The sequence below is a fragment of the Triticum urartu genome, chromosome 4A (assembly GCF_056163025.1).
Source record: "Triticum urartu cultivar PI428250 chromosome 4A, HENAU_Tu73, whole genome shotgun sequence".
Classification (NCBI taxonomy): Eukaryota; Viridiplantae; Streptophyta; class Magnoliopsida; order Poales; family Poaceae; genus Triticum; species Triticum urartu.
Genome location: NC_141876.1, coordinates 618,234,014 through 618,378,192, shown reverse-complemented (window position 1 = coordinate 618,378,192; position 144,179 = coordinate 618,234,014). Strand labels below are relative to the sequence as shown.

Genomic DNA, 144,179 nt, shown 5'->3' with positions numbered 1-144,179 from the left:
TAACCACCTGGAGTTTTAGCTATGTCGACTGCAGGGATAATTAAAGTCTCCGCTGCGTGCCCCGTCTTCGATGGAACTGAATATCCCTACTGGAAGAATAAGATGTGCATGCATTTTGAAGCCATTGATGTCGACCTATGGTATGTCGTCAAGAACGGCATTCCCAAGGCTGGAGAAGGTGTCACTGCTGCTGATGTCAAGAAGTTCGTTCAACTGGACTCTACTGCCAAGAATATCATCTGTGGTCATCTGACCAAAGGACAGTATGGCCGCGTGAGTGCTTTGGAAACATCTAAGCTAGTCTGGGACTGGCTCTCCAAGGTCAACGAAGGCGTCTCAACCCAGAGAGATCAGAGAATCAGTGTCCTTCGCAACCTCTTCAACCGCTTCAAGAGAAATGATAATGAGAATGTCCAGCTCACGTTTGATCAACTCACTGACATCACAAATGAGCTTCAAGCCCTCGACGCTACTGAGATCACCAAGCATGAAGTCGTCGAGACACTCCTGAGATCACTTGATAGTTCGTTTGACACCCTAGCCCTGATGATTCAAGAACGTCCTGATTTCAACACACTCGATCCGTCCGACATACTTGAGAGGCTCAACACACACGAGTTTCAGCATTCTGAGAAAAGAGACATCTACGGTCCCAACTATGGGCGAACTCATGCCTTGAAGGCAAAAACTGTCTCCTCATCTAAAGAAGAATCTGACAGCAGTTCTGATGATCCTGAAGACATTGGAAAGGAGCTTGCTATGCTTGTGAAGAAGTTCCAAAAATTCACGAAGAAGAAAGGCTTCAGAAAGTCTTCACGATCAAGCTCAAGGAATGATGAAGCTTCTGCTCATGACTACAAGAAGAGAACATGTCACAAGTGCAAGAAACCTGGCCACTACATCTCTGAGTGTCCACAGTGGGACAATGAGAGCAAGAAGAAGAAGAAGAGCAAGGAGTATGACTCTGACGACAAGAAGAAGAAGAAATACTCAAAGTCTTCTTCCAAGTCTTCCTCAAAGTCTTCATCACACAAGAAGAGCTCATCTGGCAAGGCACGTGCGTTTGTTGGCAAGGAAATGGATTCTGAGGAGGAGTCCGCTTCTGAGGAGGCGGAGGTGGAGTCTGAGGAGGAGTCCGATTCTGGCGTTGCGAGTCTGGCTACAGCATACGTTGCCAAGTCCATCTTCAACACTGAAGACAATGACTTCATCACCGACACCGATGCAAATGACAAGGACTACTCCGCTCCTTCCTACTGCTTCATGGCACGCGGTGCCAAGGTAAACACACACACTACTCACTATCAAACATCTAGTGACGATGACTCTGATTGTGGTTCCAAACCCAGCTACAAAACACTTGCTAAAATTGCAACTGAACAACAGAAAGCTATGGAACACATTCAAAATCCGTTAGACAAAAGCGATGATCTGTTAGACGCTGAAATGACTCGATCTCAGTTCTTAATTGAAGACATAAAAAATCTTCATGTTAAGTATGAGGAACTTGAAAGTCGTCATGAAACGCTCTCAACAACTCATGAAAGGCTTTCCTATGATTATCTTCAAAGGAAGTAAGATCTTGAGAAATTGAGAGCGGCTTATGAAGATCTTCAAAAGGAAAACGAGTCACTTCGCGCCGAACAGATCAGTTCAGCTCAGGAAGGATTTGAACCACCATGTCTTAAATGCATTGAGCGTGATAACGCTACTTCTGTTGCTTAATGTTCTACTGCTGCTACTATTGCAATATCTTCAACTGTTGATGTGGTAACTAACCCCTCTACTGAGGATACCACTGCTATTGCTGATGAGAATGCTAGGTTGAAGACACTGCTTGAAACAGGGATGTACAAAAGTCTCAAAGGGCATCAGACACTATGTGATGTCCTCAAAAGGCAGATCCTGAACCGAAACCCTAGGAAAGAGGGTGTTGGGTTTGAAAGGAAAATGAATGCTGATGGATCTTACTGGAAACCTGAGCAGTACCCCAAAACTACATGGGTTGCTGCAAAGGAACCTTCAGCGGATCCATCCACCCTATCTGGCTTCACTTGTGCTAATCCCATTGTTATTGATGAATCCTTTGATGCAAACTATAAACTGTTTAAGAATCAGAATGGTGAAGTGTTTGCCAGGTATATTGGTACTAACTGCAGGAATGGGCCGCCTATGAAGAAGATCTGGGTGCCGAAAAGGTGTTTGGAAAATCTTCATGTGAATGTCATCATGGCACCACAGGTGAAGAAGATAAACCCCAGACCACAGGCTTCATACGGTCCAAAGGCTTCATACAGATAGAGGACTCACCTGATTCGCACTAACGCAAATGTTTTGCAGGGAAACCATACTCAGGCCTGTGAATATGAGCGCGTTTCATCAAACCGCCATGTTCATAAGACCAAGAACTATTCTGCTTATTCTTATGAGTACTATTGTCCACCTGCAAGACTTTTTGCTAGGGCTCCAAAGCCAAAGTTCTCAGATGCTGCACTTAGACTCATTGCTTCAAAGCCACCCTTGAAGATGTGGGTGGCTAAGAAAGCTTAACTCTCTTTTGCAGGGAAAGGCCTCTAGCCGAAAACCAAAATCATCTGACGCTATTGCTGGGGACCTTAAACATCTTGTAGGGCGCAAGATCAAATGCCCAAATGGTCTTATTATGTACTTTGTTCCTGAGTCGCTTGCTACTTGCCCTATCGGTCCTAATCTAGATCTAAGCTTTCATAATCCACTAGCTCGTCAAATGTTTTTGCTTCACAATTCTCTTCGTGAAGCCTATCCCCCTAACTGCACTGTAGGGTACGACACCAGCTGCATCAGAATGGATTATTGATAGTGGGTGTACCAATCACATGACTGGCAAGCGAAGCCTTCTCATGGACTCAACCTCACGTCCATCTGACAAAACTCACATCACATTTGCTGACACTGGTAAAATCAAGGTATTAGGTCTAGGTAGAGTTGCAATCTCAAAGGATCAACACATGGATAAAGTAATGCTTGTTGAATCCCTTGGTTTCAACTTAATGTCTGTCTCAATGCTTTGCGATTTAAACATGATTGTGATATTTGGAAAATATCGTTGCCTTGTTCTAATGGAATCCGACAAGTCTCTAGTGTTTGAAGGGTATCGGAAAGATGATTTGTACGTGGTAGATTTCTCAGCAGGACCACAACTTGCCGTATGTCTTCTAGCAAAAGCTTCTGAATGCTGGCTCTGGCATCGGAGGCTAGGGCATGCTGGCATGAGGAACCTCCACACCCTTGCAAGGAAGAAGCATGTCATAGGCATCGAGGGCGTCAAGTTCAAGAAGGATCACTTATGTGGTGCCTGTGAAGCAGGAAAGATGACGACGGCCAAGCATCCCCCGAAGACAATCATGACAACGACTCAACCCTTCAAACTGCTCCACATGGATCTTTTCGGTCCCACTCATTACTCAACTCTTACTACTACTTCTTGTCTCTATGGCTTTGTCATTGTTGATGATTATTCAAGATATACTTGGGTGCATATAATCCTCTACAAGACTGAAGTGCAGGATGTCTTCAGACGCTTCGCCAATCGAGCAATGAACAACTATGGCGTCAAGATAAAGCACATCAGAAGTGACAATGGCACTGAATTCAAGAACACTGGCCTGGATACATATCTTGATACTTTGGGCATCACACATGAATTCTCAGCTCCGTACACGCCATAGTAAAATGGCGTCGTCGAACGCAAGAACAGAACACTTATTGAGATGGCTCGAACGATGCTTGATGAATACAAGACTCCAAGAAAATTCCGGCCTGAAGCCATTGATACTGCCTGCCATATCATCAACCGTGTTTATCTTCACAAGCTTCTGAACAAGACATCCTATGAGCTCCTTACTGGCAAGAAGTCAAATGTCAGTTACTTTAGAGTATTTGGCGCCAGGTGCTGGATCAAGGATCCACATCACACTTCAAAATTTGTACCGAAAGCACATGAGGGTTTTATGCTTGGATATGGAAAGGATTCGCACTCCTATAGAGTCTTCAACCTTTTTCACTATAAAGTGGTTGAAACAGTGGATGTGCGGTTTGATGAGACGAACGGCTCACAAAGAGAGCACCTGCCAAATGTGCTAGATGAAGTTCCATCCAGTGAATCAATCAAACTTATGGGAACTGGAGAAATCATACCGTCTGAAGCTCAGCCTGAAGAGGAACTTATCATCTCCGCACCTGATCAACCTGAAGACAATGCTCAGCCTGAAGACATCCCTCTAACGATGACAATGATCAGCAAGAGAAAAATCTTCGTCCTGTACATCCTCGTGTTGCAAATGAAGTACAGATTGAGAGAATAATTGATAGCATCAATGCACCAGGTCCACTCACTCGTTCAAGGGCAACACAGCTAGCAAATTTCTGTGGGCACTTCACATTCGTCTCAATATCTGAACCCAAGAAAGTTGAAGAAGCCTTCATGGAAACTGAATGGATTCAAGCTATGCAAGAAGAGCTTCAACAGTTTGAGCTGAATAATGTATGGGAACTGGTTAAGCGTCCTGATCCTCGCAAGCACAATATAATAGGCACCAAATGGATATATCGCAACAAGCAAGATGAGCATGGTCAAGTTGTCAGAAACAAAGCTCGTCTCGTTGCTCAAGGATACACTCAAGTTGAAGAGATTGACTTCGATGAAACATTTGCTCCTGTGGCTAGACTTGAAGCCATACGCATACTGCTGGCCTATGCAAATCATCATAACATTCTTTTGTATCAAATGGATGTGAAGAGCGCTTTTCTCAATGGCAAGATTGAAGAAGTGTTTGTTGCACAACCGCCTGGCTTTGAAGATCCAAAACATCTTGACATGGTGTACAAGCTCAACAAGGCACTGTATGGCCTCAAACAAGCCCCTCGGGCTTGGTATGACACACTCAAAGACTTCCTGAAGAGCAAAGGCTTCAAATCTGGTTCCCTCGACCCCACTCTCTTCACGAAGACATATGATGGTGAACTGTTTGTGTGCCAAATATATGTGGATGACATTATCTTCGGTTGCACCAATCAGAAATACAGTGAAGAGTTTGGATATATGATGCAAGAGCAATATCAGATGTCCATGATGGGTGAGCTGAAGTTCTTCCTTAGTCTTCAAATACGTCAGCAACGCAATGACATCTTTATATCTCAAGAGAAGTACCTCAAAGATTGCCTGAATTAATTTGGTATGCAAGACTACAAAGGCTTCACGACGCCAATGCCAGCCAAATATCATCTGGGTCCCGACGACAATGGTAAAGAGTTCGATCAAAAGGTATATCGCTCCATGATTGGTTCTTTACTTTATCTATGTGCATCTAGGCCAGATATTATGCTCAGTGTTTGCATGTGTGCTCGATTCCAAGCGGCACCAAAGGAATCGCATCACTTAGCTGTGAAGCGAATTCTTCGATATTTGGCTTACACCCCAACACTAGGATTATGGTATCCAAAGGGCTCAGAGTTTGATCTGGTTGGATTCTCGGATGCTGATTATGCTGGTGACAAGGTGGATCGCAAGTCTACATCAGGCACATGTCATTTTCTGGGACGATCACTTTTATGTTGGTCTTCAAAGAAGCAGAACTATGTATCTCTCTCCACTGCTAAATCTGAATACATTGCTGCTGGATCTTGCTGCGGTCAACTTCTGTGGATGAAGCAAACACTCAAAGACTATGGCATTCATCTGAAGCAAGTGCCACTCTACTACGACAACGAAAGCGCCATCAAGATTTCCAACAACCCAGTTCAGCACTCGAAGACAAAGCACATTGAAATTCGTCATCACTTTCTCAGAGATCATGTTGTGAAGGAAGATATTGATATCATACACGTCAACACTGAAGAGCAATTGGCAGATATCTTCACCAAGCCCTTGGATGAGAAGAGATTTTGCAAGTTACGGTGTGAGCTAAATATCTTGGAATCCTCAAATGTCCTGTGATCAGGCACACATCCTAACACTTATGCATATTGCTGACTTAGATGTGCAACACACGAAGTAAAGTATATCTTCAATCAATGAAGACATACATTCTAAGTGTGAATACATTAATGTGGAATTTGACTTCGGAGCGCCACGATAATTGTGCGCCGTGTCTGGGTCTAATACTTCCTATACGGTGGGTAACGCCACCACCAAATTCTTCTATTTGAAGTGTTTCACCCATGCGTTACATTTGCTATGTCTTCACATTTTGTTTGTCTTCATTCTCAACTTGTCTTCATGATTATCTTCACTATGTTGGTTGGATTGTCTTTCTCTCTCTCTCTCTCACACACACACACACATATATATCTTGTTGAATCTTTTGAACTAAGTGAATGTGATCGGACCCTAACCTCTCTATGATTTCTATCTCAAACTCTATCTCTCCAAATGATATGCATTCTCTTGAAACTGTCGAATGTCTTCTCTGCGTCCTTGTCAGCAGAAGATACAGAGACAAACATTAAGTCCGCTTTCAATGCTAATTCCTTCACCTGAAACCCGGAGAAGTGGGAACGACCACCCGACAATCCAGGCGTGCGTGGGAACATGGAACAACCTCCGATATGTTGCATGATGGCCACGTGTCCTTCATATGTGAATCGCCAGGGGCACCTGTGTAATAACACTATGCTGTCCCTGTCCCTATAAATACACGCCTCACCACAGTCATTATCCTTTCTTCCACTCTCGCACAAACCCTAGCGCCACCGCTAGCCCTTGACGACACCGGCGACGAAGCTCTTAGCTGCCGCGACCTCTCCGACGCCGTCTTCACGCCGGCCGCGGACATCGTCTTCTTCGCCGTCGCCGTAAGTGTCCTCCGTCGCCAAGTTAGGGCACGGACGATCGAACTGCTCGGCCTCCTCTTCCACTCCGTCTAGTAGTTCTTCGTGTGGTAAATAAAACTTCCTTTTTACGGCCCCTTTGATCCTATAGATTCATCACTTTCTACCACAAGCAGTTTCTGTTCACACAAGTTGGATCTATTTTATACTGCATCTCATAATATGCCTAGTATGTTCACTTATGCTTCACAAAGTAGTTAGATTCCTCACTTGTACTTATTCGTGGATCCGTACAAATCTGGAACCAACTCTCTATCTATGAGTGAATGTCTTCGCACTATGAGGTCAATGTCCTCTAAACTGATTTATCTTCAAAATCTTCTGAGAATGCATATGACCTCTTCCCTTTCCCTCGCACCTTAATGCTGTCACAGGTACATGTCCGTGGGAGAATCCCTTGGTTCTCATAGTCTGCATTCATTTGCAGAATTCTTACAGCATCATATAAATTCTCCCAAAGCCAGTTCCTGTTTGTTCAGCAAGCGAAAGCCTTTGAAGCCTTTGAACATGTTGAAGCCATTCAGTTTGAAGTTCATGGCTGCAGAGAAATCAGTAAGGAAGGGTGGCAGACCGCGTCGTGGGGGAACGTCAAGAGATTTGCCTGATGACCTCTCAGAGCTTTACAAGACAGATCCTGAAGAGGATTACAATCAGCGCAAGACCCGAATCCAATGGATTCGAAGATATTGGGCAGAACAATGGTTCAAGTACCGGTTTGTGACCCAGGAATATGCTGAGAAAAATGCCATCAAGCGACCATGGGGAGACATCCTATACAGAAATCTTCAACCCAGGTCCAGGGATGAAGCCATTGAACAAGGCTTCTATCCCTGCATGGTCCGTGGACCACAGCCTGCGGATGCACACCCATCGTCATTGCTATGGTGTCGTGACGACAATCTGTTCAAACGCAACTTCCAGTTTGCCAAGAATTCGTCTAAGCAAAACAAGAAGTCACTGGGACTAGACTTCAACCTTGGTCCTTCTGCTCCCCGTGCCGATGGCACCCGCGAAGCTGAACCCAATCTTGTTGGGCCCTTCTACAACCTGGAAGGTCTCATCACTCATATCATGGTTCAAGGGACAGCCGTGGATGAGCCTGCAGATGACGCTGAATCTGATGAAGCGCCTGCACCGCCGAAGCCAAAGAAACTACAGAAGCCTAAAGCTTCAAAGCCTGCCTCAGCACGAAAAATCTCACGGGCGAAGCCACTGGCTACTGCACCTCCTGAAGACAGTGTGCAGTCTGAAGATTTGTCACGCATCTCCAAGCCCTCGAGAGTAAAGATGCCTTTGCAACACACCAGCCAAGAACTGACTGCTGCTGCTATTCTGCGCAACGACGCCATTGATCTGTCTAGCGATGAAGATCTTGCAGATGACGCTCTTGAGCTACTGATCAAGAGAAAAGAAGAAGCAGAAATCTTCAATGATTTGCCTCTCTTTGACGTGGCAATTATCCACAACTTCATTGATGAGTGGTTTGAAACCCCCAATCTCAGCTTTGAGGATCTGCAACTTCCAATTGGCCTCAGCGTCGCCTTCTCTGGCGCCATTGCTTCAGAGCTAGCTCTAGCTCAGCGCATCGTTGAACTGAAGCAAAAGATCGACTTTGAGAAAGCTCAGTTCAAGAAGCACATGGCCAAGCTCAGCGTGCAAGAGGTCAAAAACTTCAAGATCATGCTGCACGAGCTCAAAGAAGCCTTTCTCAAGAAGTGTAAAGAAGCTCAAGGTTCTTGTGAGCGCATGAAGAGCCTGGCTGACAAGTGTGTGCAAGCCTACAATGAGGCTGAGAAGCGCAAGGCTCTTGGTCGTCCTGGCATCGACCCAAGAATGGCTACAAAGAAGAAGAAGCCCTTAACTGATCAATCTGCACCTTCAAGGCAGGAAGAACCTCGCATAGTCTTCCCAGCCAGCATGACTGGCTCGAAGCCAAAGGTCAGGTCAACCGCTTCAGAACTGAAGAAGACGAGGAATGTTGAGGCTGAAGCGGGAAAGAGGAAACATCCTGAAGTCTCTGATGCTACTCCCTCCAAGAAGAAGCGCAAGACCAAGAAGGATCGGGCTGCTCCCACAGAGCCCTTAGTTGTTGAACCTATCTCAATGGTTCACCCTGCATCTGAACATCAAGAGCGCCAACTGATTGTCCATGAGCCTGCTTCCACAGAGGCTCATGAAGCTGAAGACACTCCAGCAGTTGATCCCACCGCTGTTGAAGACATTGGTCACCATGACAATGTTGAAGATGATGTAGTTCTTCCTCAGATCGAGCACCAACTGGTATCATCGCCTGTGCTTACGCACATCGAACTCATTAGCATTGGTCGTCCTCTGACGCCAATTGCTCAGGATGCATCATGGGCTGATCACCCACAACAACAAGACACCCCGAGTACTCCCCAACAACAAGTCACACCACCCCGGCAAGAAGAAGAAGATGACTTTGAGGCCCAGCCAACTCCATCTCCAAAGGCGTCGCCAGCGTTACGCAGGCTTCGCAAAGGACCAAGGTCTCAAGTCCCTCTTTCGAGCGTTCCAGAAGGAGAAGTGCCCCACCAATCTGTTGCACGTCAAGTGTTTCCAGATGCCACTCCTACTGTGAATGTCTCCGAGTCTGAGGCTAAAGCTGCTGAAGACATTCCGACTGCATTAGCCGACGACACACAAGAAGAAGAACGTGTCCCTACTCCCCCATTACTGAAGAAGCTGTTCTCGAGGAGAACGTGTCTGTGCCCGACCCTCCAGCTCATCAAGTGGAGGTTGAGAATCTTGAGGCTGCCACCCCCAACACAAATGAAGCCAATGACGTAGTCATGGCTGAGGCAAATGTGGAGCCTGCACCAACCAATGTGCCAGAAGTCAATGAAGCCAATGATGCAGCTGCTCCTGAAGCCTCTGTTGTGCAGCCTAACGCCTCTGTTGCCACTGCTTCTGTTCCTACACCTACTGCTGGTCCTCAGTTTGACTATCACGTTGAGCACAGGCCTTAGGTACAGAAGCCAATGCCAAGGTTGCCCAGGTTTCCAGGTCCTTCATCAGCACCCGGATCCTTTAATGTCAACGGCTTCAAAGCAGACAACACCTTCTTCAATAGCACCAAGAACCCCTACTCCAGGGAAAGAATATCTTCTGATCGGTTCTGGAGCTATCCACAGCGAAGTTATTACTCATGCATTCCGTACAATCAAGATCGCATTTTCCCTCATATGCGTCTTGACACCGAATGTTGGGGAACGTTGCAGAAAACAAAAATTTTCCTACGGTTTCACCAAGATCCATCTGTGAGTTCATCTAGCAACGAGTGATCGGATTGCATCTACATACCTTTGTAGATCGCGAGCGGAAGCGTTCAAGAGAACGGGGATGAGGGAGTCGTACTCGACGTGATCCAAATCACCGGAGATCCTAGCGCCGAACGGACGGCACCTCCACGTTCAACACACGTACGGTCAGCGTGACGTCTCCTCCTTCTTGATCCAGCAAGCGGGGAAGGAGAGGTTGATGAAGATCCAGCAGCACGACGGCGTGGTGGTGGATGCAGGAGTCACCGCAGCAGGGCTTCGCCGTTCTACTGCAAGAGGGAGAGGTGTAGCAGGGGAGAGGGAGGCGCCAAGAGTCAAGGGTGCGGCTGCCCCTCCCTCCCCCCCTTTATATAGGCTCCCCAAGGGGGGGCGCCGGCCCTAGGAGATGGGATCTCCTAGGGGGGCGGTGACCAAGGGTGGAGTGGCCCCCAAGGCAAGTGGGGCGCCCCCCACCCCACCCTAGGGTTTCCAACCCTAGGCGCAGGGGGTGGGCCAAGGGGGGCACACCAGCCCACTATGGGCTGGTTCCCCTCCCCACTTCAGCCCATGGGGCCCTCCGGGATGGGTGGCCCCACCCGGTGGACCCCCGGGACCCATCCGGTGGTCCCAGTACAATACCGGTGACCCCCGAAACTCTCCCGATGGCCAAAACTGCACTTCCTATATATAATTCTTCACCTCCGGACCATTCCGGAACTCCTCGTGACGTCCGGGATCTCATCCGGGACTCTGAACAACTTTCGGGTTACTGCATATTCATATCTCTACAACCCTAGCGTCACCGAACCTTAAATGTGTAGACCCTACGGGTTCGGGAGACATGTAGACATGACCGAGATGGATCTCCGGTCAATAACCAACAGCGGGATCTAGATAACCATGTTGGCTCCCACATGCTCCTCGATGACCTCATCGGATGAACCACGATGTCGAGGATTCAAGCAACCCCGTATACAATTCCCTTTGTCAATCGGTACGTTACTTGCCCGAGATTCGATCGTCGGTATCCCAATACCTCGTTCAATCTCGTTACCGGCAAGTCACTTTACTCGTACCATAATGCATGATCACGTGACCAAACACTTGGTCACTTTGAGCTCATTATGATGATGCATTACCGAGTGGGCCCAGAGATACCTCTCCGTCATACGGAGTGACAAATCCCAGTCTCGATTCGTGCCAACCCAACAGACACTTTTGGAGATACCTGTAATGTACCTTTATAGTCACCCAGTTACGTTGTGACATTTTGCACACCCAAAGCACTCCTACGGTATCCGGGAGTTACACGATCTCATGGTCTAAGGAAAAGATACTTGACATTGGAAAAACTCTAGCAAACGAACTATACGATCTTGTGCTATGTTTAGGATTGGGTCTTGTCCATCACATCATTCTCCTAATGATGTGATCTCGTTATCAATGACATCCAATGTCCATAGTCAGGAAACCATGACTATCTGTTGATCAACAAGCTAGTCAACTAGAGGCTTACTAGGGACATATTGGTGTCTATGAATTCACACATGTATTACGATTTCCGGATAACACAATTATAGCATGAATAAAAGACAATTATCATGAACAAAGAAATATAATAATAATGCTTTTATTATTGCCTCTAGGGCATATTTCCAACAGTCTCCCACTTGCACTAGAGTCAATAATCTAGTTACATTGTGATGAATCGAACACCCATGGAATTCTGGTGTTGATCATGTTTTGTTCTAGGGAGAGGTTTAGTCAACGGATCTGCTACATTCAGGTCCGTATGTACTTTAAAAATATCTATGTCTCCATCTTGAACATTTTCACGAATGGAGTTGAAGCGACGCTTGATGTGCCTGGTCTTCTTGTGAAACCTGGGCTCCTTGGCAAGTGCAATAGCTCCAGTGTTGTCACAGAAGAGTTTGATCGGCCCCGACGCATTGGGTATGACTCCTAGGTCGGTGATGAACTCCTTCACCCAAATTGCTTCATGTGCTGCCTCCGAGGCTACCATGTACTCCGCTTCACATGTAGATCCCGCCACGACGCTCTGCTTGCAACTGCACCAGCTTACTGCCCCACCATTCAAAATATACACGTATCCGGTTTGTGACTTAGAGTCATCCAGATCTGTGTCAAAGCTAGCGTCGACGTAACCCTTTACGACGAGCTCTTTGTCACCTCCATAAATGAGAAACATGTCCTTAGTCATTTTCAGGTACTTCAGGATATTCTTGACCGCTGTCCAGTGTTCCTTGCCGGGATTACTTTGGTACCTTCCTACCAAACTTACGGCAAGGTTTACATCAGGTCCGGTACACAGCATGGCATACATAATAGACCCTATGGCTGAGGCATAGGGGATGACACTCATCTCTTCTATATCTTCTGCCGTGGTCGGACATTGAGCTGAGCTCAATTTCACACCTTGCAACACAGGCAAGAACCCCTTCTTAGACTGATCCATATTGAACTTCTTCAATATCTTATCAAGGTATGTGCTTTGTGAAAGACCTATGAGGCATCTTGATCTATCTCTATAGATCTTGATGCCTAATATATAAGCAGATTCTCCAAGGTCCTTCATTGAAAAACTCTTATTCAAGTAGGCCTTAATGCTGTCCAAGAGTTCTATATCATTTCCCATCAAAAGTATGTCATCTACATATAATATGAGAAATGCTACAGAGCTCCCACTCACTTTCTTGTAAACGCAGGCTTCTCCATAAGTCTGCGTAAACCCAAACGCTTTGATCATCTCATCAAAGCGAATGTTCCAACTCCGAGATGCTTGCACCAGCCCATAAATCGAGCGTTGGAGCTTGCACACCTTGTCAGCATTCTTAGGATCGACAAAACCTTCCGGCTGCATCATATACAATTCTTCCTTAAGGAAACCATTAAGGAATGCCGTTTTGACGTCCATTTGCCATATCTCATAATCATAGAATGCGGGAATTGCTAACATGATTCGGACGGACTTCAGCTTCACTACGGGTGAGAAAGTCTCATCGTAGTCAACCCCTTGAACTTGTCGATAACCCTTAGCGACAAGCCTAGCTTTATAGATGGTCACATTACCATCCGCGTCTGTCTTCTTCTTAAAGATCCATTTATTTTCTATGGCTTGCCGATCATCGGGCAAGTCAGTCAAAGTCCATACTTCGTTTTCATACATGGATCCTATCTCGGATTTCATGGCTTCCAGCCATTTGTCAGAATCCGGGCCCGCCATTGCTTCTTCATAGTTCGAAGGTTCACTGTTGTCTAACAACATGATTTCCAAGACAGGGTTGCCATACCACTCTGGTGCGGAACGTGTCCTTGTGGACCTATGAAGTTCAGTAGCAACTTGATCTGAAGTTTCATGATCATCATCATTAACTTCCTCTCTAGTCGGTGCAGGCACCTCAGGAATATTTTCTTGAGTTGCACCATTTTCCGGTTCAAGAGGTAATACTTCATCAAGTTCTACTTTCCTCCCACTTACTTCTTTTGAGAGAAACTCTTTCTCTAGAAAGGATCCATTCGTGGCAACAAAGATCTTGCCTTCAGATCTGAGGTAGAAGGTATACCCAATAGTTTCTTTTGGGTATCCTATGAAGACGCATTTTTCCGACTTGGGTTCGAGCTTTTCAGGTTGAAGTTTCTTGACATAAGCATCGCATCCCCAAACTTTTAGAAACAACAGCTTAGGTTTCTTCCCAAACCATAATTCATACGGTGTCGTCTCAACGGATTTCGACGGAGCCCTATTTAAAGTGAATGCGGCAGTCTCTAAAGCATAGCCCCAAAATGATAGCGGTAAATCGGTAAGAGACATCACAGATCGCACCATATCTAATAGAGTGCGATTACGACGTTTGGACACACCATTACGCTGAGGTGTTCCAGGCGGCGTGAGTTGTGAAACTATTCCACATTTTCTTAAGTGTGTGCCAAATTCGTGACTCAAGTATTCTCCCCCACCATCTGATCGCAAGAACTTGATTTTCCTGTCACGTTGATTCTCAACCTCACTCTGAAATTCTTTGAACCTTTCAAAGGTCTCAGACTTGTGTTTCATTAAATAGACATACCCATATCTACTCAAGTCATCAGTGAGGGTGAGAACATAACGATAGCCACCACGAGCTTCAACACTCATTGGACCGCACACATCAGTATGTATGCTTTCCAATAAGTTGGTTGCTCGCTCCATTGTTCCTGAGAATGGAGTCTTGGTCATTTTACCCATGAGGCATGGTTCGCACGTGTCAAATGATTCGTAATCAAGAGACTCTAAAAGTCCATCTGCATGGAGCTTCTTCGTGCGTTTGACACCAATGTGACCAAGGCGGCAGTGCCACAAGTATGTCGGACTATCATTATCAACTTTACATCTTTTGGTATTCACACTATGAATATGTGTAGCATTACGCTCGAGATTCATTAAGAATAAACCATTCACCATTGGAGCATGACCATAAAACATATCTCTCATATAAATAGAACAACCATTATTCTCGGATTTAAATGAGTAGCCATCTCAAATTAAACGAGATCCAGATACAATGTTCATGCTCAAAGCTAACACTAAATAACAATTATTGAGGTTTAAAACTAATCCCATGGGTAAATGTAGAGGTAGCGTGCCGACGGCGATCACATCGACCTTGGAACCATTCCCGACGCGCATCGTCACCTCGTCCTTCGCCAGTCTCCACTTATTCCGCAGCTCCTGCTTTGAGTTACAAATGTGAGCAACTGCACCGGTATCAAATACCCAAGAGCTACTACGAGTACTGGTAAGGTACACATCAATTACATGTATATCACATATACCTTTCGTGATGCCGGTCTTCTTGTCCGCTAAGTATTTGGGGCAGTTCCGCTTCCAGTGTCCACTCCCCTTGCAATAAAAACACTCAGTCTCGGGCTTGGGTCCATTCTTTGGCTTCTTCCCGGCAGCTTGCTTACCGGGCGCGGCAACTCCCTTGCCGTCCTTCTTGAAGTTCTTCTTACCCTTGCCTTTCTTGAACTTAGTGGTTTTATTCACCATCAACACTTGATGTTCCTTTTTGACTTCTACCTCTGCTGATTTCAGCATAGCAAATACTTCAGGAATGGTCTTTTCCATCCCCTGCATATTGAAGTTCATCATAAAGCTCTTGTAGCTCGGTGGAAGCGACTGAAGGATTTTGTCAATGACCGCGTCATCCGGGAGATTAACTCCCAGCTGAGTCAAGCGGTTATGTAACCCAGACATAGTGAGTATAAGCTCACTGACAGAACTGTTTTCCTCCATCTTACAACTGAAGAACTTGTCGGAGAGTTCATATCTCTCGACCCGGGCATGAGCTTGAAAAACCATTTTCAGCTCTTCGAACATCTCATATGCTCCGTGTCTCTCAAAACGCTTTTGGATCCCCGGTTCTAAGCTGTAAAGCATGCCGCACTGAACGAGGGAGTAATCATCGGAACGTGTCTGCCAAGCGTTCATAATGTCTTGTTCTGCAGGGAGAACAGGTGCTTCACCTAGCGGTGCTTGTAGGACATAATCTTTCTTGGCAGCTATGAGGATGATCCTCAGGTTCCGGACCCAGTCCGTATAGTTGCTGCCATCGTCTTTCAGCTTGGTTTTCTCTAGGAACGCGTTGAAGTTGAGGACAACGTTGGCCATTTGATCTTCAAGACATGTTGTAAAGGTTTTAGACTAAGTTCATGATAATTAAGTTCATTTAATCAAATTATTCCATGAACTCCCACTCAGATAGACATCCCTCCAGTCATCTAAGTATAACATGATCCGAGTTAACTAGGCCGTGTTTGATCATCACGTGAGACGGACTAGTCAACGTCGGTGAACATCTTCATGTTGATCGTATCATCTATACGACTCATGCTCGACCTTTCGGTCTTCTGTGTTCTGAGGCCATGTCTGTACATGCTAGGCTCGTCAAATCAACCTAAGTGTTTGCATGTGTAAATCTGTCTTACACCCGTTGTATGTGAACTTTGGAATCTATCACACCCGATCATCACGTGGTGCTTCGAAACAACGAACTGTCGCAACGGTGCACAGTTAGGGGGAACACTTTCTTGAAATTATTATGAGGGATCATCTTATTTACTACCGTCATTCTAAGTAAACAAGATGTAAAACATGATAAACATCACATGCAATCAAATAATAATAGTGACATGATATGGCCAATATCACATAGCTCCTTTGATCTCCATCTTGGGGCTCCATGATCATCTTGTCACCGGCATGACACCATGATCTCCATCATCATGATCTCCATCATTGTGTCTCCATGAAGTTGCTCGCCAACTATTACTTCTACTACAATGGCTAACACGTTTAGCAATAAAGTAAAGTAATTTACATGGCGTTTCTCAATGACACGCAGGTCATACAAAAAATAAAGACAACTCCTATGGCTCCTGCCGGTTGTCATACTCATCGACATGCAAGTCGTGATTCCTATTAAAAGAACATGATCTCATACATCACATATATATCATTCATCATTCATCACAACTTTGGCCATATCACATCACAGAACACTTGCTGCAAAAACAAGTTAGACGTCCTCTAATTGTTGTTGCAAGTTTTACGTGGCTGCAATAGGGTTCTAGCAAGAACGTTTTCTTACCTACGTGAAAGCCACAACGTGATTTGTCAACTTCTATTTACCCTTCATAAGGACCCTTTTCATCGAATCCGCTCCAACTAAAGTGGGAGAGACAGACACCCGCCAGCCACCTTATGCAACTAGTGCATGTTAGTCGGTGGAACCGGTCTCACGTAAGCGTACGTGTAAGGTTGGTCCGGGCCGCTTCATCCCACAATACCGCTGAAGCAAAATAAGACTAGTAGCGGCAAGAAAGTTGACAACATCTACGCCTACAAAAAATTGTGTTCTACTCGTGCAAAGAGAACTACGCATAGACCTAGCTCATGATGCCACTGTTGGGGAACGTTGCAGAAAACAAAAATTTTCGTACGGTTTCACCAAGATCCATCTATGAGTTCATCTAGCAACGAGTGATCGGATTGCATCTACATACCTTTGTAGATCGCGAGCGGAAGCGTTCAAGAGAACGGGGATGAGGGAGTCGTACTCGACGTGATCCAAATCACCGGAGATCCTAGCGCCGAACGGACGGCACCTCCGCGTTCAACACACGTATGGTCAGCGTGACGTCTCCTCCTTCTTGATCCAGCAAGCGGGGAAGGAGAGGTTGATGAAGATCCAGCAGCACGACGACGTGGTGGTGGGTGCAGGAGTCACCGCAGCAGGGCTTCGCCGTTCTACTGCAAGAGGGAGAGGTGTAGCAGGGGAGAGGGAGGCGCCAAGAGTCAAGAGTGCGGCTGCCCCTCCCTCCCCCCCTTTATATAGGCTCCCCAAGGGGGGGGCGCCGTCCCTAGGAGATGGGATCTCCTAGGGGGGGGGGGGCGGCCAAGGGTGGAGTGGCCCCCAAGGCAAGTGGGGCGCCCCCCACCCTAGGGTTTCCAACCCTAGGCGCAGGGGGTGGGCCAAGGGGGGCGCACCAGCCCACTATGGGATGGTTCCCCTCCCCACTTCAGCCCATGGGGCCCTCCGTGATGGGTGGCCCCACCCGGTGGACCCCCGGGACCCATCCGGTGGTCCCGGTACAATACCGGTGACCCCCGAAACTCTCCCGATGGCCGAAACTGCACTTCCTATATATAATTCTTCACCTCCGGACCATTCCGGAACTCCTCGTGACGTCCGAGATCTCATCCGGGACTCCGAACAACTTTCGGGTTACTGCATATTCATATCTCTACAACCCTAGCGTCACCGAACCTTAAGTGTGTAGACCCTACGGGTTCGGGAGACATGTAGACATGACCGAGATGGCTCTCCGGTCAATAACCAACAGCGGGATCTGGATACCCATGTTGGCTCCCACATGCTCCTCGATGATCTCATCGGATGAACCACGATGTCGAGGATTCAAGCAACCCCGTATACAATTCCCTTTGTCAATCGGTACGTTACTTGCCCGAGATTCGATCGTCGGTATCCCAATACCTCGTTCAATCTCGTTACCAGCAAGTCACTTTACTCGTACCGTAATGCATGATCACGTGACCAGACACTTGGTCACTTTGAGCTCATTATGATGATGCATTACCGAGCGGGCCCAGAGATACCTCTCCGTCATACGGAGTGACAAATCCCAGTCTCGATTCGTGCCAACCCAACAGACACTTTCGGAGATACCAGTAATGTACCTTTATATTCACCCAGTTACATTGTGACGTTTGGCACACCCAAAGCACTCCTACGGTATCCGGGAGTTACACGATCTCATGGTCTAAGGAAAAGAAACTTGACATTGGAAAAACTCTAGCAAACGAACTATACGATCTTGTGCTATGTTTAGGATTGGGTCTTGTCCATCACATCATTCTCCTAATGATGTGATCTCGTTATCAATGACATCCAATGTCCATAGTCAGGAAACCATGACTATCTGTTGATCGACGAGCTAGTCAACTAGAGGCTTACTAGGGACATGTTGGTGTCTATGAATTCACACATGTATTACGATTTCCGGATAACACAATTATAGCATGAATAAAAGACAATTATCATGAATAAGGAAATATAATAATAATGCTTTTATTATTGCCTCTAGGGCATATTTCCAACACCGAAGCCATAACTGGTCTGCCTTGCTTGGAAGAAGCTCTGGTTTGCTTCAAAGAGTCTGGATTGTTGCCGTTCGTCATCGACAAAGAGCACTGGAACGAAGAATTGCTGCTCCAATTCTATGCCACTCTTCACATTCGTGGCTACAACAGAGATCCGAAGACTTGGATCCTTGAGTGGATGACCGGCAATGTTCATCACGAAGCCAAAGCCTTTGACATCATTGAGCTCATTGGTCTGCCCACTCCTGGAGATCTTTATGAACCTGGTTGTCAGCTTCACAGTGCAGCTATGGAGAGTATCTTTCAGAAGCCTGAACCAAACATGAGTCAGATGCTTAGCATGATGAAGCTTTTGCCTCCAGATGCTGCATATCCTAAGGAGTTCTTTGTTGAAGACTTTGAGTATCTGCCACACACTATCTATCACATTATAAGGCAAACTCTCTGGCCCATCAAAGGACATTCTCCACATGCAAAGCTAGAAGGTGCAATGAAGACTTTGGTCTTTTATATTCTTCACGGCAAATGCTTCAATGCACAAGACTTCTTCATCCGCCAACTTGCTGCATCAGGATCTGATCTTTTTGGCTTGAAGTTTTACGCTCCATGGATAATGCGGCTGATCAAACTACACTCAGCTGTTTCATATCAGCCCTCTGCTCGCAATCATCGGATCTTTCTGCCTGACATTGATATGTCCGTTGAATCCATATATCCAGAGCCTGCCAAGGAGCCTCTTAGTCTTCAGAATGCTGAGCATCAAAGCTTCTCTCAAAACATTGAAGGAGTTGAAGCAGTCACTCATGTTTATCCTCTGGCTGGTACTACACGTGCACCTCATCGTGCCCTCACTGAAGCCACTGAAAGCACCATTGCCCAACAGCCCAGGAAGCGATCTCGTGTTCTCAATGACCGAGAGCTTCTGGTTGCCCTTCATCAGAAATAGGATATGCATCATGACTGGCTGAAGCGCCAAATGCAAAGCCTCTTGGTGGACGTAAACAAGATTCACAATCTTGCCACCAAGAATTCCTTTGTTGCCCATGAAACCTGTCGGCATACATGGAAAGGACTGACGCTTATGTGCTTTGAGGATGATCTTCAAGAGGATGGCTTCTCTGAACGCTTCAAGTTTGACTCCACACCTCCAAGAAGGCCTGTGCTGCGACAAACTCCGTCTCTTAAAGACTCTGAGTTCTCTTCCTCCACGGCAACTGTGAATGCCAGAGTGATCGATGATGAAGATGATGCTACTTCACCGCCCCTACTTCTGCACGCATCGACACTGCCCTGAGTTCGTCTGCACCGCCTAACAACACCGACGACCCTGCTGCTTCACCTACTCCTCATGGGAACGAGTAGATGCTCTATGTCTTCAAACCTTTTTGGTCCTTACTGACAAAAGGGGGAGAAGCATATGAGTTTGATAGTCTTCAAGCGGGTCCATATGGGTGGTTGCTTTATATTTTGCCTAGTGTTTACAACTCTCGTTTTGATACATTTGGTTCTTTGAGTTGTAACACTTAAACTCGATGGTCGTCTTCTACTTATTTGCTATTCTGTGATGCGATGATAAATTCCGCATGTGCGACGATAAATTCCGCACTTAGATCATTTTGCAGACGTCCATCTTTCATTATGCATGTCATTATCTTCACATACTTTTCATGCATGATGAATTGTCATCATAAGTTGAAGAGGATCTCCACAAGTACAACCTGCCATGTGCATTTGCATTCCAAAAGCAAATTACTTATATGCACATCTTCAGGGGGAGCCCTTACAACTTATGAAGACAATCCCCTATCCTTTACATTTTCACATATTATATTCCCCGTTGAAAACTTCAACTAGTTTGTCATCAATCACCAAAAAGGGGGAGATTGTAAGTGCATCTAGTGTCACCCCTAGTTGGTTTTGGAGTATTGACGACAAACCTAGTTGAGGGACTAATGTGTTTGTGAGAATTGTAGGATAACACAGGTAGAAGTCCCTCATTGATTCGGTTTTCATACCAGAGATGACCCCTAAAAATGTATGAAGACATTGAAGTCAAAAGTGGTATGTGAAGACATTCACATTGAAGACTATGACAAGAGAAGACATCGCGTCAAGACTATGGAGCGCGAAGACTTAGTAGTTTCGTCATTCTGTGTTTTTCTTTGTTGAGTCATAGGAACCACCGTACTATTAAGTGGGGTCCAAGAGAACCAGTCAGAATGACTGAAGTGATGCTTAACCAAAATCCTATGTCTTCGAGTGACGACTATGAGAGCAAATCTTGTCCAGAGTTGGATAAGTCAGCCTTGCTTGTAGCCCAAGTAAAGTTGCCGTGTGTGTTTGAAATCTGACCGTTGGAACACGTGTCAGTTCATTAGTGAACCAGGGTCATTTTGGACAAATCAGGTCGGGTTGCCCAGTGGCTATAAATAGCCCACCCCTACAACCATAAACGGTTGACTGCTCAGAGTTAGAGTACGGCTTTTGTCGTTTGAGAGCAACCCACCTCGAAGCCTTTGAGAGAGAATTCCTTGCGAGGATAAAGCCCTAACCACCCAGAGCCAAAGAGTGTTAGGCATCACTTAAGTCTTCCTGTCTGTGTGATCTGAAGACTTATTACACTTGAGGACTGTGAATCCTCCAGCCGGTTAGGTGTCACATTCTGAGCATCCAAGAGTCATTGTGGATCGCCGGTGAACGAAGTCTGTGAAGGTTTGGAAGTCTACCTTGAAGACTTACCAGAGTGATTGGGCGAGGTCTGTGTGACCTTAGCTCAAGGGGAATACGGTGAGGACTGGGTGTCCTGAGCTGCGTGTTCAGGACTGGGTGTCCGGGACTGTGTGTCCTCAGGTTTAAATACCTAGCCGCCCTAACCAGACATACAACTGTCACAGCAGTTGGAACTGGTCCAACAAATCATTGTCTTCAACAAGTCACTGGTTTCATCCTTCCCTTCCCTTTACTTACTGTTGGTCCTTGTGAAGTCATTGTATGATTGCATTATATTTTGTCTTCACTGAGTGACTGCTTGTTCTGATTGGCTTCACAATATCTTCCTACCTGATCCTTACTGCCTAGCTGCTATTAGTCATTGTGCTTTCACTTCATTGAATACTTGACTATGGTTTGCCTAGTGTAGTCTACCTTCCGCTGCATGGAAATAGGTTTATTTCTATCGTTTGTCTTTGAAACTTCCATGTTTTGAAGACTTTCATAAAAATCACCTATTCACCCCCCCCTCTAGTCGATCACTAGCACTTTCATGAAGTGTTACGACTTGAAGATGGTCAAGCATTCTTCTTCGCCCCCCACTGGCCGGCGCCGGCGAGCCATGGACCATGGTAACAAGCAGAGTGGGGCGTCTTATTCGAATATTTAATCAAAATACTAATCCAAATCCTAAGGTTGTGTCAAGTAACTCATGAATAGTTGCCTGGACAAGCTTTCACCACAAACCTTTAAATTCTGATTTTTAATAAATAATGATAATGATATATTTTATCACTATGCAACTAAAATCAATTGACTGAATCCCCGTAAAAAATGGAGACAACAAATAAGGTTGCAATTTTGAGCAACTTCACTTCAGAACACTTTGGTGTCATAAGACAAACAAAGCAAATGTATGAGACCGAAAGCCAACACATGCAACATAGTGCAATCAAAAGAACTTGATTTGGCACACACTATGGCCCTGTTTGTTTGAGCTTCAGGAATCAAAAGAACGCATGCAACATAGTGCAATCAAAAGCCGACACATGCAACATAGCGAGGTGAGGCGGCTCCAGATCGGGAAAGAACGGGGCCCGAGGAGGCAGAGCTCGAGCTCGATCTCGAGCTCGCGCGCTCCTGGAGATGAACTGGGGGTGCAGGGGGTTGATTTGGAGCTGCAGGGGGTGAGTGGTGAGGAGAGGAGGGTTCGGGGAGGCCTTATATAGGCGGGCGACGGTCCACCATGGACCAGTGCGCCGGCGAGGTCGTTGCCGTCCCTACGGGACACGGGGGCTCGCAGCTAGGTGTCGGGGGTGCTCGTGGGGTTGGTCTAGGGCGAGGGGACTGAAGAGAGAGAGCAGGGGGGAGGGCAGAGGCGCCGCGCGTGTGAGGCCGCTCACTAGAGCTCTCGGGTGGTCGGTGCGCGTGCGAGCAGGGGCAGGAGAGAGAGAGGAAGGAGGGGGCTGACCAGCTGCCGTGCCTTGGACGCCGAGGCGCATCGTCGGGCGTGCTGAGGAGGCCCGAGGTGGCCGAAAGTGGTTTGCAGGGGGTGGCTATAGTGCCTGGCCGCACTGTAGTGCGCTCTGGATCATGCAAATGGCATGCCATGGCATTTTATATGCCTTGTGGGCACGACCACTGATGTCTGGCTGCCCTAGGGGGCAGTAAAGAGGAGGGTAGTGGCATTGGGTGCCCTGGAGAGCCAGTAGGAGAGGAGTGGGGTTGAGAGAGAGAGGGAAATGGGCTGTCCAGAGAGAGAAAGTGGGGTTTTACCCCTCCAATAATTGATCTATGGATTTTACATTGTTACTGGAGGTGCAAGGGGACTAGGAGGGGTTGTGGTAAAACTTTGAGCCCATGGAGATTAGTGGAAGAGGTCAAAGTAGTTGTTTTGGTAAAGTGGCAGAAGGTGTTTGTTGTTGGTTTGGGCAGGTAAATGAACTCCATTTGGCATAAGAACCCACAGGGTGAAATGGAACATATAATTAGGGCCTTCCACCAATTTTGAGCTCATTTGGGAAAAGTTGCCAATGCAACTTTTGTAAACCCTAGAAATTAGCAGAAATGAACTTGTGTAGATCTAGTTGAGCAAATCACTTCCCCTTGATGCACCACTTGGTTTAGTGGCCTCATTTGGTCATGTGAACATGCTGACAAAAGTTGGGGTCAAGGAGAGAAGGTTGGTAGTACAAAGTTGTTCAAATTTGATTCTGGTCAGAGAGTGTTTTGGGGCATTTTGGTGAGCCAAAATGACCTTGATTGATATGAGGCTTTGCAAGGTGATCACAATATGTATTTGTGACTTGCTGGATTTTCCCTGGATTTTTATGAAAATATTTCCTGTAGAAATATTTCAAATCCTTGAAGTGGGCATAAATGGTTTTGGGAGGTTTTGTCCAATATTTTGAACATGACCATGTGTTGAAACTCTTATATATGGAAAATATATGTCCACTGAGTTTCCCTGATTTTTGTCAAATATTTTTGAAACAATTAAATATTTTTTCCCTATTAAAGACCATTTTTGGCCTTAAGAAAAGTTTTTAAATAAAATAGGAAAATAACTTTTAAAATTATATTTTTGTGGTTTATGGGAGTCCTATATCTAATAGGATTCAAATATACCTTTTGAAAGATTTTTCACACCCCAAATCAAGTACTTGCAGTGCAAACCTCAATTGAGGGGGTTTTGGAAAACTAATTTTAGAAAATACTTTTTGGCCAAATTATTTTTGTAAGAAAATACTATATTTCTCTATACACATGGCAAGATCATTGGGCATAAGCTTGGGGCAAGGAGATGAAGTATGTAAGGCGAAGTAGTTGACTTTAGAGAGCACTTGAAAAACACAAAGAGAAAACCAGCTGAATGATTCTTCTTCCATCTTCAGTTAGACGAGTAGGTCACCAAGTAAAAGTGACAACCAACGTGACCAAGTACTCCATGAAGTTTCTATTCATGGGGTACATAAGGTAGGCTGGGGCATTGGTGGTGGTAACGGTTGAGTATGGCCCAAGGTGTTCTCGATCTAGAGTCAAGACCCATGGTCATGATACGACCATGTTGTAGCTTGGTGGGGCTTAAGGGTTTCAAGGATTCTAGGGTGCGAGTGAACGTTTATCTTATCCTTGAGCACAATTCCTGAGATGCCAATTGTCTATCTAGTCCCTCAAACAAATAACCTTATACCACCGAAAGCATTATTTTGTATAGGTCAAATCCAATCATCACTCATGTGATCCATATTCTCGTGACTCCCGAGAGGAGGTTTAACAAAATCATATATGTCTACGATCCCCAAACTCATATGTATGGCTACCACTAAAAAGCCATGGGCAGAGCATACAAGCTTCCAAGCGGGAATAAAACACAACAATCCAAGTGCTCATCCTATTCTTCCAAGGTCCATGTTAGTGTATCTCTCTCCTAAGGAAACACGTCGTATGCCACTCCAAAATCTTGTTTCCTTCCCATGAATCAACTCCAACAACCCGTTAACTTCCATTAATCACTACATAATCCTTTAATTCTACAAATCCTAGTGTCTATGGTGTTCCACATGATCTCCTAAAGTCCATATAATCCCAAATACTAGAAAGGGCTGTCTCTACTATAGTAAGTCCACCAACTTCCATGGTCAAGTAAACTCCAAGGTCAACTCCGACAATTAATCCAATCTCCTAGTTTATGTCCCTCCAAGAAACATGGTATCATGATCGAGATCATCATTCTAAATCCAATTTACTCCGAACCATGTAGACTTACTCACCACCTATACTCAACTAGGATCACCTAATCCAAATCTCATGTCTAACCAGAATTCCTACATGTATCCCCCAAGTCATTTACGTGATATTAACTGTCTCCTATCAATATCCCATGGCTAAGTTAAACCCATATACTTCCAAGAATTCCAGCATGAGATCATAATTGTCCTACTAAATCCAGTTTACTCAAGGGTAAGGAAAGTTATGCTACTCCATAATCATGATCCCACCAAGTTCATCTGCCAACATGTAAGCCTCATAATCCACCAAATAGTCTCATATAATTCCTCAAAGTCATTGATATAAACTCATCAAGTCATTTGTCCTCTATTCCTATATCCTCAAACTGATCTTCCCTATGGCATCGTCAGTTATGGTGCTATATTAGGATGATAACGTGCTTGTTCACTATGTCCGCTAGTTCCATAATGAACCCAGTGTTGTGCAAGGTTTACAGAGGCTTAACTGGTCCTCTTGCAATTCTATGGGTTAAGCACATGGTTAAGGACTCGAGCTGGGGTATCTCGTGAAGTCTCGAAGGGTCTAGGGATGGGGTTTCTAGTCATGAGGGGTAATACTACGAGATTGCACCTGGTCGAGGAGGCTGTAGCAAAAGTCTTCAGTGTCAGTTGCTTGCTGAGGTGGAATCCTTAGTGCATTTTGTCTTGCTAGTCTTCAGAGATGAGAGGGAGAAGTAGCATAGAAGGGGGGATGCCTAAAGGGGGTTTTATGGTGCAAGTGTAAACAAACAAGTGTCGTAAAGGCCACACACAATTCCATTAAGACATGATAGGTGATATAGCCGCGTACAAGCTGCCTAGGGCAAATGTGTGACTTATATTAAAATACAAACAAATAAAAACAAGCAGCACAGAACGTGGTTCCATTCGAACCATCACACGGACTCGACTACGCATATGGGGGTACACGACTCATCCTACCCTAGGGGTTCTCGGACTTGGTAGTCGTGCTTGTGCCTCGTGCAGTCTTCTAAGTTTTCCTCAGGTGTTTCTACGTCTCTTATTTTGACGAAACGATCTGGGTTGAGCCTGTAGAATCTTCAAAAACTTCACACATGTTGAAGTGATGGGGTGAAGGTGTCTCCTCGTAGCTGGTGTTGACTTGGTCTCCTCTTGTCTTCTTACTCATGGCGATCGTTTTTGCATTCTAAGGCATCGACGGTTCCAGGTGGCAATCCTTTATGCAATGACATTAACAAGGCATAGTAGAGGTCCAATCAGTCGGACACATTGTTGACAATATCGTCACCGAGAGCGGGGGATGAAGAGAACCGTCTTCCTGCTCACTATAGTGAGGCGGACCAAATGGCGAGGTCCCCATCCACCGGTGGTTGCCGACACAACAATGATAAGAACAGGGTTCCCCTACGAGCGATGTACATCATGATCTTGCATTTCCTATGCCCTGATCATCACAGGCTAAGGTCGCATCACCTTAGGGCAGTGTCAAGGGTGTTATCATCTTCTGGGTATTCATGTCCTCATTCCTTGAGGATGTATCTTTTGTTGGTATCGTCTTGTCGAAGTGTCGCCAATCTTGTGTTCAGAAGATGTTGGTGAATGTCTGACAAGGCATCTTCCTTCTAGATTATCCACGAGGATTACAAGGAATCCACTGGTCAGGGGCATAAGGGTTCTAGCGACCAAAAGTTTTGAAGGGGAAGATATCTATAAGGAAAGTATACCTTATTTTTCGAAAAACTGAGAAGGGAAGAGAAGTATAGATAGTGTTGAAAACTGGTAATAGTTTTGGAAATAGTCTTAACCCTAACTAACGACCATGCTATCTAAGGCTTCCTACAGTCAGGATGGCTCTGATACCAGCTCTATGGGGACCCCGACTCATAAGTCGTGATCACCGAATGCACGCGTATAGTGATCCCAGAGATCAATGCTCACTGAACACACAGAAGCTGAATAACAAGAGTCTTACATCCATACATACCGTCTTACACGAATTATGACCATTATGGTCAAGTCTTACATAGATAAAGCCACAAGGGCTGAATACCAAATAAACTTAAGCAGCGGCAATCTTCGTCGATAAGTAGAACCCATGCTATCTGCCTTAACCCTACAGACATTCTGACTGGGAAACGTCCTAGTTCGCATGTTCGTCTCGAAAGAACTCTTCATCGAACTCCCGTTCTTCCATGCATGGCCAATTAAATAACCATTGGCAAGCCAATGAGTACTTTGAATGTACTCGCAAGCAACCCATGATTGGAACAAGGCACGATAATGCAATGATATAGCACTAAGTAGGTAGTTTGTAGAAAGCTAGTTTTGAGTGCAATGACATGATCTATCAACATGTAAAGTATGCGTCATGGGAGTACAGATATCCATATACACAAGTTAAAGATATCAACATAAGCAGAGTTGGACACCAATCCAACTTGATCATCGTGGCAAGCCATCTGACTTACCCAAATAGTTTTATCAAGACATACACACGGTTTGCAAAACTCTGGACATAGTTTAAGCAGCACCGCCCAACTGTCCTTGACCGTGGACACGTCTATTCGAATAGTTTTACACTCTACAGAGGTCGCACACTTTACCCACAAGATCCGGGGAACTTCCGTGTCATCCACGACCCGCGGTACCTCAAGTACCCGGGGTAAGCACCCGATCACTATCTTTTCGTAGACTACACTGACATAGAGTCCACTCGATTGATAGTAACCCCCGTGCCCAAAATTTCACATCTTAAAATTGTGGAGCCTTTCTCCCGTATTCATCACATACCACAAGCACGGGGTACCAACGGTGTGTCTGGTGCCCTGTGAAAAAAGTCATGGCCGCCCTACATGGCACGACCCCGTCCCGAGAGAGCGCAACAACAACTCTCCCGTCACTAGTAATGCGGTCTCTAAGCTAGTATCGGCCTAGGTAATCAATAATGACCTTTCCCATATAGGGGTAGAGTGGTTGTGCATGTAAGGTTGGGACAGTCGACAAATCTTAAATCTAATCCATTTTCGAAAACAACACACACACTTGCCTCGGTACACCACTTCGTCATCAAGTGGTTACCCATCTCATTATAACCCTCAGGCATAAGTGGCACCCGACGGGGTTTTAAAAAAAGTCGTTTGAAAATACTTTGTCTCCATCACCATGCATATACCCGTCCCATTTGCGTAGCATCTACTTTAGCATCCTATCTACTCCCACCTGCATAACCCTCATAGGAAGGTAGGGTCATGCACAATGCAAGTATCAACAAGGAGGAAATGAGGGCAACCCACCAAAGTGGCTACCATCTCATCATGATTCTGATGCAACAATAATAAGGTGCTATATGAAATGCATAAAAAGGGTTTCACAGACATGGTCAAAGGGCTGCTTGCCTGGCTCAGCAAAGTCTTCTTGGGTCTTCAAAGTTTTCTGGTCCAACTCCTTAATCGGCAACGCAATCTATCGTCACAAAATAATAACGAGAAAAATAAGGCAATAATAAAATAGAAAAACCAAAGTGCTTAGAAAAACGTCAACTCATTTTTGTTAAATACTAGGGTGAAAACTAAGAAGGGAAAAATTCCTAGTTTTTGTCTTGGAGTGGCAGGATAGGAGAAATGGATTTTCAAAGGGGTTTAAACATATTCAAATTTGAATTTGAATATGAACAGTACAATAAAGTTGTTTGGGCATGAGTAAAAGTTATACCATTAAATAGGTGGGATTTTTACAAGATTTTAGGAACTGGAATTATTGCATTTGGATTAATATTTAATCCTGTGGAATTTTTACAAGTTTGACAGAAAAGAAAAAGGAGAAGGGGCACTGTGCCTGCTGGGCCAGAACAGCCACACCGCAGCAGGCCCAGCCAAAGAGGCGGCCCAGCGCACTAGTGCACGCGCGCGCGCCAGGTTTAAACCTGACGGGCAGGGCCCAGGCGCCAGCGAGCGAGAGAGGGTCGATGGAGAGGAGAGGCTGACAGGCGGGGCCCACTTGTCATCCCTAACCCCGCGACAGAGGGCCAGCGAGCTCACCGGCGATGTTTTCGGGCACGGCGGGGTGAACTGATGGCACGGCTGGACTCAGCGTTGAGTCGCTGTTCGGGTGGGGGTGGTCGACGTCGCCTGAGCTGCCTAGTTCGCCGGCGACGAGGAGGCAGGGCGGCGACGCGTCCGGAGGTGGTCGCACCGGCCGTCTCCGGCTGAAAACAACGCGGAAAGGAGAGGGAAAGGGGTCAGCAAGGTGAGGCAGCTCCAGATCGGGAAAGAACGGGGGCGAAGGAGGTCTGTACCGCGAGATCGACGGCGACCTGAGGCGGTGGAGCTCGAGCTCGATCTCGAGCTCGGGCGCTCCTGGAGATGAACTGGGGGTGCAGGGGTTTGATTTGGAGCTGCAGGGGGTGAGTGGTGAGGATAGGAGGGTTCGGGGAGGCCTTATATAGGCGGGCGACGGTCCACCGTGGACCAGTGCGCCGGCGAGGTCATTGCCATCCCTACGGGACATGGGGGCACGCAACGAGGTGTCAGGGGTGCTCGTGGGGTTGGTCTAGGGCGAGGGGAGTGAAGAGAGAGAGAGAGAGAGCAAGGGGAGGGCAGAGGCGCCGCGCGTGTGAGGCCGCTCACTGGAGCTCTCGGGTGGCCGGTGCGTGTGCGAGCACTAGTAGAAAAAGGGTCAAATGTGAAGCACATTAGTGCCGGTTTATATTTGAGCCGGCACTAATGTATACATTAGTGCCGGTTCCAATGGTTAGCCGGGCCGCTTTCATTAGTACCGGTTCGTGGCGAACCTTTAGCACCGGTTCGTGCCATGAACCGGTACTAATGAGAGTGGTGGCAGGATGTTGTCAGAATGGGGCCCCTCCAACCCCTTTAGTACCGGTTCTTGGCACAAACCGGTACTAAAGGTCGTCCTACATAAACCCTTCGTCCACCCGAGCTCGCTCTGTTCTTCCCCTTTCCCCTCTCCTCTCTGTTCTTCCCCTCTTCCTCTCGAGCTCATCACACATTTTGCCCAAAATTTGTCAAGATTTGAAGGCCCCCATCCATTCAAATGATCACAAAGGTTAGCAACTTTGTCCTTTCATCTCTCATTGCTAGATTAGCTCTTGCAATGCTTTATATAGTGATTAATTTGTGAGTTTAGTAATTTGGGAGGATATATATATATATATGTGCTAGTATTTGATTTATATGCAATTTGAGGTCAAAAATAACACTTAGTTTGCATATGTAGGTGTGGTTTACTTAGTGCCTTCTAAATCTCCATCGTAGCCACCATCGATCGCCCGCACCGTCCCGTCGCCGGCACCACCTTGTGGTGAGCCTCTTGTTCATGAAATTTTATATAAAAATTGATGTTTGTGTGATTTGGATATATAGTTACTCGTATAATTATCTTACCCATACGTTGTTTGTTATACATATAGTGCCATGGTTTTGATATCCGTCCCCGTGGGCCCTAGTCCTTGTTATGATTCGGATGTGCTATGTATATTCTCTTTTAAAACTAGTTGCATTTCGTGTTTATGACAAATTATGCCCATCATGTTGACATAGAAATTTTTTCTAGGAGGTATGTGAACCGGAAATTCCAACCGACCCTATTGCCGAGAGGTTAAATTTAGTTGAAAGAGAAAACGAGTACTTGAAAGAAAAATTGAAAAGAATTGAGGGGGAGAAGATGGAATTGGAGTTGCATGTTGCCGATGTCGTCGATGATCACAAGATGAAGATGGAGAAAATGCGCTTGAAGATTAGAAAGATTAGAAAATATGCCATCGATAGTGAGGCTTGGTATCATTATGCTGTTGGATCCATTGTTACCTTAGTTGCGATCTTGATCGTATTTGTTGTTGCATTTAAATGCTTTAGCTAGAGAGTTATTTGTTTGTTGCATTTAAGTGTTGTATGAACTTTATGTATGAACTTGTATTAATTTGGTCTATTCGGTGTTGTGTAATGAAGATGAGCCGGCAATGGATGTATGATGACCGATGCTCTCCCCAGTTCGTTGAGGGCGTGCATACTTTTCTGCTTGCGGCTGAGGCAAACAAGCGGGCGGATGGTTTTATGCCTTGTCCATGTGCTCGCTGTATGAATGGTCACAATTACTCTACGTCAAGAACCATTCACGTCCACCTGTTTAAGTCCGGTTTCATGCCCCATTATAATGTTTGGACCAAGCACGGAGAAAGAGGGGTTATGATGGAAGACAATGAAGAAGAAGAGGACGATGACAGCTATCCTGGCCATGGGTTCCCTGAATACGATGATACAACAATGGGGGAAGAAGCTGAGCCGGTAATGCGGGAAGAAGCTGAGCCGGCAATGCGGGAAGAAGCTGAAGAAGAGGCATCAGATGATCCCGTTGATGATCTAGGTCGGGCCATTGCCGATGCAAAGAGAAACTGCGCAAGTGATTTGGAGAAGAAGAAGTTGCAGCGCATGTTAGAGGATCACAAAAAATTTTTGTACCCGAATTGCGTAGGTGACAAGAAAAAGCTGGGCACCACACTGGAATTGCTGCAATGGAAGGCAGAGAATGGTGTATCTGACAAGGGATTTGGAAAGTTGCTGGTAATGATAAAGGATATGCTTCCAAAGGACAACGAATTGCCGGAGAGTACGTACGAAGCAAAGAAGGCTGTCTGCCCTCTAGGGTTAGAGGTGCAGAAGATACATGCATGCCCTAATGATTGCATCCTCTACCGCGGTGAGTACGAGGATTTGAACGCTTGCCCGGTATGTGGTGCATTGCGCTATAAGATCAGCTGCGATGACCCCGGTGATGTCAAGGGCCGGCGCCCCAGGAAGAAGATTCCTGCCAAGGTGATGTGGTATGCTCCTATAATACCACGGTTGAAACGTTTGTTCCAAAACAAAGAGCATGCCAAGGCGATGCGATGGCACAGAGAAGACCGTAAGAAAGACGGAAAGTTGAGAGTACCCGCTGACGGGTCGCAGTGGAGAAAAATCGAAAGAAAGTACGGGAAGGAGTTTGCAGATGACGCAAGGAGCGTATGGTTTGGTCTAAGCGCAGATGGCATTAATCCTTTTGGGGAGCAGAGCAGCAACCATAGCACCTGGCCTGTGACTCTATGTTTGTATAACCTTCCTCCTTGGTTGTGCATGAAGCGGAAGTTCATTATGATGCCGGTGCTCATCCAAGGCCCTAAGCAACCCGGCAATGACATTGATGTGTACCTAAGGCCATTAGTTGAAGAACTCTTACAACTGTGGAATGGAACAGGTGTACGTGCGTGGGATGAGCACATGGGGGAAGAATTTGACCTAAAGGCGTTGCTGTTCATGACCATCAATGATTGGCCTGCTCTCAGTAACCTTTCAGGACAGACAAACAAGGGATACCGCGCATGCACGCACTGTTTGGACGATACCGACAGTATATATTTGGCTAATAAGAATGTGTACCTGGGACATCATTGATTTCTTCCGAGCAGGCATCCCGTAAGAAAGAAAGGCAAGCATTTCAAAGGTGAGGCGGATCACTGGACGAAGCCTCGCCACCGTACTAGTGCTGATGTACATGATATGGTCAAGGATTTGAAGGTGGTCTTTGGAAAGGGTCCTGGTGGACAACCTGTTCCGAATGACGCTGACGGACGCGCACCCATGTGGAAGAAGAAATCTATATTTTGGGACCTGCCCTATTGGAAAGACCTCGAGGTCCGCTCCACAATCGACGTGATGCACGTGACGAAGAATCTTTGTGTGACCCTGCTTGGCTTCTTGGGCATGTATGGGAAGACAAAAGATACACCTGAGGCACGGGAGGACCAGCAACGTATGCACGGAAAATACGGCATACATCAGGGTCATGCAAGCTACGCTCTTACCAAAGAAGAGAAGGAAATCTTCTTTGAATGCCTGCTCAGTATTAAGGTACCGTCTGGCTTCTCGTCGAATATAAAGGGAATAATAAACATGGCAGAGAAAAAGTTCCAGAACCTAAAGTCTCATGACTGCCACGTGATTATGACGCAACTGCTTCCGGTTGCATTGAGGGGGCTTCTACCGGAAAACGTTCGATTAGCCATTGTGAAGCTATGTGCATTTCTCAATGCAATCTCTCAGACGGTAATCGATCCAGAAATCATACCAAGGTTACAGAATGATTTGGTGCAATGTCTTGTCAGTTTCAAGTTGGTGTTCCCACCATCCTTCTTCAACATCATGACGCACGTCCTAGTTCACCTATGCGAAGAGATTAACGTTTTGGGTCATGTATTTCTACACAATATGTTCCCCTTTGAGAGGTTCATGGGAGTCTTAAAGAAATATGTTCATAACCATGCTAGGCCAGAAGGAAGCATCTGCAAGGGCCGTTAAAATGAGGAGGTCATTGAGTTTTGTATTGACTTTATTCCTGACCTTAAGCCGATTGGTGTTCCTGAATCGCGGCATAAGGGCAGACTGGATGGAAAAGGCACGCTAGGAGGGGAACAAATAATATGTATGGACGGACATTCTCTCACTGAAGCACACTACACAGTTCTACAGAATTCCGCCTTGGTGGCTCCGTATATGGATGAACACAAGAATTTGCTACGCTCCAAACACTTGGAGCGGTCTGATGACTGGATTACACGTGAACAAACCAGGAGTTTCGCCAGCTGGTTGCAAGCACGTACCATGCATGACACCTCTATTGAAGATGACCTGTACTTGCTGTCCCAGTTACCATCTTCGAATATAATGACTTTCAAAGGGTACGAGATAAATGGTAATACATTTTACACGATCGCCCAAGATAAGAAGAGCACCAACCAAAACAGTGGTGTCCACTTTGATGCAGAAACCAAGACGGGAAAGGAAACATATTATGGTTATATACATGACATATGGGAACTTGACTATCGACGTGGTTTGAAGGTCCCTTTGTTTCGGTGCAAATGGGTCAATATGACACGAGGCGGGGTAACGGAAGACCCGCAGTACGGAATGACAACAGTGGATCTCAACAATCTTGCCTATGCAGACGAACCATTCGTCCTAGCCAATGATGTGGCACAGGTTTTCTATGTGAAGGACATGTCTACCAAGCCAAGAAAAAGAAAAGATAAGGAAGCGAATGCATCGTACGATGAGCCAAAGCGGCACATAGTTCTTTCTGGGAAGAGAAACATCGTGGGAGTGGATGACAAGACAGACAAGTGAGAAGATTATGAAAAGTTTGATGAAATTGCTCCATTCACAGTGAATATTGACCCGAGCATCCCGTTAAATGATGAAGATTTTCCATGGCTATGACGCAAAGGGACACACGCGAAGAAAAAGTTTCACACCCAAAGATCTGGGATGTGATCGGCTTAACTATCATCACTTTCTTCTGTGTTTCACACCCAGGAGGGAATCTCTGTAATAGTTAGGGTAGCTAGTTATGTGTTTTGGCATTTGAAACGCGAAGAAATTTTATGTGCAAGCAAATTCTTTCATGCATTTACTGATTTTTTCAGCTAAATGACCCTGAAATTGAAAAGCATTTCAAATGAACTCAGAAAAGGATGAAAGTTGGCATGGTATCATAATTTCACCCACATAGCATGTGCAAAAAAGTAGAGAGGGTTACCGCAAAAACTGGATGCACTTCGTGTACAAAATGGACAATCTGTTTCGAAGTATCAGGCTTTCGGACGAAAACTCATCCGTTACAAAGGCATTTCATTTTTTAAATAACCTAAGCATTACCAAATTGAATATAATGATAAAACACACTAATATTAAACATAAGAAAAAAGAATCACTGAAAAATCTATTTTCAAAGTTAAGTTATTCACAAAAAAAAATAAAGCAAAAAAAAAGAAAAAAAAGCCCACCTACTGGGCCACAGCGGCCTGCATACGACTAGAAACCCAAATTCAAGTTGGGCCAGGATGCAGGCCCGCTAGCCCAGTAGGCCCAACAGGGCATCGCAGAAGAGGTAGGCCCAGAAGGCCTGCTTAAGAGAGGAGCTCGAGACAGCAGCGACGGCGGGGCTTATAAGAAGGTGTGAGTGCCCCTCGGCTAGCGAGGTGAGACTAAACTTTTGTGCCCCTCCCCTGGCAGCGCACACCCTTTAGTACCGGTTCTTGGCACCAACCGGTACTAAAGGGGGGGCCTTTAGTATCGGTTGGTTCCACGAACCGGTACTAAAGGGGGGTGCTTCCCGCCGCTTGGCCTGGCCAAAACAGGCCTTTAGTACCGGTTGGTGGCTCCAACCGGTACTAAAGGTGCCTTCTATATATACATCACTTCGAAAATTTCATTCTCCCTCTGTTTCTTCCCGATCGATCGACGCCGTCGCCGCCCCCGTCCTACGTCGCCCCCGTCACGCGCCGTTGCCGTCGCCGCCCCGGGCCCGTCCCCGTCGCGCCGTCCCCGCGTCGCCGCCCCGGGCCGTCGCCTCACCGTCGTCGTCGCCCCGCTCTGAGCTCTCCCCCTCTAACCCCTCTCCCTCGCCCCCGGTGGCCACCATGGGCGCCGCCCCTCCCCGAGCCCATACACACACACAAGCATGATGAACACACACACACGCACATTTCCTTAAGTTAATTAGTATATACGTATTTTGTATGTTTAATTAGTTTAGATTTTTCAGATTATTATTTTTTCACTAGTATATATGTATGAATGCATGTTAGATGGATATAATTAGTGTTTAATTAGTATGGATTTTTTTTTATATAATGTTGTTTTTCTGTTTTTAATGGATGTATAGAAGTTGTTTTTTCTGTTTTTAGTGTTAGATGCTTAATTAGTATGAAATAGCATATAGAATTTTGACATATGCAATGATAGCATAATTAGTGTTACATTTGCATATAGTATTTGTTGTCGACGATGCCCGGCCCGCATCCTCGCCATCGACCCGTTCGCGACGATGTCCTGCTTCAGAGGACCCATGTCCGGGACTGGGCTCCGCCGGGCTGGCACTGGGAGGTGCTACCTTCAGGGGCGCGATGCTTGGTGAGGAACCCGGCCCCGGGTCCCATCGTCGACCCTCATCTCCTTTGGTGGCATTCGCGTGGGCCACTTTCGGTGCGGAGGGAGCCGGCCCCGCCAGAGGTGGTACGTCGCCGTGTCAGGGAGGAGGACGAGCACGTCCATCGCTACATGGCTTCTATGGACGTCAGGTTCTCCAATACCTGGCAGGTTCTTTGGGGAGATCACCCGAGCTATGATCCAGTGATGGTTCCTTCACTTTGGTTGTCCACCGCCTAGATTACTCTCTAGTATTCGATCTTTATTAGCTAGCTAGCTAGCTAGTGATGTATTCGAGATTATATATATTATTTGAGACGATGTATTCGAGATTATATCTATTATTCGAGACGACGTATTCGAGATTAAATCTATTATTCGAGACAATGTATTCGAGATTATATCTATTATTTGAGACGATGTATTCGAGATTATATCTATTATTCGAGATTATACTAAATTGTTTTATATTTCTTTTGGCATAGTTAAATAAAAGCTATGGCGGACAATACCGACAAAGAGAGAGAACAGACCATGTTCGATATCATACGCGGGCCAGATGATGATCAGAATGAAGAAGATTTTGACGGCTCCGAATTTCTAAACAACACCGGAGAGGGTGATATGATATTCAATCGCGACGACTGAGAAGATGAAGTCATGAACTACGACGAAGAACATGTTGATCCTAAAACAACAAACACCGGCGAGGTATATATATTTATATAAGCAGGAATCTGGTGATCATCGCATGTTTTAAATGAGTTGAAGATATATTAACGAATCGATCTTTCTTCTTTCAGCCATCCGGATCGAGCAAATCTTCAGGCAAAAGGACGAAACGAGGCCCGAACAAAAAGTTGAAGGAGGGCGTAAAGTACAATATCGAGGCATTCAAACCTAATGGCGAACCATTAGCGCCTAAGAAGATTGCGGACAAGTTCGTTCGTTAGTGCGGAGTTCTTGTGAAGGACCAACTCCCGATCTCCCTTCAAGAATGGAGAAAGCCAGCAAAGCCACGTCCAAATGTTACTTTTGTCAACGAGAATAAAAAAAACTGCTTTGGGATACTCTCATGGAACATTTCACCCTACCAGATCATTTCACAGAAGCAGATGTGCGGAAAGTCAAGGACGCTGCTTTTAGGAAGATGGCGGTTGCATTCAAGAACCACAAGAGAACGACGTGGGAGAAGTACGTCAAGGGAGGAAGGAAGACTCCAGTATTCGAGGGGATACTAGAGAATCAAAGTGCTCATTGGTACGATTTCGTGAAATTCAAGGATTCAGAATTAGCTAAGGAACGGTCGAGAATAAACAAGAAGAATGCCGAAAAAAGGATAAGTTACATAAGCTGGGGCCAGGTGGCTACGCGGTGGCAATGCCTAAGTGGGATAAGTCTGAGAAAGAGATGGAGGATGCAAGTGTCACTCCGGTTACTAAGAGCTGCCCCCCCAGGTGCAGGACTTGGTTCTATGCGCATGGGGGGGAGTTGGACCCGAAGACAGGCAATGTTTCGACGAAGGCATGTCTGAATGGAGCCAACGATGCGCTACTTGTTGCAATAGAAGAGGCTCGATCGGGGGTGTTCCAGCCCAACAGAGAGAACGACGAGCTTACACGTGCCCCGGGAAATCCTGAACACCCGGGAAGAACACGAGGCAAGGGCGCTCTTCCGTGGTATGAGGGGTTTTCGGACTGGAACACCGACTACAGAACCCGTGCGAGAAAGAAGATTGCGGAGGAGAAGAAGAGGAAGATGGAGGAGGAGCAGAGGAAGTGGGACTATGAACGCCTTCAAGGCCTAGAAGCAAGTCAAGCGGAATTGGCAGCTAAATTCCAGCGGCAGCAAGAGCAGATCGACTCACTTAGCCAGCAAAGGGGGTCTTAGCAGCTGCAGCAGCTAGCGGATGATCCAGCATTGGATACCACCGCCCCATCCATGCCGAGAAGCAGCGTGGGTTCCACCCCGGGCGACGCAGTAGTGCTGGATAGATACCCCGTGGATGACATCACGGAGAACACTAACTGTGAGCTACACTTCAAAATGAAGAACATATCCATGAAGGTGGCGGACGCCGTTGCTTTTTCAAATTCCCCCGAGGCAACCTTCCATTGCAACCCCATTCCAGCGGGCTATGCTCGTGTCTTGGTTGATGAGGTGGTGGACCCATATTCGGAGCTACAGCTTGACATTCCTGGAGGTGACGACGAGCACACATTGGGAGAGGCCATACATCGTGTCATCCTATGGAGAAAGGATTGCATCATCTTTCGAAGGCCACCGACACCGCGTCACCCGACTCCTCGTCGAAGTCCGCCACCGAGTCAGCAGACTCCCGCTCCTCCAAGTCCACCAATGCGTGAGGCCACTCCTCCTCCTCCAAGTCCAGCAAAGTGTCAGGCCACTCCTCCTCCAAGTCCGACACAGCGTCAGACGTCCACTCCTTCTCCAAGTCTGGCACAACCTCAGGCCACTGCAAGTCCGGCACAGCTTCAGGCCACTCCTCCTCATCCAACTCAGCCCCGTCAGCCGTCTCCGCCACCTCAGCAAGCGCAGAAGAGACACCCCGCAGCTATGGTGCGTAGCGGTACGAGTTGAGGTCATAGTACAGGAAGTACAGGCGGAGGCAAGCGATATAAATATGGTCCAAACCTCACTACTCCTCTTCCTGTGAGGGCTTACGACAGGACCGAGGAGCAAACCAATGCCATAGTGCAGGCAGAACTCGACGCCCATTTTGGACCGAAACCGCCACCGCCGCCAAGGGAGAAAGTGCCTGTGGAAGTAGTTGACCACTTCATTCGTATGGCTCAACCACCAGCTCCTAAGCCTGTTGACACAGACTATGAGCGCCACATCAGGAAGTTACATCGACGACGTCTACAGAAGGAGGCGAGCTCGAGCTCGAGCAAACAACAAGCAGCTATCAAAAAATGCGGGAAAACCATTGCCCAGCTGGGAAAACAGGCGGCGCAATCGATCCCCCCGCTTGTTGTGCCACCAACAACACGTGACAGTACGCGCGCCCAATATTATTGTGGCCAAACAGTTTACGTTCCCGAGGTGGGCGATGTGGTAATAACCCAGGAGCATATAATGCAGGCTGAAGAACTCAAGATCACTGTTGGACAACTCCTCGAGATCGAGGACATGCCTGGGATTACAGAGGAGGAAATAAAACGGAAATATGTCCGGGGCCAACCTTTGGTCGAGCCAGAAGATGTCAACAAGCTCCCAACGAGAATGTATGAATTGCATCAATGGTACATGGACATTACCAAGAGATCCAATCGAGAGTCCCTCATGGTGTATGTCAAGAAGGATGATTACTACCATGAGAAAGCTGTGGCCGTTGAGTATCCTGAACTGTTTCAGTTATACAATCAAGATGCACTCGACAAATCTATTGTCAGTTGCTATTGTCTGTAAGTGATTTCTTTCTATAATTTAAGTCTCAAGCTAGCTGTAGTGATCCTTTTGATCAATCATTACCTGTAATTATCCTCACTATATTCTTTTCTGTGGTATTATGCAGGATGAAGATGTATGAAATGAGAAAAGGTGGACGCTATGGCATTGGGTTAATTGACCCAAACACCGTTAATGAATACACATGGAAAATAAACAAGCATCATGAAAAAGAGGTAGAGGACAGCATGCTAGAGTTCTTGCAGTGCCTCAAATACAATGAAGATATACTACTTCCTTACAACTTCCAGTGAGTCACACTTTCTTGTACTACAAATTCTCTGTTTTTGCCTACTAGCTAGCTAGCTACATGTTTTTGGTTACATATGCCCGCTTAATTAAGACATGCAAACGTGTGTGCATGCAGATTTCACTGGATCTTGTGTATCATTAAAGTTGACGCCGAAACAGTTGAAATACTGGACTCGCTACTTAAAAACAAAGTGACTATAACATCTTGTTTGGGATAGTCAACAGGTAATTTCAATCATTATTAACTTTATATCTCGGCCTATTTAGTAATTCGTCATTTCATGATATGAACTATTTAATAACCCCTTTATTCATTTTCTTTGTCGGCGGGCAGGGCTTGGGCAAGGTTCATCAGCGTCACGGAAGGCGAATGGAAACCAAAGCTAAAATGGTTTCGATCCAAGGTAAGTAATTAAGTAGTACTAGCTAGCTAGCTGCCATCTCTTTAATTATCATGCTTGATTAATTATTATCTGATAAAATTAAATTCCATTCTCGTAATAAAGGCCCTGAAGCAGGCACAGGGGACTGATCTGTGTGCATTCTGCGTTTGCGAGAACATTCGCATGATGGCGTCTGAAAGGAGCAGATCTCAAAGACAGGAATGGGTACGCTTGTCAGAACACTATTCACAATTTTTACACCATTATCGATATCTAGTCACACAACTAATACACATGCATATTGATCTCCTTCTTAACAGTTCAAAGAGGTGCGGGACAAGCTCCTAGAAACGGAGCGCGTAGAAGCACTTCAAGAGGAAATAGCGGGATTTTTGCTCGACCAGGTCATAAATCCGAAGGGAGAATACTATTACCCGCTACCGCCCCCATGAACCACTTCCAATTGTCATCGTGCTCCGAAGGCACCAATTAGGCTAATGCCACTGGCTCCGAAGGCAACATGCATATGTAGGAGAAATTGTATATAGCAATACATGTGTGTATGTGTGAATTAATATGGTTTGTGAGACATTGATGATATATATATGATTGGTTCTACTAGAAATTCTATTTATATATATATGCATAACTGTTGGAAATATGCCCTAGAGGCAATAATAAATTAGTTATTATTATATTTCCTTGTTCATGATAATCGTGTTTTTCTAGTGAGTCCTGGTAAAGCTCCCAGACGGCGTATTTTTTTTAAACGAGGTCCTCGATAACGGGACATGGAGACTCCTTTTTTTATTTTATTGAAATTCCATTTTACACAATTAATTTCATTGTATTTACATTACAGAATACATCGAAATTAAAACTGAATTAAACTACAGGATAAACAGAGTAAAATCAACTAAAGTACCCCAAAAAATGGAATTTCATCAAAATCTTTTTTTTGTATATATATTATTTATTTTATTGCTTTGTATCTAGCAAAATTGTAAGGTAAAAAACATAAAAGATCCTGGATTCTCCATTTAATTCGGAAAAAAAGAGATTCTTGTTCGTAGAACATCGATAGAGAAAAAAAGCCGACTATCGGATTTGAACCGATGACCCTCGCATTACAAATGCGATGCTCTAACCTCTGAGCTAAGTGGGCTTACATAACGGAAATAGTGTAACAAATAGAAATAGGTATAGTATAGGAAATCCGTAAAATCTCAGATATTAGTTATTAATCTTAGCTATTAACTAGTTCTAAATTTGAAGTTATACTTATAAAAATAAAAAAATACTAAAACTTCTTAAAGATAAAGTTAGCTTGATATGCCTAACTATAGGATATTAAAAAATAAAATTATAGAATTTATTGGTATTTTCATTCGATCATTATAGACTTTATTATTTGTTAATAATTTGAGGATTAATATTTCACTAAGGGGAACATAGAGTCAGAGTAAATAAAATTGCTTATTCTGATTAGAAAAAAAGAATAAATATCAAGCGTTATAGTATAATTTTGAATACTATAAAAAAGTAAGACGGGAGGTGGGGGAGATAAAAACTTTTGGAGTAATCAAGAATTTCCCTATCTTTTTTACCATAAGTATTCATTTGATCTTGATCCTTGTGGAGTGAAAAAGACGCTATACTGGATCTGCACATATATATGAATGAAACATATTCATTAACCTAAGCATGCCCTCAATTTTCTTTAATGAGTTGATATTATATTAATTGAATATCCTTTTTGTTTTACGAGAGTTTTGCTAAAGTTTCATTTACGCCTAATTAACATCGAGTAGACCCTGTTATTGTGAGAATTCTTAATTCAAGAGTTATAGGGAGGGAGGGCACCCCTCTCTTTCAAGAGGATTCGCGGCATGTCAAGCCCTGGTAAGGTTCTTCGCTTTGCATCGAATTAAACCACATGCTCCACCGCTTGTGTGGGCCCCCGTCAATTCCTTTGTGTTTCATTCTTGCAAACATACTCCCCAGGCGGGATACTTAACGCGTTAGCTACAGCACTGCACGGGTCGAGTCGCACAGCACCTAGTATCCATCGTTTACGGCTAGGACTACTAGGGTCTCTAATCCCATTTGCTCCCCTAGCTTTCGTCTCTCAGTGTCAGTGTCAGCCCAGCAGAGTGCTTTCGCCGTTGGTGTTCTTTCCGATCTCAATGCATTTCACCGCTCCACCGGAAATTCCCTCTGCCCCTACCGTACTCCAGCTTGGTAGTTTCCACCGCCTGTCCAGGGTTGAGCCCTGGGATTTGACGGCGGACTTGAAAAGCCACCTACAGACGCTTTACGCCCAATCATTCCAATTCGTTATGTATGGATGATGGATGAGATTCCATGGATAGAGAGCCAGTTCCAATAGACTTATGGAATGTTCCCGTTCGTGTGCATCCAGCAGGAATTGAACCCGCAAATTTACCAATTATGAGTTGGGCGCTTTAACCATTCAACCATAGATGCTTAACAGGGATCATCGTACATCGTAAATAACCAATTTTCATATTCAAAATGACAAGTTCCTCTTTACCCAGAAAAAAAGAACCACTTAGAATAGCCAAACAGATTATATTTGTCGAGAAATGCAAAATGGTATGGAGACTTAAGCAAGCCCTCGAGAGGGCTTAGTTGATCATGATTTCTGTTTTCTCTTTCTTTTCCTTTTTGTTTGTTTCGAGAAAGATATCGTCCGATTCTCCTTCTATTGATTCTTTTCCAATCGAGATCCATATCCATATACCGTTGAATCCTTGGGGTTCCAGAATCCGCCTATTTTACTAGTCTTCGGAAATGGAAAACCCTGAACCAAGAAGAGTTGGATATGTTATGTAGCAGTTTTGGGATACTAAACGGACCTCCCCAGATGGTAATCTTAAAGTGGCCGATTTACCCTCTTTTGCAATGAGTTTCGCTACAGCACCTACTGCTCTAGCTAATTGCCCACCCCTTCCATCAAAGTCCGCATTGAAACCCTTACACACTAATGGGTGTAAAGAAATAGTACGCCCCTCTACTAAAGTGGGTTGAAAGGCCTGTATGCCTAATCTATGCAGGGTAGGTGCTCTATTTAACAGTACAGGATGTCCCCGCATAACTTCTTGAAGTATTTCCCATACAATGGGTTCTTTTTCCCAAATTTTCTAAGATTAATACTTCAAGTTGCTGAGTTGAGAAAGAGATGGTTGAATCAAAAGAATTCCTTTTTTGAAGTTCAATTTTTATCAGAGGACAATATGAATTTCCAAGTAAAAACCCCTAGTATATGAAAGAATGAAAAGGTGCTTTCGTTCTTGTGGAATAAGAAGCCCTCGTACCTTAATGAAAGGAAAATCGTAATTTTGAATTTTATTCTTCTTCTTCGGATTCAAAATAGAAGAATAAAAGAATAAGTAGAAGAATTAAGTTAAGTCAATCCAAAAAGAAAAGGAGGTTCATGGCCAAGGGAAAAGATGTTAGAATCAGAGTTAATCGTTTATTATCCAAGCTATAATTGTATTGATAGGAAACTCAGATACATGTGTGGATACATAGACAACACCATGTCCCTAGTAAGCCTCTAGTTGACTAGCTCGTTGATCAATAGATGGTTACGGTTTCCTGACCATGGACATTGGATGTCATTGATAACGGGATCACATCATTAGGAGAATGATGTGATGGACAAGACCCAATCCTAAGCATAGCACAAGATCGTGTAGTTCGTATGCTAAAGCTTTTCTAATGTCAAGTATCATTTCCTTAGACCATGAGATTGTACAACTCCCGGATACCGTAGGAGTGCTTTGGGTGTACCAAACGTCACAACGTAACTGGGTGACTATAAAGGTGCACTACGGGTATCTCCGAAAGTGTCTGTTGGGTTGGCACGAATCGAGACTGGGATTTCTCACTCCGTGTGACGGAGAGGTATCTCTGGGCCCACTCGGTAGGACATCATCATAATGTGCACAATGTGATCAAGGAGTTGATCACGGGATGATGTGTTACGGAACGAGTAAAGAGACTTGCCGGTAACGAGATTGAACAAGGTATCGGGATACCGACGATCGAATCTCGGGCAAGTATCGTACCGCTAGACAAAGGGAATTGTATACGGGATTGATTAAGTCCTTGACATCGTGGTTCATCCAATGAGATCATCGTGGAACATGTGGGAGCCAACATGGGTATCCAGATCCCTCTGTTGGTTATTGACCGGAGAGTCATCTCGGTCATGTCTGCCTGTCTCCCGAACCCGTAGGGTCTACACACTTAAGGTTCGGTGACGCTAGGGTTATAGACATATTAGTATGCGGTAACCCGAAAGTTTTTCGGAGTCCCGGATGAGATCCCGGACGTCACGAGGAGTTCCGGAATGGTCCGGAGGTAAAGAATTATATATAGGAAGTCCTGTTTCGCCCATCGGGACAAGTTTCGGGGTCATCGGTATTGTACCGGGACCACCATCAACCTCTCCTTCCCCCTTGCTGGATCAAGAAGGAGGAGACGTCGCTGCTCCATACATGTGTTGAACGCGGAGGTGCCGTCCGTTCGGCGCTACGATCATCGGTGATTTGGATCACGACGAGTACGACTCCATCAACCCCGTTCTCTTGAACGCTTCCGCGCGCGATCTACAAGGGTATGTAGATCCACTCCTCCCTCGTTGCTAGATGACTCCATAGATTGATCTTGGTGACACGTAGGAAAATTTTGAATTTATGCTATGTTCCCCTACAGTGGCATCATGAGCTAGGTCTATGCGTAGTTTCTATGCACGAGTAGAACACAAAGTAATTGTGGGCATTGATTTTGTTCAATATGCTTGCCGTTACTAGTCTTATCTTGATTCGGCGGCATCGTGGGATGAAGCGGCCCGGACCGACCTTACACGTATTCTTACGTGAGACTGGTTCCACCGACTGACATGCACTAGTTGCATGAGGTGGCTAGCGGGTGTCTGTCTCTCCTACTTTAGTCGGATCGGATTCGATGAAAAGGGTCCTTATGAAGGGTAAATAGCAATTGGCATATCACGTTGTGGTTTTGCGTAGGTAAGAAACGTTCTTGCTAGAAACCCATAGCAGCCACGTAAAACATGCAAACAACAATTAGAGGACGTCTAACTTGTTTTTGCAGGGTATGCTATGTGATGTGATATGGCCAAAAGGATGTGATGAATGATATATGTGATGTATGAGATTGATCATGTTCTTGTAATAGATGATCATGGAGCCCCAAGATGGAGATCAAAGGAGCTATATGATATTGGCCATATCATGTCACTATTATTTGATTGCATGTGATGTTTATCATGTTTATACATCTTATTTGCTTAGAACGACGGTAGTAAATAAGATGATCCCTCATTAAAATTTCAAGAAGTGTTCTCCCCTAACTGTGCACCATTGCTAAAGTTCGTCGTTTCGAAGCACCACGTGATGATCGGGTGTGATAGATCCTTACGTTCACATACAACGGGTGTAAGACAGTTTTACACATGCAAAACACTTAGGGTTGACTTGACGAGACTAGCATGTGCATAGACATGGCCTCGGAACACAGAAGACCGAAAGGTCGAGCATGAGTCGTATAGAAGATACGATCAACATGAAGATGTTCACCGATGTTGACTAGTCCGTCTCACGTGGTGATCGGACACGGCCTAGTTGACTCGGATCATGTAATCACTTAGATGACTAGAGGGATGTCTATCTAAGTGGGAGTTCATAAGATGAACTTAATTATCCTGAACATAGTCAAAAGGTCTTCGCAAATTATATCGTAGCTCGCGCTTTAGTTCTACTGTTTAGATATGTTCCTAGAGAAAATTTAGTTGAAAGTTGATAGTAGCAATTATGCGGACTAGGTCCGTAAACTGAGGATTGTCCTCATTACTTCATAGAAGGCTTATGTCCTTAATGCACCGCTCAGTGTGCTGAACCTCGAACGTTGTCTATGAATGTTGCGAACATCTGACATACACGTTTTGATAACTACGTGATAGTTCAGTTAAATGGTTTAGAATTGAGGCACCAAAGATGTTTTTGAATCGTCGCGAAACATATGAGATGTTTCGAGGGCTGAAATTGGGATTTCAGGCTCGTGCCCACGTCAAGAGGTATAAGACCTCCGACGATCTTCTTAGCCTGCAAACTAAGGAGAAAAGCTCAATTGTTGTGCTTGTGCTCAGATTGTCTGAGTACAACAATCGCTTGAATCGAGTGGGAGTTGATCTTCCAGATGAAATAGTGATGGTTCTCCAAAGTCATTACCACCAAGCTGCTAGAGCTTCGTGATGAACTATGATATATCAGGGACATATATGATGATCCTTGAGATATTCGCGATGTTTGACACCGCGAAAGTAGAAATCAAGAAGGAGCATCAATTGTTGATGGTTGGTGAAACCACTAGTTTCAAGAAGGGCAAGGGAACAAAGGGATACTTCATGAAACGGCAATTCAGCTGCTGCTCTAGTGAAGAAACCCAAGGTTGAACCCAAACCCGAGACTAAGTGCTTCTGTAATAAGGGGATCAGCCACTGGAGCAGAATTACCCTAGATACTTGGTAGATAAGAAGGCTGGCAAGGTCGATAGAAGTATATTGGATATACATTGTGTTGATGTGTACTTTACTAGTACTCCTGGTAGCACCAGGGTATTAGATACCGGTTCAGTTGCTAAGTGTTAGCAACTCGAAATAAAAGCTACGGAATAAACGGAGACTAGCTAAAGGTGAGCTGACGATATGTGTTGGAAGTGTTTCCAATGTTGATATGATCAAGCATCGCACGCTCCCTCTACCATCGAGATTGGTGTTTTGCGTTGAGCATAGACATGATTGGATTATGTCTATCGCAATACGGTTATTCATTTAAGGAGAATAATCGTTACTCTGTTTATTTGAATAATACCTTCAAATGGTCTTACACCTGAAATGAATGGTTTATTGAATCTCGATCGTAGTGATACACATGTTCATGCCAAAAGATAGTAATGATAGTACCACCTACTTGTGGCACTACTACTTAAGTCATATCGGTATAAAACGCATGAAGAAGCTCCATGTTGAAGGATCTTTGGGCTCACTTGTTTTTGAAAGGTCTGAGACATGCGAACCATGTCTATTGGTGTATATGCATGAAGAAACTCCATGCAAATGGACCGTTTGGACTCACTTGATTTTGAATCACTTGAGACATGCAAAACATACCACATGGGCAAGATGACTGAAAGCCTCGTTTTCAGTAAAATGGAACTAGAAAGCAACTTGTTGGAAGTAATACATTTTGATGTGTGCAATCCAATGAGTGCTGAGGCATGTAGTGGATATCGTTATGTTTTTACTTCACAGATGATTTGAGTAGATGTTGAGTATATTTACTTGATGAATCACGAGTCTGAATTATTGAAAGGTTTAAGTAATTTCAGAGTGAGGTTGAAAGATCGTCGTGACAAGAGGATAAAATATCTATGATATGATCATAGAGATGAATATCTGAATTACGAGTTTGGCATAGAATTAAGATATTGTGGAAATTGTTTCACAACTAATACAGCCTGGAACACCATAGTGTGATGGTGTGTCCAAACATCATAACTGCACCCTATTGGATATGATGCATACCATGATGTCTCTTATCGAATTACCATGATAGTTTATGGGTTAGGCATTAGAGACAACCACATTCACTTTAAATAGGGCACCACGTAATGCCGATGAGATGACATCGTATGAACTATGGTTTAGAGAAACCTAAGCTGTCATTTCTTAAAAGTTTGGGGCTGCGACACTTATGTGAAAAAGTTTCAGGCTGATAAGCTCAAGCCCAAAGCGGATAAATGCATCTTCATAGGACACCCAAAACAGTTGGATATACCTCCTGTCTCAGATTCGAAAGCAATAAGGGATTGTTTCTAGAATCGGGTTCTTTCTCGAGAAAAAGTTTCTCTCGAAAGAATTGAGTGGGAGGATGGTGGAGACTTGATGAGGTTATTGAACCGTCTCTTCAACTAGTGTGTGGCAGGGCACAGGAAGTTGTTCCTGTGGCACCTACACCAATTGAAGTGGAAGCTTATGATAGTGATCATGAAACTTCAGATCAAGTCACTACCAAACCTCGTAGGTCGACAAGGATGCGTACTACTTCAAAGTGGTACGTAACCCTGTCTTGGAAGTCATGTTGCTAGACAACAATGAACCTACGAGCCATGGAGAAGCGATGGTGGGCCTAGATTCCGATAAATGGCTCAAGACCATAAAATCCGAGAGAGGATCCATGTATGAAAAAAAAGTGTAGACTTTGGAAGAACTACTTGATGGTCGTAAGGCTGTTGAGTACATATGGATTTTAAAAGGAAGACGGACAATGATGGTAAATTTCACCATTAAGAAAGCTCGACTTGTTGTTAAGATGTTTCCCGACAAGTTCAAGGAGTTGACTACGATGAGACTTTCTCACTCATAGCGATGCTAAGAGTCTGTTGGAATTATATTAGCGATTACTGCATTATTTATGAAATCTTGCAGATAGGATGTCGAAACATTGTTTCCTCGACGATTTTCTTGAGGAAAGGTTGTATGTGATACAACCGGAAGGTTTTGTCAATCCTGAAAGATGCTAATAAGTATGCAAAGCTCCGGTAATCCTTCTAAGGACTGGAGTAAGCATCTCGGAGTTGGAATGTACGCTTTGATGAGATGATCAAAGATTTTGGGTTTATACAAAGTTTATGAGAAACTTGTATTTCCAAAGAAGTGAGTGGGAGCACTATAGAATTTCTGATGAGTATATGTTATGGATCAGAAATGATGTAGAATTTCTGGAAAGCATATAGGGTTATTTGGAAAGTGTTTTTCAATGGAAAGCCTGGATTAAGCTACTTGAACATTGAGCATCAAGATCTATAAGGATAGATCAAAACGCTTAATGGTACTTTCAAATGAGCACATACCTTGACATGATCTTGAAGGTGTTCAAGATGGATCAGTCAAAGAAGGAGTTCTTGCCTGAGTTGTAAGGTATGAAGTTAAGACTTAAAGCTCGACCACGGCAGAATGGAGAGAAAGGACGAAGGTCGTCCCCTATGCTTAAGACATAGGCTCTACAGTATGCTATGCTGTGTACCGCACCTGAAATGTGCCTTGCCATGAGTCAGTCAAGGGGTACAAGAGTGATCCAAGAATGGATCACAGGACAGCGGTCAAAGTTATCCTTAGTAACTAGTGGACTAAGGAATTTCCTCGATTATGGAGGTGATAAAGAGTTCGACGTAAAGAGTTACGTCGATGCAAGCTTAACACCTATCCGGATAGCTCTGAGTAGAGATACCGGATACGTATAATGGAGCAACAATTTAGAATAGCTCCAAGTAGAACAATTATTTGGAATAGCTCCAAATAGAACGTGGTAGCTACATCTAGGAGATGACATAGAGATTTGTGAAGTACATACGGATCTGAAAGATTCAGACCCGTTGACTATAACCTCTCTCACAAGCATAACATGATCAAACCCAGAACTCATCGAGTGTTAATCACATGGTAAATGTGAACTAGATTATTGACTCTAGTAAACTCTTTGGGTGTTAGTCACATGGGGATGTGACCTTGAGTGTTAATCACATATCGATGTGAACTAGATTATTGACTCTAGTGCAAGTGGGACACTGTTGGAAATATTCCCTAGAGGCAATAATAAATTAGTTATTATTATATTTCCTTGCTCATGATAATCGTTTATTATCCATGCTATAATTGTATTGATAGGAAACTCAGATACATGTGTGGATACATAGACAACACCATGTCCCTAGTAAGCCTCTAGTTGACTAGCTCGTTGATTAATAGATGGTTACGGTTTCCTGACCATGGACATTGGATGTCATTGATAACGGGATCACATCATTAGGAGAATGATGTGATGGACAAGACCCAATCCTAAGCATAGCACAAGATCGTGTAGTTCGTATGCTAAAGCTTTTCTAATGTCAAGTATCATTTCCTTAGACCATGAGATTGTACAACTCCCGGATACCGTAGGAGTGCTTTGGGTGTACCAAATGTCACAACGTAACTGGGTGACTATGAAGGTGCACTACGGGTATCTCCGAAAGTGTCTGTTGGGTTGGCACGAATCGAGACTGGGATTTGTCACTCCGTGTGACGGAGAGGTATCTCTGGGCCCACTCGGTAGGACATCATCATAATGTGCACAATGTGATCAAGGAGTTGATCACGGGATGATGTGTTACGGAACGAGTAAAGAGACTTGCCGGTAACGAGATTGAACAAGGTATCGGGATACCGACGATCGAATCTCGGGCAAGTATCGTACCGCTAGACAAAGGGAATTGTATACGGGACTGATTAAGTCCTTGACATCGTGGTTCATCCGACGAGATCATCGTGGAACATGTGGGAGCCAACATGGGTATCCAGATCCCGCTGTTGGTTATTGACCGGAGAGTCATCTCGGTCATGTCTGCCTGTCTCCCGAACCCGTAGGGTCTACACACTTAAGGTTCGGTGACGCTAGGGTTATAGAGATATTAGTATGCGGTAACCCGAAAGTTGTTTGGAGTCCCGGATGAGATCTCGGACGTCACGAGGAGTTCCGTAATGGTCCGGAGGTAAAGAATTATATATAGGAAGTGCTATTTCGGCCATCGGGACAAGTTTCGGGGTCACCGGTATTGTACCGGGACCACCGGAAGGGTCCCGGGGGTCCACCGGGTGGGGCCACCTGCCCCGGGGGGCCACATGGGCTGTAGGGGGTGTGCCTTGGCCTATATGGGCCAAGGGCACCAGCCCCAAGAGGCCCATGCGCCAAGAGAAGAGGAAAAGGGGAGAGTCCTAAAGGGGGAAGGCACCTCCGAGGTGCCTTGGGGAGGATGGACTCCTTCCCCCCCTTGGTCGCACCCTTCCTTGGAGGAAGGGGCAAGGCTGTGCCCTCCCCCTCTCCCTTGGCCCTATATATAGTGGGGAGAAGGGAGGGCAACCATACCTAAGGCATGGCGCCTCCCTCTCCCTCCCATGACACATCTCCCTCCTCCCACAGCGCTTAGCGAAGCCCTGTTGGAATCCCGCTACTTCCACCACCACGCCGTCGTGTTGTTGGATCTCCATCAATCTCTCCTTCCCCCTTGCTGGATCAAGAAGGAGGAGACGTCGCTGCTCCGTACGTGTGTTGAACGCGGAGGTGCCGTCCGTTCGGCGCTACGATCATCGGTGATTTGGATCACGACGAGTACGACTCCATCAACCCCGTTCTCTTGAACGCTTCCGCGCGCGATCTACAAGGGTATGTAGATCCACTCCTCCCTCGTTGCTAGATGACTCCATAGATTGATCTTGGTGACATGTAGGAAAATTTTGAATTTATGCTACGTTCCCCTACAATAACGTGTACAATGTGTAGTACCGTAAAATACCAGCAAACGAAAAAGAATTAAAATGGAAAACACATAATTAAATGAAAAAGAAATCATAAAACCAAAAACCCCCCAAACATTTTAGTATCGGTTGGTGTTACCAACAGGTACTAAAGGGCTCCCGGCCCCCGGAGCTGGCTCATGCCACGTGGTTGCCCTTTAGCACCGGTTCGTGCTGAACCGGTACTAAATGGGGGGGGGGGCTTTAGTGCCGAAACTTTAGTGCCGGTTCCTAAACCGGTACTAAAGGGCCTTACGAACCGGTGCTATTGCCCGGTTCTGCACTAGTGGAGCAGGGGCGGTTGAGATAGAGGAAGGAGGGGGGCCGACTAGCTGCTGTGCCTCGAACGCCGAGGCGCATGTCGGGCGTGCTGGGGAGGCCCGAGGTGGCCGGAGGTGGTTGGCAGGGGGTGGCTACAGTGCCTGGCCGCACTGTAGCGCTCTCTGGGGCGTGCAAATGGCATGCCATGGCATTTTATATGCCTTGTGGGCACGATCACTGATGTATGGCTACCCTAGGGGGCAGTAAAGAGGAGGGTAGGGGCATTGGGTGCCTTGGAGAGCCAGTAGGAGAGGAGTGGGGTTGAGAGAGAGAGAGGGGGAAATGGGCTGTCCAGAGAGAGAAAGTGGGGTTTTACCCCTCAAATAATTGAGCTATGGATTTGACATTGTTACTGGAGGTGCAAGGGGACTAGGAGGGGTTGTGGTAAAACTTTGAGCCCATGGAGATTAGTGGAAGAGGTCAAATTAGTTGTTCTGGTAAAGTGGCAGAAGGTGTTTGTTGTTGGTTTGGGCAGGTAAATTAACTCCATTTGGCATAAGACCCCACGGGGTGAAATGGAACATATAATTAGGGCCTTTCACCAATTTTGAGCTCATTTGGGAAAAGTTGCCAATGCAACTTTTGTAAACCCTAGAAATTAGCAAAAATGAACTTGTGTAGATCTAGTTGAGAAAATCACTTCCCCTTTATGCACCACCTGGTTTAGCGGCCTCATTTGGTCATGTGAACATGCTCACAAAAGGTGGGGTCAAGGAGAGAAAGTTGGTAGTACAAAGTTGTCCAAATTTCATTCTGGTCAGAGAGTGTTTTGGGGCATTTTGGTGATCCAAAATTACCTTGATTGATATGAGGCTTTGCAAGATGATCACAATATGCATTTGTGACTTGCTGGATTTTCCCTGAATTTTTATGAAAATATTTCATGTAGAAATATTTCAAATCCTTGAAATGGGCATAAATGGTTTTGGGAGGTTTTGTCCAATATTTTGAACATGACCATGTGTTGAAACTCTTATATATGGAAAATATATGTCCAGTGAGTTTCCCTATTTTTGTCAAATATTTTTGAAACAATAAAATAATTTTTCCCTATTAAAGACCATTTCTGGCCTTAAGAAAAAGCTTTTAAATAAAATAGGAAAATAACTTTTAAAATTATATTTTTGTGGTTTATGGAAGTCCTATATCTAATAGGATTCAAATATACCTTTTGAAAGATTTTTCACACCCCAAATCAAGTACTTGCAGTGCAAAACTCAATTCAGGGGGTTTTGGAAAACTATATTTAGAAAATACTTTTTGGCCAAATTATTCTTGTAAGAAAATACTATATTTCTCTATACACATGGCATGATCATTGGGCAGAAGCTTGGGGCAAGGAGATGAAGTATGTAAGATGGAGTAGTTGACTTTAGAGAGCACTTGAAAAACACAAAGAGAAAACCAACTCAAAAAATAAAAGCCAAATAATGCAAAAGTTTTTGTCAAACCACACTTTATCATGATTTATTAATTTCAGTGTTGTGGCGTGTAAATCAGGGTGTGACAGACCTACCCCCCTTACAAGAATCTCGTCCCCGAGATTCCCAAACTAGGCGTGGAAAGGAATACAAAAACTTGACCTGGTGTAGTCTTCACGTCCTCATACTGCTTGTGCTTCCGAGTGGTGCTTCATTGAACCTTGAAGTACTCAATGGTGTGGCTTCGTGTATGATGTCCTTCTTGGTCCATGTTGCAATTGGGGTCTCTCGCATAGGTCATATTGGGCTGGAGGTCGATGGCTCGGTGATCGATGTCCTTGTAGAGACCAGACTAGTTACGAAGTTGGAAACATTTTCAGAGTGGTGTTGTGTGGAAAAATGTTGTGCACAGTGGGTGACTCGGGTGGTAACTCTAGCTGGTAGCTTTCTATTCTTCGTCTTGCAGTGATCTTGGAGAGGGCCGATAAATCTTGGTGCGAGCTTCCCTTTGACATGGAAATGCTTGGTTCCTTTGAGAGAAGTGGCTTGCAGATACACCTGGTCTTCGACGAGAAAGTTCACTCCTTGACGATAGTTCTTCCTCCTTGGCATGGCGGTCTTCACATGTTTCCTAACCAGCTGAATGATTCTTCTTCCATCTTCAGTTAGACGAGTAGGTCACCAAGTAAAAGTGACAACCAACATGACCAAGTACTCCATGAAGTTTCTGTTCATGGGGTACATAAGGTAGGATGGGGCATTGGTGGTGGTAACGGTTGAGTATGGCCCAAGGTGTTCTCGATCTAGAGTCAAGACCCATGGTCATGATACGACCATGTTGTAGCTTGGTTGGGCTTAAGGGTTTGAAGGATTCTAGGGTGCGAGTGAACGTTTATCTTATCCTTGAGCACAATTCCCGAGATGCCAATTGTCTATCTAGTCCCTCAAACAAATAACCTTATACCATCGAAAGAATTATTTCGTATAGGTCAAATCCAATCATCACTCATGTGATCCATATTCTCGTGACTCCCGAGAGAAGGTCTAACAAAATCATATATGTCTACGATCCCCAAACTCATATGTATGGCTACCCCTAAAAATCCATGGGCAGAGCATACAAGCTTCCAAGCGGGAATAAAACACAACAATCCAAGTTCTCATCCTATTCTTCCAAGGTCCATGTTAGTGTATCTCTATCCTAAGGAAACACGTCGTATGCCACTCCAAAATCTTGTTTCCTTCCTATGAATCAACTCCAACAACCCGTTAACTTCCATTAATCACTACATAATCCTTTAATTCTACAAATCCTAGTGTCTGTGGTGTTCCACATGATCTCCTAAAGTCCATATAATCCCCAAATACTTGAAATGGCTGTCTCTACTATAGTAAGTCCACCAACTTCCATGGTCAAGTAAACTCCAAGGTCAACTCCGACAATTAATCCAATCTCCTAGTTTATTGCCCCCCAATAAACATGGTATCATGATCGAGATCATCATTCTAAATCCAATTTACTCCGAACCATGTAGACTTACTCACCACCTATACTCATCTAGGATCACCTAATCCAACTCTCACGTCTAACCAGAATTCCTACATGTTTCCCCCAAGTCATTTACGTGATATTAACTGTCTCCTATCAATATCCCATGGCTAAGTTAAACACATATACGTCCAAGAATTCCAGCTTGCGATCATAATTTTCCTACTAAATCCAGTTTACTCAAGGGTAAGGAAAGTTATGCTACTCCATAATCATGATCCCACCAAGTTCATCTGCCAACATGAAAGCCTCATAATCCACCAAATAGTCTCATATAATTCCTCAAAGTCATTGATATAAACTCATCAAGTCATTTGTCCTCTATTCCTATATCCTCAAACTGGTCTTCCCTATGGCATCGTCAGTTCTGGTGCTATATTAGGATGATAACGTACTTGTTCACTATGTCCGCTAGTTCCATAATGAACCCAGTGCTGTGCAAGGTTTACAGAGGCTTAACTGGTCCTCTTGCAATTCTGTGGGTTAAGCACATGGTTAAGAACTCGATCTGGGGTATCTCGTGAAGTCTCGAAGGGTCTAGGGATGGGGTTTCCAGTCATGAGGGGTAATACTACGGGATTGCACCTGGTCGAGGAGGCTGTAGCAAAAGTCTTTAGTGTCAGTTGCTTGCTGAGGTGGAATCCTTAGTGCATTTTGTCTTGCTGGCCTTCAGAGATGAGAGGGAGAAGTAGCATAGAGGGGGAGTGCCTAAAGGGGGTTTTATGGTGCAAGTGTAAACAAACAAGTGTCGTAAAGGCCACACACAATTCCATTAAGACATGATAGGTGATATAGTCGCGTACAAGCTGCCTAGGGCAAATGTGCGACTTATATTAAAATAAAAACAAATAAAAACAAGCAACACAGAACGTGGTTCCATTCGAACCATCACACGGACTCGACTACGCATATGGGGGTACACGACTCATCCTACCCTAGGGGTTCTCGGACTTGGTAGTCGTGCTTGTGCCTTGTGCAGTCTTCTGAGTTTTCGTCAGATGTTGCTACGTCTTTTATTTTGATGAAACGATCTGGGTTGAGCCTATAGAATCTTCAACAACTTCACACATGTTGAAGTGATGGGGTGAAGGTGTCTCCTCGTAGCTGGTGTTGACTTGGTCTCCTCTTGTCTTCTTACTCATGGTGATCCTTTTTGCATTCTAAGGCATCGGCGGTTCTAGGTGGCAATCCTTTATGCAATGACATTAACAAGGCATAGTAGAGGTCCAATCGGTCGGACACATTGTTGACAATATCGTCACCGAGAGCGGGGGATGAAGAGAACCGTCTTCCTGCTCACTATAGTGAGGCGGACCAAATGGCGAGGTTCCCATCCACCGGTGGTTGCCGACACAACAATGATAAGAACAAGGTTCCCCTACTAGCGATGCATATCATGATCTTGCATTTCCTATGCCCTGATCATCACAGGCTAAGGTGGCATCATCTTAGGGCAGTGTCAAGGGTGTCACCATCTTCTGGGTATTCATGTCCTCATTCCTTGAGGATGTATCTTTTGTGTTCAGAAGATGTGGGTGAATGTCTGACAAGGCATCTTCCTTCTAGATTATCCACAAGGATTACAAGGAATCCACTGGTCAGGGGCATAAGGGTTCTAGCGACCAAAAGTTTTGAAGGGGAAGAGATCAATAAGGAAAGTATACCTTAGTTTTCGAAAAACTGAGAAGGGAAGATAAGTCTAGATAGTTTTGAAAACTGGTAATAGTTTTGGAAATAGTCTTAACCCTAACTAACGACCATGCTATCTAAGGCTTCCTACAGTCAGGATGGCTCTGATACCAGCTCTGTGGGGACCCCGACTCATAAGTCGTGATCACCGAATGCACGTGTACAGTGATCCCAGAGATCAATGCTCACTGAACACAGAGAAGCCGAATAACAAGAGTCTTACATCCATACATACCGTCTTACACGAATTATGGCCATTATGGTCAAGTCTTACTTAGATAAAGCCACAAGGGCTGAATACCAAATAAACTTAAGCAGCGGAAATCTTCGTCGATAAGTAGAACCTATGCCAGCTGCCTTAACCCTATAGGCATTCTGACTGGGAAACGTCCTAGTTCGCATGTTCGTCTCGAAAGAACTCTTCATCGAACTCCCGTTCTTCCATGCCTGGCCAATTAAATAACCAGTGGCAAGCCAATGAGTACTTTGAATGTACTCGCAAGCAACCCATGATTGGAACAAGGCACAATAATGCAATGATATAGCACTAAGTAGGTAGTTTGTAGAAAGCTAGTTTTGAGTGCAATGACATGATCTATCAACATGTAAAGTATGCATCACGGGGGTACAGATATCCATATGGACAAGTTAAAGATATCAACATAAGCAGAGTTGGACACCAATCCAACTTGATCATCGTGTCAAGCCATCTAACTTAACCCAAATAGTTTTATCAACACATACATACGGTTTGCCAAACTCTGGACGTAGTTTAAGCAGCACCGCCCAACTGTCCTTGACCGTGGACACGGCTATTCGAATAGTTTTACACTCTACAGAGGTCGCACACTTTACCCACAAGATCCGGGGAACTTCCGTGTCATCCACGACCCGCGGTACCTCAAGTACCCGGGGTAAGCACCCGATCACTATCTTTCCCTAGACGACACTAACATAGAGTCCACTCGATTGGTAGTAACCCCCGTGCCCAACATTTCACATCTTAAAATTGTGGAGCCTTGCTCCCATATTCATCACATACCACAAGCACGGGGTACCAATGGTGTGTCCGGTGCCCTGTGAAAACAATCATGGCCGCCCTACCTTGCACGACCCATCCCGAGAGAGCGCAACAACGACTCTCCCGTCACTAGTAATGCAGGCTCCAAGCTAGTATCGGCCTAGGTAATCAATAATGCCCTTTCCCGTATAAGGGTAGAGTGTTTGCACATGTAAGGTTGGGACAGTCGACAAATCTTAAATCTAATCCGTTTTCGAAAACAACACACACACTTGCCTCGGTACACCACTTCGTCATCAAGTGGTTACCCATCTCATTATCACCCTCAGGCATAAGTGGCACCTGACGGGGTTTTCAAAAAAAAGTCTTTTGAAAATACTTTGTCTCCATCACCATGCATATACCCGTCCCATTTGCGTAGCATCTACTTTAGCATCCTATCTACTCCCACCTGCATAACCCTCATAGGAAGGTAGGGTCATGCACAATGCAAGTATCAACAAGGAGGAAACGAGGGCAACCCACCAAAGTGGCTACCATCTCATCATGATTCCGATGCAACAATAATAAGGTGCTATATGAAATGCATAAAAAGGGTTTCATAGACATGGTCAAAGGGCTGCTTGCCTGGCTCAGCAAAGTCTTCTTGTGTCTTCAAAGTTTTCTGGTCCAACACCTTCATCGGCAACGCAATCTATCGACGCAAAATAATAACGAGAAAAATAAGGCAATAATAAAACAGAAAAACCAAAGTGCTCAGAAAAATATCAACTCATTTTTGTTAAATACTAGGGTGAAAACTAAGAAGGCAAAATTCCTAGTTTTGCTCTTGGAGTGGCAGGATAGGAGAAATGGATTTTTAGAGGGGTTTAAACATATTCAAATTTGAATTTGAATATGAACAGTACATAAAAGTTGTTTGGGCATGAGTAAAAGTGATACCATTAAATAGGTGGGATTTTTACAAGATTTTAGGAACTGGAATTATTACTTTGGATTAATATTTAATACTATGGAATTTTTACAAGTTTGACAGAAAAGAAAAAGGAGAAGGGGCACTGTGCCTGCTGGGCCAGAACAGCCGCAGCGCAGCAGGCCCAGCCAGAGAGGCGGCCCAGCGCACTGGTGCACGCGCGCGCGCCAGGTTTAGACCTGACCGGTGGAGCCCAGGCGTCAGCGAGCGAGAGAGGGGCGATGAAGAGGAGAGGCTGACAGGCGGGGCCCGCCTGTCATCCCTAACCCCACGATAGAGGGCCAGCGAGCTCACCGGCGACGTTTTCGGGCACGGCGGGGTGAACTGATGGCACGGCTGGACTCAGCTTTGAGTCGCTGTTCGGGTGGGGGTGGTCGACATCGTCGAAGTTGCCGAGTTCGCGGACGACGAGGAGGCAGGGCGGCGACGGGTCGGGAGGTGGTCGCACCGGCCGTCTACGGCTGAAAACAACGCGGTAAGGAGAGGGAAAGGTGTCAGCGAGGTGAGGCGGCTCCAGATCGGGAAAGAAGGGGGCCCGAGGCGGCGGAGCTCGAGCTCGATCTCGAGCTCGGGCGCTCCTGGAGATGAACTGGGTGTGTAGGGGGTTGATTTGGAGCTGCAGGGGTGAGTGGTGAGGAGAGGAGGGTTCGGGGAGGCCTTATATAGGCGGGCGACGGTCCACCGTGGACCAGTGTGCCGGCGAGCTCGTTACCGTCCCTACGCGACACGGGGGCTCGCAGTGAGGTGTCGGGGGTGCTCGTGGGGTTGGTCTAGGGCGAGGGGAGTGAAGAGAGAGAGAGAAAGAGAGAGACAGAGAGAGAGCAGGGGGAGGGCAGAGGCGCCGCGCGTGTGAGGCCGCTCACTGGAGCTCTCGGGCGGCCGGTGCGCGTGCGAGCAGGGGCAGGAGAGAGAGAGGAAGGAGGGGGCCCGACCAGCTGCCGTGCCTCGGACGCCGAGGCGCATCGTCGGGCGTGCTGGGGAGGCCCGAGGTGGCCGGAGGTGGTTGGCAGGGGGTGGCTACAGTGCCTGGCCGCACTGTAGCGCGCTCCGGAGTGTGCAAATGGCATGCCATGGCATTTTATATGCCTTGTGAGCACGACCACTGATGTATGGCTGCCCTAGGGGGCAGTAACGAGGAGGGTAGGGGCATTGGGTGCCCTGGAGAGCCAGTAGGAGAGGAGTGGGGTTGAGAAAAGAGCGAGGGAAATGGGCTGTCCAGAGAGAGAAAGTGGGGTTTTACCCCTCCAATAATTGATCTATGGATTTGACATTGTTACTGGAGGTGCAAGGGAACTAGGAGGGGTTGTGGTAAAACTTCGAGCCCATGGAGATTAGTGGAAGTGGTCAAAGTAGTTGTTTTGGTAAAGTGGCAGAAGGTGTTTGTTGTTGGTTTGGGCAGGTAAATGAACTCCATTTGGCATAAGACCCCACACGGTGAAATGGAACATATAATTAGGGCCTTCCACCAATTTTGAGCTCATTTGGGAAAAGTTGCCAACGCAACTTTTGTAAACCCTAGAAATTAGCAGAAATGAACTTGTGTAGATCTAGTTGAGAAAATCACTTCCCCTTGATGCACGACTTGGTTTAGTGGCCTCATTTAGTCATGTGAACATGATCACAAAAGTTGGGGTCAAGGAGAGAAAGTTGGTAGTACAAAGGTGTTCAAATTTGATTCTGGTCAGAGAGTGTTTTGGGGCATTTTGGTGAGCCAAAATGACCTTGATTTATATGAGGCTTTGCAAGGGGATCACAATATGCATTTGTGACTTGCTGGATTTTCCCTGGATTTTTATGAAAATATTTCCTGTTGAAATATTTCAAATCCTTGAAATGGGCATAAATGGTTTTGGGAGGTTTTGTCGAATATTTTGAACATGACCATGTGTTGAAACTCTTATATATGGAAAATATATGTCCACTGAGTTTCCCTGATTTTTGTCAAATATTTTTGAAACGATAAAATATTTTTTCCCTATTAAAGACCATTTCTGGCCTTAAGAAAAAGCTTTTAAATAAAATAGGAAAATAACTTTTAAAATTATATTTTTGTGGTTTATGGGAGTCCTATATCTAATAGGATTCAAATATACCTTTTGAAAGATTTTTCACACCCCAACTCAAGTACTTGCAGTGCAAACCTCAATTCAGGGGGTTTTTGAAAACTAATTTTAGAAAATACTTTTTGGCCAAATTATTTTTGTAAGAAAATACTATATTTCTCTATACACATGGCATGATCATTGGGCAGAAGCTTGGGGCAAGGAGATGAAGTATGTAAGGTGGAGTAGTTGACTTTAGAGAGCACTTGAAAAACACAAAGAGGAAACCAACTCAAAAAATAAAAGCCAAATAATCCAAAAGTTTTTGTCAAACCACACTTTATCATGATTTATTAGTTTAAGTGTTGTGGCATGAAAATCAGGGTGTGACAGTAGTCATCAAAAACATAAATTTGAAAAAATACTGATCATGTATTTGATAAAAGTCTAGAATAATGTTTCTACCGCAGACGGAAAATGTTCAATGTGTATGAAAATTATACATGTGTTGAAGAACAATAAAAAATAAAGATAAACAGAAATAGAAAAAGGATGAAAATCGGTGAAAACATAAGAAAATTGAAAACGAAAAATCACTGAAAACCACAGAAATCATCAAGTAAACCGATAAGAACCACAGAAAAAGAAGTCATTCGCAACTACTTCCTTTGGCCGGCCGAATGGCGCCAAGCTGTATTAGGAATCAAGCACGGGTGATACGTAGCCCTGACATTGTTTGGATGAAAGGCTATTTCCTTCTCGTGCCACTGATTAGTTAGCTCTCGTCTGCAATTTTCACTTATGTTGTCTAGCCCAATAAGAACGCGGTGGAAAATGAACGGTTTTATCCCAGCTTCAGTTAATGCAGTTGCTGAATCTCAAAAAAAAACATTGTACCCAGTTGTTCTGGATTCAAATATTATTTGATTATACTTGAGGATTACACACATTGCACCTGGTCTTTTTCCATCCGCACTAAATCTGATGTTTCCTCCATCCTTCAGCGATTTTTTACACAGATGTTCTCATGCAGTTTCAATTGCTTATCAAGTGTATTCGCTGCAACAATGGCGGCGAGTTCATCAACCATCACCTCTCCTCCTTCCTCTCTGCCAATGGCGTCTCTCTCCATTTGTCGTGCCCTTACACATCCGTGCAGAACGGGAAGGCTAAACGAGCGATAAGCAGCACAAACGACATCCTCCGCACACTCCATGGTGTTGTGTAGTTATGTTAGTTATAAGGGCTTTATTAACCTAAAGTTGTGTGCTGACTTTCGTATTCTCTGTTCCAAAATATAATGTGTTTTAGTTCTTTTTTAAGTCAAACGTGTGCATGTTCAACCAAGTTTCTAGAAAAAGATATCAATATCTACAATAGCAAATCAGATTTGCTATTTCACATCTAGATGTGAAATAGTTATCTCACATCTAACTGCTCAACCACACGATGTAAAACGTCAAGATTTGTGCGCTCTTTTGTCGTGTCGCTCCTTGTTGTCGCTACCTCGCTGAAACATGTTGGGCTGTGTTCAGGTTAAGTTGCCCAGTGATGGGCTTTAGCTGGGCTATTAGTTGTCCTTTTATACTATGTTTTATGGGCTGTGATTTTTCTTTTGGTGATCGGAGGTGAAAAGAGGAGCGGTTGGACATGCCCCTGTGCACGGCCACTCATATTTTTATGCTTGTTTTGGAGTGCGTTGTCTGAGGGGCTGAGTTTTTTTTGAGGACCTGAGCTGACAGGACCGCATTTTGTCTCGCTATTTTGGCTGGCGCGGGCCTCATGTACTCTACGACAGGCAGTTTTTTCGTTTCTTCTGAGACAAGGTACTCTAGGCTGCTGCGCTTGAATCTGATGTGTTGTGGTCTTTTTTTCATGTCTTTTTATAGACTATAGTCTTTTTCTGTTTCTTCTATATGGGCCGTTGTGTTCCTTTTTTATTATTTTAGTTGTTTTGTTTTTTATGTTTATTATTTGTTTTAAATTATGAACTATTTTATATTCATGATCTTTTGTATTTTAATTATATTTTCAAGTTTTTTTATTTCTGAAAATTTTCACTTAGACATCTGTTTGCTATGTCATGCAAATCTTGATCGAGGGTTGTTCCATCGCATGGGTTTCGTGTTACGCTGTGTGTGGTGACTACTTGTCGGCCTACTCATGTGTGTATCTTTTGTTAGGCCGTTCTCATGGCGTTACCTGGGCTCGTTTCAGATTGGTTTCGCTAATTCTCATGTAGATAAGAATTAACAATGTCTCATCTAACTTATTTATCATTAGCTGTAATTGCTTCTAAGTCGTGCTGGTTGTCGTTGTGTCATGTTTCCTATTCGTCCCTCGTGAAGCTGTGAGGCCTGATATGACTTTTTTAGTGGGCCATTTTTTGTTTGTGTATTGGATTTTTTGTGGAGGGGGAAACTGCTTTAGCTGTTTCTGAATAACTTCCTTCAAAAGGATTTCTGCTTGCTCGGTGAATGTCTTGCTAGAAGATATAATTTTCTAAAATTGAGTTTTGAGTTTTAGTATCTTTTATATGTTTACATAACTCATCCAAAAATTTATTTACCTGTTTGACTTCTAACGAATCAAGATATCCTCTTATTTCGGTATAAATAGTAGCTATCTGCTCTTCCCTTGCCGCGTGTCTTTTTATTCCATGTTTTTAATTTTGGTTTGGTTGTGTAGTTAAAGGAGAGTTTAACTTGATCTATTTTCTTTTGATTTTGTAATCTTACCTAGATGAGATTTAGTGATGTCTCATTCTAGGTCTATAGCCTTCCAACTTTAATGTTCGCACAAACTTGATTGTGCGCATATGTCAGCTCATTCTCTTTTGCCGCGCCTCCTCTTGTCCAGTTTTTTTTGTTTCGTGTCAGCTTTTTATCATGTTTCTTTTCACGTGGGACCATATACGCCGTCATTTGGGGAGCACAATCCATTTCTTTTTCTTTGTTCATTTTCGCTATGTGTTTTTGTGTCCTGGAGGAGAATTTGTAGAGTCCACCCTTGACTCACAAATGAACTCGTAGTTGTTCTGTTGTAAGTTCACCCTCGACTCATAACTGGGGATGTGTTATGTTTTTCGTTCCAGTTGCTAGTCCATGTTCGACTCGCAACTGGCCTTGTAGTTTGTTATTGTCCTATTTGCATGTACACTCTCGACTAACTAGGCCCGTAGTTTGTTTCAGCCAAGTTGCAAGTTCATCCTAGACTCGCAACTAGGCTCGTAGTTGCATATTATCACCAGCCGTCAGTCCACTCTCGACTCACAACTAGGCCCATAGTTTTGTTGTTATCTCAGCTACAAGTCCACCCTCAACCCGTGACGTGTGTCGCAATTTTGCGTAGTTGTCCCATTTGTAAGTTCACCCTCGAATCGCCACTCATATCGTAATTATGTAGTTGTCCTGGTTGCAAGTCCGTCGTTGACTCGCAATTAGGCACATAGTTTGTGTCATCTCAGTTTGCAAGTCCACCCTTGACATGCAACTCGACCCGTGCTTTGTTTTCATCCTAGTTGAATGTTCACCCTTGAGTCGCAACTGGGCCCATAGTTTGTGTCGTCACAGTTGCAAGTCGACACCTTGACTCACAACTAGGCTCGTAGTTTTGTAGTTGTCCCAGTTGAAAGTTCACTATCAACTCGCAAACCGTGCTCGTAGTTGTCCCAGTTGCAAGCCAACCCTCGACTCGCAACTAGACCCTGTGTTTTGTTCATCACGACTACATGTCCACCCTTGACTTCCATCTGGGTCCATAAATTTTTTCCTCTCGGTTGCAAGTTGACCCTTGACTCGCAGCTGGGGTGGTAGGTGCCCCAGTTGCAAGCCCACCCTCGACTCGCAAATGGGCTCGTAGTTGCCCCAGTTGCAAGTCCATGCTCAATTCGCAACTGATATGTGTTTTGTTTTCATTCCAGTTGCAAGTCCACACTCGACTCGCACCTGGGATTGTAGTTTATTATTGTCTCAGTTGTCCAACATCGACTCGCAAATGGTATCGTAGTGTGAGTTTGCCCTTGACTAGCAGCTAGGCCCGTAGGTTGTTTCATCTCAGTTCCAGATCCACCCTTGACTCGCAACTGGCTTGTAGTTTCGTAGCGGTTACAATTGCAGGTCCACCATTGACTTGCAACCGGGCCCATAGTTTTGTTGTTGTTTCAGTTACAAGTCCAACCTCTCGACTTGCAACTCGTATCGTAGTTTTGTGTAGTTTTCCCTGTTGCACCCTCGACTTGTAACTCGTATTCAAGTTTGTGTAGTTGTCTTAGTTGCAAGTCAACCCTCAACTCGCAACTATGCCGGTAGTTTGTTTCATCCCACTTGCAAGCCCACCGTTGACTCGCAACCTGATATGTGTTTATTTTTCATCCCAGTTGCAGGTCCACTGTTAACTCCAACTGGGCTCGTAGTTTTTTTCATCCTAGTTGCAAGTCAAGGCTTGAGTTGCAACAGGGCTCTTAGTTTTATAGTTCTTCCAGTTGCCTGTACAGCCTTAACTCAAAATTGGACAAGTAGTAGTATAGTTTCCCCAGTTGCATGTCCATCCTCGACTCGCAACTCAGGCTTTGTCATTGTAATTGTCCAAGTTGCAAGTCCAGCATTGACTCATAACTGGGTTATTTGTACTTTTGTAGTCGCCCACTAGAAAATCTACTATCCAGTCGCAACTCGGGGGCATAGATTTTGTAATCGCCCTAGTTGCAAGACCACCATCGAATCGCAACTCGGTAACCGCCCTAATCACAAGTCCACCATCGACTCGCAACTCGAGGGCTGTTTTTTCTTCTTTGTCTCATGCAACTTGCAAATCGACCATTGACACACAACTAGGAAGGGGGGTTTCCGTGTACTTTTGCAGTCGCCCCAGTTGCAAGTCTACCATCAACTCGCAACTCGGGACCCGTAGATTGCATTCGGCCCAGTTGCAAGTCCACCATCGACGCGCAACTCAGGTTGTAGTTCTTTTTGTGTTTCTTGCTAGTTGCAAGCACCCCCTTGACTTGTAGTTGTGGTTCTTTTGTCTAGTTTTGTATTCACCATAATTGCAAGTCCATCATCGACTCGCAACTCGCCCCATAGTTTCTAATTCCCCAGTTGCAAGTCCACCTTCGACTCGCAACTCGAGGGGGGTGTAGGTCTTTGTGTTTTTGTGGCAATTGCAAGCAACCCCCTAGACTTGCAATTGTGGTTCTTTGTCTAGTTTTTGTATTCGTCCAGTTGCAAGTCCACCATCGACTCACAGCTCGAGGGCTGTTTTTGTTCTTTTTGTCTTATGCCACATGCAAATCGCCCCTCGACTCACAACTAGCGAGTTTTTTCGTGTACTTTTGTAGTCGGCCCAGTTGCAAGTTTACCATCGACTCGCAACTCGGGGCCATAGTTTTGTAATCACCCCAGTTGCAAGTCCACCATCGGCTCGCAAATCGGTACCTGCCCTAGTTGCAAGTCCACCATCGACTCACAACTCGAGGGCTGTTTTTTGTTCCTAGTCTCATGCCACATGCAAATCGACCCTCGACTCGCAACTAGAGGGTCCGTGTACTTTTGCAGTCGCCCCAGTTGCAAGTCTACCATCGAGTCGCAACTTGGGGCCCGTAGGTTTTCATTCGGCCTAGTTGCAAGTCCACCATCGACTCGCAACTCGTGCCATAGTTCTTTTTGTTCTTTTTGTCTCATGCCACTTGCAAATGGCCCATCGACTCGCAACTAGCAAGTTTTTCCGTGTACTTTTGTAGTTTTCCCAGTTGCAACTCCCCCCAGTTGCAAGTGGGGTCGTAGTTTTGTAGTCGCCCCACTTGCAAATCGCCCCTCGACTCGCAACTCGGAACCGTAGTTTTTGTAATCACCTCAGTTGCAAGTCCACCATCGACTCGCAACTCGGTACCCGCACTAGTTGCAATACCTCCATCAACTCGCAAATCTGTACCCGCCCTAGTTGCAAGTCCACCATCGACTCGCAACTCAATACCCGTCCTAGTTGCAAGTCTACCTTTGACTCCCAACTTGGAAGCGTTTTTAGGTATATTTGCCCCAGCTCCAAGCCAACCATGGCTCACAATTGGGGCCTTTTTTCATAGTTGTAGGTGACCCACTTGCAAGTGCATGCTCAACTCGCAACTGGGGATTGTAGTAGTGTAGTTGTCACAGTTGCATATCCACCCTTGACTCGCAATTAGGGATTTTTTTATAGTTGTAGCTACTCCAGTTGCAAGTCCACCCTTGACTCGCAACTCGGGCTTTTGTAGTTGTAGTTGCCCTAGTTACAAGTCCAGTGTTGAATCGCAACTAGAACATTCTATTTGTAGTTGCTCCAGTTGCAAGTCTAGCCTTGACTCACAACTTGGGCTTTTGTAGTTGTAATTGTTCTAGTTGCAAGTCAACCCTTCAGTCGCAACTAGGGCCTTTTTTGAAGTTGTTGCCCCAATTGCAAGTCCACCCTTGACTCGCAACTGGGTCTTGTAGTAGTGTAGTTGCCCAAGTTACATGGTGACCCTAGACTCACAAGTGGGGCTTCAAGTTGAAATTGCACCAATTGCTAGTAAACCCTCGACTCACAACACGGCCTTTGTAGTTGTATATAGGCGCCCAAGTTGCAAGTCCACCATCGACTTGCAACTAGCCTTTGTAGTTGTAGTTTCCCAAATTGCAAGTGCACCCTTAAATAAGAACTGGGCTTCTAGTAGTGTAGGTGCCCCAGTTGCATGTCCATCCTTGACTCACAACAGGGCCTTTGTAGGGAGTCCCAATTGCTAGTCCAACCCCGAGTAGCAATCAAGCCTGTAATGGCAGTTGTCCTAGTTGCAAATCCACATTCAACTCGCAACTAGGCCTGCAGCTACTTTTTTGCCGTCCGGTCGCAACTTCAACCCCCGGCTTTGTCCCACTTTGTTTTTTATCCCAATTGTAGCTCAACACTTTTTGTTTTGTTATTTGTTTTTGTGGGCCCAACCCATTTTTCAAAATGTCCCACGTTGCAAGCCCATCTTCAACCCAAATTTGATATTTTATCGAAAGAAATGCAGCCGAGTCTGGGGGACCCAACTTTTAAACTGTTATGGTTTTTTCAAAGAAAGGCCAACAATTTACATGTTTTTGAATCCCTGACACGTTGATTTTGTTTCTTAACCTCTTTTTCGAAATGTCATTGTGGTATACAAAATGGGACACACACCATTTTTTGAGTCACGTCTTTTTGTATAACCGGTTTTTTCGAAACATCTTAACATTTTTTAGGAACATATAAGGCCAGTTGGAGGGCAGAGACATCGCAAAAAGTCCCAGGGCGATGACCATGGAGGTATGCATTGTTTGATGCTTCCGTTTGGGGCAAAGCTTGCTACTAGTTTTGTGTGTTTATAATGCTACACTCATGGGAACATAAGTTTAGTGTGTTTAAAGAATGGTAACTACTAACTCGTCTGCTTGTCTTTTATGCTTGTTGGCCACATGTTTTACAATTCGTGATTGTTGGGAGTTGTAATAGGTTTAAATTTTGTTTCCAGCTACCTATACGTAGAAGTTTTTTTGCCACCGATTCTGAAGTTGTGAATATTTGTTTGTTTAATGATGCCATCTTTATTTGTGGATTTAGACGGCATGAACCATTACTACTGATGCTATGTACCCGGTTCTGTTGATCTGCATTTTTGTTACCTATGTCACAATTAGGTTATTTTGGTTTAGATTTTCATTTGATACATGACTCGTGAAATGATCGGGTTAATTTAGGCAGTAAGCAATCTTAATGTTTGTACCAATTTTTTTGCAGAACCACTACATTTGAACTAATCGGGAGTAGGTAACTCTGGTCATTCTTCACTTTTTACGGAGTCGTAACAGTGGCAATCATGCATTTGAGCTATACAAGCGTGTAGAGTAAACAAGTTCAAAACTTATAGGTTTATATGACTAGTACAATAGTAGAGAGCCGACGAAGTCTTTGTTTGAGAGTTTTGAATTTGATGATAGTCCAGCTTTTGTTTATCACCTTCATACCATGTGCTCAGATTTTAACTTGTTTTTTTGTTTGGTCAACTTCTACAATACAATTTATTCTTTTCTATGTCATGCATCATTCCCGACAATGATTGTTTACAACTATATTTTTATTCTGTTAAATGGGACAACCGCTTTCACTCTAGCGCTACATTTTGTTCATTTTGTTAAATGGGACATTTTTCTTCAAGACGTTGAGTATGAAGGAGAACATGTGAATGTCAATCTAACTGATAACTTGTTGTTTGAGGGATTGAAAACACTGGTAATAATTTTCGATGTGTTTTTATTCCCACAGTAAAAATTAAGAGCAATTTTTTTTCTTATAACCCACCTTTTTCTCTTTCTTTTTCAACTTGCTGTAGTTCACTAGGAGTAATGAGAGAAAAGAAGGAAGAAGGGCCATTCAGAAGCGAACAAAGAAGGTACCTACTAATTTTCTGGTTTTTCAGTCACAAAACTATAAACATTTGTTGTTGTTTTTTTGCTTTTTGCACCCGCTTTTTTTCTCATTGCTTTTCTTTTCATTAATCATTTTCTTTGTTTTTTTTGTTGCACTACAGAGATCAAGAGTCCAGACAGAAACAAGCAAAGACAGACCGAATCAAACAAGAGCAACAAAACACAAATAATAACGCGTCAAAAAACAAAACACAAATAAAACTAGTCAAGCCCAGCAACAACTACAAGGCCCTGCGACAAGGCTTTATCTTGATACGGAACGTGTCCACGAGCGGACGTTGCTGGACAAGACAACAACGTGCTGTTTCTCCAAAAAAAAGAGACAGCAACGTGTTGGGCTGAACAAAAAAGGACAAAAAACAGGAAAAAAAAAACGTCTATAGGTGATCTACAAATAGTTGTGATGTCATCTTAGATGTGAGATATTATCTCACATCTAGATGAAATATAGACAGACCCATAGCAAATTTATATCATTTGATCCATCATGAAAAGTCTTTTCATATTTTATCCCTTAGGTATTGAAGATGTTGATATTTTATTTATAATCTTGGTCAAACATACAATAATTCTGCTTGCCCGAAAACTAACACCTTACATTTGCACCGCGTCGAACCTCTTCTTTTCCTGTGTTTTATCTCTTGTGCGTCAAAACAAAATCTATGTCAACTTGAGAAAAAAAGAACTCTATCTGTACATACATAGATACACCTTTGAATCCATCCCGGCTCTTTAATCCCTAAGATACATTTTCTACTTGCTGCATGTGTGCTTGAGCACGGGTGGCCTGTTTGTGGTGAAAGATGGTCCAAGTCCAAGTCTAGCTAGTTGAGTCGTATCATGTGGAGGAGCCGCAACAAACTCAAACGTGTTGACCATGAGACATTTTCTGTGGAGTCCAAATGCGCACTAGTAGTACATGGGAGGTAGTCATCGTTTCTCTTAGACGACGAGAGGCGAAGGTAGCGCAGCTTGGAGAGGTTGCCAAGCAGAGGAAGCACCCTACCGGAAAACAGTATCGTGGAGAGGTTACTATGATAGTATCTCAGGTTGTTGTCGAAGGAGCCGAGAAACGCAGGGACGACATGAGCTCGCGGGGTCGCCGGCGGTGCGTCGTGGAAATCATCAGCTAGCTTCCACCGGGTCTTCAAGTCCAGTAGAGGTCTGCTCACCGGCGGCCGGCCATGGAAGGTGGTGTGGGCGGCTATGGCAAGTATGAGAAGAAGCAGATTAATGGCTGTGGGACTCATGCTGTGGTTGGTCTCGTTCGTATCATACATATGGGGTGCACAGCTTGCCGACGAACCCTTGATTTATACTACTACTATTACTACTAGTAGTATGGTCGGTCGGAGTAAATTAGGCAGACACAAGTCGACGGTCGGAGTCGTTGGTCAGCTCGTCTGCTGCACGTCAGGCATTCACTGGTGAATTACACGCGGCATGCCAAGCCGGCGTACGCTGCATGCTGCGATAAGTCATCAGTTCGTCACACAATTCGTTGTGCATGTGACCATTTTTTTCCACACGTATGAAGCGCTAGAGCATCTCCACTCGTTTGCTCCCCCATGTGTCATTTTTTCAGCCGCTTGGGGTCGTGCCGGTGAAAATTTTGGCATGGGAGAAAAAAAATCCCGAGCCGTGCCCCCACCCAACAGTTAAAAGACAAGAAAGATGAGAGGAAAAATAGATAACAGTGGGCGATCTGGAGGCATGCACGTGGGTGGGCCTGGGAGGAAAAAGAGATGAGAGAGAGAGGAGAGAGGGAGTGCGGTAAGTCATCAGTTTATCGCACAATTCGTTGTGCGCGTGGTCATTTTTTTTTCCACACGTATGACAGGTGGTCAAAATTTTTTATCGCACAATTCGAAACTTTCATGTTTTGAAGACTTTCATAAAAATCGCCTATTCACCCCCCTCTATTCGATCACTAGCACTTTCAATTGGTATCAGAGCAAGGTACTCCCTTGTTTTGTATGATTCGGTTTAACCACCTGGAGTTTTAGCTATGTCGACTGCAGGGATAATTAAAGTCTCCGCTGCGTGCCCCGTCTTCGATGGAACTGAATATCCCTACTGGAAGAATAAGATATGCATGCATTTTGAAGCCATTGATGTCGACCTATGGTATGTCGTCAAGAACGGCATTCCCAAGGCTGGAGAAGGTGTCACTGCTGCTGATGTCAAGAAGTTCGTTCAACTGGACTCTACTGCCAAGAATATCATCTGTGGTCATCTGACCAAAGGACAGTATGGCCGCGTGAGTGCTTTGGAAACATCTAAGCTAGTCTGGGACTGGCTCTCCAAGGTCAACGAAGGCGTCTCAACCCAGAGAGATCAGAGAATCAGTGTCCTTCGCAACCTCTTCAACCGCTTCAAGAGAAATGATAATGAGAATGTCTAGCTCACGTTTGATCAACTCACTGACATCACAAATGAGCTTCAAGCCCTCGACGCTACTGAGATCACCAAGCATGAAGTCGTCGAGACACTCCTGAGATCACTTGATAGTTCGTTTGACACCCTAGCCCTGATGATTCAAGAACGTCCTGATTTCAACACACTCGATCCGTCCGACATACTTGAGAGGCTCAACACACACGAGTTTCAGCATTCTGAGAAAAGAGACATCTACGGTCCCAACTATGGGCGAACTCATGCCTTGAAGGCAAAAGCTGTCTCCTCATCTAAAGAAGAATCTGACAGCAGTTCTGATGATCCTGAAGACATTGGAAAGGAGCTTGCTATGCTTGTGAAGAAGTTCCAAAAATTCACGAAGAAGAAAGGCTTCAGAAAGTCTTCACGATCAAGCTCAAGGAATGATGAAGCTTCTGCTCATGACTACAAGAAGAGAACATGTCACAAGTGCAAGAAACCTGGCCACTACATCTCTGAGTGTCCACAGTGGGACAATGAGAGCAAGAAGAAGAAGAAGAGCAAGGAGTATGACTCTGACGACAAGAAGAAGAAGAAATACTCAAAGTCTTCTTCCAAGTCTTCCTCAAAGTCTTCATCACACAAGAAGAGCTCATCTGGCAAGGCACGTGCGTTTGTTGGCAAGGAAATGGATTCTGAGGAGGAGTCCGCTTCTGAGGAGGCGGAGGTGGAGTCTGAGGAGGAGTCCGATTCTGGCGTTGCGAGTCTGGCTACAGCATACGTTGCCAAGTCCATCTTCAACACTGAAGACAATGACTTCATCACCGACACCGATGCAAATGACAAGGACTACTCCGCTCCTTCCTACTGCTTCATGGCACGCGGTGCCAAGGTAAACACACACACTACTCACTATCAAACATCTAGTGACGATGACTCTGATTGTGGTTCCAAACCCAGCTACAAAACACTTGCTAAAATTGCAACTGAACAACAGAGGTCTGCTCACCTGGTGATGTGTGGCTTCAACTCCGGTAGAGGTCTGCTCACCTGCGGCCGGCCATGGAAGGTGGTATGGGCGGCTATGGCAAGCATGAGAAGAAGCAGATTAATGGCCGTGGGACTCATGCTGTCGTTGGCCTCCTACATACTACGAGTATGAGAAGAACCCTTGATTTATAATTGAATTAGAGGGTGCCTGAATTAGTGAAGCTGGTCGACGGTCGGAGTCATTGGTCTCGTCAACGCCGACGGTCGATCCGTCCCAGTGCTGCACGACAGGCGTGTCTGAGACGTCCGGCGTCGATCCGAGTGTATGGCTTCACGGCAGGCCGTGTCTGACAAGTCCGACGTCGATCGGTCATTAACTGCATGTAGCCAAGCCCCGCGTACGCTGCATGCTGCGATGGGTCATCACACAATTCATTGTTAGTGCGCGTGACCATTTTTTTCCACACGTATCAAGTGTTACGACTTGACGTCTTGATGATGGTCAAGCATGCATTCTTCTCCTCTCCCGGCTCCAGCCGGCGCTGGAGATCCATGCATGGTAACACGCACAATGGGGCGCGCAAATGCACGGGCAACATCTTCATAAATATGCTTGGATTATAACTAAAATAACATCTTATTCAAGTATTTAATAAAAATACTAATCCAAATTCCAAGGTTTTTTTTTGCGAGAACACTTGTATTACTCAGATAATAATGTCTTTACAATCATCAAGGGAAATACCCAAGACTTCGTCTGGACCAGATTTCAGCCAAGTCATAATTCGCCCCTCAACACGAGCAAATCTAACCAAACTATCACTAGCTTTATTCTGAGCTCTCACAACATGAGTAACACAAGTTTGCCTAAGACGCATGAGTAGTCTTACTTCATTCACCAAAGCAGCATACATTGATCAATCGACTTCAGTAGATGTTAACATAGCCACTGCCAAGCTTGAGTTCGTCTCGATAGCAACGAGCAGTTCGGATCTTTGTACCGCCAGAGATAAACCTTCCATGATTGCCCCTAGTTCCGCTTCAACCGCATCTCTGCAAGAGAATAACGCTCTGCATGTCGAAAAGATGAACCCCCCCCCCTCCAGTAGAGTTTCGTAGGATCATACCAACACCCGCTTTGTCAGAATCAACAAAAGAGCCATCCGTGTTCAGTTTTACCCAACCCTCGTCGGGAGGCTTCCACTTACACACAGGACCTGCGCTCTGAGGGTTGACCGCTGCACTAGTCTGGTCAAATGTCATATATCATTTGCCTTTCTCCGGATCCATTCCTTGATTCAGTTTGATCCCTGCTAATTCATCCAAGTATCTTCTCAGAAAGCTGACAGAGACATCCTTGGCTGGCGCTGGTTTATGGTGTATGATTTTATTCCGCACATACCAACTTCTCCAGAAAATGAGCAACACCTTACACCAATCGAGCCCACATAATGAATCCAGCGCATGAAGGAGCCACTCTCTTCCATTGGGCATAAAAGATTCAATAGACGATAGAGACATCCATGGCCGGCGCTGGTTTATGGTGTATTCCAAGGTTGTGTCAAGTAACACATGAATAGTTGCCTGGACAAGCTTTCGCCGCAAAATTTTTAATTCTTATTTTAAATAAATAATGATATATTCATCACTATGCAGCTAAAATTAATTGATCAGGTCCCCCAAAAAATAAATAAATTTGATGACAACAAAGAAGGTTGCAATTTTGAGCAACTTCACTTCAGAACACTTTGGTGTCTAAGACAAATAAAGCAAATGTATGGGACCCAAAGGCGATACATGCAACATAGTCCAATCAAAATAACTTGATTTGCCCTGTTTGTTTGAGCTTCACGAACCAAATTTAGCTTAGCCAGTGAATCTGAAACAAACAGCTATTTCAAATCAGCTTTGCCAGTGAAACTGAACCTGGAACCTGAAACGACAAACGACTATTTCAAATCAGCTTTGCCAGTGAAACTAAACCTGAAACCTGAAACAAACAACTATTTCAAATCAGCTTTGCCAGCGAATCCGAGCCTGGATGCAGACCATTTTTAGTGATATTTGTAGAAGCACCTTAAAGTGTACTTTGATGGTGAATCAACTTTATCACTGAAGCAAATCTACACGTGATTCAAATGCAATCAAAACTGAAATAAACTGGGTATTATATCATCGTGAATCATCATTCGCTCTGAAGTGAACTCACACATTATTCGAATCAAAAGAAGGCCAAAACAAACAAGGCTAAAGTACCACCACTATCATAACTTCGAGTTATAGGTCCTAAGAGGAATACATGGAGAAGTAACAGTGACATAACATAGGCATGATTTCTCTCACGTTGTTATTTAGAACCAAGCACTACATATATAGTAATGAATATGTTTGGGCTTCACAAAGTTCCAAGAATGACCTCATCCATGAACAATGACCAGGAACCAACATATTTCATATTCTACATTACGACAATCAGAGTACCTAACCATTTATATTAGACACACATATGAACTTGCATAGTATAAGTTCATTGTAAACTCGGTGCATATTTCATAAGTTCCGCTGACAAAGGCCAATGCTAGGGCCAAAAGAATGTTGACCTGGAAAGAATACCATGTCTGATAGTCGATTGGGATAGGCCCATGGCAACACTAATGGATTGTTGGTTGGGAAAGAATATCAGTCCAATGGTCGTTTGGGAAAGGCCCATGCCAGCCCCAATGGACTGTTGGTGGGGAAAGGCCCATGACAGGACAACCAAAAGGTTGGTCAGGAAAGATACTCCATAGCCGACAAGCAGCCGATCCGGAAAGGGTTTTCTCGTGTGGACTTTCCCCAACAGATAGGGTCGACCAACAATATGTTGGGGAACGTTGCAGAAAATAAAAAATTTCCTACGGTTTCACCAAGATCCATCTATGAGTTCATCTAGCAACGAGTGATTGGATTCATCTACGTACCTTGTAGATCGCGAACGGAAGCGTTCAAAGAACAGGGATGAAGGAGTCGTACTCGACGTGATCCGAATCACCGGAGATCCTAGCGCCGAACGGACGGCACCTCCGCGTTCAACACACGTACGGTCAGCGTAACGTCTCCTCCTTCTTGATCCAGCAAGGGGGAAGGAGAGGTTGAGGAAGATGGCTCCAGCAGCAGCACGACGGCGTGGTGGTGATGGAGTTGCAGTACTCCGGCAGGGCTTCGCCAAGCTCTATGGAGGAGGAGGAGGTGTTGGAGAGGGAGAGGGAGGCGCCAGGGGCATGGGTGCGGCTGCCCTCCCTCCCCCTCCTATATATAGGGAGCCTAAGGGGGGGGCGCCGGCCCTAGGAGATGCAATCTCCTAGGGGGGCGGCGGCCAAGGGGTGGGGGGCTTGCCCCCCAAGCAAGGGGGCGCCCCCCTTTAGGGTTTCCCCTACCCTAGGCGCATGGGCCCTAGGGGAAAGTGGCGCCCCAGCCCACTTTGGGCTGGATCCCTTCCCACTTTAGCCCATGGGGCCCTCCGGGATAGGTGGCCCCACCCGGTGGACCCCCGGGACTCTTCCGGTGGTCCCGGTACAATACCGGTGACCCCAAAACTTGTCCCGATGGCCGAAATAGCACTTCCTATATATAATTCTTTACCTCCGGACCATTCCGAAACTCCTCGTGACGTCCGGGATCTCATCCGGGACTCCGAACAACATTCGAGTTACTGCATATACATATCCCTACAACCCTAGCGTCACCGAACCTTAAGCGTGTAGACCCTACAGGTTCGGGAGACATGTAGACATGACCGAGATTGCTCTCCGGTCAATAACCAACAGCGGGATCTGGATACCCATGTTGGCTCCCACATGCTCCTCGATGATCTTATCGGATGAACCACGATGTCGAGGATTCAAGCAACCCCGTATACAATTCCCTTTGTCAATCGGTATGTTACTTGCCCGAGATTCAATCGTCGGTATCCCAATACCTCGTTCAATCACGTTACTGGCAAGTCACTTTACTCGTACCATAATGCATGATCCCGTGACCAGACACTTGGTCACTTTGAGCTCATAATCATGATGCATTACCGAGTGGGCCCAGTGATACCTCTCCGTCATACAGAGTGACAAATCCCAGTCTTGATCCGTGTCAACCCAACAGACACTTTCGGAGATACCCGTAGTATACCTTTATAGTCACCCAGTTACGTTGTGACGTTTGGTATACCCAAAGTACTCCTACGGTATCCGGGAGTTACACGATCTCATGGTCTAAGGAAAAGATACTTGACATTGGAAAACTCTAGCAAACGAACTATACGATCTTGTGCTATGTTTAGGATTGGGTCTTGTCCATCACACCATTCTCCTAATGATGTGATCTCGTTATCAATGACATCCAATGTCCATAGTCAGGAAACCATTACTATTTGCAGATCAACGAGCTAGTCAACTAGAGGCTTACTAGGGACATGTTGGTGTCTATTTATTCACACATGTATTACGATTTCCGGATAACACAATTATAGCATGAATAAAAGACAATTATCATGAACAAGGAAATATAATAATAATGCTTTTATTATTGCCTCTAGGGCATATTTCCAACAGTCTCCCACTTGCACTAGAGTCAATAATCTAGTTACATTGTGATGAATCGAACACCCATGAAATTCTGGTGTTGATCATGTTTTGCTCTAGGGAGAGGTTTAGTCAACGGATCTGCTACATTCAGGTCCGTATGTACTTTACAAATATCTATGTCTCCATCTTGAACATTTTCACGAATGGAGTTGAAGCGACGCTGGATGTGCCTGGTCTTCTTGTGAAACCTGGGCTCCTTGGCAAGTGCAATAGCTCCAGTGTTGTCACAGAAGAGTTTGATTGGCCCCGACGCATTGGGTATGACTCCTAGGTCGGTGATGAACTCCTTCACCCAAATTGCTTCATGTGCTGCCTCCGAGGCTGCTATGTACTCCGCTTCACATGTAGATCCCGCCACGACGCTCTGCTTACAACTACACCAGCTTACTGCCCCACCATTCAAAATATACACGTATTCGGTTTGTGACTTAGAGTCATCCAGATTTGTGTCGAAGCTAGCGTCGACGTAACCCTTTACGACGAGCTCTTCGTCACCTCCATAAACGAGAAACATTTCCTTAGTCCTTTTCAGGTACTTCAGGATATTCTTGACCGCTGTCCAGTGTTCCTTGCCGGGATTACTTTGGTACCTACCTACCAAACTTATGGCAAGGTTTACATCAGGTCTGGTACACAGCATGGCATACATAATAGAACCTATGGCTGAGGCATAGGGGATGACACTCATCTCTTCTCTATCTTCTGCCGTGGTCGGACATTGAGCTGAGCTCAATTTCACACCTTGTAACACAGGCAAGAACCCCTTCTTAGACTGATCCATATTGAACTTCTTCAATATCTTATCAAGGTATGTGCTTTGTGAAAGACCTATGAGGCGTCTTGATCTATCTCTATAGATCTTGATGCCTAATATATAAGCAGCTTCTCCAAGGTCCTTCATTGAAAAACTCTTATTCAAGTAGGCCTTAATGTTGTCCAAGAGTTCTATATCATTTCCCATCAAAAGTATGTCATCTACATATAATATGAGAAATGCTACAGAGCTCCCATTCACTTTCTTGTAAACGCAGGCTTCTCCATAAGTCTATGTAAACCCAAATGCTTTGATCATCTCATCAAAGCGAATGTTCCAACTCCGAGATGCTTGCACCAGCCCATAAATCGAGCGTTGGAGCTTGCACACCTTGTTAGCATTCTTAGGATCGACCAAACCTTCCAGCTGCATCATATACAATTCTTCCTTAAGGAAACCATTAAGGAATGTCGTTTTGACGTCCATTTGCCATATCTCATAATCATAGAATGCGGCAATTGCTAACATGATTCGGACGGACTTTAGCTTCGCTACTGGTGAGAAAGTCTCATCGTAGTCAACCCCTTGAACTTGTCGATAACCCTTAGCGACAAGCCGAGCTTTATAGATGGTCACATTACCATCCGCGTCTGTCTTCTTCTTAAAGATCCATTTATTTTCTATGGCTCGCCGCTCAACGGGCAAGTCAGTCAAAGTCCATACTTCGTTTTCATACATGGATCCTATCTCGGATTTCATGGCTTCTAGCCATTTGTCGGAATCCGGGCCCGCCATCGCTTCTTCATAGTTCGAAGGTTCACCGTTGTCTAACAACATGATTTCCAAGACAGGGTTGCCGTACCACTCTGGTGCGGAACGTGTCCTTGTGGACCTACGAAGTTCAGTAGCAACTTGATCTGAAGTTTCATGATCATCATCATTAACTTCCTCTCTAGTCGGTGTAGGCACCTCAGGAACATTTTCTTGAGTTGCGCCATTTTCCGGTTCAAGAGGTAATACTTCATCAAGTTCTACTTTCCTCCCACTTACTTCTTTCGAGAGAAACTCTTTCTCTAGAAAGGATCCATTCTTGGCAACAAATATCTTGCCTTCGGATCTGAGGTAGAAGGTATACCCAATAGTTTCTTTAGGGTATCCTATGAAGACGCATTTTTCCGACTTGGGTTCGAGCTTTTCAGGTTGAAGTTTCTTGACATAAGCATCGCATCCCCAAACTTTTAGAAACGACAGCTTAGATTTCTTCCCAAACCATAATACATACAGTGTCGTCTCAACGGATTTCGACGGAGCCCTATTTAAAGTGAATGCGGCAGTCTCTAAAGCATAGCCCCAAAAAGATAGCGGTAAATCGGTAAGAGACATCATAGATCGCACCATATCTAAAGAGTGCGATTACGACATTCGGACACACCATTACGCTGAGGTGTTCCAGGCGGCGTGAATTGTGAAACTATTCCACATTTTCTTATGTGTGTGCCAAATTCGTGACTCAAGTATTCTCCTCCACGATCTGATCGCAGGAACTTAATTTTCCTGTCACGTTGATTTTCAACCTCACTCTGAAATTCCTTGAACTTTTCAAAGGTCTCAGACTTGTGTTTCATTAAATAGATATACCCATACCTACTCAAGTCATCAGTGTGGGTGAGAACATAACGATAGCCACCGCGAGCCTCAACACTCATTGGACCGCACATATCAGTATGTATGATTTCCAATAAGTTGGTTGCTCGCTCCATTGTTCCTGAGAACGGAGTCTTGGTCATTTTACCCATGAGGCATGGTTCGCACGTGTCAAATGATTCGTAATCAAGAGACTCTAAAAGTCCATCTGCATGGAGCTTCTTCATACGTTTGACACCTATGTGACCAAGGCGGCAGTGCCACAAGTATGTGGGACTATCGTTATCAACCTTACATCTTTTGGTACTCACACTATGAATATGTGTAGCATTACGCTTGAGATTCATTAAGATAAACCATTCACCATCGGAGCATGACCATAAAACATATCTCTCATATAAATAGAACAACCATTATTCTCAGATTTAAATGAGTAGCCATCTCGTATTAAACGAGATCCTGATACAATGTTCATGCTCAAACTTGGTACTAAATAACAATTATTGAGGTTCAAAACTAATCCCGTAGGTAAATGTAGAGGTAGCGTGCCGACGGCGATCACATCGACCTTGGAACCATTCCCGACGCGCATCGTCACCTCGTCCTTCGCCAGTCTCCGTTTATTCCGCAGCTCCTGCTTTGAGTTACAAATGTGAGCAACTGCACCGGTATCAAATACCCAAGAGGTACTACTGGTAAGGTACACATCAATTACATGTATATGACATATACCTTTCGTGATGCCGGCCTTCTTGTCCGCTAAGTATTTGGGGCAGTTCCGCTTCCAGTGACCACTTCCCTTGCAATAAAAACACTCAGTCTCGGGCTTGGGTCCATTCTTTGGCTTCTTCCCGGCAGCTTGCTTGCCGAGCGCGGCAACTCCCTTGCCGTCCTTCTTGAAGGTTTTCTTACCCTTGCCTTTCTTGAACTTAGTGGTTTTATTCACCATCAACACTTGATGTTCCTTTTTGACTTCTACCTCTGCTGATTTCAGCATTGCAAATACTTCAGGAATGGTCTTTTCCATCCCCTGCATATTGAAGTTCATCACAAAGCTCTTGTAGCTCGGTGGAAGCGACTGAAGGATTCTGTCAATGACCGCGTCATCCGGGAGATTAACTCCCAGCTGAGTCAAGCGATTATGCAACCCAGACATAGTGAGTATGTGCTCACTGACAGAACTGTTTTCCTCCATCTTACAGCTGAAGAACTTGTCTGAGGCTTGATATCTCTCGACCCGGGCATGATCTTGGAAAACCATTTTCAGCTCTTCGAACATCTCATATGCTCCGTGTCTCTCAAAACGTTTTTGGAGCCCCGGCTCTAAGCTGTAAAGCATGCCACACTGAACGAGGGAGTAGTCATCGGTACGTGCCTGCCAAGTGTTCATAACGTATTGTTCTTCAGGGAGAACAGGTGCTTCACCTAGCGGTGCTTGTAGGACATAATCTTTCTTGGCAGCTATGAGGATGATCCTCAGGTTCCGGACCCAGTCCGTGTAGTTGCTGCCATCGTCTTTCAGCTTGGTTTTCTCTAGGAACGCATTGAAGTTGAGGACTACGTTGGCCATTTGATCTACAAGACATATTGTAAATATTTTAGACTAAGTTCATGATAATTAAGTTCATCTAATCAAATTATTCAATGAACTCCCACTTAGATGGACATCCCTCCAGTCATCTAAGTATAACATGATCCGAGTTAACTAGGCCGTGTCTGATCATCACGTGAGACGGACTAGTCAACATCGGTGAACATCTTCATGTTGATCGTATCTTCTATACGACTCATGCTCGACCTTTCGGTCTTCTGTGTTCCGAGGCCATGTCTGTACATGCTAGGCTCGTCAAGTCAACCTAAGTATTTGCATGTGTAAATCTGTCTTACACCCGTTGTATGTGAATGTTAGAATCTATCACACCCGATCATCACGTGGTGCTTCGAAACAACAAACTGTCGCAACGGTGCACAGTTAGGGAAACACTTTCTTGAAATTATTATGAGGGATCATCTTATTTACTACCGTCGTTCTAAGTAAACAAGATGCAAAAACATGGTAAACATCACATGCAATCAAATAATAATAGTGACATGATATGGCCAATATCACATAGCTCCTTTGATCTCCATCTTGGGGCTTCATGATCATCTTTTCACCGGCATGACACCATGATCTCCATCATCGTGTCTCCATGAAGTTGCTCGCCAACTATTACTTCTACTACTATGGCTAACGCGTTTAGCAATAAAGTAAAGTAATTTACATGGCGTTTCTCAATGACACGCAGGTCATACAAAAAATAAAGACAACTCCTATGGCTCCTGCCGGTTGTCATGCTCATCGACATGCAAGTCGTGATTCCTATTACAATAGCATGAACATCTCATACATCACATATATATCATTCATCATTCATCACAACTTTGGTCATATCACATCACAAAACACTTGCTGCAAAAACAAGTTAGACGTCCTCTAATTGTTGTTGCAAGTTTTACGTGGCTGCAATAGGGTTCTAGCAAGAACGTTTTCTTACCTACGTGAAAGCCACAACGTGATTTGTCAACTTCTATTTACCCTTCATAAGGACCCTTTTCACCGAATCCGCTTCAACTAAAGTGGGAGAGACAGACACCCGCCAGCCACCTTATGTAACTAGTGCATGTTAGTCGGTGGAACCGGTCTCACGTAAGCGTACGTGTAAGGTTGGTCCGGGCCGCTTCATCCCACAATACCGCTGAAGCAAAATAAGACTAGTAGCAGCAAGAAAGTTGACAACATCTACGCCCGCAACAAATTGTGTTCTACTCATGCAAAGAGAACTACGCATAAACATGGCTCTGATACCACTGTTAGGGAACGTTGCAGAAAACAAAAATTTTCCTACGGTTTCACCAAGATCCATCTATGAGTTCATCTAGCAACGAGTGATTGGATGCATCTACGTACCTTGTAGATCGCGAGCGGAAGCGTTCAAAGAACGGGGATGAAGGAGTCGTACTCGACGTGATCCGAATCACCGGAGATCCTAGCGCCGAACGGACGGCACCTCCGCATTCAAGACACGTATGGTCAGCGTAACGTCTCCTCCTTCTTGATCCAGCAAGGGGGAAGGAGAGGTTGAGGAAGATGGCTCCAGCAGCACGACGGCGTGGTGGTGATGGAGCTGCAGTACTCCGGCAGGGCTTCGCCAAGCTCTATGGAGGAGGAGGAGGTGTTGGAGAGGGAGAGGGAGGCGCCAGGAGCATGGGTGCGGCTGCCCTCCCTTCCCCTCCTATATATAGGGAGCCTAAGGGGTGGGCGCCGGCCCTAGGAGATGCAATCTCCTAGGGGGGCGGCGGCCAAGAGGTGGGGGGCTTGCCCCCCAAGCAAGGGGGCGCCCCCCTTTAGGGTTTCCCCTACCCTAGGCCCATGGGCCCTAGGGGAAAGTGGCGCCCCAGCCCACTTTGGGCTGGATCCCTTCCCACTTCAGCCCATGGGGCCCTCCGGGATAGGTGGCCCCACCCGGTGGACCCCCGGGACTCTTCCGATGGTCCCGGTACAATACCGGTGACCCCGAAACTTGTCCCGATGGCCGAAATAGCACTTCCTATATATAATTCTTTACCTCCGGACCATTCCGAAACTCCTCGTGACGTCCGGGATCTCATCCGGGACTCCGAACAACATTCGAGTTACTGCATATACATATCCCTACAACCCTAGCGTCACCGAACCTTAAGCGTGTAGACCCTACGGGTTCGGGAGACATGTAGACATGACCGAGATTGCTCTCCGGTCAATAACCAACAGCGGGATCTGGATATCCATGTTGGCTCCCACATGCTCCTCGATGATCTCATCGGATGAACCACAATGTCGAGGATTCAAGCAACCCCGTATACAATTCCCTTTGTCAATCGGTATGTTACTTGCCCGAGATTCAATCGTCGGTATCCCAATACCTCGTTCAATCTCGTTACTGGCAAGTCACTTTACTCGTACCGTAATGCATGATCCCGTGACCAGACACTTGGTCACTTTGAGCTCATAATGATGATGCATTACCGAGTGGGCCCAGTGATACCTCTCCGTCATACGGAGTGACAAATCCCAGTCTTGATCCGTGTCAACCCAACAGACACTTTCGGAGATACCCGTAGTATACCTTTATAGTCACCCTGTTACGTTGTGACGTTTGGTATACCCAAAGTACTCCTACGGTATCCGGGAGTTACACGATCTCATGGTCTAAGGAAAAGATACTTGACATTGGAAAACTCTAGCAAACGAACTATACGATCTTGTGCTATGTTTAGGATTGGGTCTTGTCTATCACATCATTCTCCTAATGATGTGATCTCGTTATCAATGACATCCAATGTCCATAGTCAGGAAACCATGACTATCTGCTGATCAACGAGCTAGTCAACTAGAGGCTTGCTAGGGACATGTTGGTGTCTATTTATTCACACATGTATTACGATTTCCGGATAACACAATTATAGCATGAATAAAAGACAATTATCATGAACAAGGAAATATAATAATAATGCTTTTATTATTGCCTCTAGGGCATATTTCCAACACAATAGTCTTTCCCGACCGACTGTCTGTCGGACCAACCAGCCTATTGGGGATGTAGTGATATATTAAACCCAAGCCAAGGAAGCTAAAGCCAAATCAAAACAAATGGCTACAATAACCTGTGGGTTAAAAAAAGAGTTAATTCCACGAGTGAAGAACGACGTGGTGAAGTGCATGTTAGCCTCTAGTATATTTGAAGCTGGAGCATATTGTATCGCCTCATCCAACTGGAGTTAATCTTAACGTAAGATCATTGCAAATCCCCTATTCAAGTATTTCTTATAATTCAGTAAATTTCCCAGCTAACAGATTCTTTTTAGAACAGCCCAGCTAACAAATACGAGGCGCTCCAATATTGCTCGGTCCAGTTGGCGTTTCGGCTTTAGCCCATTATCTAGAGTTGAAAAGGGAAAAAAATGTGAAGGGGAGATGGGGGTTGTCATGTTTGGAGAGCGTCGTTATGTATCGCTTCATGTGGGACCAAGCCAGGCCTAGCATAAAGGAGCGCCTTACCAACCGCTACTATTGGGGCCGGTCCAACTTTCTAGTTAGTAAATGTTTCATTTATGTCTTCATTTATTCGGGGTTTTTGCTTTTTGACATATGGTTATCTTTTACAAAAACTACAAATACAAATATATCCAAAATTATTTTATTTTATAACAATTCAAAACCATGAATATGGAAAATATTAACGCAGTTTAAAATTTCTGTATCCGTAAATTTAAGAAATGTGTATAGCCTTGAAAAATTGTCCGTGACATTTAAAAAATGTTCATGCATGTAAAAAAAATAAAGGAAGCATTTTCATTAAAAGTTTATAAAATATAAAAAATAGTTTGTACCATTAACAATACTATTTAAACATTTCAAAGTTATGCCCTTGACATTTAAAAAAATGGTGGTACAGTGTAAAAAAAAGTTCACTTAGTTTAGAAAAATGTTTTGTGTCATCTAAAAAATGTTCTAATTTTTTTCTGCAATACTTTTGTACTACTATTCGATTAAAATCTCAAAGCATGTCATTGAGGTGTTTGAAGGGGTGGGGAGAATAGCTCGAACCAAGTGAAGCTAGCAGGAAGATGAAGAGGACCAAGCAAAAGCTTTATCTGTGTTTCACCTAACAATGGCAAGCCCAGTGCTTGGTGGTGCAACCGAATTAAGAACAGCTTGGGTCAGATGAAGACATGGGGTGAGACTAGTTTGTAGGAATACTTAATTCAGGTTAGGTTGGCACATTTGGGTATTATTGGTGATTTTACGAAGTCACCATAGACGTCTCGTAGTCGAAGGAAACGTCCCCTCCCACTAAATGTACATCGCCGAAATTCTAAAATAAATTCAGGATAAATGCAAGCACCAGGATTAGAGTTGAAGATACCACTGTCCACCTAACCATCCAATTACAGGTTGGTTTGCATGATGGATTTTTATTCGGAATCTATAAGTCCAGAACGTGCCACGTTTTATCATCTCGTCCCGAATCCTTTTTTTTTACCATCGGATCTGATGCATGCATCTTAAAGCACTCGAAGTGTACACGTCAGTTATCGAGCACGTTCGCTGAAAACACGCCACGGCCCGAACGCCTTATCCACTCTCTTCAACCTCTCCACCCTCTTCCCGTCCCCCTCCGTCGTGGCTCTATCGCCAAGACGCGCCCAGAGCATTGACGTCCTTTTCCTTCGCTCATCGTGGCGAGTCGAGGAGGCCATGCGCCGGTGACCAGGCATCACACATGTGTGATGAGACGGGCAGCGGCGGAGCCGAGGGGGCGGTTGCGGATGGGAGCTCGAGCCGATTCGGGGTGTCACACGGTGGAGGCGGGTGGGTCCTCGCCGGTGTCGCGTTCTGCTCCGGTGAAGGCCCGCGGCTTACGGATCCAGCGGGAGCTAGCGCGGTGAGCCGGAGGTCGCGCAGCGGAGGAGCATCGGCCTAGTGTCTGAAAACCTCGTGATGGTGACCCATGGGTGGGGCTTGGCCGGCCTAGGCTCGACGAGCTCGAGCTCGAACCACCGCGCTCCTGCGTTTTTTGTGGTGAATTTTGGTCCGCCGCCGTCTGGATGAAGGAGTGGTCGTGGGATCCACCGGAAGCCGGCGCCACTGCCGTGGAATCCATGATGGGGTCGGCTGCCCGGTGCCGGATCTAGCTGAGGCGTGGCCGCAGCCGCAAGAGGCTGGCTCCACATCGACGGCGCCCGAGGCGACGACAACGACCACCCATCTGCCGCTTTCCGGCGCGGTGGTCGTGAACGCGAGCTCCCCTCCGCCTCCCGCCGGGGTACGACCTGAGCACGGGTGCAGCAGCTATCATAGGTTTGTTGGGTAGAACTAGATGGCATCACAGGAGGTGCAGGACCCAGAAGCAGCTCGAGTTCGACCATTTATGGCAGCGCACTGCACAAGCCCCCCGTGCTGGCTAAATCCCTTGCAGGTAGCACCTTGCTCAAGCTTTGTTTCTTCATTTTTTTCAGTTTATCTCTTCAATTGTCATGCGATTACCCAGGAATGCACTACAAATTCAATGTTGTGTTTTGCCATGTATATTTATGATGTGTTGCCATGGCAACTAGAAGTTTGTGGGACTAAAAGAATGCTTGTGTTTTTTCCATGTAAATTTATAGATGTGTTTGCCATGGAACTACATGAATGTTGTGTTTTTGCCATTTAAATTTTATATATCTGTTCTCTATACAATTTTTTTTCAAGTTTTGCCCTGGCAAAAATGCAATGTTTGTTTGCCTTGGCAAATTTTGCAAAGTTCATGGCAATTTTTCATCTCTATCCTTGTTCATAAACAATGGCATTTTGCTTTATATGGCAACATTCATGTGATATGCCATGGCCCTTTTTTTATCTGAATACATGGAAAACTTGCCATGGCAACTTTGCATGTTCAAAAACATGGCAAACTTATATATGTTTTAAAACAAGGAAACTTGCCATGACACTTATTTTTATTTGAATACATGGCAAACTTGCCATGGCAAAGTTATATATGTTCAAAAACATGGCAAACTTAGTATGTTTTCTGGCAAATGTATTGACGGGGCATGGGACAAATACCTTTATTCACAACCAAAAGTGGGATTTTCTACGTTATACTTGCCATGGCAACTTTACTATTAATTTCATGTCAAATTTTACTTGTTTTTTTGACATGGTCAATTTATTATATAGAGCATGGCAATTTTAATTTAAATATGATGACAAATTTACATTTTCAGAACATGACAAATTTTAACATGTAGCATGGCAAATATACTTGTGTAGCCATGGCAATTATTTAATTTATTTGCATCGCAAAATCACACCATTTTTGCCATGGCAAGATTTAGTCCATATTTTTTTGCCATGGCATACTTTTAATGACATGGCAAATTTTGCTTTATTTTTTACATGGCAAATTTGTTTTCAAGAGCATGGAAATTTTAATTTAAATATGATGGAAAATTTACATTTTTTGGAACATTGCAAATTTTTACTATGTAGCATGGTAAATATACTTATGTTCCCATGGCAATTTTTAATTTATTTTTCCATAGCAAAATTTACTCCATTTTTTGCCATGGAAAAAAGTACTCCATTTTTGCCATGGCAAAAATACTTCTATTCACATGGCAAATTTTAGTTTAACTTGCCATTTGAATTTTTTCTGCTTTTTTACATTTGTGTATTGAAAGATGGAAAAGTTAAGAATTTTGTGTCATTCTTTTTTCTTTTCGTTTTGGGCCTTTTTTAGTGCAGCAGTATGCAATTGGTTTGTGCCTCCCTTTTTCCGTTTTTGGGCTGACTACTTGTGTTCCATGTGGGCCACAGGGGACGTTCGGTACGGGGCGTAAATCGTTCGATAGTTTCCCTATATTATGATGTAACGAACGACTCGTTCGGTAGTTATTGGCGTCCTTTTTATTTTGCTAGAACTTGAAGCGTTGGTGTGGAAAACTCCTCTTTTTACGCGTACGTGATGTTTTGTTTACGAAGAGATGTGGGTGTGTTCTTTTAGGGAGAAATTTGATGGATTTTGTTTGTTATAACAAATAAGGAACGTTTTTTTAGTAGATCATAACCATTAAATTTATAATCTAAATGCTAAACTAATTTTGCTGATGTGGATTAATTGGGAAGCCTGTATGGTGCCTCAAATTAATAAAATAACCAAAAAATTAAACCATCAAAAAATAGGTCTTGTTTTTATATTAAATAAGTCTTGTTTTTGATGGTTATTAATGAACAAATTAAACAAATTAAACCTAGGACATCTGTAAAAAATTCTGCTCGGAATCCTCTGTTTCATCTTATCCTGACTCCCCCTTTCCAGTGACGACGGAGCACGAGCAGGTCAGGGGCGACGCCCTCGTCGCCACCCACCTCGCCGCCGGCACCCCCTCCTCTTCTCCCACCTCGCAGCATCCCCTACCCACCCATCCCTCCCGCGTCCCATCTGTCACTATTCACGCGGCTCCTCGCTGCGCCACCTGCAGCGGCTGATTCAGGCGACGTCCGGCGAATCCCGCCGCCGCGAAGCACAGCCCGAGCTCCCCTCACGCCGCGTCGCCCTCTCATTCGGCTATATCCGGCGCTCGAGGCCACCAAAGCCCACCCGCGACCCTCCCTCAATGGCTAGGGTTTCGGGAATCGACTGCGGCGCCTATGGCCATGTCGTCCTCCTCTCGCCAGGTGAGTGAATCCCCTCCCTTGGCTTCGTCCTCTCTATCAACCCATTTCTCTAACCTCTGCTCTTCTCTTCTCCTGTACATGTGCAGGGATGAACGACTAGTGGACACCTTGCTGCTGCTCGAGGACAAAGCAACCTACATTAAGAGATTCCTCCTCCTTCTCCTCTGGCTTCAGGTGGGTTGGTCCACTCCTCCTCTCTTCTCCCAAGTCCTCCATCTGCCGCAGTTAAGACAGACGCTTCCGTTGCATAGTCACTAGACACTCGCAACTAGGTTTTCTTTGGTTCATTGATATGGTTCATCTTCATCGTGATGGATGTGCCCTCAAAACCAAAAGGATTAACATAGCTCCATGGAGATTGTTTAACAACCTAGGTAAGAGCAGCTCCAGCCGTTCGGCCCCCAGGGCGCCTAAAAAGAGCGGCCTGGGGGCGAACCGGCGCTAGCTCAGCCCCTGGGGGCGACCTAACTCCTACTCACGCCCCCAGGCGCCGGCCACAGGATGCGGAAAATTCAAACTTGGTCGTTCCCGCTCATCACAAAAGACGCCACAAATTCGGCGATCACAAGTCACAATTCGGCGATCGGATGTAGTCTGGCGTACAAAAAACAGAGCGTCGCAAGTTCGCGTGCGCAATGAATCACTCGGCAGGGTCGGCTTCAGGCGTCGGCGGAGTCGGCATGCGCGGGCTCGGCAGTGTCGGAGTTGCTTCGGTGCTGGGCGGTGTCGGCGCGGCTTCGGTGCTGCTGGGCGGCGTCGTGGAGGCGTCATCACTCGGGCTTGGCGTCGGCGTGGGCGTGGGCGCGGGACTTGGCATAGACGTCGTCGGCAGCTGGTTCAGGATGAGGCTGCGCTCCAGCATGTACCACGCCTTGAGCTTCTCGTGGTTGCTCTGAAGCAAGTCCGCCCCGCCCATCAGAAAATCCAGGTCGGTGTTCCTCTTCTTCACGGCGACGTTGGTCCGCAGGAGGTTGAGCTTGATGGCGCTGTTCGTCAGCAACGACGACCACCGCGCCGCGGTTTTCTCTTCACGCAGGACAGCCCGGGCCTGTGCGTCGGCGAGGCAATGCTCGATGGACTCCTGCACTCGCGTGGTAGCCGCGTCAGCGTGTTTCCCCTTCTTGGCCCCTTTGTTGCCATCCGGCCGCCCCTCTGACGCGCCCGGAGTCGGCGCGTCCGGCTTGTATGTCTCCTTGGCCTTGTCGAGGGTGCGCCGTACTTACGCCCACTTCTCGCATTTGTCAATGCGCTTGTAAATGTGGAGGTATTTGAATTCGGCGTCGCGGTTGTCACGCCGATACAGGGCGAACATGCGCAGCAACTGCGCAGAGGAACAAACAGTTGGCGGGCGTAGACGACGAAGAGAGGCGGGAGAACGGCTTGGCATACCTGATCCTCAACGCTGGCGCCGCTCTCCGTGCGATCCGCGACCTTCTCGACAACCCCATGCCATTTGTTGCACGCCCTTGGATACGCCCCCAATGGTTCGCCATCGCCTTGGAGCCGCGCTGCATGTAGACGCCTTTGAAGTAGGGGTCGACGAGTTTCCGCTCGTCGAACTCAGCCTTGATGCGGTCCTAGTACGTCTCAAAGCTTTGGTTCGTGCCAGTGATCGGGTCGAGGCAGACGACTTTCCATGCTTCGGCGAGGCATTTCTCCTCCTTCGACGCCCACTTGATGCGCGTCATCGTCAGCGTAGCCCGGCGAGGGCGATCCCCATGGCTGCGGAGAACCGACGCCTTGCTGTCCCTAGGGCGCGTACTGGGCGTGGCTGCCGGGTGGATTCATCATCCCCGCCTGGTCCGCCGATGAGGCAGCCGCAGCCGCGCGCGCCGCGTTGTCACGGGCCTTCTTGGCAATGGCCCTGTTCCGCCGGTCGGCGGTGACAGCCTCGCGTCGCTGAACTTCCGCCCTCCACTCGGCATTTGGCATGCCCAGTGGCTTGGACGGCGGCGCCCTCGGCTTTCTCTGCTTCCGCTGGGCCACGGTGCCGGTCGCGGTTGCCGCCGCGCGTGGGATGACGTACTTCTTCGGTGGCATGGCGACCGACTGGAAGGCGAGCGGGAGGGAGTTTGGTGGGAGGAAGAAAGAGAATGGCGGGAGGAAGGCGAGCGGGAGGGAAATGGGGGAAAAGCGGCAAGAAACGGCGGGAAGAGGCGCTCGACTCGTCGACAGGGCGGACCCATGCGCCCTTTTCGCTTGTGCCGGCTCCCCAGGCGTCCCCCAGGGCGTCGGGTTCGGCCTGGATCCGCCGGCACCAGTTTTGACCCAAGTCGGCGAAAAACGAATTTCTGGAGGCGCGACTAGGCTGTTTTTTTGGCGCCTGTGCGATAAAAACGCCTGAGAAGGGCCTATTGGGGACGCGGCTAGAGATGCTCTAAGTATCAAACTATGAATCTAAATAGGACACACCTACATTATGGCACCAGTATGGCGGCTAGGCAACAGCATGCCTAAGTTCTACATAGGCCACCCGTGTGGGTTTGTACGGCAGATCAATGTCATGCGTTAAGCAGACCAGTCATACTATGCGTTTATCTTCACTGTACTTACTCTGACAAAATTCCTGTAATCTCATTAGTAATTACGTGGGGACACATATGTTCTGTGATTTTCTGTTTAAGGTAGCAGAATCTTCCAATTTGGCCATCCGTAATATTATTAAGAAAAGGGCTATAGTTAATATGAACATTAATGGCGCATCATGCATGTGGTGCGCCACACAAACGGTGCACCATTAGTAACAATTTTTTTCCACAACTATTAATGATGCACCAAGGCACAGTGCGTCATTACTAGTTTTAACTAGTAATGGCGCACCACAAACTCTGTGCGCCACTACGTAGTAATGGCGTACCAGGGTACAGTGGACCAGTATACTAACAATTTTTTAACTTTTTTTTCAAAACTAGTAATGACGCACCAGGGTACAATGCGCCATTACTAGTTCAAACTAGTAATGGCGCACCAGAACCACGGTGCGCCACTACAAACAATTTTTTTTTTGCAAAACTAGTAATGGCGCACCACATTATTGGTGTGCCATTAGTAACCAGTATTACTAATGGCGCATTATTAGGTGGTGCGCCATTGGTAACCTAAGAGTAGCTAGATATTTTGGACAGCCACCTACCACACTCACTTTCCCCACTTCATTCTCTCCACCTCCTCCTCCAAGCTTGTCTCGGCTGCCTCCTCCTCCTCACCTCATTTGCACCATAGATTCACCCAAATTAAGTGGTTAAATTACCTTTTTTTGATAGGTAAGTAAGGGGAAAGCTTTCTTTATGTTGTAGACCTACTTTTTCTTCCTCCAACAACGTGCACATGCACTTTTTATGGCCTAGATCTACGTATGTTTGTGGTGTTGCATATGTTTGTGTTTGCAGGTACCGGTATTTGAAATGCGATAGTTGCCAATATTTTGCCGGAATGTTTATTCATTTCCGTTTCAGCGAGAATTTGGCACCATGCATCTTTTTGGTCCTATTTTTAGGCAAAGTCATGCCAAATTTTTTCTTGGTTCTAAAATATCGTTTTGTTCTACCCCGCAGGCGACCATGGTCCGCACGATGACCGAAGGCATCGTGAATAGGTTTTTGAGCTCCGCGAAGGCCGAGATTCTTCAAAAGAACGAGACGGAGATAAGATGTCCGTGTCGAAGATGCAAGCTGAAGAGCCTTATTACGGACCCTGATTCCGGACAGGTGCGGGACCACCTGCTCTTGCATGGTTTCATGGATGGCTATCGGTGGCAAGGTGATGAATATGACTATGAAGTCGTCCATGGGGGCCGGGCAAGAAATGAGGAAGGGCAGCAAGACAACCACCGCGGCGAGGGCGGGCGAGAAGACGAAGAATCTCCAGGACATGATCACGACGGTGATGCAGTACACAGTCATCATGTAGAAGATGTCGGACATGATGATGAGGAAGATCAAGACGAAGAGCATGATCATGAAGATGAAGATGCCAGAGCAGACGATGATGGACTATCGATGGGCTGGGTGTAGGACCCTCATATTCAAGAGCTGCTTCTCAAGCAGACGGATAATGGAAGAGCTGCCACCCGAGAGAAAGTCAAGCTGAATCAACTGGAGATAGACGCGGTTACTCCATTGTATGAAGGATGCAGGCCCGAGGATACCCGCCTGAAAGTAACGCTCATGGATCTGAAGATGAAGGTAAAACACAAAATGACCGACGCATGCTTCGACGAGAACATGTCATTCTGGCACAAACGTCTTCCCAAGGGGAACAAGTGCCCGACCAGTTCGAGGAGGCGAAGATAATCGTGTGTCCTTTGGATTTACCGCATGTGAAATACCATGTGTGCATGAACAATTGCATCATTTATCGGGACGAGCACACGGAGTCTACCATATGTCCGATTTGCGGCGTCACTCGATACAAGAAGAGGAAGAAAGCTCCTCGAAAAGTGGTGTGGTACTTTCCGATCACTCCTTGAGATGTACTTCCTGCCCACATTCTTCGATGTTATGGTGCATCTGCTGGTCCATATCGTGGAGGATATCATCCAACTCGGGCCTACGTTCCTGCACAGCATGATGCCGTTCAAAAGGATGAATGGTGTCATCAAAGGATAAGTTCGCAACATGTCACGTCCAGAGGGAAGCATAGCCAGGGGCTTTCTGACCGAAGAGTGCATCTCCTACTGCACGAATTATCTAGGCATCGAGATCCCCGTTGGTCTGCCCGTCAACAGGCACCTCGGCAGGCTCGCTGGATGGGGTCACCGCGATGGTCGCTGCAAAATGCATGTAGACTTCGAGGGTCGACTCGCCGACTTTGAAAGAGAAAACTTAATCGCGCTACAACACATAGACGTGGTCGATTCTTGGGTGATAGAGCACAAAACCTTTATTGAGAAGACGTACAATGACCGAGGCCAACAGAGGACAGACGGAGATATAATCAAAGAGCACAACTCATGTTTCACGCGTTGGTTCAAGGAGAAGCTTCTGTCGTACCCTTTACATGAGGATTCTTCCGCGGAAGAAAAACTCATATTCGCCTTGTCACAGGGCGCCGAGCACAACCTGATGACCTATGAGGCATACGATATCAAACGGCTACACATCTACACCGATGGAAAGGACATGAAGAGCGATGGTTATCAGAACTCCGGGGTAACGATGGAATTCTACACCGGTAACGACAAGGAAAGATACTACGGAAGGATCGAGATGATCTGGGAGCTGAGCTACGCTGGAGAGAAGGTCCCGATGTTCCGTGTCAGATGGGTCAAGAGCGTCCTAAAAGAAGACCGGTATTTCACCATCGTGGTTATATCCGAAGCCAAATCCAAGACCGCGGGCGCAAACGTCACCGCGAAAATTGAGCCATGGGTACTAGCTTCCCAAGTGGACCAATGCTTCTTCATTACCGACCCGTCAAAACCCAGTCGTGTTGTCGTGAGGAGAGGCAAAAGGAAGATTATCGGAATGGATGGAGTCGCCAATGGGCAAGACTTCGACAAGTACGGCGACCCAAAGATGGAATATGACGACGACGATGAAGTGCCATACACCACAAGAAGAAGCAGGACCACCCTATCTCAAGGACGTCCATTCAACAGAAAAGTTCATTTGCGAAAAAGAAGGGCAAGAAGATTGTGAAAAGATAGCTAGTTAAGATTGATTGTATTTAAATCGTAGTCTTCAGTTCTCGATTGTATTTCGACATATTGAAATGATATTTCTTCTGTTCTAGTCCTCATGAATATTTATTTATGTCTATTATGGTATTGAATTTCAAACTCACAAAAAGTATTGAATTTGTTAATATTTTTCGAATTCATGAATATTTTTAAATTTCATGGGCACTTTTTGAATTCATGAATATTTTTTCAAATTTGATGATATTTTTTCATATTCATAAATGTTTACCAATTCACAAATGAATGCAGACAAAAATCCAAAAAAAATATTGATGATATTTTTAAATAAAAAATTTGATGATATTTTTTCATATTCATAAATATTTTGAAATAACAAATTGATGATATTTTTTCACATTCATAAATGTTTTCAAATTTGATTGTCATTTTAAAAAAAAATATTAGATGCAACTAAAAAATAAAAACAAAAAATTACTAATGGCGCACCAGTAGAAGGTATGCCATTGCTATCAATGTACTTATGGCTCACCCCTAGGAGGTGCGCCATTGGTATACCAATTTTTATGATTTTTTTCAAATATTTTCAAATAACAAATTTGATGATATTTTCAAATAACAAATTTGATGATATTTTTTCATATTCATAAATATTTTCAAATAACAAATTTGATGATATTTTTTTCACATTCATAAATGTTTTCAAATTTGATCGTCATTTTCTAAAAAAATATTAGACGCAACTAAAAATAATAATAATAAAAAGTTACTTATGGCGCATCCCTCGGTGGTGCGCCATTGCTATGGATGTACTTATGTCGCACCCCTGGAAGGTGCGCCAATGCTAACCTTCCCTGCTCCATCCCTTTCCCCCTCGCCCCCGCGCCAGATCCCCCTCGCCAGATCCCCCTCGCCACCGATGACCCCCCGCACCCTCCCTCGCTCCACCGCCCCCGACGACCCCCCGCACCCTCTCCTGTCTCCTCACTCGGTCCCTCCGAACGGAATCGACCGAGCGCACCACCCACCCCCTCCCTCCCCACTGAGCACCGCCTCCTCCCCGAGCCCACCATCGGAGCCCTTCCCGAGCGCACCACCCACCCCCTCCCTCCTCCCGAGCGCCGCCTCCTCCCCGAGCCCACCACCGGAGCCCTTCCCGAGCGTGAGACCTAGTGTTCAAGCCGCTGCTGCCGGCCCTTCGCCGCGGCGCGCCCAGCCGGCCGAACCCTCCGTGGCCCTCGCCTCCCCGAGCGCGGTTGCCGTGCATCACCGCGGCCACCAACCGCCCCGTGCTCCGTCATCGTGCCTAGGAGCTGCGCCAAGCTCTGCTACGCCGTCTTGGAGGATCCTCGCCGTTGTGGGTCCTGTCGCCCCCCACTTGCCAAGGTGCGACTCCCCCCTCTTGTCGCCCCCACTCCAAAATGTTCATCGATCTCTGAAGTGTTCATCGATCAGATGATGTTTAGACCAGGAAGATTGTAGCTTCTGCCCTCTTTTTATTGCCTTGGGTTCTTGCATTCGGGGAGCAAATAAGGTAGGAGTAGATAGTTTTACTCTTCTTCTTGAGCAAACAAAGTAGGATTAGATGCAATATGTTGTGTGGTCAACTCAGTGATCTTACCATGAGTATTTGGGTGCTAGTAGGAAATTTGTGGAATTAAGGTTAATATCAGGCATCGTTTAGGCCATTGTCATCGAATAAGCTGAATGTGTATGCTATGATAGACACCTGATGAGGTAAACAACTGATTCTTGTTCATGCACTTCTGTTTTAGATGCTCAATGTGGTTACTGCATGAGTTTGTTATGTTCTTTATTCAAAGCATATTATTTTGCTTGGGAATGCCTCATCCTTCTGGACATGTAGTTAGTCTGAATCTGTTTTGGCAGCTAACATGCCTCATCATTTTGACTTACTGCTTGCTCACTACATGGCACTTGAGAACATTGACGGCCTGTTTATCCGTTCTCACATTCTAGCATTCTAAGTAGTACTTGTGCAATTTCCCAGTGGCAGTTTAGGACATGCTTATCGCTGCAAGATTTTGAGCTCTTGCAACACTACAGTTTATATCTATAATGATGTGATACTACTGTTTATATCTAATCAAGAGCTTGTGATTTGGGGTTCATGTCATACCACTGCTTATCTCTAATCAAGTGCTTGCACTGATGAAAAATATCTGTACTAGTTAAGATGAAGAAGAAGAACACTATGTGTGAAGGTCCTCTAGCAGGGTGTAGTATCTGTACTAGTCAGTCCATGTAGTACAATGTTTGAGACATGAGCTGACAGCGATCTCAAATAGGGTGGTTGGTTGGTTACTTGACATTTGTGATGTAGATGTTCGCTTGCTAGCAGTCCTTTTTTAGTGTTGTTTGTGTTCGTAGCTCGGCTTAGTTGCAGAAAGTGTTGTTAGTTGATCTTTTAGCCTAGTGATGATCTTTTGCCTTGTCTGTGGCCTTAGTGTTATTTACAGTGCGCAAAAACTTGCAACCATAGTGGTAGACACACTTCTACAAGTGAACCAACCTGTTTGCGGTTGAGTTGTTTCTTGTTTATAAGATGATGCTCAAGAAGAGCTGAAGTTACTAGCAGTCCTTTGTTAGTGATCAGAGAACGAGCTGTCTATTGTTTCGTGTGTATTTGATGAAATCTCTGATGATGTGCCGTGTCTCCAGGTCTGGAGACCAACCAGGATAAGAGCAAGTGCCAGCAGCAGTTCGACAACTACAAGGAGTGCAAGAAGAGACAGGTTCACCGTTTCAGCGGTAATAGTTACAAAGGGTACACCACTAGGGCGGATGCGGAAGCTAGATACGCGCGCTATCTAGCGGGAGAGAGGAGGGAGTGGAGGAGGAACCAGATGAAGACCAGTTTCATCGCGATGATGCTAATCGTGATGAGCGCAGCTCTCTTCTATGTGATGGTAGTTTAGATGATCGATATCGACTTGTAATGTGAAGACAAACTCGCTACTCGCGATCTCGAGACTTGTAATGTTCTAACTTTGTTCGGTTTTTTGAATTCTGAGACTAATATGATGAATTGTATTCGAAGACGAATCTTCTATTGTATTCGATAAATCTGCTGTTTATATATTGTGCTATCTATATTTTGTGCAGTAATATATTTTGTAACCTGTGCAAATATTAGAAAAGAAAAAAAATCCTAATATCCATACTAGTGGCGCTCCACACTGCACTTTAGTGGCGCACTGCAATAAACACACCAGTGGCGCATTATCTAGTAGTGCGCCATTAGTAACCCAGAGCACAAGGTAAATATGGCCCCCTGGGAGGCATAGTAATGGCACACCGTTTGACATACTAATGGCGCACTCCCTGATGCGCCACTATTGTCTGGTATACTAATGACGCATCAGGGGTGCGCCATTAGTATTAGTTACTAGTGATGTGATGATAATGGCGCACCTGTAGTGCGCCATTAATTGCCAAAATATGTGCGCCACTAATTAGTCTTTTCCTAGTAGTGTAAGGACCGAATTAACAACAATAGCGAGGAATATTAGTAGTTAATCCACTACGTACGACAAATATTTCATTGCTATCATAGTTGGTATAATCGGATTTTATAGTAGAATTATTTAGCATAAATGTGCATGAGTACTACTTTTTCCTATGTCTCAAGTCTGAACTAATTAAGTGGCGGCTGATTATTTCAGTGCAAGAACTGTTTGTTTTTATTTTATTTTATTTTCATGGTGTGTCCGCAGATTGCACCGTTTTGCTATATGAGAGTCACTATTAGAGCCTCCATATTAATTCTAGAAGAGAGTTTTAAAGAACCATCGGATGTGCTAGCCAATCAAATGTAGGGCTTTACATTGTAGATTGGTTCGAGAGGGAGTTGGTTCAGTACTATAGGCTTGTGTGTGCCAAAAGAAATATATTAATCCAAGTGGGCTTCTGGAGGAAAACAATGTGCTAGATCTATCTGGGATGTGACAACGAAGTGCTGAGCAAAGAAGTGTCTTGGTCGGGATGGCATGCTTAATTTGCTCTACTTTAAATTATCATGCACCTTCTCTTCACCGTGGCATGCAAATTTGATCTTGTGAGCCTCAAGAATTATTTTTTCTTTCTAAATGTCCGAACAGAAGATAAGATTTGGCTTGACTGATTTAAATAATTCTAAGAGGTTTGCATCCTTCCTTTTTACTCCCTCCGTTCCGAATTACTTGTCTTGGATTTGTCTAGATACAGATATATCTAGACTTATTTTAGTGCTAGATATCTCCGTATCTAGACAAATTTAAGACAAGTAATTTGGAATGGAGGGAGTACTTATGTACGTTATGGATAATGGTGCTACCTATGCACACATTCAGGTTGCAGCCATATTCATTGTAACCAGGTTTTTTTAAGAGCTATCTTTCGAGCACATATTCAGGTTCGTTTGATATCTAAGTAAGGATAAAACTGATGGTTACTACCTGATATGTCCTCTCTAAAAAAGTTCAAGTATTTGATACTTAACTTATACGTTGAAATTTAACAAGCATGGGAGAATCTGAATGTCACATTTCTAGATTCTCAGTTTTTAGCTTAAGATCAAGATTCCACAAGGCTAATTGACCTGTTAAATTGCATTCAGTTTTGGTGTGGAAACTCATTGACAAAAATGTGTATTTTAGACTTTTAGTTCCGAGTGTCAATACTAGAAAGAGAACACTGAGCTTGATCTTCAATGAAAATGAGTAACTGAAGCATCAGGCTCTTTAAACTGAAACCTACATTAAGGTAATCATATATGTTGTACTACATCATTTGTTTAGATGTCATACTTGAAGCTAACAACCCCTGTTCTCTGTGCTACACCGAGCTATAAATCCTTGCCATCTGATTTCGTAAACTTCTATTCCACCATATAATGAAGCACATATTTTCAAAAGGCTGTAGGTTTGTTCCAAAGTGTGGTGAGCAGAGAGAGGTCTGTCTGTTTCTTGTTGGATGACTGAAACCAACTAGAGCTAAATGTTTTGATTCAGTTTCAGATTACTAAAAAACATGTTTGGTTCAGTTTGCTAACTAACTGCAGAACAGAAGAGAAGTGGTACTGTCACTCACATTGCCCTTGAATGCACAACAGTCTTAGGCTACTACTGTTCACATAATTTTATTGAGCCATGTTGTTCTGCAGGCTGTGTCGTATGTTATGGCGTCCGGATTTGTCATCAATGACAACTAACACTCATGCTGGTATATTATCATAATCACATACTCTTGTGTTCAAACTATAGTGCTAGCTTGTTCATTTGTTTCTTATTTATTAGTTATCAGATTTCTTTCTTCTTATTTGCTCTTGCTATAGTAGTAAGTTGTGCAAGGCGGTGATGCATGGGAGAGGAAGTCACATGGGGGTCGCTGGATCATGCAGGGAAGATCGGATCCGGCTTGCCTGCTCCCTCCTCATACTCCCATCCGTGCTCCCACTCCATCCTACGGCTGTCTTTTTTTCTTTTTTCTTTCTAATCTAATCATCTCCCCCCCTGATTTTAAGGGGGTGGGGCCGAGGCTTATTTTGTTCCAATCAAATCATGCCACGTATGCGGGAGCACGGATGGGCGCATGCCGGGGGAGCAGGCAAGTCTCGTCCAGGAAGATCAGGGCAGAGAGGAGTTGCCGCGCATCCGTGCCGGATCTGACAGAAGGCGCACGCATTTGTGCTGGATTTGGGTGCCACGGTCGAGGCTGTGTGGAGGAGCATGTGGCGGCATTGGATTTTTCTCGAGACAGCCGACACGTCTGCGTACTTGTGAGTTCCACCAACAACATCGTCGGCGCTGGTTAAATTAATCCATTGTTGCTGTAATATTTTCATGTTAATGTCCAGCAACTAGGTATGCAAGCGAACGACGTCCGCATGTCCACAACCGTCCACGAAGTAAAAATTACACTAACACGATTCTTAAAGCAGCATGCCCACACCTATGCATGAAGCAAATATTTACGCTAATCTTAGTTACTATCATGACTGTGTATGCGTGGCCACTACCCCTCCCCGGATACGTCTCAAGCCCTCAGGTCACGCGCTCAACAATCATTGTGATAAGTAGAGGACACATAAGTTTATTAACCCGCTGCAACGCGCGCGGACCCTTTTGCTAGTAGTTCATTGATGTAAATTTACAGAAGGTAGCTTGGTAGTGGAACACGTAAGCGTACCAGGACCTGCGTGGTCAACGCATCTTCTAAAGGCATGTACAATGGTGTTATTTTAGGAGTGTCACGTAGGATAGATGATGAGGTGGATGAAAGAGAACTCATAAGAAATGGTTTGTCTTCTCTTATTTAAGAGAAGACAAGAGATGATCTCTTAGCATAATATGTCTCATCATATTTTTAGGAATTGCTAGTTATTAAAGATAAGGCTAGAGATGATTCATTGTAGACAAAAATTTTTGTCATCTCTAAATCACATGCAAGACGTAAGATAAGACTATCTTATCAACTATTGTACATGCCCTAAATTCCATATCTTGTGCTGACACAATTGGGTTCATGAATCTGATGGACAGCTGGGAACTCGATTGTAGCACGAAGCAAATCAATCAACGAACAGGAGAAGGGAGAAGGAGATATGCATCGCACTGCTCTTGCCGTCCGGCATACACCCCTGATGTGCACAACGGCTGCATCCTGTTTAGCAACGAAGATCGCCCGCGCGTCGGAGGCCGGTTTTGGGCCCTTGCCGAATCCGACAAAGATGATGCGGACGACGACGGGGATGAGATCCCGGCGGCTTCTCCACCGTCACCAACGCCGCCAGATCTCATTTGTGAGTTTTTTCATTCAGATTACAACGAAGATGAAGTGATAAAGACGATCGACTGTGTTTTGCCACCGGATGATCCGGCACGAATCGGACTTCACGCGGGAGAAAAGAAAGAGATGATCCGACGTGTAGTTCATCGGAGAACGGTGGCGACGACGCTCAGACCATGGAAGGGTCCCCTTCCTAAGGTGAGTCTTCCAAATCTTACGCTTTTCGACATGATTAGGCCGGATTCTTGGACCACTGTTAAGAAAAGAAAGAATGCGAATCGGATAAGCGTTCGTCCGGCGCCGGCGGCGGCCGTGACGTCCGTGTCGACGATTGGGATCTCAGAGATGCGAGCGCATCGTTTGAATCTCTTGTTGGGCTGCAATGGGCCGGCTCGGTGGGAGTCGGGGCCGCGAGTGGATGGGCCAGGGTGAGCTCGGTATGTGGCCCAGGCTGAACCGAAACCTATCCCTCCTTGTAGCAAAACCGCATGCACGTCCACGATCGCTCTTTCCCCTGCTCGTGCGCCATCGTCTGCTGCTAGGGTTCCTAGGCGCGGGACTCCAGGCTTCCCGGCGTGCGGTTCTGGTCGAGCGAGGCGAATCCAACCTCTTGGGGCCATGGCTGGCCGCGGGGCTGCGGCGCTGCCCGCCAAAAAGCCTAACGCTTCGGCTGCAGCAGGTCGTGGCGGGGCTGCACCACCGCCGGCTGCGGGTGCCGGGCGTGGTGCCCTGGTGACGCATGGCCAGAGGCCGGCGGCGGGTGGTGGAGTGGCACCGAGCACTCTGGGTCGCGACGGTGGCTACATGGGCGCTTGGCCGCTGGGGCAGGTGCCGATGCAGTCTGCGGCCGGTCGGGGCAGACCTCGGCCTCCGGCGCGCGGGCGCGGCTACCGTGGTGCAGCCGGCCGCGGGTCGGGGCGGGCCTCGGCCACAGGCGCCGGGCGCGGCTGTTGTGGCTGCTGAGGGCCGGGGTGGTTCGGCCCAAGGGGCTGTGCCAACGCCTACCAGCAGTCAGCCTTGTGCCGCGCCTCCGCCTCACTACGTCGCGCGGCCGGCTCAGAATCGTTCGGGCCCATCGCAGACGAGGCAGAACTCGACCACTAGAGAATCCTTTGATCCGCCCCTAGGTCAGTGGGGGGACGATGGTTATGATGCGTATGGAGATGGGCAACACCGTGGTTCCTCATCCACGGGAGGCGGTCGTGGATATTCCTGGCAGAGTGATGGGTCTGCTGAGAGACCGTTTCTCGGCCCTCCAGGTGGATTTGTCGAGGGAGCCTCCGGCCCGGATCACCGGCATAGAGGTGGTTACCCTGGACACCGTGGCGGTCGGGGTGGCGGTCGTGGGAGGTACCGTAGACAGCCTCCGCCTCCGGCAGTTTTTGATCATGCGGCGTCAGTCGTAGTGACCGATCACGTTCAGTCGACTGATCTTCCTAGCCAGGCGATGGATGTGGTGACGACACTGGCCAACGTGGAGGTTCCTGCGGCTGGGACTATGGCTGAGGCAGGCGACAGGTCTGATACAAAGAGAGCATCCAAGTGGGCGCGTAAGAAGGAAAAAATGTTATGCTATCGTTGTGATGAGAAGGGTCACTTCATTGCTAAGTGCGTGGCAAAGCTGTGTGATTCGCGCGGTAAGCCAGCAAATGCCACGGGGGATTGCCCGTTTTTGCGTGATCAGGTTCCGGCTCTTACAATGTATGGAGTATATTGTGTTGAGTTGATGTTCTTTGAGTCCCCGGCCGCAGAGAGATTCCGGAGGAGACGCAGAGTTTGACCACTGGGATTGTGAAAGCTACCCAGGGTGAGGTGACTGAGGCTCAGATTGTGCAGAGGCTTCAGGAACTGGCTCCAGGTGGCTTCCAATGGGAGCTGGTCAGTCTTGAGGCCAATGTTTTTAAGGTTGACTTCCCAACTATGGATGATTTGCAGAGACTGCTGAGCTTTGGCTTGTGTAGAGTTCCTGGCACTAAATGCATTCTGGAATTTCACGAGTGGAAGAAGGTGGAGCCTCAGGGGAAGCCCCTTACTCAGGTTTGGTTAAGATTTTTCGGGGATCCCTCTAAGCCTTTACAGGATGTTCGAGTTGTGTCTAGTATGGGCATCATGGTTGGGAAAACTGAGAAAGTAGATATGGCTTTTACCCATGCTCATGGAGTGGCCCGACTTCTAGTGAGCGTTCTGGACATTGAGTTTGTCCCTGATGTGGTAAACTGGACTTACATGGGAGAGGTTTTTCCTCTCGAGATCGAGTTTGAGGATGCAGCTCTGTTTGCTGAGGCGATTAATGGGACTGATGTGGATATGCACGAGGGTGATGATAGTGCGGGTGCTAAGGGGGCACCGACTGATGAGGCTACACGAGAGGGGTCTAACGGATCAGGCCCTGTTGATCAGTTGCTCGGGGACGGGGCCGGGGTTGAGCCGGCACCTTCTCCCTCGGTGCCTATGACTTCTCTGCGATTTGGATCTTTTGAGCCAGCCTCTGCTCCTCCCAGACTTTGGAGTGACCGGGTAGATTCTGATGATGTGTTTGAACACACGCTTCCTATGTTGGAGTTCGAGGTTGCTGACATACCCATGATCAGAGGCTTGGTGAGGACGCCCTCGGCGAGGACCTTGGTTGGGGGTGGGGAGGTGGAGCCTGTGGTGGCTTCTCTTTCCCCCGCTCTACCAGCGGTCGAGTTCCCGGAGATGACGACTGCGTCTGAGGTTGTGCTTGGGGGAGGGGGTCCGGGGCAGGTGGCCTCGACCTCTCCCCCTCCTATCCTGGCGCCGGCAATGCCGGCGATGATGACGTCGGCTGGCTGTGGGAGAGGTGGTCCGAGGCAGGTGGCCTGGGCTTCTTCTTCTCCAGTGGCGGCTACGGCGCCCACGTCTCTAGTGGCGCTGGGGGGAGGGGGTCTGGGGCAGGTGGCCCTGGTCCCCTTTCTTCTTCGGCGGTTAGGATGGTCGCGTCTCCTTCGGCGCCGGTGCCACCCTCTGGGCTGAGGGTTGGGACGGGAGGAGGGCTCGGGCAGGCGGCCCCCGCACTCCTCTCTCCTGATTTGTCTGTGGCCCAGGGCTTCGGTTTGGGACACTCGTCCGAGGGGCATGGGAGCCTTCTGCAACCTCCTCCGTTAACTTTGGTTGACCCTTTATGGGATTCAACGCGAGGTTTTAGTTGGCAGGAGGTCATTGCTTTCGGTGGGATCCCTGACCCTGTCTCGACGGGGAGACGGATGAGTGCTCACATCCAGGACCACCCGGAGGTTGATGACAAGCAGCAGAGGTGCGCTATGAGGGCGGCCAAGCTTCGTGACACTGAGATCTCTACTGGTATGTCCATCAACATATCTAATTCTTTATTGCATTTTTCTAATGAGGATATTATAAATAATGCAAACCATTTAGGAGTTTCTCTAGGGGCTAATGATAGTGAAATTTCCAATTCGGTGAATGTTCTCTTAGATTTGGAAGTAGAGCGTGCTTTAGAAACTATTCAAAATCTAGCAGCGGTAAAACCCATGAATGATGATGAGGTTGATGCGTTGGGGGTCAGAGTGCTTGATAATCTGTGTGCGGATCTAGCACCATCCAATCCTGAGTCTGAGGAAGAAGATGTAACCCTAGATAATGCAGTAATTAGTACCGCTGAGCCCGGTTATGAGGACCGGGTGGAAGGTCCTAGTAAACCAAAGCGCAAGTGGAAGCGGAAGATTTATCCCGATTCTGTGGTTCGTAGGAGTGCTAGGATTCGGACTATCAAAAAATTTCATGATGAATTATGAAAGGAATCTTTTGGAATAGCAGAGGTCTGAAAGACTTGGCTAAAAGAAGGTTTCTTGCTGAGGCATCTCTGGAGCATAGATTAGATTTTATTGCTCTCTCGGAAACTGGTAGAGAAAATTTTGCGCCCCAGTTTCTTAGCTCTCTTTCGGGCGGTGTTGATTTTGATTGGCATTGCCTTCCTCCGCGAGGAAGATCGGGTGGGATCTTGCTTGGTGTGAGATGCGATTCGCTAAAAGTCCGAAGTGTAGTGATGGGTGACTTCGCAGTTAAGTTTCGAGTCAGGTCTAAAGCTGATGGTTTTAACTGGGCTTTGGTGGCGGTATATGGTGCCGCACAGCCCGAGCTTAAACCGGAGTTTTTGGCGGACCTTGTTCAAATCTGTGGATCCGAGCAGCTCCCAATATTAGTTGGGGGTAATTTCAATATCATTAGGAGGAGAGAGGAAAAGAATAATGATAATTTTGACGGCAGACGGTCGTTTATGTTCAATACCATTATTGAAAGCTTGGATCTGAGAGAGATAGAGCTTTCCGATAGAAAGTTTACCTGGGCTAATGCTATGCCAAACCCGACATATGAAAAACTTGATCGAGTTCTCGCGGGCGTTGAGTGGGAACAGAAGTTCCCTCTTGTAACGGTTCAGGCTCTCTTTGGCGGAATCTCCGATCACACACCTTTATTCGTGGAATCAGGTGAGCCAAACCACGTGGGAAACAAAAACACCTTTTCTTTCGATATGGCATGGTTTGAACGAGAAGGTTTCTTGGATTTGATAGCCAGGGAATGGGCTAAGGATGCAGGAGGTAGCACTTCTGTCGAGCGTTGGCAGAATAAGATTAGGCATTTGAGAAGTTTCTTATGGGGTTGGGCTAAGCACCTTAGTGGAATTTATAAGGTTGAAAAGGAAAGGCTCCTTTCTCTTATTCAGGCCCTAGACTTAAAGGCTGAATCTACGATTTTGCAACCAGCAAAGTTTCAGGTTAAACTTGATGCGGAGAAGAGGTTGAAAGAACTTCTCCGCGAAGAAGAATTGAAGTGGGCATTGCGGGCTAAGGTCCGCAAAGTTGTCCAGTGGGACGCGAACACTCAATTCTTTCACTTGATTGCTAATGGTAAGCACAGAAAGAAGAGAATCTTTCAGCTTGAACAAGATGAAGGAACTATTTTAGGACAGGACAACCTAAAACTTTACATAACCGAGTATTACAAGCAGTTATTTGGACCTCCGGAGGATAGTTGTGTGTCCCTCGATGAGTCCAGGACTGAGAATGTGCCTCAACTAACTGCCGCGGATAATGATATTTTGGTTGCCCCGTTCTTAGAGAAGGAGGTGTTTGATGCTATAGCACAGATGAAAAACAATAAGGCTCCCGGACCTGATGGATTCCCGGTTGAGTTTTACAAAAAAGTGTTGGCACATTATTAAGGGGGATTTGTTACCAATGTTTCATGATCTTTTCTCTGGACAGCTTCACTTATTTCACTTAAATTTTGGAACAATAACACTGCTTCCTAAGAAAACGATGCTGTGAGAATAGAGCAGTTTAGGCCGATCTGCCTTCTCAATGTTAGTTTCGAAATCTTCACCAAGGTTGGGATTAATAGGCTCACACAGATTGCGCATTATGTGGTGCAGCATTCCCAAACTGTTTTCATGCCGGACAGAAACATCCTAGAAGGGGTGGTCGTCCTTCATGAAACGCTCCATGAAATCCATTCAAAAAAATTAGATGGAGTTGTTTTTAAGGTGGATTTCGAGAAAGCGTACGATAAAGTCAAATGGCGATTCCTCCAACAGGCATTGCGTATGAAAGGTTTTGATGAAGCCTGGCGCCGCCAGGTTGAATCGTTTATGCAAAAAGGGAGTGTTGGAATTAAAGTGAATGACGATATCGGTCATTACTTCCAGACACATAAAGGCCTGAGACAAGGGGATCCCATGTCCCCTATCGTGTTTAACATTGTGGTTGATATGTTAGCAATTATGATAGGAAGGGCTAAGGAGGCTGGTCAAGTAGGCTGACTGACTCGCCTTTCTGGAAAGGACTTATGAAAGTCAAACAATCCCTGTTTCATAGGACAAAGTTTATTATTGGTAACGGTGCTAGTACACGATTCTGGGAGGATACTTGGCTCGGAGAGACACCCTTAGCCATTCAATACCCGTCTTTATATCGTATTGTTCAACGACGTGAGGTGTTCGTTGCAACGGTATTTCAATCTATTCCCCTTAATATTCAGTTCAGACGGTCGCTAGCGGGCAATCGTTGGGAAGAATGGCTCCGTCTAGTAAGTAGACTGATGGAGGTTCAGCTTTCTCAACAACCCGATGAATTACGCTGGAAGCTTACTAGGTCTGGAGTATTCACAGTTAAATCAATGTATATTGACGTTATCAATTCGAGCTTCATTCCTAGCTCTAAGCATGTTTGGGCTGTCAAAGTTCCTTTGAAAATAAAAGTGTTTATGTGGTTTGTCCATAAACAAGTTATTTTAACCAAGGACAACTTGACAAAGCGTAATTGGACAGGCCCTACTAGGTGTAGTTTCTGTGATCGGAATGAGACGATCAAACACCTTTTTCTTGATTGCCTGCTAGCCAAAGTTTTATGGCAGACGGTCCATATTGCTTTTAATGTTACTCCACCAAGTTCTGTCAACACGTTATTTGGGACGTGGCTTAACGGGATAGAGCCCGACTTAGCGAGACATATTCACGTAGGAGTCTGCGCTTTGCTGTGGGCTATTTGGAATTGCAGAAATGATTTGGATTTTAACAGGACAACACCCATTCATTTTTTGCAGGTTATTTTCCGAGCCACGGCATTGATCCGTTCGTGGTCGCTACTCATTCCGACGGAGGCCAGAGAGCATTTGGTTACTGGATCTATCCGCTGGAAGATGGTAGCTCGGGATATCTTCAACCGGTTTGGATGGCGGTCATGTAATAGGATAGGCAATTAGTTTACATATCTCTCTGTTTTGCCAGCCGGTTGTGGCGTCCTTTATTTGGCTAGTTTGTATTCTAGCTTTTCTGGCTCTGCGTGAGCTCTTTTTTTGTCGTTGGGAGACTTTTAGACTTTCAGACCTGTTTGAAACATATTTATTTGTTTAATAAGAAGGCCGTATGCATCATTCTGATGCAGAGGTCGGGGCATCCCTTTTTCGGAAAAAAAGCAACGAAGATGATGCCCCTATCACCTGTCTCTGTCTGCTTATCACAAGTTGCAGTCCAGCATGACAGGATAGAGTGTGGAGGGAGCATGGCTTATACACATAGCCTACGCCCACATTATGACAACTCAATTAAAGAACCGTTTTGAAACTAAGGCAAGGTTATTACAAGTACTAATAATTTCAACAGAAACGGCAGCACTGACACAAGACGCGTCGGGGGACGACGCTCGGTGCGTGCCCACTGATGTTCCTTTTTTTTTCCTGACAATTCACTCATGGGGCGGCGCTCCTTGCTGCTCTATGCTCATGTTATCGCTTTGGTGTACTCCACTTTAATCTTCTTCAACCTCACAACAATATCGCTCATTGTCATCCTCTCGTCAAGCGAGTCGCTGGAGCAGAGCAAGCCCAGCTCAAACACCGGCACAAGAAAGCCTTCCAAGCTGACACTCGAAGAAGAGCCACATAGTAACTGGTCATCCACGACATTGACAACCTCCCTAGGAAACGCCTCAAGCACCCACTTTCTGAGGCTGAGATCTCCAACAAAAAATGCATCTATGGGTCTCCTTCCAGTCAAGACTTCAAGTAGCATGATTCCGTAGCTGAAGACATCGCTCTTTCTCGATGCTCTTCCAATGGACCCATACTCTGCTCACGGACATGGAATTAAATTATTTTTTGGCACGACATGGAATTAATTTATAAACAAAACATTAAATCATGACGGATTAAACATAATTAATTAAAAGTGAAATTAATGTACCATTTACAAACCTGGTGCCATGTAGCCAACAGTTCCGGGCATGCTCGAATAAATCACGGAGCTATTATCACCAAGTAACAGCCTTGCTATGCCAAAGTCTGCAACATGTGCCGTCATGTCCTTGTCGAACAACACATTGCTTGGCTTCAGGTCACAGTGCAAGATCACCTGATGGTGCTCATGGTGCAAATACTCCATTGCCATGGACACGTCGAGCAAGATGCCCAACCTCTCAAGGAACCCCAAGTTCCTTGTGCCTCCAGAGTAGTGAAGGAGCATTTCTAAGCTGCCATTGGGCATGTATGGCAGCACCAACGCTCTGAAATCAAGGTTGGAGCAGGTGTTGAGAATCTTTATCAAGTTGCGGTGGCGCGTCATGCGTAGCACACCACACTCGGCATCGAAGCTTCTAATGGCTTGTTCCAACTGCATGTCAAGAACCTTTATTGCAACCACCACACCATTGCTTAGTTGGCCCTTAAAAACTTTTCCAAAGCTTCCAGACCCCAACAAGTTGCTCTCGCTAAAATTTTGAGTGGCACAAACAAGGTCATGGTAGGAGACCAACTGATGGCTAACCATGCCAGCAGACACTGTCATCCCTTGATGCCTCTTAATTTTCTTTTTGATCATTGCATATATGCATAAAGCCACAACTCCAGTTACTACGATGACTGTAGGGAGCAAAATTTTCAGCATGTGGTCGCTTTTTCCTTGGGTAGTGTTACGTGGACACCGTGAAAATCCAAAAGCTGAAGCACCACATAGCCCCGAGTTCCCCATCAAGGATTGCAGGCTGATGTTTGAGAAAACACCTCCTTCGGGTATCTGTCCTTGTAGGTTATTGTAAGAGAGGTTCAGACTTGTGAGGATAGTAAAATTGGCTAGGTACTTTGGGATGGTACCAGAGATGTGGTTATGGGATAAGTCCAAAGTTTGCAAGCTGGTTAGTTTGGCAAAAGAGTTAGGAATCGAATTATCAAACGAATTGTGTGATATGTTAAAGAAGGATATCATTTGGAGTTGTCCAATTGAATCTGGGAGGCTACCGACCAAATGATTGGTAGAGATATCAATGTGATTAATTTGTTTCAAATAGCCTATGTCAACTGGCAATGTGCCATTCAAAAGGTTTTGAGATAGATCTAGCTGAAGGAGACTATCAAGATGAAACAAACTTGGTGGTATAGTGGATGATAACTGGTTACCAGATAACACTAGGTGTTCTAACCTGCTGAGGTTACCAATGTAATCTGGTATGGAACCAGTGAATTCATTGTCGTACAGGACCAAAGCTTCTAGATTTTTTAGCATTGTAATCTGAGATGGGATGGGGCCAAACAAGTTATTTGTATCGAGCTCAAGCCACTGTAGATTCTCCATCATCATGATGGATTGTGGAATTACGCTGTGCAACTGGTTTATTGAAAGATCTATCGTAGTGAGACCGGTTAAATTTGAAATCGTTGGTGGAATTTCCCCAACTAAGTTGATTTCACTCGCCAAAAATATTTGCAGCTGGCTCGATAGATTTCCTACATAGTCAGGGAGGCTACAACCAGTGAAATTATTCGAATTGATGGCAAGCACCCGGAGCTTTCTAAACTTTGTAAACATGGACAAGAAGTTGAGATCTCCCTTTAGGCGATTTCTTGAAATATCAAAATGCTCCAAAGAGTGCATGTTTCCAATTGTTGTAGGCACCTGTCCGACCAACAGATTTTTTTCCAATTCTAGGAATGCTAATTCAGATAAGTTACCAAGAGAAGCTGGAATGGATCCAGTTAGTTGATTATATCCAATAATCAAGACTGAGAGTTGACCTAGCTGTCCAATTTCTACCGGAATGGGCCCGGTCAAATTGCATGATCCCAGTTCTAGAACACTTAGAGAAGTCATGTTGCCAAGTACAACAGGTATTGTACCGACAAGGTCGTTATCATTGAGGAATAGGAAGCTGAGTTGAGTCAGTTTGGCCAACCATGTTGGAACAACACCTTCAAATGAGTTCTCGCCAAGGGAAAGAGTTTGGAGGTATGGACAAGATGCAAAGCCCAATGGAATCTGACCTGTGAAACTATTACCTTGGATTTCGATTTCTTCTAGCACCGGGAGACTAAAACTTTGGTTGTTGGGGATTGAACCTGTTAAGTTGTAGTTTAAAGCGAAACTGATAAAATATAGTTTAGACATGTTGAAGATTGCTGGAGGCACCGGTCCAGTAAGAGTATTGGCTTGTACGCTAAAGAACTCGAGGATCTGCAAGGAGCCAATGCTATATGGTATTGGCCCTGTCAAGCTGTTGTTGCCAAAGTTCAGAAAACTTAATAAAGAAGTATTGTTGAATAGATTACTTGGTATTGAGCCACTAAGGTAATTCCCGAAGAGATTCAAATTGCCAAGACTGTGTAGGTTCTGTAGCTCTGCCGGAATTGAACCAGAGAGATGGTTAAGATATAGGGCAAGAACTTGAAGCCTTGTTAGGTTTCCTATGCTAGTAGGGATGCTACCTGACAGGCTATTGCACCCAAGATATAAAAACTTGAGGAGATGCAGTCTTCCAACCTCGTTGGGAATTGACCCGGTGAGGTTGGTATTATTGAGGTTTAGCACAGAGAGGAAGGAGAGGTTACCAAGGTGAGGAGCAAGAGATCCATATAGGGAAACGTCCGGTAGCTCAACAGCAGTGACGCGCTGCCTGCGCCGGCTGCACGAGACACCAACCCAGTGGCAGAAGGACGTACCAGCTGTCCAGTTGCCGGACAAGACGCCACCTGGGTCGGAGACCTTGGCTTTGAAAGCCAGCAGCGCGGCAAGGTCAGTGTCGCTGCCGGCGCGACCATTGGTCATCGTTGGAGAAGAAGCCGAGATGGCTGGTGGTAATACTAGCAGTAGTAGTACTACGATGATAGAAATGAGGGCAGATGATGATGATGATGATAGAGTGGTCATTGAGCTAGCTAACCCGAGAGAGATGAGGTGATATGCCGTCCGTGACAAGTGAGAGCTAGCCGCGCATACATATATAGGCTTTCTCTTCTGCAGAGTTCAGTGTCACTCTGTATCAAGACGAAAGTCCCCACACGGCAAGCACCATGACTATGCACAGGATGCTTTCAACAACCAAAAGACCTTGACTACAGGTCAATCTTTCAATAACCACCATGACTACGTACAGCGGTACGGATAAGTTCAGTTAATGGAGAGGACCTGTAGTCAACAAATCTCTTTTCTATCAAGGGAGGGACCCATTGAGGGTGGAGAATTCTTCAACTAATCAGACCTTGGTACTGTGTTTTCTGGCATTGTCCCCAATTTACAACGGGAGGTGCTTTCAACAAGCAAGACTTTGACTACAAGTCAATCTTTGTGCGCTTGGTGTGATCTGACCCCACAGCATCCGGGAAAAGGAAGACCAGATCGTTGGATTTACCATAGTGCTAAAAATTATTGCGTGTGTAGTAGTTTCGTTCTAATGATTTAAACAGCAGTGCCTACAAGTAAGGGGGTGTTTGGTTCAGGGACTTTTTAGTCCCAGAGACTAGAAAAAGTCCCTAAGAACCAAACGGGAGGGACTATTTCTACAGGGAGTAGAAAAAGACTCTACTAGAGAGTCTTTTTTGATTAGTCCCTAGGACTAGGGAAAGTCCTAGGACTTCTCAACCAAACACCCCCTAAGAAGCAATCCTCTGGCTGTAATCCTTAATATAACGTGCAACTTGCCCTCGGGCTTTTGAGTAATATATTCAGTTGGGTGATTGTTCAAAAAAAAAGTAAGATGCAATCCAAAGCAGTGTGAAAACAGATGAAAATAATGGATCAAATGTAAACTGCAAAAGTGAAGTAAATGTAAGGCGAGGCATGAGTAATAGTTGTTGTAATCGACCGGACTGAAGCGTTCCTAACGAGTCCGGTTTCCGCACAAGTATGTAGCTAACACGACTGATGCCTACGCATAATTCTACGTCGGATTCTTAAGCCACTTTATTTGTATCTTTTTGTGGGCGGAGTCAAGTACAGATACGTGCATACGCCACTACCATTTGCCCCCACTCCAATTACTAGATGATAATTAAGGATCTCCCTGTGGGCACAACTAAAAGCGGTCTTCATTCGTCCCGTGCTACAATGATCCAGGAAGAAGGGTGGTCGGCCTTGTCACTAACCTACCTCCTTGACTGGCCTTCACGTTAGCAGCAATAACCTTCCGTCAAAAGGAGGCATATGTTGGATGGTTGACTTCACTCAACATCAAAAAGATTATTAACATAACACATCGGGGGTTCAAACATCGCGTGGTGGATCAAGATGAACATGGCGATTGCAAAAAAGTAAATTCATACCAACTACTGTATTACAATGAGATGAAGATGGGATGGCGATGATCTCCTCTTGATGAGTGGTTGCGGCCAAGGGCGAATCTACTAGGGGTGCTTTAACAGGCTTGAGCCCCCCCCCCCCCCCCCCCTCCAGCACTGAAAACGAGTTTTTTATTACTAGTCTCAAGGTTCAACTCAGCCACATGCTAGCCCAACCCAACATGTATTTGCATGATGCAGGCTTGTATAAACTTTTAGCCCACCCTCTATTTTCTGCCTAGATTCACCACTGGTTGCGGCGGCGGAGTCCTTGGATCAATTCCCTCTCTAAAACCTTGTGCATGCTAGGGTTCTACCTTCTGGGCGTGTTTCTGGATGTTTTCTTCTCTCTCTCCTCATCTAAAAGCACAAGGGTGAAGTACTTTGCCAGGCAGAGGCGGCGACGCTTGGTACGACCGGTGGCACAAGCACACACACGCGTACTAGACGGCTATGCCGTCTTTGGCTCTGAAGCCTCATGCACAACTTGTTTCTTCTCCCTCTTCACTAGTAGGAAACAGGGCATTAGTCCCGGTCCCGGTTCTGAAACCGGGACTAAAGGTCCTCGGATTAAAGAGACTCCACGTGGCCGCTTCACAGCGCTCGGGCAGGAGGACCTTTAGTCCTGGTTGGTAAGACCAACCGGGACTAAAAGGCCGTGCTTTTGTTTTGTCAAAGGAGGGGTTTGGGGGTTTTGAAGCGAGGGGTTTCATTTTTATTTTATGTTTTCCATCCAACTCAAAGTGAGCTACTAATAGCAATGAAGGAACCGTTACACAACATCATCATGAATATATATATATATATATAGAGAGAGAGAGAGAGAAGTGACCTCTTACTCCGTGCTTGATCGAACAACAAGTTTTCCCCCGCTTTGTATACAAGTTTTCGTACATATATACACGTTCATGCATATATAAAAATAACATATCTTACCATCGATCCCTAATATCTAATTACCAACATCCAGTTCCACTTCCCGATGATGTTTTTCAGTTATAGCTATGACCTCTTCAAGGAAGAATCCCGCCAATTCCTCTCGAATTGCCTTTAAGCGATCCGTTGGTAGGAGATCGTCCCACCAAAAAAAAGGTAGGAGATCGTCCCACATCCGCATGATTCACATGATCTGTTCTGCTAATATTAGCAGAATAGTTATTCTGCTAACACTTCCGAACTGCACGCTCAACGGAAGTGCACATCATTTGTAGAAGCAAGAGAACTGCACTTCTCAGGCGAGTGAACTTCACGTCACAAAAATCTGTACGCGAACGAGATGTGTAATATATCGTTGGAAAGCTATAGATTAGGCACAACTTTGTCATGTAGAATCTTTTTGGAGATTCACCACAGTTTAAGAGCAGTTTCGAGAATGGTGCGGCGCATGACGAGTGGCAGCAAGTGTTTTTTCGTGATTTTTTCTAAACCGCTTGTTGGAATGAAGCAAATGATACGTTGTTGGAAAGATATCGTCGAGGCGCAACTTATTCATATGTATTATTTTCTCTAATTCATTACGATTTAAGAGGAATTTTAAATTTTGTAAATCGCGAAATTGGGGTTTTTCAAATAATTTGCAATTTTTTGTATTGTTTTCGCTCCAGTTTTTAACCATTTGTCGAAACGAGGTGTGCGATACTCCATTGAAATGCTATGGTCGAGGCGCAACTTTCATATGTAGAATTTGTTTTCATATTCCTTACGGTTTTAAGTTAATTTTGAAAACCGTTGGCAGACGACGAGTGGCAGCGACCCTTTTTGCGAAATTTTTACAAACCGCTGGATTGAATGATCCAAATTATACACCGTTGAATAGTTATCGACAAGAAGTAACTTTTTCATGTAGAACACACTCTCTAGTTCCTTACGCTTTAAGAATAGTTTAATTTTTACCGAAATGCGGACACTCTGTTTTTCGCGACGCACAAATTGACGTGTGTTCTGCATCAGGCAACAGAACGCACTGCTTCAGACTTAAAATCGCATTGCATCGGTGACTCAAGTGAACTTCATTATTTCTTTTGTCGAACGTAAATTTTTCACAGACGAAGAAGTGAAGTGCGCTTCACATCAGGCGTAAATGAATCGCAAAAGTATGGAGACGTGAACCGCATTACTCTGTTTGTCATTTCGGTAGAAAAAAGATTCTTGCACTTGTTGGGAAACGTAATTCAAATTTTTCCTACGATCATGCAAGATCTATTTAGGAGAAGCATAGCAACTAGAGGGGAGAGTGTCTTCATACCCTTGAAGAACGCAAAACAGAAGCGTTTATCAATGTGGTTGATGTAGTCTACACCTTCACGATCCGTCCGATCAAGTACCGAAAGTATGACACCTCCGCGTTCAGCACACGTTCAGCTCGATGACGTCCTCGCCTTCTTGATCCAGCAAGACAGGCGAAGTAGTAGATGAGTTCCGGTAGCACGACAGCGTGGTGATGGTGTTGATGAAGAACAATCTCCGCAGGGCTTCACCAAGCACAACGGAAACTATGACGAAGGATAAACTAGAGGGACGGGGTTGCCGGCACACGGCTTGGTGTTTCTTAATGTGTCTTTGGTGCTAGCCCTACCCCTCTATTTATATGTTGGACCCTGGGGTCGAAACTTGGAGTAAAAGCCTACTCAGAGTCGGTTTTGCCCGCAAGGAAGAGTCCTACTCGGACTTTCAGGACCAGACGCCACAGTCCTTGGCGTCTGGCCCAGGGCCAGACACCAGGGTCTCCAGTGTTTGGCCCCCTGGCCTCCGCAAAACTTCTTTTGCACCGACCTAAAGCCTCGTGGGCTTCATCCCTTGGCCGAACCATATCATCCTATGTATCAATCTTTACCTCCAGACCATTCCGGAGCTCCTCATCATGTCCGTGATCTCATCCGGGACTCCGAACAACATTCGGTCACCAACATACATAACTCATATAGTACTATATCGTCAACGAACGATAAGCGTGCGGACCATATGGGTTCGAGAACTATGTAGACATGACCGAGACACCACTCTGGTCAATAACCAATAGCGGAACCTGGATGCCCATATTGGTTCCTACATATTCTACGAAGATCTTTATCGGTCAAACCTTATGACAACATACGTTATTGCCTTTGTCATCGGTATGTTACTTGCCTGAGATTCGATCATCGGTATCCTCATACCTAGTTCAATCTCGTTACTGGAAAGTCCCTTTACTCATTCCGTAATGCATCATCCCGTAACTAACTCATTAGTCACATTGCTTGCAAGGATTATAGTGATGTGCATTACCGAGAGGGCCTAGAGATACCTCTCCGATACTCGGAGTGACAAATCCCAATCCTGATCTATGCCAACCCAACAAACTGTTGGAAATATGCCCTAGAGGCAATAATAAATTAGTTATTATTATATTTCCTTGTTCATGATAATCGTTTATTATCCATGCTATAATTGTATTGATAGGAAACTCAGATACATGTGTGGATACATAGACAACACCATGTCCCTAGTAAGCCTCTAGTTGACTACCTCGTTGATCAATAGATGGTTACGGTTTCCTAACCATGGACATTGGATGTCGTTGATAACGGGATCACATCATTAGGAGAATGATGTGATGGACAAGACCCAATCCTAAGCCTAGCACAAAGATCGTGTAGTTCGTATGCTAAAGCTTTTCTAATGTCAAGTATCATTTCCTTAGACCATGAGATTGTGCAACTCCCGGATACCGTAGGAATGCTTTAGGTGTATCAAACGTCACAACGTAACTGGGTGACTATAAAGGTGCACTACAGGTATCTCCGAAAGTGTCTGTTGGGTTGGCACGAATGGAGACTGGGATTTGTCACTCCGTGTAAGCAGAGAGGTATCTCTGGGCCCACTCGGTAGGACATCATCATATGCGCAATGTGACCAAGGAGTTGATCACGGGATGATGTGTTACGGAACGAGTAAAGAGACTTGCCGGTAACGAGATTGAACAAGGTATAGGGATACCGACGATCGAATCTCGGGCAAGTAACATACCGCTAGACAAAGGGAATTGTATACGGGATTGATTAAGTCCTTGACATCGTGGTTCATCCGATGAGATCATCGTGGAACATGTGGGAGCCAACATGGGTATCCAGATCCCGCTGTTGGTTATTGACTGGAGAACGTCTCGGTCATGTCTGCATGTCTCCCGAACCCATAGGGTCTACACACTTAAGGTTCGGTGACGCTAGGGTTGTAGAGATATTAGTATACGGTAACCCGAATGTTGTTCGGAATCCCGGATGAGATCCCGGACGTCACGAGGAGTTCCGGAATGGTCCGGAGGTAAAGAATTATATATAGGAAGTCCTGTTTCGGCCATCGGGACAAGTTTCGGGGTCATCGGTATTGTACCGGGACCACCGGAAGGGTCCCGGGGGTCCACCGGGTGGGGCCTCCTGCCCCGGGGGGCCACATGGGCTGTAGGGGGTGTGCCTTGGCCTATATGGGCCAAGGGCACCAGCCCCAAGAGGCCCATGCGCCAAGAGAAGAGAAAAAGGGGAGAGTCCTAAAAGGGGAAGGCACCTCCGAGGTGCCTTGGGGAGGATGGACTCCTCCCCCCCTTGGCCGCACCCTTCCTTGGAGGAAGGGGCAAGGGCTGCGCCTCCCCCTCTCCCTTGGCCCTATATATAGTGGGGAAAAGGAGGAGCAAACAGACCTGAGGCCTGGCGCCTCCCTCTCCCTCCCGTGACACATCTCCCTCCTCCCGCAGCGCTTAGCGAAGCCCTGTTAGAATCCCGCTACTTCCACCACGCCGTCGTGCTGTTGGATCTCCATCAACCTCTCCCTCCTCCTTGCTGGATCAAGGCATGGGAGACGTCTCCGTTCCGTACGTGTGTTGAACGCGGAGGTGCCGTCCGTTCGGCGCTAGGATCATCGGTGATTTGGATCACGACGAGTATGTTTCCATCAACCCCGTTCTCTTGAACGCTTCCGCTTAGCGATCTACATGGGTATGTAGATGCACTCTCCTTCCCCTCGTTGCTGGTCTCTCCATAGATAGATCTTGGTGACACGTAGGAAAATTTTGAATTTATGCTACGTTACCCAACAGTGGTATCAGAGCTAGGTCTAGTGCGTAGTTTCTATGCACGAGTAGAACACAAAGTAGTTGTGGGCGTTGATTTTGTTCAATATGCTTGCCGTTACTAGTCTTATCTTGATTCGGCGGCATCGTGGGATGAAGCGGCCCGGACCGACCTTACACGTATTCTTACGTGAGACTGGTTCCACCGACTGACATGCACTAGTTGCATAAGGTGGCTAGCGGGTGTCTGTCTCTCCTACTTTAGTCGGATCGGATTCGATGAAAAGGGTCCTTATGAAGGGTAAATAGCAATTGGCATATCACGTTGTGGTTTTGCGTAGGTAAGAAACATTCTTGCTAGAAACCTATAGCAGCCACGTAAAACATGCAAACAACAATTAGAGGACGTCTAACTTGTTTTTGCAGGGTATGCTATGTGATGTGATATGGCCAAAAGGATGTGATGAATGATATATGTGATGTATGAGATTGATCATGTTCTTGTAATAGGGAATCACGACTTGCATGTCGATGACGAGACAATGATGATCATGGAGCCCCAAGATGGAGATCAAAGGAGCTATATGATATTGGCCATATCATGTCACTATTATTTGATTGCATGTGATGTTTATCATGTTTATACATCTTATTTGCTTAGAACGACGGTAGTAAATAAGATGATCCCTCATTAAAATTTCAAGAAGTGTTCTCCCCTAACTGTGCACCGTTGCTAAAGTTCGTCGTTTCGAAGCACCACGTGATGATCGGGTGTGATAGATCCTTACGTTCACATACAACGGGTGTAAGACAGTTTTGCACATGCAAAACACTTAGGGTTAACTTGACGAGCCTAGCATGTGCATAGACATGGCCTCGGAACACAGAAGACCGAAAGGTCGAGCATGAGTCGTATGGTAGATACGATCAACATGAAGATGTTCACCGACGTTGACTAGTCCGTCTCACGTGATGATCGGACACGGCCTAGTTGACTCGGATCATGTAATCACTTAGATGACTAGAGGGATGTCTATCTGAGTGGGAGTTCATAAGATGAACTTAATTATCCTGAACATAGTCAAAAAGGATTTTGCAAATTATGTCGTAGCTCACGCTATAGTTCTACTGTTTAGATATGTTCCTAGAGGAAAATTTAGTTGAAAGTTGATAATAGCAATTATGCGGACTAGGTCCGTAAACTGAGGATTGTCCTCATTGCTTCTAGAAGGCTTATGTCCTTAATGCACCGCTCAGTGTGCTGAACCTCGAACGTTGTCTGTGGATGTTGCGAACATCTGACATACACGTTTTGATAACTACGTGATAGTTCAGTTAAACGGTTTAGAGTTGAGGCACCGAAGACGGGTTTTTTGAAACGTCGCGAAACATATGAGATGTTTCAAGAACTGAAATTGGGATTTCAGGCTCGTGCCCACGTCAAGAGGTATAAGACCTTCGATGATTTTCTTAGCCTACAAACTAAGGAGAAAAGCTCAATTGTTGAGCTTGTGCTCAGATTGTCTGAGTACGACAATCACTTGAATCGAGTGGGAGTTGATCTTCCAGATGAAATAGTGATGGTTCTCCAAAGTCATTACCACCAAGCTGCTAGAGCTTCGTGATGAACTATGATATATCAGGGACATATATGATGATCCTTGAGATATTCGCGATGTTTGACACCGCGAAAGTAGAAATCAAGAAGGAGCATCAATTGTTGATGGTTGGTGAAACCACTAGTTTCAACAAGGGCAAGGGCAAGAAGGGATGCTTCATGAAACGGCAAATCAGCTGCTGCTCTAGTGAAGAAACCTAAGGTTGAACCCAAACCCGAGACTAAGTGCTTCTCTAATAAGGGGAACAGCCACTGGTGCAGAATTACCCTAGATACTTGGTAGATGAGAAGGCTGGCAAGGTCGATAGAAGTATATAGGATATACATTGTGTTGATGTGTACTTTACTAGTACTCCTAGTGGCACCAGGGTATTAGATACCGGTTCGGTTGCTAAGTGTTAGTAACTCGAAATAAAAGCCATGGAATAAACGGAGACTAGCTAAAGGTGAGCTGATGATATGTGTTGGAAGTGTTTCCAATGTTGATATGATCAAATATTGTACGCTCCCTCTACCATCGAGATTGGTGTTTGTGTTGAGCATAGACATGATTGGATTATGTCTATCGCGATATGGTTATTCATTTAAGGAGAATAATGGTTACTCTGTTTATTTGAATAATACCTTCAATGGTCTTACACCTAAAATGAATGGTTTATTGAATCTCGATCGTAGAGGTACACATGTTCATGCCAAAAGATAGTACCACCTACTTGTGGCACTGCCACGTAAGTCATATCGGTATAAAATGCATGAAGAAGCTCCATGTTGATGGATCTTTGGGCTCACTCGTTTTTGAAAGGTTTGAGACATGCAAACCATGTCTATTGGTGTATATGCATGAAGAAACTCCATGCAAATGGACCGTTTGGACTCACTTGATTTTGAATCACTTGAGACATGCAAATCATACCACATGGGCAAGATGACTGAAAGCCTCGTTTTCAGTAAAATGGAACTAGAAAGCAACTTGTTGGAAGTAATACATTTTGATGTGTGCAGTCCAATGAGTGCTGAGGCATGTAGTGGATATCGTTATGTTCGTACTTCACAGATGATTTGAGTAGATGTTGAGTATATTTACTTGATAAATCATAAGTCCGAATTATTGAAAGGTTCAAGCAATTTCAGAGTAAAGTTGAACATCGTCGTGACAAGAGGATAAAATGTCTATGATATGATCGTAGAGATGAATATCTGAATTACGAGTTTGGCACAGAATTAAGACATTGTGGAAATTGTTTTCACAACTGATACAGCCTGGAACACCATAGTGTGATGGTGTGTCCGAACATCATAACTGCACCCTATTGGATATGATGCATACCATGATATTTCTTATCGAATTACCACAATAGTTTATGGGTGAGGCATTAGAGACAACCACATTCACTTAAAATAGGGCACCATGTAATTCCGATGAGATGACACCGTATGAACTATGGTTTAGAGAAACCTAAGCTGTCATTTCTTAAAAGTTTGGGGCTGCGACGCTTATATGAAAAAGTTTCAGGCTGATAAGCTCGAACCCAAAGCGGATAAATGCATCTTCATAGGCACCCAAAATAGTTGGGTATACCTCCTGTCTCAGATTCGAAAGCAATAAGGGATTGTTTTCTAGAATCGGGTCCTTTGTCGAGGAAAAGTTTCTCTCGAAAGAATTGAGTGGGAGGATGGTGGAGACTTGATGAGGTTATTGAACCGTCTCTTCAACTAGTGTGTGGCAGAGCACAGGGAGTTGTTCCTGTGGCACCTACACCAATTGAAGTGGAAGCTCATGATAGTTATCATGAAACTTCAGATCAAGTCACTACCAAACCTCGTGGGATGACAAGGATGCATACTACTTCAGAGTGGTAAGTAATCCTGTCTTGGAAGTCATGTTGCTAGACAACAATGAACCTACGAGCTATGGAGGAGCGATGGTGGGCCCGGATTCCGATAAATGGCTCAAGACCATAAAATCCGAGATAGGATCCATGTATGAAAACAAAGTGTAGACTTTGGAAGAACTACTTGATGGTCGTAAGGATGTTGAGTACAGATGGATTTTAAAAGGAAGACGGACGATGATGGTAAATGTCACCATTAAGAAAGCTCGACTTGTTGTTAAGATGTTTCCCGACAAGTTCAAGGAGTTGACTGCGATGAGACTTTCTCACTCGTAGCGATGCTAAGAGTCTGTTGGAATTATATTAGCGATTACTGCATTATTTATGAAATCTTGCAGATAGGATGTCGAAACATTGTTTCCTCGACGATTTTTCTTGAGGAAAGGTTGTATGTGATACAACCGGAAGGTTTTGTCAATCCTGAAAGATGCTAATAAGTATGCAAAGCTCCAGCTATCCTTCTGAGGACTGGAGTAACCATCTCGGAGTTGGAATGTATGCTTTGATGAGATGATCAAAGATTTTGGGTGTATACAAAGTTTATGAGAAACTTGTATTTCCAAAGAAGTGAGTGGGAGCACTATAGAATTTCTGATGAATATATGTTGTTGACATATTGTTGATCAGAAATGACGTAGAATTTCTGGAAAGCATATAGGGTTATTTGGAAAGTGTTTTTCAATGGAAAGCCTGGATTAAGCTACTTGAACATTGAGCATCAAGATCTATAAGAATAGATCAAAATGCTTAATGGTACTTTCAAATGAGCACATACCTTGACATGATATTGAAGGTGTTCAAGATGGATCAGTCAAAGAAGGAGTTCTTGCCTGAGTTATAAGGTATGAAGTTAAGACTTAAAGCTCGACCATGGCAGAATAGAGAGAAAGGATGAAGGTCGTCCCCTATGCTTAAAACATAGGCTCTACAGTATGCTATGCTGTGTACCGCACCTGAAGTGTGCCTTGCCATGAGTCAGTCAAGGGGTACAAGAGTGATCCAAGAATGGATCACAGAACAGTGGTCAAAGTTATCCTTAGTAACTAGTGGACTAAGGAATTTTCTCGATTATGGAGGTGGAAAAGAGTTCGTCGTAAAGGGTTACGTCGATGCAAGCTTAACATCTATCCGGATAGCTCAGAGTAGAGATACCGGATACGTATAATGGAGCAACAATTTAGAATAGCTCCAAGTAGAACAGTTATTTGGAATAGCTCCAAATAGAACATGGTAGCTGCATCTAGGAGATGACATAAAGATTTGTAAAGCACACATGGATCTGAAAGGTTCAGACCCGTTGACTAAAACCTCTCTCACAAGCAACATGATCAAACCCAGAACTCATTGAGTGTTAATCACATAGTGATGTGAACTAGATTATTGACTCTAGTAAACTCTTTGGATGTTGGTTACATGGCGATGTGACCTGTGAGTGTTAATCACATGGCGATGTGAACTAGATTATTGACTCTAGTGCAAGTGGGAGACTGTTGGAAATATGCCCTAGAGGCAATAATAAATTAGTTATTATTATATTTCCTTGTTCATGATAATCGTTTATTATCCATGCTATAATTGTATTGATAGGAAACTCAGATACATGTGTGGATACATAGACAACACCATGTCCCTAGTAAGCCTCTAGTTGACTACCTCGTTGATCAATAGATGGTTACGGTTTCCTAACCATGGACATTGGATGTCGTTGATAACGGGATAACATCATTAGGAGAATGATGTGATGGACAAGACCCAATCCTAAGCCTAGCACAAAGATCGTGTAGTTCGTATGCTAAAGCTTTTCTAATGTCAAGTATCATTTCCTTAGACCATGAGATTGTGCAACTCCCGGATACCGTAGGAATGCTTTGGGTGTATCAAACGTCACAACGTAACTGGGTGACTATAAAGGTGCACTACAGGTATCTCCGAAAGTGTCTGTTGGGTTGGCACGAATCGAGACTGGGATTTGTCACTCCGTGTAAGCGGAGAGGTATCTCTGGGCCCACTCGGTAGGACATCATCATATGCGCAATGTGACCAAGGAGTTGATCACGAGATGATGTGTTACGGAATGAGTAAAGAGACTTGCCGGTAACGAGATTGAACAAGGTATAGGGATACCGACGATCGAATCTCGGGCAAGTAACATACCGCTAGACAAAGGGAATTGTATACGGGATTGATTAAGTCCTTGACATCGTGGTTCATCCGATGAGATCATCGTGGAACATGTGGGAGCCAACATGGGTATCCAGATCCTGCTGTTGGTTATTGATCGGAGAACGTCTCGGTCATGTCTGCATGTCTCCCGAACCCGTAGGGTCTACACACTTAAGGTTCGGTGACGCTAGGGTTGTAGAGATATTAGTATGCGGTAACCTGAATGTTGTTCGGAGTCCCGGATGAGATCCCGGACGTCACGAGGAGTTCCGGAATGGTCCGGAGGTAAAGAATTATATATAGGAAGTCCTGTTTCGGCCATCGGGACAAGTTTCGGGGTCATCGGTATTGTACCGGGACCACCGGAAGGGTCCCGGGGGTCCACCGGGTGGGGCCACCTGCCCCGGGGGGCCACATGGGCTGTAGGGGGTGTGCCTTGGCCTATATGGGCCAAGGGCACCAGCCCAAAGAGGCCCATGCGCCAAGAGAAGAGAAAAAGGGGAGAGTCCTAAAAGGGGAAGGCACCTCCGAGGTGCCTTGGGGAGGATGGACTCCTCCCCCCCTTGGCCGCACCCGTCCTTGGAGGAAGGGGCAAGGGCTGCGCCTCCCCCTCTCCCTTGGCCCTATATATAGTGGGGAAAAGGAGGAGCAAACAGACCTAAGGCCTGGCGCCTCCCTCTCCCTCCCGTGACACATCTCCCTCCTCCCGCAGCGCTTAGCGAAGCCCTATTAGAATCCCGCTACTTCCACCACGCCGTCGTGCTGTTGGATCTCCATTAACCTCTCCCTCCTCCTTGCTGGATCAAGGCATGGGAGACGTCTCCGTTCCGTACGTGTGTTGAACGCGGAGGTGCCGTCCGTTCGGCGCTCGGATCATCGGTGATTTGGATCACGACGAGTACGACTCCATCAACCCCGTTCTCTTGAACGCTTCCGCTTAGCGATCTACAAGGGTATGTAGATGCACTCTCCTTCCCCTCGTTGCTGGTCTCTCCATAGATAGATCTTGGTGACACGTAGGAAAATTTTGAATTTATGCTACGTTACCCAACACAAACACCTTCGGAGACACCTGCAGAGCATCTTTATAATCACCCAGTTATGTTGCGACGTTTGATAACACATAAGGTGTTCCTCTGGTATTCGGGAGTTGCAAAATCTCATAGTCAAAGGAATATGTATAAGTCATGAAGAAAGCAATAGCAGTAAAACTTAATGATCATTATGCTAAGCTAACGGATGGGTCTTGTCCATCACATCATTCTCCTAATTATGTGACCCCGTTCATCAAATGACAACACATGACTATGGCCAGGAAACTTAACCATCCTTGATTAACGAGCTAGTCAAGTAGAGGCATCCTAGGGACACTTTGTTTTGTCTATGTATTCACACATGTATCAAGTTTTCGGTTAATACAATTCTAGCATGAATAATAAACATTTATCATGATATAAGAAAATATAAATAACATCTTTATTATTGCCTCTAAGACATATTTCCTTTAGTCTCCCACTTGCACTAGAGTCAATAATCCAGTTCACATCGTCATGTGATTTAACACCAATAGTTCACATCTTTATGTGATTAGTTCACATCGCCATGTGACTAACACCCAAAGGGTTTACTAGAGTCAATAATCCAGTTCACATCGCTATGTGATTAACACCCAAAGAGTACTAAGTTGTGATCATGTTTTGCTTGTGAGAGAAGTTTAGTCAACGGGTCTGCCACATTCACAGCCGTATGTATTTTGCAAATTTTCTATGTCTACAATGCTTTGCATGGAGCTACTCTAGCTAATTGCTCCCACTTTCAATATGTATCCAGATTGAGACTCAGAGTCATCCGGATCGGTGTAAAAGCTTGCATCGACGTAACTCTTTATCACCTCCATAACCGAGAAATATTTCCTTAGTCCTCTTAGGTAACTAAGGATAACTTTGACTGCTGTCCAGTGATCCACTCCTTGATCACTATCGTACCCCCTTGCCAAACTCGTGGCAAGGTACACAATAGGTCTGGTACACAGCATAGCATACTTTATAGAACCTATGGCTGAGGCATAGGGAATGCCTTTCATTCTCTTTCTATTTTCTGCCGTGGTCAAGTTTTGAGTCTTACTCAACTTTGCACCTTGCAATACAAGCAAGAACTCCTTCTTTAACTGTTCCATTTTGAACTACTTCAAAATCTTGTCAAGGTATGTACTTATTGAAAAAAAATCTTATCAAGCGTCTTGATCTATCTCTATAGATCTTGATGCCCAATTTGTGAGCAGCTTTACCAAGGTCTTTATTTGAAAAACTTCTTTCAAATACTCCTTTATCCTTTCCAAAAAATTCTACATCATTTCCGATCAACAATATTTCATTCACATATACTTATCAGAAAGGCTGTAGTGCTCCCACTCACTTTCTTGTAGATACAGGCTTCACTGCAAGTATGTATAAAACTATATGCTTTGATCAACTCATCAAAGCGTATAGTCCAACTCCGAGATGCTTGCACCAGTCCATAGATGGATCGCTGGGGCTTGCACACTTTGTTAGCACCTTTAGGATTGAGAAAACCTTCTGGTTGCATCATATACAACTCTTCTTCAACAAATCCATTAAGGAATGCAATTTTTACATCCATTTGCCAGATTTCATAAAATGGGCAATTCCTAACATGATTCGGACAGACTTAAGCATCGCTATGGGTGATAAGGTCTCATCGTAGTCAACTCCTTGAACTTGTCGAAAACCTTTCGCAATAAGTCGAGCTTTGTAGACATTAACAATACCGTCAGCGTCAGTCTTCTTCTTGAAGATCCATTTGTTCTCTATGGCTTGCCGATCATCGGGCAAGTCAAACAAAGTCCACACTTTGTTCTCATACACGGATCCCAGCTCAGATTTCATGGCTTCAAGCCATTTCCCGGAATCTAGGCTCATCATTACTTCCTCATAGTTCGTAGGTTCGTCATGGTCCACTAACATGACTTCCAGAACAGGATTACCATACCACTCTAGTGCGAAACGTGCTCTGGTTGACCTACGAGGTTCGGTAGTAACTTGATCCGAAGTTTCATGATCATTATCATTAGCTTCCTCACTAATTGGTGTAGGCATCACTCAAACTAATTTCTGTGATGAACTACTTTCAAATTCGGGAGAAGGTACAATTACCTCATCAAGTTCTACTTTCCTCCCACTCACTTCTTTTGAGAGAAACTCCTTCGCTCGAAAGGATCCATTCTTAGCAACAAAAATCTTGCCTTCGGATCTGTGATAGAAGGTGTACCCAACAGTTTCTTTTGGGTATCCTATGAAGACGCACTTCTCCAATTTGGGTTCAAACTTATTAGGCTGAAGCTTTTTCACATAAGCATTGCAACCCCAAACTTTAAGAAACGACAGCTTAGGTTTCTTGCTAAACCACACTTCATACGGTGTCGTCTCAACGGATTTAGACGGTGCCCTATTTAGCATGAATGCAACAGTCTCTAATGCATAACCCCAAAACGATAGTGGTAAATCGGTAAGAGACATCATAAATCACACCATATCTAATAAAGTATGGTTATGATGTTCAGACACACCATTACGCTGTGGTGTTCCAGGTGGCATGAGTTATGAAACTATTCCACATTGTTTTAAATGAAGGCCAAACTCGTAACTCAATTATTCGCCTCCGCGATCAGATCGTAGAGACTTTATTTTCTTGTTACGATTGTTCTCCACTTTACTCTGAAATTCTTTGAACTTTTCAAATGTTTCAGACTTGTGTTTCATTAAGTAGATGTACCCATATCTGCTCAAATCATCTATGAAGGTCAAAAAATAACGATACTCGCCGCAAGCCTCAACACTCATCGGACCACATACATCTGTATGTATTATTTCAAATAAGTCTATAGCTCGCTCCATTGTTCCGAAGAACAGAGTTTTAGTCATCTTGCCCATGAGGCATGGTTCACAAGTACCAAGTGATTCATAATCAAGTGATTCCAAAAGTCCATCAGTATGGAGTTTCTTCATGCGCTTTACACCAATATGACCCAAACGGCGTGCCACAAATAAGTTGCACTATCATTACCAACTTTGCATCTTTTGGCTTCAATATTATGAATATGTGTATGAATACTATCGAGATTCAACAAAAATAGACCACTCATCAAGGGCGCATGACCATAAAATATATTACTCATATAAATAGAACAACCATTATTCTCTGATTTAAATGAATAACCGTCTCGCATCAAACAAGATCCAGATATAATGTTCATGCTTAATGCTGGCACCAAATAACAATTATGCAGGTCTAAAACTAACCCCGAAGGTATATGTAGAGGTAGCGTCCCGACGGCGATCACATCGACTTTTGAACCATTTCCCATGCGCATCATCACCTCGTCCTTAGCCAATCTTCGCTTAATCTTTAGCCCCTGTTTTGAGTTGCCAATATGAGCAACATAACCAGTATCAGATACCCATGCGCTACTATGAGCATTAGTAAGGTACACATTAATAACATGTATATCAAATATACCTTTGACTTTTCCATCCTTCTTATCCGCCAAATACTTGGGGAAGTTCCGCTTCCAGTGACCAGTCCCTTTGCAGTAGAAGCACTCAGTCTCAGGCTTAGGTCCAGACTTGGCTTCTTCACTTGAACAACAACTTGCTTGCCGTTCTTCTTGAAGTTCCCCTTCGTCCCTTTGCCCTTCTTCTTGAAACTAGTGGTCTTGTTAACCATCAACACTTGATGCCCCTTCTTGATTTGTACCTCCGCATTCTTTAGCATCACGAAGAGCTCAGGAAGTTTCTTATCCATCCCATGCATATTATAGTTCATCATGAAGCTTTTGTAGCTTGGTGGCAGTGATTGAAGAACTCTATCAATGACACTATCATCAGGAAGATTAACTCCCAGTTGAGTCAAGTGGTTGTGGTACCCAGACATTCTGAGTATATGTTCACTGATAGAACTATTCTCCTCCATCTTGTAGCTATAGAATTTATTGGAGACTTCATATCTCTCAATTCGGGCATTTGCTTGAAATATTAACTTCAACTCCTGGAACATCTCATATGCTCCATGACGTTCAAAACGTCGTTGAAGTTCCGATTCTAAGTTGTAAAGCATGGCACACTAACCTATAGAGTAGTCATCAGCTTTGCTCTGCCAGACGTTCATTACGTCCAGTGTTGCTCCTGCAACGGGTCTTGCACCTAGTGGTGCTTCCAGGATGTAATTCTTCTATGCAGCAATGAGGATAATCCTCAAGTTACGGACCCAGTCCGTGTTGTTGCTACCATCATATTTCAACTTAGCTTTCTCTAGGAACACATTAAAATTCAAAGGAACAGTAGCACGAGCCATTGGTCTACAACAACATAGGCATGCAAAATACTATCAGGTACTAAGTTCATGATAAATTAAAGTTCAGTTAATCATATTACTTAAGAACTCCAATGATGTAGGGTGGAACCCTATACGGCCGATCTTTCACGAAAGGAGCGAATCCCGACGAAGAACACGAGGAACACGAGGGGGAAACGTAGGAAAACACGAGAGAGATCACTAAACCAACAAGAGATAGTCACACATATGCAAATTTGCAAATGCAACAAGTAGACCAATAGCAAGATAAGGTACACGGAAACAAACACGCAAATAGATAATGTGGGGTCGTGCAACCAAAGGTGAGCCAAAATGTGGAATCCACCAAGATGCTCTTGTTGCACAACACTAGAGAGATGCTAGCACGATTGCACAATAGGCGGATACGAACTTGTGCACAACCTACTAAGCAAAAATGCAACGACATCTATCCAAAGTATGCTATATGTATGATGTTTCTATGATATGATCCAATATGATTGAGTATGACAATCTTAATGTTGTATGATGCTATGGTTCTTGCTTATAAGCTCTTTGCTTATCTTTCCCTTTTGCTTAAAAGCTTGTTTGGCTCCTTGTTATTTGAGCTCTTTTCTCATGCAATGCTTCACGAACCAAGATAGCAATTGTGTATGCGATGACAACTTTGTGACACAAGAGATGATACCAAGATATGCACCACGATGATATGGTATGTATGCTATGGGAAGTATGATCACTAGTGTGCACAAGTCACGTTGCCGGCAATACTCAAAGGCTAGTCTCGATGGGTAAGTGACGCAAAAGTAAGGCTATGGGGTTATCAATGCAAATGCAAGAAAGTAAGTGGATATCACGATACCAATATGATACCAAGGTGAGGTTGATACCACAATGGTGTAGTCGCTCGTAGTAGTCCGTGGCGAAGATGAGCGGTAGTGATGTCGATGTTGAACCGTATCTAGATAGCCGAAATACAAAAGGACATGGTTACCACAACTCAAATTCTCCAAGACCAAGACGTGTCAAAATCGTCGAAGGTGGGTAGCAGACAGGCTATGGGGGTGGTATGCGGAAGTGGCGGTGGTATAGGAAGGTGTATGAGGAAGTGCGTGCGGTGGCTGAAAAATTTTCAGTGGAAATTCATTTTCGTCAGGGTTTTACGAACGTCCGGGAAGTGGCGGTCGTCCGGTCGTCGGACATCCGGGAGGCTCGGAAATCCGTAGATTCGGTTCTGTCGACTGGTTCTGGTCGTCCGGTGGGTGACGGACGTCCGGTCGTTCTAGGGGCTCCGGACGTCCAGTAAACTGACGGTCGTCCGGTGGGTCGGGGTCAACGCAAAGTGTGGGATGCGGGGCGCGATTTTTGGGAAGAATTTTGGGGGCAAAATTCGAGCGATTTCGTGGATGGAAAGTGGGGAAGATTGGGGAAAAGCTAGATCCACCCGAGGCAAAGCAAATCCATGGATCAAATCCAACAAAACTTCATCACACGAACAAATCACAAAAAAAATTTGGGGCTATTTTTGGTGGGGATTGTCAGATTAGGACGAAAAACAACAAAATCAAGCTAGAAAACGAAGAGGGGAGGCTCCGAAATCGTGATCAACCTGGCTCATGATACCAAGATGATGTAGGGTGGAACCCTATATGGCCGATCTTTCACGAAAGGGGCGAATCCCGACGAAGAACACGAGGAACACGAGGGGGAAACAAAGGAAAACACGAGATAGATCACTAAACCAACAAGAGATAGTCACACATATGCTAGATCCTCGAAACACAAAGGGGGATACACGATCCAAAGTCAACAACAGATGATACAAACGGTAACCGGTTCTTCTCCATGAGGTCTTGGTGGGGCCACCCAAGAGGGGGTCTTGAATCCGCTTGGAAGGATCTTCTCCGGTGGAGGCGCGATCTCCTAGGAGATGGTAACCAAGTGGATGAGAAAAGCTCTGACACAAACATGAGCTAATCCTTTGCTAACCCTGACTAGGAGGATGGAGAGGTCTATTTATAGTCTTAGTGCAAAGAGGGGCGAAGTGAAAGGGTACCTGGGCTTCGGCCCGAAACTATGCGCAGACAGGTACCGGACATCCGCTGGGGACCGGTCATCCGGTGGCTCACAGGGGACCGGACGTCCGGAGTCGTCAGACTTCCACTAAATCCGTTCTGTGAAGGACGCGCCGGACATGCGGTGGCTTCGGACTTTCGTTAATTTTGGCTCGGGTGCGGAGTCCCCGGATGTTGGGACCTTGTCGGTCGTCCGCTCGCTGGAGGGTGTGGCCGGTCGTCCGGTCCTGGCCGGATGTCCGCTCGCTGTAGCCTGTGTTGGCTGGGAGTCGGGCATGTTGAGCTTCAGGCGTCGGACGTCCGGTCCCGACCGGACGTCAGGTGGCTGTAGTTTCTTCGACAGTCCTTCTTCTTGTCCTTCACACTTGGTGTCCTCGCCGTCTTGTCCAATGGATGTAGATGTTCCATGGTTATCCTCCAAGTACCTAAGCACACATAGTGTTTCCGTTTGAGGTAGTAGCCATGTCTCATGTGTCGAAAGTAGTAGTTCAGAAAGGAGCGAGTTCACCTTATCTTCGATAGCCTTTGTTCGGGCTCTTGTCATGGGTCCAAGTGGTGTCGTTGGAGGTGTAGATGCGTCCATGGGGATGATCGTGGGATGCTCCGCATCATCTCCCCTCCCTTGGGAAAGATCCGACCTTGGATCGAAATCCTCATCACCATGGTATGGCGAAAGATCCTTGATGTTGAAGACGTCGCTCACGTTCTACTTGTCGCACGGGAGGTTGATCTTGTAAGCGTTGTTGTTGTAGCGTGCTAGCACCTTGAAGGGTCCATCAGCTCATGGTAGAAGTTTGGACTTGTGTTCGTTGGGGAAGCGGTCCTTGCGAAGGTGTAGCCACACCAAGTCTCCAATGTTGAATATCATGGGTTGCTTGTTGACGTTGAGCTTGGTCGCGAGTCGTTGTACTTGGCGCTCGATGGTGTGCCTTGTGTCTTCATGCATCTTCTTGAGGTAGTTGACTCAGGTACTCACGTCCATGTTGATGCGCTCTTGTAGTGGTAGAGGAAGTATGTCCAAAGGTGACAATGGGTTGAATCCGCAGACGACCTTGAAGAGGGACTTGCCGGTAGTCGAATGTCTTGCACGGTTGTAGGCGTACTCAGCGATCGGTAGGCACTCCTCCCACTCCTTGATGTTCTTATTGATTAGCACGCGTAGAAGAGTGGAGAGCGTTCGGTTCGTCACCTCCGTTTGGCTGTCGGTTTGTGGATGGTATGCCGTGGAGAATAGTAACTTGATTCCGAGCTTGGCGCATAAAGTCTTCCAAAAGTAACTCAAGAACTTGACGTCGCAGTCCGAGACAATCGTCTTTGGCACTCCATGAAGTCGTAAGATTTCCCTACAAAAGAGATTCGCAACATGTGAAGCATCGTCTATCTTGTTGCAAGTAATGAAATGTGCCATTTTAGAGAATCGGTCCACAACAACAAACATAGAATCCTTTCCATTTCTAGTTCTAGGCGAACCAAGCACAAAATCCATGCTAATATCTTCCCATGGTTGGTATGGAATTGGAAGTGGCATGCAAAGGCCATGAGATTAAGCTTTAGACTTAGCTTTGTGACATGTAGAGCATCGGTTGGTGAGGTGGTTGACGTCGCGAAACATCTTTGGCCGAAAATAGTTCTTGGAGAGTGTAGCAAGTGTCTTGTCGCATCCAAAATGTCCCATTAGTCCACCTCCATGAGATTCTTGCAAAAGTAACAAACGAAGAGAAGACTCGGGGATGCAAAGTTTGTTAGCTCTCATAAAATAACCATCTTTGATGTACTATCGTTCCCAAGATGTATGTGTCAAACATTTGGCATAAGGAATGGAAAAAGTAGGATAATGCTCATACAAGTCTTTTATGTGCTCAAAGCAAATGACATTCAATTGAAGTTGAGTAACAAACATGCATATACGGGAAAGCGCATCCACCACAACATTTTCCTTACCTTTAATATACTTGATGACATAAGAAAAAGACTCAATAAATTGACTCCATTTAGCATGAGGCTTGTTCAACTTAGTTTGACCCTTAAGATATTTAAGTGTTTCATGATTGGTATGGATGATAAATTCATGAGGGCGGAGATAGTGTTCCCATTCACGCAGAACTCGCACTAAAGCATATAGCTCTTTGTCATAGATGGGGTAATTGAGTTGCGCTCCGGAAAGTTTCTCACTAAAATAAGCAATTGGGCGCTTCTCTTGTGTTAACACACCTCCTATGCCATTACCACTAGCATCACAATGAATTTCAAAAGGTTTACCAAAATTGGGTAATGCAAGCACGGGAGCATGAGTAAGCAAATTCTTGAGCTCATTGAAAGCTGTGTCTTGGGATGTTCCCCAAACCAACGGTGCATTTTTATTACTCAAAGCATGCAAAGGTGAAGCGATTGTGCTAAAATCGTTCACAAATCGATGGTAGAAACCGGCTAAACCAAGAAAACTACGCACTTGTTGCAAGTTAGTTGGTTGGGGCCAAGTTTTGATAGCATTGATTTTAGATTCATCAACATGAACACCCTTAGAAGATACTACGAAACCCAAGAAAACAAGCTTATCAACACCAAAGATGCATTTTTTCATATTAGCATAAAGTTGCTCTTTTCGAAGAGTTTGTAGCACGGTGCGAAGGTGGGTGACATGCTCTTTGAGAGATTTGCTAAAAACAAGGATATCATCGAAGTAGACAACAACAAATTCACCAATGTAAGGGCAAAACACATAATGCATAAGACGCATGAAAGTACCAGGTGCTTTCGATAAACTCATAGGCATGACTAACCACTCATACAAACCAAATTTTGTTTTGAAAGCAGTTTTCCATTCATCACCCTCTTGTATGCGTATTTGATAGTAACCACTTTTAAGATCAATTTTGGAAAAGATAGTGGCACCGCTAAGTTCATCAAGCATATCGTCAAGGCATGGAATGGGGTACCTATATCGAACAGTGATAGCATTGATAGGTCTACAATCGAAACACATGTGAAAGCTACCATCTCTTTTTGGAACAAGAATGACCGGTATGGCACAAGGACTCAAGCTTTCACGCACATGTCCATGGTCTATGAGATGCTTTACTTGCCCTTATATTTCTTTGGTTTCTTCGGGATTGACTCGGTAGGGAGCCTTGTTTGGAAGTGGCGCTCCGGGGATGAGGTCGATGCGGTGCTCGATGCCTCGTAGTGGAGGTAGACCTGGAGGTAGCTCGTCGGGGAAAACATCTTGGAATTCCTGCAATAAAGAAGATAACACCAAAGGTAGATCGTGAGAGGTGTTAGCTTTTGGTACTTCGTCCTTGCACAATAGGACATAGTGTAGGACACTTGATGGGTTCTCACACACTTCTCTCATCTCACGTTTGGTGGCAAATAGAACTATGTTTTTCTTGTCTCTCATCGTGGAGGCACTCGATTGGGCTTGTGGCACTCACTCTCTTTTTGGTGGCTCACTCTCTCACTATTCTCTCCATGATGGGTTTCTTGCTTATCGGCGATCACTTGGCTTGGAGACATAGGACGTACTACAAACTCCTTCCCTTTCATCTTAAAGCTATAGTGGTTTGTATGACCATTGTGGATGACGCCTCGGTCATATTGCCATGGCCGTCCAAGAAGTAGGTGGCACACGGTCATCGGAATGACATCACACTCCAAAGTGTCTTCGTAAGCTCCGATCTTGAAAGAGACTTGTACCCTATGCTGGACTTGGATGGTACTGGTGTCACTTAGCCATTGTACTTTGTAAGGGTGCGGGTGCTTCATCTTGACCAATTGGAGTTTGGAGCAAAGTTCTTCGCTTGCGAGGTTATGGCAACTCCCTCCATCGATGATGACCTTGACGGACCTTCCATTGATGCCGACCTTTGTGTGGAAGATATGGCATCTTTGGTCTTTGTCTTGTTGTTGTTGAAGAGTCAAGACCTTAGAGACAATAAGAGCGGGGCTTGAATCTTCGTCACAAAAGATTTGATCATCTTCATCTTCATTGTTCACTTGTCGGTGCATGGCCACTTGCTCAAGGGCTTCCATTTCTCCTTCACTCATTGAGTTATATATTCTCTCGTCGTTGAGGATCATGGTGCGCTTGTTTGTGCACTCGAAGGACTTGTGGCCTCGGCCTCCGCATGTGAAGCATTTGAAGGAACTTGTCTTGATGGTCTCATCGGTTGGGGTAGATGATGATGAAGCTCTCGGCTTTAAGTTGCTTGTAGTAGGAGGACGACTTGAGCTTGTCGAAGTTTTCTTCTAACTTGACTTGTCACCGTTGCTTGTAGATGGCTTTGTTGAGGTAGAAGGTGGTGGAGTCATTGAAGCTTGGGTGTTGGAGAAACCATAGGACTTGGATGAGAACTTGGCATACTTGAAGTCATCTTGCACTTGGCGTTCCGCTTTGGTGGCTTGGTGCACTAACTCGATGAGGTTCGAGTATGGTTGGAAGTCGGCAATCTACTTGATAGGGTGATTGAGTCCATTCAAGAAACGTTCCATCGTTTGCTCATCATCTTCCGTGACATTGGCTCGTATCATGGCAATCTCCATTTCCTTGTAGTACTCTTCAACGCTCTTGGTTCCTTGCTTGAGTAGTTGGAGTTTCTTGAAGAGGTCATGGTTGTAGTAGTTTGGCACGAATCGTGCTCTCATGACATCCTTCATTTGCGCCCAAGTAGTGATCGGTGGTTCACCTCTTGCCTCTCGGCACTCAATCACTTGTTCCCACCAAATGAGGACGTAGTCTTGGAATTCAAGGGATGCCATTGCGATCTTCTTCTCTTCTTCGTAGTTGTGCAAGCGGAAGATTTTGTCAACCTTCAATGCCCATGACATGTACTCTTCCGGGTCATTTCTTCCGGTGAACTTGGGCATGGTGAACTTTAGCTTGCCGTATCGTTGCTCTTCATTGTGTTGGGGTCTAGGATAATGATGCCCATGTCGTTGAGGATTGACAATTTCATGTTTCTCTTGGCGAGGAGGGTTGTCAAACTCATGTTGCTCTCGATGGACTTGATGTTCTTGTCTCGCTAGAGGAGGAGCTTGTCGATCTTGAGGAGGAACTTGTCGATGCACACATGGTTGGTAAATTCTTTCTTGAACTTCATCACGAAGTGCTTGTTGATGTAGACGAGCTTGTCGGCCTCGGTTGGCTACAGCTCGACTTGAATCTCGAAGGGCACGTTGCGCCTCAAGTGCTTGAGCTTCACGAAGTTGTTGTTCCTGGTGTTGTGCCTCAGCGTCTTGTGCATCTTGATGTTGTCGCGCTCGCCCCTCTTGTTCGTGTTGTCGTTGGCATTACCGTTCTTGTGCTTGAGCGAATGCAACTTGGTTTTGACGATGTCGATGCTCTTGAGAGTCGGTGTCGTGTAGAGGATTGCGGTTAGCTTGACGGTCTTGACGCGCGACACGATGAAGAGTGTTCGATGTTGGTGTACTTGAGCTGGAGATAGTGTCGTCGGAGTGTCGACTTGAGCGGCTCCGTCTTGAGGAGGACGAAGTTGTAGAAGAGCGGTTGACCATCATGGTACCGATATCTTCTTTGAGGGGACTCATGGATGTGTCGAAGTAGTCTCTTGTATGTTGCTCGGATTGTAGTAGGTCGGTGGTGAGATTGTCGATGCGGTCGCCCAAAGCAAGTTGTTCTTGATGCAAAGCTCGATGTGCGCCAAATAGTTGAGTCTTGGTGACGTAGGAGGTCATGTCAGCGTCTTGCTCAATGAAGAGTGGGTTGGTAGAAGTACTTGGCCTATCCATCATTCCAAACAAAGATATGCGAGTTGGAGAAAGAGAAAAACCAATACCAAATGTACATTGACCGATGTTGAAGATGGATCAAAGATCACTCCAATGTGTAACAAGGAAATAGCATAATTGGTACCAATTCTTGTCAGTTTCTCACACCTACACAAGTAAAAGCTTATGGTGGGGCTTGGTTAGGATGGTGGCACAAAATTTGATGTAATTGTAAGTGAGCTTCAATAATGTTGGAAAAAATTCACAAATTTGCAAATGCAACAAGTAGACCAACACAAGTAGAAAAGGGGGCTTTGGTCCAGGCCGGGTAACCCCATTAGTCCCGGTTCGGTCCAGAACCGGGACCAATGGGGGCATTGGTCCCGGTTCGTGAGCCCAGGGGGCCGGCCGGGCCACGTGGGCCATTGGTCCCGGTTCATCTAGACCTTTTGGTCCCGGTTGGTGGGATGAACCGGGACCAATGGGCCTCGCACCTGGCCCACAACCATTGGTCCCGGTTCGTGCCTCAAACCGGGACTAAAGATCAGACCTTTAGTCCCGGTTTGAGGCACGAACCGGGACTAATGGGGATGAGACCTTTAGTCCCGGTTCGTGCCACGAACCGGTACTAAAGGTCCCATTTTCAAACTATACCCCCCCTCCCGTGGATCGCCTTTTCAGTTTTAAAAAAAATAAAACAAAATGATGGAAATGTCAAAAAAATAAAAGAAAATAAGTTTCCCATGTGATATGTGGTCTAGTTGTTGGGAAAATCTGCAAATGTGAATTTTGACTTTATTTGCAAAATCTCTCTGAAATTTGTAAAAATGGGCATAACTTTTGCATAATAACTCGGATGAAAAAGTTTTTTATATGAAAAATCATCTACTCGAAAACTTACATCCAAATTTAACGGGGGAACCCCGTTAAACATTTTCAAAATCCTCAAAAACCTAATAGAAAAAAGTTACGGGGCTTTTAAGATCTAAAGTGAAAAAAATCGAAAAAAATTCAAACAGTGGGCAAACTATGGTCAAACAATGGTCAAACTAATTATTCTAGAATATTAGTGTTACTAAATAATTATTTTAGTTATTTCAATTTTGGTCAAATCTGGTCAAACTGTGGTCAAACTATGGTCAAACAATGGTCAAACTAATTATTCAAGAAATATTAGTGTTACTAAATAATTATTGTTTTTTAAAACAATAGTTTCAAAATAAAACTATGAAATGTGTCACTTCATGCTCAAGCAAAATTCCTGAAGGTTAATAGGATTGACATCTTAGTATTGTCAGGAAAACAACAAGTGCAGACTTGGAACGAGGGAGAATAGAACCCGGAAGTTAAGTGTGCTCAGGCTGGGGGAGTGGGAGGATGGGTGACCGTTCGGGAAGTTAGATGATTTGGAATGATGAGGGGTGATTAGAGGATAAATTGAGAAGTGATGAGGGGTGGTGATTACAGACTAGAGGTTAAAATAATTCAGAAATTTGAAAATAAAAAAAAATTTAAAAAAAATTTCAATTTTTTTTTCAAAAAAATAAAAAATAAAATTTCCTTTAGTCCCGGTTGGTGTTACCAACCGGGACTAAAGGTGGAGCTCCACGTGGCCGCGCCCTTTAGTCCCGGTTCTGGATTGAACCGGGACTAAAGGGAGAGGCATTAGTACCGACATTTTAGTCCCGGTTTCAGAACCGGGACTAAAGGCCCTTTTTCTACTAGTGCAATAGCAAGATAAGGTACACGGAAACAAACACACAAATAGATAATGTGGGGTCGTGCAACCAAAGGTGAGCCAAAATGTGGAATCCACCAAGATGCTCTTGTTGCACAACACTAGAGAGACGCTAGCACGATTGCACAATTAGGCGGATACGAACTTGTGCACAACCTACTAAGCAAAAATGCAACGACTTCTATCCCAAGTATGCTATATGTATGATGTTTCTATGATATGATCCAAGATGATCGAGTATGACAATCTTAATGTTGTATGATGCTATGGTTCTTGCTTATAAGCTCTTTGCTTATCTTTCCCTTTTGCTTAAAAGCTTGTTTGGATCCTTGTTGTTTGAGCTCTTTTCTCATGCAATGCTTCACAAACCAAGATAGCAATTGTGTATGCGATGGCAACTTTGTGACACAAGAGATGATACCAAGATATGCACCACGATGATATGGTATGTATGCTATGGGAAGTATGATCACTAATGTGCACAAGTCACGTTGCCGGCAATACTCAAAAGCTAGCCTCGATGGGTAAGTGACACAAAAGTAATTCTATGGGGTTATTAATGCAAATGCAAGAAACTATGATGATATCACGATACCAAGATGATACCACGGTGAGGTTGATACCACAATGGTGTAGTCGCTCGTAGTAGTCCGTGGCGAAGATGAGCGGTAGTGATGTTGATGTCGAACCGTACCTAGATAGCCGAAACACAAAAGGACATGGATACCACAACTCAAATTCTCCAAGACCAAGACGTGTCAAAATCGTTGAAGGTGGGTAGCGGACAGGCTATGGGGGTGGTATGCAGAAGTGGTGGTGGTATAGGAATGTGTATGCGGATGTGGGTGCGGTGGCTGAAAAAATTTCGGTGGAAATTCAGTTTCGTCAGGGTTTTACGGACATCCGGGAAGTGGCGGTCGTCCGGTCATCGGATGTCCGGGAGGCTCGGAAATCCGTAGATTTGGTTCTGTCGACTGTTTCCGGTCGTCCGATGGGTGACGGACATGCGGTCGTTCCAGGGGCTCCGGACGTCCAGTAAACTGATGGTCGTCTGGTGGTTCGGGGTCAACGCAAAGTGCGGGATGCAGGGCGCGATTTTGGGCGGAATTTTGGGATTTTTGGGGGAAAAATTCGAGCGATTTCGTGGTTGGAAAGTGGGGAAGATTGGGGAAAAGCTAGACCCAGTCGAGGCAAAGCAAATCCATGGATCAAATCCAACAAAACTTCATCACACGAACAAATCACAAAAAAATTTGGGGCTATTTTTGGTGGGGATTTTCGGATTAGGACGAAAAATAACAAAATCAAGCTAGAAAACGAAGAGGGGAGGCTCTGAAATCGTGATCAACCTGGCTCATGATACCAAGATGATGTAGGGTGGAACCCTATATGGCCGATCTTTCACGAAAGGAGCGAATCCCGATGAGGAATACGAGGAACACGAGGGGAAATGGAGGAAAACACGAGAGAGATCACTAAACCAACAAGAGATAGTCACACATATGCTAGATCCTCTAAACACAAAGGGGGATACATGAACCAAAGCCAACAACGGACGATACAAACGGTAACCGGTTCTTCTCCGTGAGGAGGTCTTAGTTGGGCCACCCAAGAGGGGGTCTTGAATCCGCTTGGAAGGATCTTCTCCGGTGGAGGCGCGATCTCCGAGGAGAAGGTAACCAAGTGGATGAGCAAAGCTCTCACACAAACATGAGCTAATCCTATGCTAACCCTGACTAAGAGGAGGGAGAGGTCTATTTATAGTCTTAGTGCAAAGAGGGGCGAAGTGAAAGAGCACATGGGCTTCGGCCCGAAACTATGCGCAGACAGGTACCGGACGTCCGCTGGGGACCGGTCGTCTGATGGCTCACGGGGGACCGGACGTCCAGAGTCATCGGACTTCCGCTAAATCCGTTCTGTGAAGGACGCCCTGGACGTCTGGTGGATTCGGACTTCCGTTAATTTTGGCTCGGGTGCAGAGTCGCTAGACGTCCGGACCTTGTCGGTCGTCCGCTCGCTGGAGGGTGTGGCCGGTCGTCCGGTCTGGCCGGACGTCCGCTCGCTGTATCCTGTGTTGGCTGGGACTCGGGCATGTTGAGATTTAGGCGTCGGACGTCCAGTCCCGACCGGTCATCCGGTGGCTCTAGTTTCTTCGGCAGTCCTTCTTCTTGTCCTTCGCACTTGGTGTCCTCGCCATCTTGTCCAATGTATGTAGATGTTCCATTGTTATCCTCCAAGTAGCTAAGCACATATAGTGTTTCCGTTTGAGGTAGTAGCCATGTCTCATGTGCCGAAAGTAGTAGTTCAGAAAGGAGCGAGTTCACCTTATCTTCAATAGCCTTTGTTCGGGCTCTTGTCATGGGTCCAAGTGGTGTCGTTGGAGGTGTAGATGCGTCCATGGGGATAATCGTGGAATGCTCCGCATCATCCAACTTAGATATACATCCCTCTAGTCATCTAAATGATCAGGTGATCCATATCAACTAAACCATGTCCGATCATCACGTGAGATGGAGTAGTTTTCAATGGTGAACATCACTATGTTGATCATATCTACTATATGATTCACGCTCGACCTTTCGGTCTTAGTGTTCCGAGGCCATATCTACATATGCTAGGCTCGTCAAGTTTAACCCGAGTATTCTACGTGTGCAAAACTGGCTTGCACCCGTTGTATGTGAACGTAGATCTTATCACACCCGATCTTCACATGGTGTCTCTGTTGGGGAACGTAGTAATTTCAAAAAATTTCCTACGCACACGCAAGATCATGGTGATGCATAGCAACGAGAGAGGAGAGTGTGATCTACATACCCTTGTAGATCGACAACGGAAGCGTTAGGTTGATGTAGTCGTACGTCTTCACGGCCCGACCGATCAAGCACCAAAACTACGGCACCTCCGAGTTCTAGCACACGTTCAGCTCGATGACGATCCCCGGACTCCGATCCAGCAAAGTGTCGGGGAAGAGTTCCGTCAGCATGACGGCGTGGTGACGATCTTGATGTACTAATGTCGCAGGGCTTCGCCTAAGCACTGCTACAATATTATCGAGGACTATGGTGGAAGGGGGCACCGCACACGGCTAAGAATATGATCACGTGGATCAACTTGTGTCTCTAGGGGGTGCCCCTGCCTCCGTATATAAAGGCTCACAGGGGGGGGGGTGCGGCCGGCCATGGTTGGGCGCGCCAGGAGGAGTCCTAATCCCTCCGGGAGTAGGATTCCCCCCCTTTCCTAGTTGGAATAGGATTCGATAAGGTGGGAAAGAGGAGAGAAAGAAGGAAGGGGGGCGCCGGCCCCCTCTCTCCTTGTCCTATTCGGACTAGGGGGGAGGGGCGCGCGGCCCAGCCCTGGCCACCTCTCCTCTCTTCCACTAAGGCCCACTAAGGCCCATATACCTCCCGGGGGGTTCCGGTAACCTCTCGGTACTCCGGTAAAATCCCGATTTCACCCGGAACACTTCCGATATCCAAACATAGGCTTCCAATATATCAATCTTTATGTATCGACCATTTCGAGACTCCTCGTCATGTCCGTGATCACATCCGGGACTCCGAACAACCTTCGGTACATAAAAACGCATAAACTCATAATATAACTGTCATCGAAACCTTAAGCCACTACTAGAAAAAGGGCTATAGATGGGATTGACACTAATGGCGCACCAGACAAGCGGTGCGCCATTAGTATATACTAATGGCGCACCACCTTCTGATATGCCATTAGAGTTGAAACTACTAATGGCGCACCTGGCCCAGGGTGCGCCATTAGTATCAATTTTTTTTTGAACTAGTGCGCCTGTCCAAACATACTAATGGCGCATCCAGACACAGTGCGCCATTACTAGTTGTAACTAGTAATGGCGCACCTGTCGGAAAGTGCGCCACTAATGTTGTTTTTTTATTATATTTTTTATTCCTTTTTTTGCAAAACTACTAATGGCGCACTGTTCCACCGTGCGCCATTACTAGTTTAAACTAGTAATGGCGCACTGTGGAATAGTGCGCCATTAGTATGTTTTTTTTGCAAAACTACTAATGGACTACCTGGATTACTAATGGCGCATTTAGAGTTGGTGCGCCATTAGTAAGTGGGCAGCAACAAGATATTTTGGACAACCTCTCCTACCCACACTCACTTTCTCCCCACTTCATTCTCTCCACCTCCTCCTTGTCTCGGGTGCCTCCTCTTTTTCACCTCATTTCCACCATAGATTCATTCAATTTAAGTGGTTAAATTTCCTTGTTTTGATAGGTAAGTAAGGGGGGAATCTATATTTATGTTGTTCTCCCTACAACAATGTGCACATGCACTTTTTATGGCCTAGCTAGATCTATGTATGTTCGTGGTGTTGCATATGTTTGTGGTGTTGCATATGTGTTCGTGTTTGGAGGTGTACCGGTATTTGAAAATGCGATAGTTGCCAATATTTTGCCGGAATGTTGATTCATTTCCGTTTCGGCGAGAATTTTGGCATTAAGCATTCTTTTTGGTCCTATTTTTAGGGAAAGTCATGCCAAATTTTTTCTTGGTTCTAAAATATCGTTTTGCTCTACCCCGCAGGCGACCATGGTCCGCACGATGACCGAAGGCATCGTGAATAGGTTTTTGAGGTCCGCGAAGGCCGAGATGCTTCAAAAGAATGAGACGGAGATAAGATGTCCGTGTCGAAGATGCAAGCTGAAGAGCCTTATTGCAGACCCGGAATCTGGGCAGATGCGGGACCACCTGCTCTTGCGTGGTTTCATGGATGGCTATCGGTGGCAAGGTGATGAAGATGACTACGAAGTCGTCCATGGGGGCCGGGCAAGAAATGAGGAAGGGCAGAATGACAACCACCGCAGCTCGGGCGGGCGAGAAGACGAAGAATCCCCAGGAGATGATCACGACGGTGATGCTGTACACAGTCATCATGTAGAAGATGCAGGACATGATGATGAGGAAGATGCCGGAGCAGACGACGGGCATGATCATGAAGATGATGATGCCGGCGGAGCAGACGACGCTGGACCATCGATGGGCTGGGTGCAGGACCCTCATATTCAAGAGCTGCTTCTCAAGCAGACGGATAACGCAAGAGCTGCCGCCCGAGAGAAAGCCAAGATGGATCAACTTGAGTTAGACGCGG

General features: G+C 45.3%; 1 protein-coding gene across 1 annotated transcript; it reads right to left on the bottom strand.

Moving 5' to 3' along the window:
• Positions 1 to 108,206: 108,206 nt before the first annotated feature.
• On the bottom strand, positions 108,207 to 112,081 carry LOC125550102 (uncharacterized). Its single transcript, XM_048713013.2, has 2 exons — positions 109,081 to 112,081; positions 108,207 to 108,954 (listed from the first exon to the last, which is right to left on the bottom strand). The coding sequence occupies exons 1-2, from the start codon at positions 112,019 to 112,021 to the stop codon at positions 108,608 to 108,610; spliced, it is 3,288 nt and encodes a 1,095-aa protein (XP_048568970.2). The 5' UTR covers positions 112,022 to 112,081; the 3' UTR covers positions 108,207 to 108,607.
• Positions 112,082 to 144,179: the final 32,098 nt, after the last annotated feature.

What these genes read in the sequence shown, in the direction of transcription:
- LOC125550102 (XM_048713013.2), bottom strand. Translation starts at nt 112,021, where the DNA reads ATGACCACTCTATCATCATCATCATCATCTGCCCTCATTTCTATCATC. An exon ending in TGTTGGCTACATGGCACCAG is followed by an intron (nt 108,955 to 109,080) that starts GTTTGTAAATGG and finishes GTCCGTGAGCAG; the next exon opens with AGTATGGGTCCATTGGAAGA.